At 44.5% G+C, this 111562-nt stretch overlaps 1 protein-coding gene, 1 non-coding gene and 1 pseudogene across 7 annotated transcripts; 1 reads left to right on the plus strand and 2 right to left on the minus strand.

Annotated features, from left to right (window-relative positions):
• Window positions 1-947: 947 nt before the first annotated feature.
• ARHGAP17 (Rho GTPase activating protein 17) lies at window positions 948-95884 on the minus strand. 6 transcript variants are annotated; one of them, XR_006266945.1, is made up of 22 exons: window positions 95670-95884; window positions 55707-55746; window positions 51414-51518; window positions 45759-45832; window positions 44541-44652; window positions 44234-44310; window positions 40482-40593; window positions 37095-37163; window positions 36854-36935; window positions 32073-32200; window positions 31196-31307; window positions 30558-30639; window positions 27991-28071; window positions 25861-25974; window positions 23391-23482; window positions 21019-21178; window positions 18815-19048; window positions 16603-16766; window positions 9737-10339; window positions 8546-8597; window positions 6758-6806; window positions 1732-1830 (listed from the first exon to the last, which is right to left on the minus strand). XR_006266945.1 is itself a non-coding variant. In XM_043454752.1 (21 exons), exons 1-20 carry the CDS (start codon window positions 95720-95722, stop codon window positions 8551-8553), a joined length of 2541 nt encoding a protein of 846 aa, XP_043310687.1. In that variant the 5' UTR covers window positions 95723-95884; the 3' UTR covers window positions 1694-1830; window positions 8546-8550. The 6 variants fall into 6 exon arrangements, 5 of the variants coding, with proteins under 5 accessions (XP_043310686.1, XP_043310690.1, XP_043310689.1 ...); XM_043454752.1 differs by lacking the exon at window positions 6758-6806 and having other exon boundaries at window positions 1694-1830; XM_043454753.1 differs by lacking the exon at window positions 8546-8597 and having other exon boundaries at window positions 95670-95883.
• On the minus strand, window positions 48984-49056 carry TRNAG-UCC. Its single transcript has one exon. It is a non-coding gene; the product is annotated as a tRNA-Gly (tRNA).
• Window positions 95721-102069, plus strand: LOC122433547 (annotated as a pseudogene).
• The last annotated feature ends 9493 nt before the right edge of the window (window positions 102070-111562 follow it).

The raw sequence follows: 111562 nt of genomic DNA on the forward strand, positions 1-111562 counted from the left end.
AAGGCAGGAGAAGAAAGGGGTGACAGAGGATGAGATTGGTTGGATGGCCATCACTGATCCAATGGACATGAGTTTGAGCAAGTTCCTGGAGACAGTGAAGGACAGGGAAGCCTGGTGTGCTGTACTCCATGGGGTTGCAAAGAGTCAGACACAACTAAGTGAATGAACAACAACAACAATAGGGCAAGCAGGTCCAGTGGCCTCTGAGCAGGGGTCGGGTCATGGATGTGCCTGGCGAGCGATTCCATCAATGGAGCCGCTTGGGGCAGCCAGCATGGCAGCAGGCGTCCCAAGAGATGATGCCAAATCTGGGCCACGGTGGGGGGGGGGGGGCACTATCAACACAATATGTGTCCAGCCAATCAGCCTCACTTTGCTCCAGTCCCCCCTCCACGCTTCCCAGGTTATTTCAATCCTGGGAAAGAAGTGCTTTCCGGTCCCTAGAAGAGGGATTTCCCTGGAAGGTAATGAATGGTTCTGCCGCCTGCACTGAGCCTGTGGGGCTAAGATACTGAGAGCTGGCCTCCGAGTGTCTAAGTGTCTCTGGACAAGTGTCTCCAGACAAGAAAAAGAATCAGGACTGGTAAGACGAAGAGTCCAGCCCCTGGAACATTCGATGAGAGACAACCAGTCTGGGAGGTCTCTAGGTCCCCTGGGGGCGGGTCTCACTGTTGCGACCTTGCTCTTGACCCTTTCAAACTTCTATGTTCACAGTTAAGACTTTCAGGTATCCCATCCACAAGTCTTTTTTTTTTTAATTAAAAATTTTTTTTGACTGTGAGATCTCAGTTTCCCTGCCCAGGGAGGGAACCCACGCCTCCTACAGTGGAAGCGCAGACTCCTAACCACTGGACTGCCAGGGAAGTCCCCCATCCACAGGTCTCTGCAGTCAAGTGACAAATGACAACATGCACACACACAATCCACAGTTTTGCCTGCAAGAATGATAGTTTTCATATAAACCACAGAATATATTTAATTCAAATTAAACATGAAACTAGAATAACGTTCGGTCCTTATCAAGTAGCAATTACATTGTTTAAAAAAAAAAAAAGAACAGTACATTTCTGTCTACATTCTGGCAATCCAACAAGGCACAAGGCGATCCAGTTTGCTGAGGTGACGGATCCAGCAGTCACCCCCAATGCTCGTGGTTCAGAGGGGTCGGGGAGACACAGACCATACTTCATACAAAACGATTCTGCAGCATGTCTGAAGGAGAGGAAACTCCCTCGTGATAGATGAGAAGGAAAGTCCAAGTAGCAGGAAATAGGTGAGCATAATGGTGTACTTCATTAAATAGAGAGTTAATGCACGGCTCTTTGTTCATTCCAAGTTGCCGATGGTGCTGCCTGCGTGACCAGCAGGGACAAAAGCTTCTTACACATGTCTCGGCAATGATACACCTTCCACTGTAGGTATCTCTCTCTCTTTAAAAAAAAAAAAAAAAAATTTTTTTTTGGCATGATTCTTTCCCATGTAAAGAAAGCCAACTTCTTCAAGACACAGGTCATCCAGCTTTAAGTGTCAGCCTCTGCCCTCTCCTGAGGCTGCGAGAAGGCCAAGTCCCACATGGTGAGGCCCTTCTTTCTCCACTTCACTGAAAGCTTCTCACTGTTTGGTCTGCGAAGATTAACATCTGCCTGCCCCTGCTCCACTCGCCAGGGTGGAAGGGGTCAAGGGTGGGGCGTGGCTTTCTTCACAGGGCGGTACTTTCTGTATCATTGTCCATATCCAGCAGAATGCGGCCGGGCACGTCTTTGCTGGCTGAGTCTGAATGCATTTCAGGAAAGATGCTGCGAAGCGGTTCTGAAACCCTAGAATTGGCGTCTGGACAAAAACATGAGGAGACATGGTATCAATGGTGCGGAAATGCCCAAGAGGCCACCGAGGTTCTCTGAGAAGAGGAGAAGCTGGAGAGTTTGAGAGTCAGCCCATGCACCCACACTCCCCTACTACAGGCACCATTAGCCCTAAGAAGTTGAGTCAAGCCTTGGAGACCAGGGGCAGCCACGTGGCTCAGACCACCTGGCTCCGGTGGTCCTTTCTGGGAGCCCACAGCAATCCTCAGAGATGCAACCCTAGAAGGATCTGCTTGCTGTGACTGAGGAAAAGAGACCTTATTCCTACCAGTACCTCTAAGGCGTTAACGGAAGTCTGCTGACATCTGGGCTACGGGAAGGGCTGAGCTTCACTGGAAAGGGTTCCCTCCTCTGAGGCTGGTGAGTTTCCTCCTGTTATTAATGAACGCTGTGCCCTCGACCTCGGCATTAGTGACATGTGGGGCCAGATCACCCTGGGTGTGGGGCTGTCCTGTGCACTGTAGGATGCTGAGCAGCAGCATCCCTGCCCTTAGCCCGTGAGATGCTGATGTCACACACTCTCCTTCCCACAGCTGACAGCCAAAGATGTCTCCAGACACTGCCAGATGTCCCTGGGTGGGAGGTGGGAGGGCACAATCACCTCTGGCTGACAATCACTGGGGCAGAGCACCAAATCTCCTACAAATGTTAATTTTCTCATCTAATACTTGTGCAAGCATGCTAAGTCACTTCAGTCATGTCCAACTCTGTGCAACCCTGTGGATTGTAGCTCACCAGGCTCCTCTGTCCATGGGACTCTCCAGGCAAGAATCCTGGAGTGGGCTGCCATGCCCTTCTTCACGGGATTTCCTGATCCAGGGATTGAACCCGTGTCTCTTACATCTCCTGCATCGGCAGGTGGGTTCTTTACCACTAGCACCATCTGGGAAACCCATTTCTCACACTTATATACCTCCAATTCCTTTTTCGTGTCTTATTACATTGGCTGGAACTCTTTCTGTGAGATAGCAAATACATGGTCCTCAAGCATGGTCACTCATGCTCATGCTCATCAGACACCTGAGCCAATCACAGCCCTCTTCCTAGTGAGACGGTGAGCCTCAGATTCCTTCATCATGAACAAATACTTGCTCAGTACCTACCACATTCTAGCTGTGAGGATGCAGTAGTGAACAAGTCAGACACAGCTTTAGACAGGCCTTCCAGTCTTGAAAAATTTGTTTCTCTAGTAGATGTGAATTCTAGCAAATGATGAGCCTTGTTAGAGATTTTAGGGCAGTGGAAGAGAGGCGGGAGATGTTTAGATGTGCTGTAGTTTCCTTTTGTCAGGTTAGAGCTAGTCATGTAGGGAGCAGGGAGGGAACCAGATTCGGGGGGGCGGGGGGGGGGTGGTGCTGGAGTTTCCCTGTTACGCTTAGAGCTGCTTTTCTGTACTGGCTGTGGTGCAGAGTCTGCCCTTGCTGGAAGCTGCTTTCAACAGTACTAAACAGGACTTCTGTTTTAGCCGCTCCTGATCCACATAGGCAGAACAGGCAAATGCAGGTGTATCCTAGGAGGCTCACTTCTTTGCAACTCCTGCTCTGACACATCCCTATACCTCTGAGCTGCGAGATCTACTTACTTCCTGGGGTGTCCCTTTTCTCTCAGTCACTCCTGGGTTGGCAGACCATCCCTTGAGATTTGCTATGCACCATAACTCAGGTAAATGTCCAGATTTATGGAGGTGCCAAGGTGTCAAAGAGTTGAGGTGCTGCATGTCATTTCAGACAGTTCAGATCTTATGAGAATCATAAAGTCAACTGAATGACTCTGAACCGCACTGTTTAATGGTATAGGTAAGGGTGGTCTATGTACACAGAATACAGACAGTCTCAGATTTGTCCTCAGCAGAATGAAAGTCAAAGAGGGCAGGGACCATGTCTGTCCTACTTACAGTGTATCCTTAGTGCCCAGAACAGTGATGAGTTAATAGCAGACATTCAATAAACGTTGTGGCTGTCTGTCTGTCTGGACAGAAGAATAGATAAAGAGTCATCTAGTCCAGCCACCTTTCTAATCTGCTTTGCCGATAGCCTCATGTAAAGAAGTAGCCATGTCTTGAAGACAACACCGATACAAGAAATTCACTGCATTTACCTTTATCCTAACCCAACAAGACAGATGGGACAATCAGTCAGTGCTGCTTCTTGGCTCACAGACTTTACAGTACTATGGAACTGACATGCATGATGCAAAGGGAGTGTGCATACGAGATAGATTTCTACTGATCAGTATCTCTATTTATATGTAAATGTGACACCTATCAGTCACAGATCCTTTTCAGAGTACAAACTTGTTATCTTTCTTCTTCTTTTTTTTTTAATATCACAGATAATTTCTGGACTTGACTTTTCTGAATTTCTCTAGCTATTTATGATGAACACACATTACTTACATACTTAGAAGAAAAATGTGTGGTGGGGGAAAGGGGAAATTCCTTTACTTCACCCTGCCTGGTTTGCCTGATGGATTTCCCCCATCTGGTGGACTTCCCCCATCTCACTTTTATACGAATCATTTCTTGAAAGAAAACAACACATCTGTTTACATACAAAAGCAGTAAGAATCATGGCATGCGTGCAGAGCCAGCTTTCAGAAAGAGACTGATCTTTATCCCAGTAGCCGAAGCTACGGAGCAGCTACTACTTTCCAGGTGTGGTGCTAAGTGCTCCACACACGTCACCATATGAGTTAAGTTCATATGAAAGATATTATAAGAAGGCAGAGGAAGAGGGCCAGGTCACAGCCTCTGCTTGCTGGTAGAATGCCATGTGGTTCACCAGGGCTCTGGGGCTCTGACTAACATACCCTGGATCCACCAGAGGAGCCTGGTGGGCTACAGTCCATGGTGTTGCAGAGAGTCGGACACGACTGAGCTACTGAGCACACACACACATCTGAGAGCGGGCCCTCCGAGGGTGGGAACTGGCATTCTGCAGTTTAGGGTATGGTCCTAGAACGTCTGTCACTTCGACAAAATTGAGTATGTGATTTAGGTGGTAAACCTATCCTTCAGAAAAGCAAGGTTATTCTGATAGCCACTTTGACACGTTAAGGGATCCAAATACAAACCTGAAATTCAACATTTCAGACACAAGTGCAGGGTGAATCACCCCATCTCAATCATTAAATCCTTCTCTAAGCAAGAGTCTGAGGGAATGACTTCCTTATAATCCTCATCAGTTTTCTAGGGCTGGGAGAGGCTTACTCATCTATAAGCGACTTTGAGTCAACTTTTTATTATTTCAGTCAAAGGAGGGCGCCTGTTCTGGTCTCACTGGATGTTTATCTTGACATGATCCTGACATCTACTTATTAAAAATAAAATGTAACTAAAAGCAGAAGCCACTTACATGTCCAACCGTGAGCAATAAAACATCCGCTTAATGAAACATAATGTAGTCATTGAAAAACTAAATTATAACATGGGAAATAGCATATGTTATAAAGTTATAAAAATTATATCATAATACAAGAAAGAGCACATGACGTAAAGTAAAATCAAAATGCAAAATCAAACTCTGTATATGCCAAACAATTATGATCATGCATCCCTTTGCCTTTTAGAAGAAAAAAAGACTAGAAGGAAAAAATAAAATATGAATAGTGGACTTCTTCAGTTATGGAAGGGTGATTTCTTATTATTTCTAATTTCCCAGTTTGCTTTAGTATCCATATTTATTTATTTTCTTAATATATTACTTTTCTGGAAAGATTTTTTTTCGTCTGGACCATTTTTATGGTCTTTATTGAATTTGTTACAATATTGCTTCTGTTTTATGTTTTGGTTTTTTGGCCACAAGGCCTGTGGCATCTTAGCTCCCCAGCCAGGGATCAAACCTGCACCCCCTACACTGGAAGGTGAATTCTCAACCACTGGACCACAAGGGAAGTCCCAATATGTTACTTTCATGCTACTAAAAAAAAGTTTAATTTTAAAAAGCAAAAGCTATGAGAACCAGCAAAGTGTCGAGTGTTTGATGATGACTATTGTGACTCGTTCTACCACTGTGCAGTGGACAGATGATTTACTAAATTAACGTTCAGGCTCACTAAATTAAGAATATCTTCTATTCCATTCCTGCACAGGGAGCTCAGCTCGGGGCTCTCTGATGACCTGGAGAGGTGGTGGGGTGGGGGTGGGGTGGACGGGAGGCCCAAGACGGAGGGTACATGTGCATACATATAATTGATTCATGCTGTTGAACAGCAGAAACTAACACTGTAAAGCAATTATACTCCAAAAAAAAAATCTTCTCCTCCAGAGCACTGCCTTTTCAACCCACTACCAAGTGGCACATGGGGATCAGACTATGGATGCCTGGGCTCCAGACCTAACATGTTTGGGTCCGTGCATGTGAGTTTTTAAAATGGTGACATACGAATCTAATACCTAACTCTGATTATCTATCTTTTCTTGATAAAAATGATAATAAATAGCTACCACTTACTCAGACCCCCTGTATATTAAGAACTGTAAGATCCTTTTCTTATTTTATCTACTGTAACGCCTTGGGTAGCTACTCTCGCAAATGTCACCATTTTACAGATCAACCAGGTGACGCGGTGCCGTTGTTACACAGAGAGCTGAAATTCGCATTCAGGCATGTCTGACTCTAGTGTGTGGTTCTTCACTACCCCTCAAGCCTGCCCGGGACAGAAAAGGCCAGAAGTTGAAGGGGTGACAAGGCCAGCCCGGTGACGACGTGCTGCGGGTGTGTGAGCAGAGTACTTGGCAGCAAGCATGAACAAAGCCAGCCTCCTTTCGTGCATGCACTGTTAGTGGGGGTGCGAGCAGGCAGGGTTAGAGTGAACGGTTAACATCAGGCATTAGTGCGCAAACATGATCATCAAGGAGCAACAACGCTTTGGCCAATCAGGTGCCTTTTCCTTACCATTAAATATTCCAATTTCAGTTCTTACTGAATATGGCAGGTCATACATCTAAATTATTTAATGAAATGTTTAGATTAGAACACTCTAAAATCTATTACTTTAAAAACAGCAAGATGTAAACTCTTTTCCTTGCAAAGCTAAAATCCTACTGCTTTTCTTTTTTCCTACTGCTTTCTAGAGTAACAATGAAGAAGAGATTCAGAATGATAGCAGAATCCCTCCTTTCTCTGGTGCTAAGCTGCCAGAAATGGACTGCCAAACCTGTTTGGTATCAGTAATCTCCCCTGAGAGCTTATCTTAATCCCCAGGCCATAAATCAGTTTTTAAGATTAAATGCTTTCAGTGAATAACCTGTTTTCAGGAATTTGTCTGTCTAGAGTTTTCCAAGTGAAAACATGATTTCATAATAAAGGACTACCTGTCTAGGGAAGTTAACGTTTTCTTCTTCTTGAAAAACCCAATGACTGTATCCCAGATTGGTTAACAGCAGCATGATCAACATAAGCATATTCGTAAATTCTAAATGCTCGCTTTTTATGTACTTCTAATGGCAATTCAGGGGATTTGAAGAAATTAAAAATTAATTCTGTAAAACAAAGATATGGTGACCTGGAATTTCTTGAGTTAGGAGAATTCAAAATACAGATTGATTTTTACAATATTTAGCTAATATCCTAGGAAAAGTATTTGTAATATCAAATTTCACTTATCTGATAATTGTTAAAGTACAGAACATTACAGTGTCATAGCACATCAATAAAATAAGTTTCTGGAATAAAAACACCCGGATAACAATGGTACTGAAGAGCAGATACAATTCTGATTGTAGTCTTTCCTCTAAACAAAAGGGAAGATCTGGAAATAAAATTCTGATGTATCACAAGAATTAAAGTGTTAAAAGGCTCAGGCTTATTTAGGATTTAGTCTTTTCACTCTGTGATTTCCACACCCAACTGGGTAACTGCAGACTTCTGGGTTTATTACCCAGGAGTCAGGAAGGTGGAATAAGACCTGAGCCCTCCACTGGTTGTAAAAACTGAGTTCTTGTTTTCCCATTCTGGTTTTTACTGAAAGCCTTCCTCAGGCCAAAGCTGGGAAAACTCTAAGTAGCCCACTGAAGGCTTAAGGCTCAGATCAGCTGATTAGAACTGAGTTGCACACGTAACAAGAGCCTTATGCCGTCCAAGCGTGGACCTAAAGGCATGATTCGGATGAGCCTCACAGTCCCTTTCAAAAAGCTCATGTGGTTCACGAAAGCAAAATGTAAGCATGCCAGAATGCAAAGAAATTTAGTGTGGGATCTCTGGAGAAAGAATGTTTTTTGGAGGGGATGGGGATCCTGAGAATTTCAAACACCGAATTAAGAAGCTCCATGCAGTTAATTAAAAATTAAAGCTCAAGACATAAGGGACGCCATTTTCTGGGCTAACTGTACCCCAGTCCTCTTTGGTTGGATGCTGAGGGGCCAATCAATGACAGGGAAATCACGCTGAGCAGAGCAGACGCTTGGGAAAGGTTTACCAAAAAGAAAGGAAACGTTTCTTAGTATTCTTATCTGAGCGGCTTGCAATTGGGCTCGAGATCTATTGATGCCTGTACCTCGAATGTGGAGCACCGCAGCTCAAAGTGCTTCTGATATAAACAAGGGTGATGTCTACCCGCTAGAGAATGGATGGCAGGGGGTCGGATGGCTGCTCTTGAGCACAAAGTCAAAAGCACATATACAAAACACGGCTAAGCAGGAGCATTTGGGGCTGCGGGCAAGCTGCTCGGGGAGGGTTACAGACCTTACTTACTCCTGGAAACCTTCCCCACCTGTGAGGGCGCTAGGAAGGGCATCTATCGGAAAACAAACAAACAAACAAACCAATGTGGCTTTGTTTTCGTTTTTTAAACAAAAGCTGAGGTGTCATCTGAAAAAAAGCTCACAATTTTTAACACATGCAAATCACGCAATATATTCCTGGGAGGCGGGGGGAGTTATCAAAAGACTAGTCAGTTAACCCTCACCACTTACAGTGGGATGTATCCTTTGCTCATCTTTTAGCAGAGATATCATTCAGCATGGCTGGAGGGCCCAGAAGTATATTTCAGCTACTTCTCTAAAAACAGTTCCACTTAGGAAAATATAAAACTAGGCTGTTCTAAGAAATTATTCAAAGTTCCTAATTACCATTTTTAAAAACATTTAAAAAAAATTCATCCATCTCATCCTTAAACAGTAAATTAGAGCACTTGGGATGGAAATTTAAAAAAAAAAAATCACAATTAAATAAATGGTCATGTTCCAGACTGCCAATAAAAAATATCCCATGAGAGAGGTAAAATCTGTACAATCATCAATACCTAAAACAGGTTTCCATAGAATTAAAAGGAAATCTCAATTTTGTTCTTTGCCACTAAAGGCTGGCATTCTCACGTGTCTCAAATCTCCCTGCTGAGAGTATCCGGTTTAGCACAAAACATATTTTTTAAGATTATACCTGAAGTGCTTCACTTACTCTAAATATTTTTACTCTTAAAAAGAAAACAAGCATTTTAATGAGGAGTTCACTAAGAAACGAATATCATGCTCAAGTTGGACAATACCTTCCACTTGGATTAGGTCATTATGCCTAGAAAATGTAGACGGTTCTTAAACATAGTGATCCCATACATCAGGTTCTTAAACATAGTGATCCCATACATCAGGGGCTGGCAAACTTGAAGGGCCAGGCAGTAACTCTGAAGGCTCTGCGAGTATAGGACGATATAACGCTGTTGTTTTAGCATAGAAGCAGCTAGAAACAGCATGTCAACAAATGGGCGTGGTTGTGTTCCAATAAGGCTTTATTTATTAAAACTAGCTGGGGGCCAGATTTGGCCCGCAGTCCTAGTTTGCCAACCCCTGATGTAAAACCGAAGCCTAAATGAAGGAGAACAGTAAAAAGCAAGGTAGAGTTGGCAGGGGGAACTGTCTGAATCCATTTCCCACTTACCTGTGACTATTTTGGAGGCGGTGGGAGCTGCGATGCTGAGGTTGCCGTCCCCGGCCGGGTGCGCGCCGGGAGGATGAGGGGGCGGGGGCACGTTGGGCCGGTTCCTTGGCTTTGGTACTGGTCTCGGTCTCGGTAAGGTTCCAGCGTGTGGCTGTGCGGTCTCGGGGTTACTCACCGCCTGGCCGGGGTTCTGTTTGCCAAGGGGCGGAGTGCTGGGGGGCGTCGGAGTCTGGGGAGGGGTGTGGGATGACTGCTCGAGTCCAGGCTCGCCGGGCGCCCCGGGCGCGGGTGGGCCCTGGCTGCCCGGCTTGGTGAGCGCCGCCGGCGGTGCGGCCTGCGTCGGGGGCTGCGGCGGCGGGTGGCTGGGGGCTTGGATCGGAGGCAGGCTGCTGGAGTACCTCCGTGGTGCCGAGAGCTGCGAGGTGGCGCAGGGCTGGCCAGGGGCCTGGCCTGGGGGCTGGGTGGGGGGAGAAGGGCTGCGGGTGGACGGCTTTGGTGACAGGCTGGGTGGGTGCTGAGATGCTCCTGGAGAACTCTGGCCCCCGGGATGGCCGGGAGGCGGGTTTCCTGGTTTCGGGGGTGCTGGAGCAGGTTTTTTAACAGCTGCACAAAGGAAAAACATCTCTCAGGAAGCGGAGTGCTGGGGGTGGCCAACGGCCCCTGGACCAGGAACCGAGCTTAACCTCACCGTGTAAGCTAGGTGATGTCCGGACCTGCCCCCACTTCCCAACCCCATGTCAGCAAGTTGGCACCTCCCAACCCCACGGTCTCAGCCTAACCGTGAGAAAAGCATCTGACAAATGCAAATTGACAGACTGTCTTCAAAAATGCCAGGACTCCCCAGAACTGTCAAGGCCATGAAAAACTAAGGGAAGACTAAGAAACTGTCATAGTCTAGAAATCGGTAAGGAGAGGCGATGTTGACTAAATGCCACTACTGTCCTGGGAGGGGGGACAAGCTGGGGCCAGAAAAGGGCCAGTAGAGGAAAAACTGGTGAGATCTGAACAAAATATGGAGTGTGGTCAGTAGTAAAATGTACCAGAGTTGGTTTCACAGCCGTGATAAAGTACCCTGGTGATGGGAGATGTTAACCATAGGGGAAAGTGAGTGAGAAGTACACCGAAACTCTTAGACTACCTTTGTAACTTTTCTGTAAATCTAAAATTATTCCAAAATAAAAAGGCTATTTTTTAAAAAGTACATTATACACATATAGGTCTTTAAAAACCCATCATTTTAAAAGCTGAATAATTAGAACACTCAGTTAACAGAGGCTGACCCACTTACATGGAGTCAAGCACCTTAAGAACAGCAGAGTGTTAGTCGCTCAGTCGTGTCCGACTCTGTGACCCCATGGACTGTAGCCTGCCAGGCTCCTCCACCCACAGAATTTTCCAGGCAAGAATACTGGAGTGGGTTGCCATTTCCTTCTCCAAGAACAGCTAAGGGGGTCTCTAAGCATGACTGGGCCGCCTGTATGTAACCATGGACCCCTTGCCCTAAGGTATTCTCTCCTAGAGGGCATGATATTTATTATTATTATTATTATTAACAGAAATTCTACAAATTCCAGAATCATTGGTGCTAATACATATATTCTAGATAAAAGTATAAATCTGGATGATCGCCTTGGATTCAGTTCCAAGAGTTGAATTGCATCACTCTACTCCCTACACCAGCTGAGATCAGTATCTCTGGGGGTGGGAATTTGGTACCGAGGATGGCAGGGCAGGAGAGGAAAACAACTCTGGAGCTGGTGTGGGGCTGGGAGAAATGGGTGGAAAGGAGAAACTTTAGCATTTTTTCAAATTTTGCTGAGATCCTCCAAGAAAGGAAGAGGGAAACAAAGGGAAGAAATGAAGGTGTATCATTCACCTAACACATGACTGGCACCAATTTAGGCCCTTTACATAGTCTCATTTAAGTCTCATAAGCTCACTGCAAGACAGGCATTACCATATCCATTTCATGGTGCAGAAAACTGAGGCTCAGAGAGGTCATGTGTTTGTAAAAGGTCACACAGCCAGTACGGAGCAGAGCAGAGGCTCACACCATATCCTGTGGCCTCCTTGGACTCTTTTTTTCTCTCTTCTTCCTTACTACACTGCTTGGCTCCCTGCTCATAGGGTCCAGAATTCAGGAATAAAAAAGGAATAAAGTCTACTCTGCTGACCCGATAGAACTTTTGACCCTGGAAATGGGAAGATCTTTTCCCACAGAAACAACCAACCCACTGACAAAGGAATCTGGAACATTAGCTGCACTCTGGTTATCATAAGCAACTTAAAAAGGAAATTTTCCAGCATTCTGTTCTAAACAATATTAAGTACAAATTCATGCTGAATAAAAGATCATTCCTGACATTTAAGGGTGTGGAGGGAATCAGGACAGAAAGCATGAGAGCAGCGTGACAAGGTCTAAGTCCAGCGTGGAGGCCAGGCTGGGAGGAAGGCAGGCCTCGTCTAAGCCCACCATGCAGGTGCTGGGAGGCTGAGTCAGGGTAGGCGGACGGTGCATAAAGGCTCAGACTCTTCTTGTGAGGAAGCCTGAGATCTATGACGCAGGATAAACTCCTAAAGGGGCTATGAAGTAATCTCAACCTCGATTCCAGGGCTATACCTGGAATCCTCGTAGAAAAGACCTAACTTCCCTTGAGCATCAGTTAGGATGCAGACAAAGATGATGGTGGCTTAGATGAGAGCCTCCGTAAGATTTTTTAATAGCAAAACTGTTACTTATTGTTTCCCCAGTCCTGGTTACAGAGATGATAATATAAGAAAATGAACTCAGAAATATACTCTTTGCCCATTTTTAAATGGGGTATTCTGTTTTGCTATTGAACTGTATGAGTTTCCTATATATCTTGGATATTAACCTCTTAACATGATTGTGGTAATAACTTCACAGTGTATACATGTATTAAATCATCACATTGTACACCTTAAAAAAATAACTGCAATATGGGATTCTGGATTGATACTGGGACAGAAACAGAACTTTATTGGAAAAACTGGGGAAATGCAGTCAAAGCCTAAAGTTTAGCTAATAGCACTGTATCAGTGTTATTTCCTGATATCTATAGTTGTTCTATAAAAATATAAAAATTTAAGAGAGGTTCAGTGAAGATTATGTGTGCATGTTCTATACTATCTCTGCAACTCTCCTTTAAGTCTAAAGTTATATCAAATTTAATATTAAAAAAATATATATGTCATTTTATATTGAAGATCACCCATACTCTGATAAATGCAGTTTGGAGTTAAGATGTAGGGTGCCCTGGTTCACATGGAATTTAACTGGCTTTAGAAACATCTTCAGTGAATCATGTCTCTTTGTAGCCCAGAGTTTCTCAGCCTCAGCATTACTGACATGTGGAGCTAGATGGTTCTGTGTTGTGGGGGGCTGTCTCGCACATGGTAGGATGTTTACGAGCATCTTGGCCCTCCACACACTAGATGCCAATGCTGCTCCCCTCCTTGGTTGTGACAACAAGAAGTCTCCAGACATTGCCAAATGTCCCAGATGGTGGGAGGAGAGCAAAATCATCCCAAGATCTGAATCATTCAAGCTTCTCTAGCTCCCAGACCATACATATTTGAGTATCCTCTCTGTAACAGGCACGGGACCAGGACTAGGAATATAGGAGTGCATGAGACAGGCAAGATCCCAGTTCTGTGAGCTACGAGGGGAGACTAGCAATACGTTAAAACACAAATTAAAAAAATTTCAGATGGAGAGAAAGGCTCTGAAAGACACAGAGTGATGTGATAAGAGAATGACTTGTGTGAGTGGTGGGGGTTGGCGGGTGGTCCTCAGTTCAGACTGGGTGGTCAGGGAGGGTTCACTGGGGAAGTCTTTGAGCTGAAACCTGAAGGATGGAGGGAACAGAGCACAGAAATGAATCCATGTCTGTACCATCAACTGATCTTCAACAGGGTACCAAAAATACACAATGGAAAAAGGATAGTTTTCTCAACAGACGATGTTGGCAAAACTGGATACTCGCATGTGAAAGAGCGAAACTGCACCCTTATCTTACACGAAACACAGAGGTCAACTCAAAATGGATTGAAGACTTAAATCTATGACCTGAAACTGTAAAACTATTTGAAGAAAACACAAGGCGAAAGCTTCATAACATTGGTGTTGGCAGTGGTTTCATGGATATCACATCAAATGCACAAGCAACAAAAGCAAAAATAGATGTATGGGGTTATATCAAACTACTAAGCTTTGGTAAAGCAACCAAAGAAACAGTCGACAGAATGAAGAGAGATGGGAGAATGGGAGAAAAATTTCAAAATCATGTATCTGAAAAGGTGTTAATTCCCCAAGTATATAAAGAACTCCTACAACTCAATAGCAAAATAAGTAATAATCTGATTTTAAAATAGACTCAAGACTTGAATGGGCATTTCTCTAAAGATGACATAAAAATGGCCAACAGACATATGAAAAGGTGCTCAACATTGTAACAATCAGGAAAATGCAAATCAAAACCAAAACAACATATTACCTCATACCTGTTAGAATGGCTAATATAAAAAAAAAAAAAAGAGCAAGCATTGGTGAGAATATGGAAAAACTGGAACTCTTATACATTATTGGTGGGAACGTAGATAGGTACACCCATTATGGAAAACAGAATGGAGTCTCCTAAAAAAGTTAAAAAATAAAACTGCCATATTGATTCAAGAATCTCACTACTGAGTATTTATCCAAAAGAACTGAAATCAGGATTTTGAAGAGATTGTTTGCACATCCATGTTCACTGAAGCATAATTCACAATGGCCGAGATGTGGAACCAATCTATTGCCCATTGATGGATAACTGGATTTTTTTTTCTTTAAAGAAAAATGGTCATTTTTATTGAGGAGGTGAAAAGGTTTTTCTTAGTACAATTAATTTTTATCTCAATTTTATGATGAACAGGATATCAGCCCTTTAAGTGGCTCCTGATTTTTTAAATTTAGTATTCAGCATATTGGACATGGATCTTCTATACTTTATTGCATCTTCTATACTTTTATGCATCAAAAATTACTTCCAAATTTTTTTCCTACTACACTGAGAAGGGATGACTGGATTTTTAAAAAGGTGGTATATACATAAAATGGAATATTATTTAGCCTCAAAAAGTAGGAAATTCTATCATATATAACAACACGGATGAACGTTAAAGACATGATGCTAGACTCTGTGGGAGAAGGCGAGGGTGGGATGTTCTGAAAGAACAGCATTGAAACAAGTACACTATCAAGGGTGAAACAGATCACCAGCCCAGGTTGGATGCATGAGACAAGTGCTCAGGGCTGGTGCACTGGGAAGACTCAGAGGGATGGGATGGAGAAGGAGGCGGGAGGGGGGATCGGGATGGGGAACACATGTAAATCCATGGCTGATTCATGTCAATGTATAGCAAAAACCACTACAATACTGTAAAGTAATTAGCCTCCAACTAATAAAAATAAATGGAAAAAAAAAAAAAAAAGAAGACATGATGCTAAGTGAAACAAGCTAGTCACAGAAGGACAGATTCTAACTGATTCCACATACATGAGGTATCAAGAACAGTGAAACTCTTGGAACCAGGAGTGGGATGGGATTTGCCAGGGGCTGGGGGCAAGAGTAAAGCTGGAGAGTGATGGAGAGCTGGTATTCAACACGCATAAGGTGTCAATCATGTTAGGTAGCTTCTGGAGAGCTCCTGTATATCACTGTGCCTACAGTACAGGATTGTATTATGCATGGAAGAGTGCAGTACTGTCTATTGTACACAAATACTTAAGGGGGTAGATCTCATGTGCTCCTACCCCAATAAAACAAAAAAGAAGGAACCATGTGAAGATGTGGGACAGAATGTTCTGGAAGAGACAACATGTGCAGAAGCTCTAAAGAGTGAATAAGCTTAGTGCATCTGAGGAACAGAGAGAGCGGACCAGTGAGGATGAAGTCAGTGAGGGGGCAGGGGAAGAGCTGGACTCAGAGGCGCCAACCTAGACCACGTGGCCAGGCCAGGCAGGGTGCCTGGTGGGAGGTCTGCATGGAAGGTATGGAGGGTCCCAGCCAGGATGACGCACTCAGCTTTGTGGCTTAAAGCCATCCCCCTCCTGACGGGCATTATGCTGAGCGAAATAAATCAGACAGAAAGACAAATCCTGTATGGTATCTCTTCTACATGGAATCTAAGATACAATGGACTGGTGAATAAAACAAAAAAGAAGCAGACTCAAAGATACATAGAACAAACCAGTGTTTACCACTAGGGAGAGGGATTCGGGGAGGGGCAAGATAGGGGTAGGGAAATAAAGGGGGCGTTGTTATGGGATTATATGAAATCATGTGTGCAAAACTTTTGAAAAACTGTAAAGCACTATAGAATTTAAAGAATTTTTCATTAAAAAAAAAAAAAAAAGCCACGTCCCTGCCTGCGGGGGTGAGGACCACAGCGGCATAGGTGGGAGCAGGTCAGATTACACGTGAATAGGGACCCAGAGGCCCAGAGCCTAACCCAGAGAGCCTGGGGGCTCCCAGACCCAGGAAACCTGGCTGGGACAGAGGCTGTGGTTCCAAAAACAGAGCAAGGCCTTGGAACACCACGTTCCTGGAAAACGGGGAGCATTTCTGGAGAAATGACTGTTAGGCTTGGGAGCTCAAACATATTCTGAAAGGTCTGCTTGCCTGCTCCCCATTTTTCCACTTCCCTTAAGGATTCTTTTCCTTATCGACTGGTTTTTCTGCTTGCCAGGTTGCAACAGACGTGGAACCATCAGCCAGAGAGCTTCTCAGCCTGACCGCTACGCTGACCCAGGGAGGTGTGCGTGTCCTTCCCCAGGGGCACGGGTGAAGGTGGCGGGGACTTACCTCGGCGGACAGTGTGCGGGCTCGGGCCGGCGGAATTGTGCGCGGGGCCCACGGAGAGCTGATGGGAGCCGGCGGCCGCCGGGGCCTGGCTTGGGCCAGGGGGCGCCTGACTGCTGTTCCTCCCGGGCGCGGGGGCAGCCGCAGAGTCCTTGGGCTTTGGAGGACTACGGGGAGCAGAAGCCACGTTAGAGGTCAGGCATTCCCAGCTAGAAAAGCTAAACATGCTATAAAGAGTGGGATCCCCACTAGTTTCCCCCATAGCAGGCAAGGAGGTAGTCTCAACTTTTAAATAGCTCACTTGGAGTCTCTGAAGCTGGTATCTATTTGGTGCCAGGCAGGACCACAGATTTTGAGATTCATGGCACCAGATGGTCTTCCAACTACTCTGTCACTTAAAAATCACGAGAGGCCATTTTGCAGCAATCGATAAAAAATTTCAAGTTCTAATGAGCTTGTACTTACATTGGGCAACATTAAAAGACATGAAAGGGTTTTTGGACTTCAAAATAAGGCCATTTTGACATAAGCATTGGACAAAACTAAGCAAATGCAGTAGCAAAACACTAATGCTACTCTAAATGATCAAGTGGTCAATTATTATCACAAACTTGACCTGCAGGAAAGAGAAACTCAGAGAGGCTAAATGATTACTCAAGGTCCAGGGTGGGTTAATAGTGGTGTAGAGATCAGACCTGAGGTTCCACTAATCCCTGGCTCAGAATTTTGTATACTGAACTTTACAGCTACAGTTTGTCAAGGTAAATGCCATTGATGAGATGTACCTCAAGATATCTACAGAGCATAAAAAACAAAGAGCAAATTGATGATGGAGATCCTATTTGTCCTTCTGCAGTGAAGACTAATTTCTGTCTTAAGTAAAATATTGAATGCTGCAGGTAAATGAAAATGTGCAAGTCTGCTGAGACTTTTTCTCCAAGCAAAAGATTTAGGCCCAAATGAATACCTGTGTGGCAGCAGTTATGGACAAGCCAAGGTGGAGCTTACAATTTGTGTTTGAAGCACCAGGGAGTTTGAAGCCTTAGCTATTTTTAACCAGAAACTATATTTCCTTCAATTATGCTGGTAGAAAGGAATTTAGGAATGCACATAGCCCTCAGAGTTCAGCTATGAGAATTTAATGAGATTCTCATCTCATCATGCTTTGCACATGATAAGCAGTCTCTCCCTGCCAAAGGAGAAGACCTGAGGGAACTCTCCCAAGGCAAAGTCACCTCTGGGCAGGAAAAAAGTGCACAATTCTTGGGTCATCCTTGCTTTATCTTTTACTTTACTTGATATATGAACGTTCTGTGCTTCATAGGTGGCCGAGGTAGACCAAATACCATAAAAATGTTAGCATGTACAAGAGGGGCTCATCTTTTACAGCAGCTGCCAGCTCTGAACCACCCAACATACCACCTCAAGTGGCCTCTCGTGGTCATCTGCCCAGGTCAGAGTGGAGAACTGAATTCAGGACAATTCAATAAAGGTCTCCAGGTGAAAGGTATTTTTCCTTAAAGTTGCTATAAATTCACAGCCCACTCCAGGTGGCTAATCAAAAGGTGAAGTAACAAAAGAGCCTCCTGAGAAAATTGACGATCATTTTCTGCTTTGTACTCATGTATCACCTCCCCTACAAGACTTAAAGTCAGGGGGCGGGGGGGATGCTCAGTATAGTAGCCAGCACATATTATTCAGTACTCAGTTATTCAGTAAATCTGACTGGATGGATGGATAGCTGGATAGATGGATTAATGAATGGATGGTGGATGGATGAATGGATGAATGAATGGACAGATGAATGGATGAGTGAAGGACTGCGAGGAATATAATTATCTTACTAACTTGTTACATTCCGACATTTACTAGCTAGCATTCTGGATGACAACAAGCAAATGCTAGTGAACAACAAGTACACATCAAACAGGTAAGAGAGGCTTATGACTGAGACACCTATTAGCTTCTAGCTTCCCAACCCAAAAGCAGTATGGTAAAGAATGCAAACAAATGTTGCTTTCTTTTGAAAACAGGAAAGGAAGCAAGCAATTTGCAGTCTTTTTTCCCATCCTTTGCCAAGAGGAGGAATGAAGGCAAAGATGGTTCATGCCGTGCCAAGTGATCCTTGGGGCATGGAGGCCGTGCCCGCAGGCCAGCACCTGCAAGAAGGCTGGGGTGTCCGGCACCCACTGCCAGCAGAAGCTGGCCTCCTTACCTGCCGTCGCCCGGGCTGGGCCCCTGCTCCAGAATGCCCGCAGAGGAGGGGCCAGTCCCACCCCCTGTGCTGCTCTCGGCCCTAGAGCTCTGGGGAGGGGGCTCTGGGCCCGCTGGAGCCAAGGTGCTGCCATCTGTGGGCGGGAGTGGCGGCTGGAAAGCAGGGGATGCATGCTTTCTATTTAGGGTGCCACCCCGCCGGTGGGCCTGGAAGTCCATAAGCTTCACACCAAAGCTACATGAGAGAAGAAACAGTGAACAACACACACGCAAGCCGACCGCTGACACAGAAGCCCGTCGGTCCCCGCGTGTTAAACCCCACGCGCGGGGACAGCCACCCAGGTTGCCCAGCATGCAGTGAAGCAGCAAGGACCGGATGAATGGTCACGCCTGTTACCCAGGCACGGAGTAACAGGGCTTTAAACCTGGACCTGGTGCTGACCAACGTTCTTTCTCAAAGTGGGTGTGAGCGGTTGAAAGCAAACACGCAGGCCTCATCCTGAGTGAGTGCCATCGTGTCAGCATGTTTATCTCCATAGTTTATTTCCACAAGGCCATCACCTGCAATCTGTGTGTCTGGGCATCAAGGTGGAAGCTGAGTACAGAAGTGCCACCAGCGGCAATGTAAGACAGCCTCACGTCGCCTCTTAAGCTGAGATGTAGAAACTTTGGTCTATGCGTATGCAAAGGATATATCTGAAAGGACGCGTTGTTTGTTGTTTAGTTGCTAAGTCATGTCTGACTCTTTTGCGATTCCATGGACTGTAGCCCACCAGGTTCCTCTGTGCATGGGATTCTCCAGACAAGAATACTGGAGTGGGATGCCATTTCCCACTCCAAGGGATCTTTCTGACCCGGGGATCAAACCCACATCTCCTGCATCTCTTGCATTGGCAGGCAGATTCTTTATCACTGAGCCGCCAGGGAAGCCCAGAAATGATGGTAAATATGCAAAGAATATATCTGAAAGGACGTGTAGGACTGGGAAAATAGTTGCTTTGGGAAAGGAGATGGTGGTTGGAGGATAGTTAAAAGGAAGATTCACTTTTTACTGAAGCCCCTGGTGTATGAACTTTAACACTTTTGGCCAGTTCAAAAAATTAAAAAGGTATATGGCTGCCTGAGCTTGTGGTTACTGGGTCAGCTGGTGGGGAGAATCCACCCAGGAAGATGACTGGGAACTCTTTGTCATGTGCTAACTAGACCCTAACACTGCATTCTGTAACTTCAAATACACAAAGGCTAATTCTGTGAAGGACAGTTTGTCATCAGGAAGCTCTTCTGCCTGTGTGAATGTGGGTTCAGAGGAGTGAAGCTTCGGCACATAATAAATGTGGCCTCCAGAGTGACAGAACAGAAAAGTAAAGGCTTTTCCTTTACCGTGGGTTTTAAAAACAAACAACAAAAAGGCAAAACAAAGAAACACACCTCACTTTAAGAGCGGGCAGTTAGAATAAGAGCTTGTTGTTTAGTTTTAATGTAAAACTATTTCCAGTAAGATTATTGCATGTACATGAGAAAAGCACATGACTCCTAACTCAGCGTTACTGGTAAACACAGTAGCATTTCAGCATACATGTTGGACAGATTGGCATCTGAAGGCAGAAATCACAAATAGCCTTAATAACCTTTGAAAATCCCACAGATCACCCAAGGAGCCTAGTATAGAGACTAGCACTGTCTCTTACTAAGTCCGACATAGTTTTTTTTCTTCCAGAACTGGCAAAAACTGAGGCTTCTATGGTTGGCGTCCAGTGAGGAACCAAGCTGTACTAAACACGTGTGCCTTTAGACACCAGCTCACATAGATCACCGTGAGAGGTGGGCTGTTCTCACATTTGCTCCTGGACAGACATCCTCAATATTTAACTCTTTTTTTCTTTTTCTCCAATCAAGTACATTTAGGTGAATTCATAACATGTGTGTGATGCTACTGTGTAGGGCTCATCACAGACCACCAAGCAAAGCTTGAATGTGTCAGGTACGAGTGTTAACTGACAGCTACACACCTACTTTGGGGGCAGATTAATGTTTGCAATGAACTAGAGCCGAATTCCTGAAACTATCTGGACTCTAACAGGCCTGGGAGCAGACTGAGTCGCTCCTGAATGACAGGTCCACTTTGGCGGGACCAGGGACCACGGGTCCACCGACTCTTCCTGTGCCATCTCCCACCACCGTGAAAATCCACAGCTCTGAACGCACCTCTCCTTCTTCACCAGGTCCCCCTCCATCACCGCCATGCTGGCAGGCCGCTTCCTCTCCAAGGTCCCCGAGTCGACAGGGTCATTTCCAGTGTGGGATGAGTGATTGGAATTTGGCGTGGTGAGAGGTACGAACGCTTCTGACACGTTAAATTCCACCTCTGCCGGAAGAAAAAGAAATGTGTAAATTAGACACAGCGCATGGGGTCAAGAGAGCGGGAGGACACCCCACTGGGATAGGAGACTCATTCTTTCACCCACGAGCCCTCACTATTTCACAAGTGGAAGCCCCAGGCACCTCATCTTCTTAAGGACAGTTTACCAAACCAGGGTGGGGGGTAAAGTAAGAAAACTCGAGCTAGGGGAGGGGTATGATTCAGCATCCAAGTTACACAATTCCCCTGCTTTCTCTTTTCTTAAAAAAAAAAAGATCATGGAATATGGAAGAGGACACTGAGCATGGGTGACTACTTACTGGAAGCAGAAAAAAACAAAGATATTTACAGCTTGATATTAAATAGATAAAAAGGGCAGTATCAACTTCATACTGTCTACAGCAGGTTCTGAAGACTTGTTTTCTCGAAAGAAATCTTGGCTCTTAAAAGCATGATCAGGGAAGCCTGGGGTGCTGCAGTCCGTGGGGTCACAAAGAGTCGGACACGACTGAGCTTATTGAAAAGCATGATGCTAAATGAAAGAAGCCAGATACAAAAGACTACACTCCACACTCTTATTTATATAAAAATTTTTAAAAGGCAGACTGTAGACACAGAAAGCAGATGAGTGATGGCCACAGGCTGAATGATAGGAATGACTGAAAAGGGTCATGAAAGAACTCTCTGGGATGATGGATATAGTCTATATAATCATTGTGGCAGCTACACACTGGATATATTTGTTAAAAATCATTACACTGTACAGTCAGTTGTTAATTTATGCAAATTACACCTCAATAAACACTGACCCCCTCCAAAAAAAAAAAGGAAACCCTGGGCAGAATGCCAATTATCACCTATCTATCACACATTCACTATGCATCCTTACATGACTGGGGTGTGATTCTGGATGGCAGGAACTCAGGGAAAGAGACAGATGAGAAGAAAGATGACCGTGAAGGAAAAAGACAGAGGAGAAGAGATGTGCTTGACCAGGCTTCAAGGAGCTTACACTCCAGAGGGTGACAGCTGGGCTGCTCCGGGCAAAGCTGGGGCGGGAGGGCCAGACTCCCAGCCAGTACCTGAAAGGGGGCCCTGCCCCCGAGGAAGCCTGCATGTCAGCATCACCTCTTCTGTAGAGCCATCCCTGGCCCTCTGTGCCCGACACCTGAGCCTGTGAAATTCTCCCTCCTCCTTCCTTCTAATGTGTCACGTGCTACAGTTTCCCTGATGATCAGGTCTCCTTCTCCAGGGAAGACAGCACGTCTTACCAGCAAACACATGCACCTAGCGAGTACTCAACATACACTGGCTGAATGGATGACTCCGTGTGCCGTGAGACAAAGTGAAATACCCAACAGTGAGGTTACTATTGTGTGAAAACAGGAATGCCAAGGGTCTAAAAAGAAGTGTGAGAAAGTAAAGGCAATGTGACGGGATTACTTATGCATTTGTGTCCTTAAAAAGATTGTCTATACATAGAACTCTTACATAGCTCAGCAATTCCACTCTGGGATATATACCCAAAATAACTGGCCTGGGAATTAAAACAGGTACTTGTATACCAATGTTTAGAACGGCCAATTACCAATAGTCAAAAAGGTGCAAACAGCCTAAATGCCCATCTATCAGCTAACAGATAAACAAAATGCTATTTATACATACAAGGAATATTATTCAGATTTTTCAAACGGAATGAAATTCTGATACATGCTACAACATGGATGGCCCTTGAAATTTTTATGCTAAATGAAATAGGCCAGACACAAAGGGTTGAATATTCTATGATTCTACTTATAGGACACGCATAGAACAGGCAAATTCATAGACAGAAAGTTCAGTTCTGTTGCTCAGTTGTGTCCGACTCTTTGTGACTCCACAGACTGTAGTACGCCAGGCTTCCCTGTCCATCACCAACTCCCAGAGACAGAAAGTAGGACAGTATTAACAGTTACCAGAGACTGAGGGGCAGAGATAATGTATACTTATTGGTCAATGGGCAGACAGTTTCAGTTTGGAACTGAAGAAGCTTTGGAAATAGATGATGATGGTTGCACAACACTGGGAATGCAGTTAATCCCTCTGAATTGTACACTTAAAAAGGTAGTTTCATGTTATGTGTATTTTACCACAATGAAAACTTCAAAGATAAACAAAGAAAGATTGTTTATACTACTATTATGTATTAGTGTGTCAATGAAATCGGAGCGGCAGTCACCTTCGGGGAAGAACCAGTTGGCGTGCTGGATGATGGGTTCGATGACTGCAACCACGTGGACGGATGTGGCAGCTGCCATCTCAGCGAGCGTTCTGCAAAGGAAGTTGACAACGTTAAACCACCTCCCCAGGGCAGCCTCTAATTTCTGCAGGCTGAGTCAGGGCAATTCAATTATATCGAAAGGATAAAACATTTAAGTACAAAGGCAAAAATTTGATCCACCAGGCCCTGGCCTAGGAGTGTGGCAGTGATCACCTAGGAAGAAAAATTACCCTAACTCAGCTGTCACTCCTTAGTCTGCGCTAACAAGTACGACGAAAGTCAGCGACCAGTGATGTCTCAGAATGCTGGTTTTCAGTTGTTTCGGGACACGACTGCATTTTCCCACTCCATAGTCTTGCCCGTGGGAGTCACACTGTCAAAGACCCCGGATCACATATACAATGGTGATCATGGCTATGATGCAACCAAGCACATGCGGTGTTTCAGGGTGTCTCTTATCACAGAAGACCTGGGCTCTGCGTTTACACATATTAACTAAGGTTGTCACATACGAATGTGGACTGGTCCCAAGGTGTGTGTTCAGAAGTTGACAGTGTCTGAATGCCAGGGCTCACAAGAACGAAAATAAAGAATTGTTGTTCCTGCCATTAAGGAGCTCACATCCAGTCCAGAGTCAGAACACAGGACAGCAGATGGGCTGCAAGGGCCTGACACTTACTGAGCACCAACCATGTTCAGAGCCTCAGATTCTTCACTGCTCTTAATTTGCACAGCGTCAGGACTGTTCTGAAGTTTTCCATATAAAAGAGGACACTGGATCTCTGACAGACTGGATCCCACATCCGACTGTCCCAAACCTACTTCCTCCTTCCTTTTATCACTTGAACCTGTCTTTCCACTGGGAAGAATACTTTTGCTCTGATTTCCAACCACGTGAAAGTTTTAGCTCCTTTCAAATTCCAGATTAGTTGGAATCTGAATCCAAATTCTGCCTGAAAATCACCCTCCCCTCCCGTTCATACTTTCCCTCCACCCACCTAGATTCTGATCCTCCTGCCTTAGAACCTTAGCACTGGGGAGGAACAGTTCACTGGTGTTCTTGGCCAATTTTTCTTTTTGAGGAGGTATTGTTTACCTATTGATTTCAAGACCTTTTTATATATTTGGATATTTTTAGAGGAACTCCTTCCCCATTTGTGAATTGCCGTTTATTTAAGGAGCTTTTTGACTTATTGATTTGTTTCCTAAACTGCTTTTATGCTTATAAAACCCTCTTACATTATATGCTCAAAGCTAATAAATATTTACCTGACGCATTTATGTTTATTTATTTTTTTTTACTTGCTACGTTTACATCACTGTTTATATTTACCTCTTTGGTCTACCTTGGAATTTACTTGCTATAGGATATGATGCACTATGTAGTTAGCTTTTATATCCACTTATCTTTTGCTTTATGACGTTGGATCTTTTTAAGTAATTTTATATAAATTTATAAATTTCCAAAACAAGAGTGGACATAACATGAGGAAATTGATGAATTAAAGACAGAAAAATTTTGATTCAGAAAGTCCTTATATTTTTTGAATGGCAACTTGAACCGTTTGTGATTTTACAAAGCTGAAGAGCAGTGAGGGGAGACAGGGAAGAGTTGTGAAAGCTAAGGACAGATCCTGTGGGCCCCACCCCTTCCCTGCTGTACAATAAGCAAATTATTTGTCCTCCCTAAGCCTCAGCATCCTTCTCTGTAAAAATGAGGACAGATCACTGACTTCAAAAGATTATGTGGCAGACATCAACATGAGTGGCTTCCCAGATGCTTTATAGTTGACCTCTTAGGTACCTCTCCTCCAGTCAATCTACAATTCTCAGAACCAACAAATAATCTTTCTAAATGCAATTGGCTCAAGTGATTCTTCTGCTGAGAAATCTTGATGCCCTCTTCCCAGCATGACCCATAAAATAAGTTCCTAACATCTCAGCAAGATACATGAGGCCCTTCATAAAGTGGCTCCATAAATTTCAGCCATAGCCTCATGACCCCTTGCTCAAGTTATATGAGACCACGTGACACCCACCCCCAGCCCCAGACACAGAGACCAGAGCCTTTTCATGCCCTCTGTGCCATGGCCACTCATCCATCAGCCAAGTGCCATCCCCTCCTAAACTTCGCAGCCCGAGCTGTGTTCCTCCTTCATGATGATGCACAGACGTGTGTGTGGAGCTTAGCAATGCACGATCACCATTCACCTGCCTGGCTGCCCAGGACTGGGGGCCTTGGAGGACAGGGACAAAGTCTCTTACACCTTTGTGTGACCAGCGTGTGGGACAGTACCCAGCGCACAGTAAGGTCTGAGAAAGTCAGCTATAAGGGAAAGATCGTCTTCAGAAGCAAGTTTCATATCTACCCTTCCCATCAGGTGGAAAGCAGAACTTAGATAATAGGATACGGGAAACAGTTACTCACCCTTCATTTTTGGCCCATAACAAGTTAGGGCCTAACACGATTGCAATGTTGCTGGGGGTCATTTTATTAATGTCGCTGGTCTGAGCAAGCTTCGCAAGAAACTTGATTAAATACCTATGGAACAAAAGAGAGGAGAAAAGCATCTACTCTGAAACACTTGGAGGAGCAGTACCTTCCTGCCCAGGGGGTGCTCAGCCCCAGATCGCACAGATGCTAAGTGCAGGGTGGGACTTAACCCGAAGCTGCCTTGGGTTAAGTGTGTTTTCTTTGTTTTATCTGGTTATTAAAGTAACCTTTATTGTCCTACTCTTTGTGACCCCATGGACTAGCCCACCAAGCTCCTCTGTCCATGGAATTCTCTAGGCAAGAATACTGGAGTGGGTTGCCATTTCCTTCTCCATAAGTGCATGTTCTTTGTTTCAGGGAACAGATAGTTCAGAGCTTGGAGCAGGAAAACAGCTCAAATGTAAACCTCAATGATTCAATCTCTATGTGCTACATATTTCTAATTTGTTTTTCCTTTATGCCCCATCTCTCTACCCTGAAATAGATTACAATATGATTAACAGTGGGGTCAATATGTTCTTAATATGAACATAATTTCTTTTTTACAAACATGATTTTAAAAATAGAAGTACAGGTTTATTGCTTAAAAGAAACTATATGTGAGAATGCTTTAGGCTCTAATTATGAAAATATCCAATTTATCATATACTCTCAGGTACAAGAATAGCACTATAAAAGCAAAAAATTAAGAATAACCCAACTATCTACCAAGAGGGGGCTGATTAAATAAATCACAGCATATACATACGGTAGACTACTATGTAGCCATAAAAATTTATTACATACTGATATGGACAAACTTCCAGGATGTGTATTATAGCAAAGAAGGCAAGGAGGAGAATGATGTACATAATATACATTGCCATTTGGTTTAAAAAAAAAAAGTGAAAGGTGTGACAGAAATGTTTGTGGATTTGTGTGCAGACATATATATGTGTACATATATTTGATTTTACATCTATTAACTCTTGCTGAGAGGATATACAAGAAACTGAAAACACAGCTTGTTTCTCAGGAGAGAAAGTAGATGGCTAAGAGACAAGAAGAGGAAAGAGATTTTTCCACTGTACATCTTTGAATTTTGAACCATGGAAATGTCCTCCCTAGTCAAAAAACAATTAGTGAAAATTATAATGAGTAAGTTAAATGAAATAAAAGCTCAAATCCCAAAGTACCAAGAACTGTAATTTAGTTTCCACCATAAGACACTGAACAAAGAGTGCCTGCAATTACAAGCTGGGTGTGTTAAATAAATCAAATAAGGGATTATAAATTTAACACATTCATAAGGCAAGGTTGATAGCTAAGATATTAAAATATTTAGATTTTAAAATATTAGCTAAATATTAGAATATTTAGCTTTAGAGCTTAGTGATAGGATCTGAGACTGAAATTAAAGGTTAGGTGACATACCAGAAATTTCACTAGTGAAGTATTTGTCGTTTCAGATCATATCTTCTTACAAACTTTTCTTTGGTTTTAAATGACTTTATTACCTTGGGCTACCTTTTTTACCCTTCTCTCTGTGCTTCTTCAAAGTTACATTTTAAGTCAAAGAGAAAACTGAAGTTAAACACTAGAAATTTATTCCATGGCAAATTTTCCTACAAACACAGCCATTCCACAAACTAATACATAATCTCCATTTCTTGAAGTTTTATTTAGCAGGATGATTTGTACTCCGCTTAAAATAAATTATGTAGCATATGTGAAAGACACTACAGAAAGGACAACTATTGTTGAATTTTTGCCTTTTAGATATTGGACAATTTGGACTCCAAATCCAACATACTGTCAGTCAAACTTTTCATAAGAACTTTTTCCCAACAGTTGCAGTGATGAAATGGTCAGGAGACGTACCTACCGATGGCAGGCATGATACCCGTGCTCAGGTGCATCACAGTAACATACGTCAAGCCCCACTCCCAGCAACCCTGAGCTACCCTCCAGAGCATGGTTTTGATGTGCCAAACATGCTTGAAACCAATGACCTCTCTGCTTCGGATTAAACCTTTCTTCACTGCAGCTTGGTGGCTTAATTTGCAGAATGCCAATCATACATACCTAAAGTTAACAAAATTTTGTGGTGGCAACTTCTGACACGTTCTCCATAAATCCTGAAGTTTTTTGTCTTGATCCTGTACACTGAGGAAAAAAAATTATTTATAACCATTTATTAATACTCATCTCAGGAATACCTGTGTTCATCTGCTATATTAGCAGCGATGCGCCCACTGACAGAAAAAGCACAGTTGGAAAACAGCACAGCAATTTCTAGTGGTTAGGATTCGGCACTTTTCACCACTGTGGCCCAGCTTCAATCCCTGGTCAGGGAACTGAGATCCTGCAGGCCGTGTGGCACAGCCAAGATTAAAAAAAAAAAATTAAAGGGGCTTCCCTGGTGGTCCAGTGGTTAAGACTCTAAGCTTCCAATGCATGGGGTCGGGGTGAGGGGGTGGGTGGCGCAAGTTCAATTCTTGGTTGGGGAACTAGGATCCAACATGCTAGGTGGTATAGCCAAAAAATAAAAAATTAAATTAAAAAAAACTTTAATTAGAAAGCACAGATTTTGGAAAGAAAACAAATGTGGAGTCAAACACTAACTAACATACGCTGAGCAGTTAGTCAACCTCATTAAGACTCAATCTCCTGAAGTGCCAAACTAGGGATAAGAATGCTAATTCTGCCAAGTGACTGTGAGCTTTCAGAGACAGAACAATGAGAAACCACCTAGATCAATGCTTGGCACACAGGAGGCATTCTGAAAATTCTATCTAGACAATGTGTACATTCACGTATAGCATCGGGGCTCAGGTCTCTTGTCCCAAGGGTGGCCCAGCAGCAGACGAGCGGGCCAAGCTCCTAGCACCCCAATCCCCAGGGCTCTCCCTGCGTTCAGTACTGCCCGAAGGCTTCGGGCCAAGAAGCCCTTTCTGTTTTGAAGCAATTACAGGAATTCTGCTGCTGCAGAGTTTCAATGCCCGAGCTTTCACAGACCCAGAAAGGGTCAGCTCAGAGCCCGCAGGGCAAGAGTCAACTCTGCCCGCCAGCAGGAGAGGGCGTTAGAAGTTGTTCACACAATACACCTTCGGACTTAAAACCTCCTCCACAGCTGAACCAGCCTGGAGAGCTGTGCGCAGGGGTTAAACACAGTGACACTCCAGAGGCCAGTGGATGTGTCACTGGGAGGGGATGACATTTCTCAAGTATACAGTCAACACGCCAGTAGACAGATTCCTTCTTTTACCGCTTATTTCCTCACAGGGACGAGTCGGGGAGAAAAGTCAAGGTCTAGGAGGAGGGAAGTAGCCCACCCAACACGGGACTCCGGACCCCTGACCTGATACTGCTCCGTGGGCTCCTCTGGCCCCACAAATGTGGGTGCTCAGAGCAGGCGTGCCCGTGCTGGTGCCAAGGACACCTGGACCAAGAGTCACTCTTACTTTAAAATCCTCACTGTCTACCAGGCAGAAAGCCTTGCTCCACAGCTGCAGAGAAAAGCTCAGGGACTCCTCTGGTGGTCCAGTGGTTAATAATTTGCATTCCAATGCAGGGGATACAGATTCGATCCCTGGTCAGGGTTAGTAAGACCCACATGCTGCAACTAAGACCTGATGCAACCAAAAATAACTAAATATTTAAAGGAAAAAAAGAGTCAACACCTTAAAAAAAAAAAAGCCCAAATGCCTGGTTCAACTGATGACAAATGACTCATCAAAACACATGGCTTATTTCTAAACACGGCTCATTTGATGGGAACAGGTGAGCATTTGAGGATACAGGGAGGGGAGGGGAGGTATATTCCCCTCCCCTTATAGGTGAGGAATTAGGCATTCTGAGAGGAAGCAAGTCAATTGGGAGGGACAAGTTGACCAGGAGGCGGCCAGGGAGAAGCCTCTAGAACTTTTGCAACAAGTTCTGCCTTGCCTAAAACCAACTACTTCTGGACAGACAGAAGCCAGGGTCGCAGGGGAAGAGATAAACACCAGGGACTCAGGCTTCGGGGCAGGGTTCTGGCTATGGATTCCAAGCTTTGTCAGTTAAGTGACACCAATCTTCCACAAGCCTCAGTTTCCTCATCTGAGCAGTGAGGCTAACAACCATTTCTGCCTTTCATGTTATTAATTATTGGCTACAGGAAGTCATGGGCATAAAGATTAGTATAGTACTTAGCACACTGCAAATGCTCAGTATCAACTATTGTTACTGATCTTGTCAACATTCTATTATTACACAGCTGAGTTCCCACACAGCTCAAAATACCTTATTTTACTGTTGTTTTGTGGTCCCCAAGAGTAAGATGATTTACAAACGGGACAGAGTATTACATTGTTTTCTTTAACTTTTAAAATTCGGTGTTCGTTACATATACACTACCGTATGTAAAATATAGACAGCCAGTGGGAATTTGCTATATGAGTCAGGGAGCTCAAACCGGTGCTCTGTGACAATCTAGGGGGGTGGGATGGGGCCGGAGGTGGGAGGGAGGGTCAAGAGGGAGGGGACATGTATACCTATGGCGGATTCATGATGATGCATGGCAGAAGCCAACACAATATCATAAGGCAATTATCCTTCAGTTAAAAGTAAATCAATGAAGAAAAAAACAATTTGGTGTTCTTTACACTTACCTTGCAACTTGTGTCCATTCTTCATACAGATTAAAAGTCATCAAAGGTTCAGGCAGCTCCCGTAAATAGGACTTCAAAGCACCTGAAATTAGTGACACCCTCTTTTGAGTGTGACAAGGGGCAAGGCTGGGACTCTCAGGATATATTATTTTGCAAATTCAAATGACCTCAATTATAACCATTCACAATACATAGAACAAACCATGAATTGGCAAGAGTGGTTAGAGAATAAAATATTCATAAGACAATTTCTGTCCCATGTAAAATATATTGAGAGATCAACAGAAAGTAAAATTAGCTTCAAAGTAATTTTAACAGACATCATTTCTCTACACAGATGGGAGATTTGGGGGTAAAAAAGGGGAAGAGAGTACAAGCACACCTCCAAACATTTGGATTATAAGCTGGTTTCACTTTTACTTGATGATCAGGAAAATAAAGCAAACCCCCAAAACAGGAACAGAAAAGGTATGTATGTGTAAGTGAAAGCACACACACCTTTGAGTTTTGTCATTTCAGTTTTGTCCTTAAATCTATTAAGGAGACCATTTCAGTTTTATCCGTTACTTAAACTTAATATTGAATGTTCAACTGATGCTCTGTCACCACCTTGAGGCGCCTTCTTCCCTGGAGCTCACCTGCTACAGCGTGGGGGTCGGAGTAGAACTCATCCAGGTGAGAAGTAGAACAGTCTAGAGCAGCTTTCAGTTTCTTTAACTTGGAGGCCCCAGCCCCGATTCGGAAAAGGCCCTAAAGACAACAAAAAGCCAGTATCACCTATAGTATGGCACCTGGAACTCTGCTCAAAGTTACGGATGAGAGGGGAGTTTGGAAGGGAATGGATACATGTATCTGTAAGGCTGAGTCGCTTCACTGTTCATCAGAAAATATCACAACATTGTTAATCAGCTATTTGCTTTTGTTGTTCATTGCTGAGTTGTGTCCAACTCTGTGTGACCCCATGGACTCTAGCCTGCTAGGTTTCTCTGTCCATGGAATTTCCCAGGCAAGGATACTGGAGTGGGTTGTCATCCCCTCCTCCGGGGCATCTTCCTGACCAAGAGATGGAACACTACGTCTCCTGCATTGGCAGGTGGGTTGTTGTTTTTTTTTTTTTTTTTTTACCACTAGCACCACCTGGGGTAAGGATTTCATAAAACAAAGTTTGTAAATATAACCCTCCCCCACCTCACAGAGTACTACACAAATGTAAGAATCTTGCTCTCGGAAACTAAAGCTCACATAAGCTCTGGTTTAGTAGTACATCATGAAATTCGTTTTCACAAATCATGATCACAGTATAAAATGAAATAATCAAATGGGACCAAAAAAAGAAGTGGGGGGCAGAGTGTACTGCAGGTAGGCAAGGTAAATACTGCTCTGTGAAAGCTCTCTTTCATTCCATGTCGACAGAAGGTAACATGGACAGGGTTTCAGTGTGAAATGTTGTCACAGTGAATGCGGTTCAAGAGCCACTGGTCCGGGGAGACCGGCTGGGGTGGCGGGGCCCCTCACCTCCTCCTTCATGCCCGTCTCCAACAGCAGCATCACGCAGGCCTCGATGGGCAGGGCGATCTCGCGGCCGCTCCGCTTCAGGTGTTCTTCCAAAGGCGTCCCAAAGGCGGGCTTCTCCGCCCACTTATCTAGAGCAGCAAACTGTCCAGTGAGACACTCGACCACCTCGCGGGCAACACCAAGTTATTTCCTCCCCCAGACCACCAGAAGGGATTTGTTTTTTTAGCAGCCCGTAGCTGAGGCTTTGGGAAAGGGGGAGACGTGTCCTCTTTGCTCATGTCATTTACTGTTTACTAGAGCACAACGTATGTGCCAGGCTGGGAAGGTGACCTGTGGAACAGAGCCCGACACGCCCATGTGGTGCCTGATATGAGATGCCCAGTGGAAGCTGCAGTGGGGCTTCTGGCCCAACATGCACCCGAGATGGGTGGGCTGCCCTGGGCTAAAACCAACGGTCTACCTGAGCACAGAGTTTTCCCTGAAAAGAAATTGATCTAGCCATGCAAAGCAGCACTGGCCTTCTATCTGGAGGACAAGAAGTCAACTCCTTCCACTGAAAAAGGAAGTAATTTCTTAAAAATGTAAACACCAGCCAAGTATTATCAAACAGGACTGGAGATGGCCACCATAAACTCCTACCCCAGAACCTGCAGCACCTCTTGGTGCCAGACCCCCAAACTGCCCCAGGATTCTGAGTGGAGAGAACGCAGCCCCCCAAGGCAGCTTAGGCTGGAGGCTGTGCCGACAGCAGCAAAGCAACGCTGTGTATTATTTTCCGGTCATGTGCGCTGCTTCATTGCACGAAAGATGTGAGGCGGCTTAGCAGAAAGACGTACAAGAAAGCAGGAAGACAGAAACAGGCGTTTATGACGTGGATGTATGAGGGATAGTAAGAAGTGGGGGTGGGACCCGGGCTGCCTGGGGGCCTATGGAGAGCCGGCACTGATGGAGATGCATGCAGAAGCCAGAGAGAGCAAGCCGGCTGGTGGAAGCTACTCCACTGGGACACGTGGTCAGGAAGGGTTCCTCTCGGCATGTGGACACGTGTCCTTCAGCCCCCTCACTATTCGAATCTTGAATGCCAGGTGGGCAGTGTTACCCCAGTGTGGCTCTGACACCACTCCGCACGTGACGGCAGGAGGGGCCCACTGCAGGACGGAAAGGGAAATCCCACAAACCTGGAGACCTGGGTGCTCCTGGCAAGTCAGAGGTCAAAGGCTGCTTTTCTTTGGTGGAAAGAGCAAGGAGGGTACAAGAAATTGACTCCTTCCGTTGAAAAAGGAAATAATTTCTTAAAAATGTAAACACAAGCCGAGCACTATCATACAGGACTGGAGAGGGCCAATGTAAATTCCTACCCTAGGACCTTAAAGGAAGGGGTGAGGGCCCCAGCCCTGGTCCGTGGAATTCTGAACACAACCAGCACCCAGGGGCCTGGCCCTTCTCAGAAGACAGCGCTCTGGGACAGTCCACTCAAAGGCCAGATCGTACCTCGAACACTTCGTCCCTTTATTTAAAGCAATGATTTTCAACACAGGCAGAAGGGGGCCAGCTGACCTTCCCCTGGGCGGGGGACACACCAGAATCACCCAGGGACTTCTGCAAATGATTCCTGCCATCACCTCCCTGTGCCTGACCCTGCGATACTGAGGGGCAGGCACACTCCAGACCCTGGCCCGAACTTTCAGGTCAACACTGGACAGGGTGTCCCACCCCACCTTGGTGTAACGTTGGCAGAGGATGGGTGTGAGAGCCGTTGGCTTAGAGACCACTCCGGAGTCAGACTTCACCAGTGGGGCTGCCCCTCTAATGATAGACCCCTGAAGTGACGGACCTGCAATGTTGGGTCAGAGGTCACAGAGAACACCCCCCAAGCCCCACTCCCCGGGACAAGAGCAATCAGAGTGTGAAGAGAACACAAGACACACATGTAAACAGACAACAGAAATTAACAAGATGAGACGTGTTTGCTAAGTCACTGCAGAAAAATGGTATAGACAAGGGTCGCAAACATTAACTGTGTGTGGGGGCCGGGTGGGCGCTGTCGGAGCTCGATCCGGTGGGCAGCGTGTGCGTGGTCTTGCCCAAGGTGGCAGCCGTTCCTGGGAGCTGGACCCATGTCACCATGCGGGAAAGCAGATCCAGCATCACCAGGCCCTCTGAACTTCCAAGAGAAGCCAGAGATTAGGACTGTTAAGGTTTTCAAATGATGGCAATTAGTTTAAAAAACAAGCTTTTTTTTTTTTTAAGTGAGAAACGGCTGTTTGCGACTTCTGGTGTAGACCATAAATGCTAGAGCGATTTGGGAGATGCAAGTGTTCACTGTTGACTTCAGTTGTCAGAGAAGGCTTCTCAAGGAGGGGAGCTTGGTGAAAGTCTTAGAAGGTGGATAGGAATTAAGTAGACCAGGAGGACTTGGGCTGAGAAGAGAGCAGGGATCCTGAGTCTGGGAACTGACACTTTAGTCCAAATTCTTGCACCAGGCGATGGGGGCCATGAGTGGGAATGGAGAGGAGACTTCAGAAAGGAAAAAAAAGAGGGCTCCGAGGTTTGAAACCTGGACTGTCTGGGGAAAGGAGGTACCGAGGAGACCAGGTGGAGGAAAAGGCCAGCTGGTGTGGGGGAGCATCAGGTTGCTCCTTGAGCTATGCTGAGTTTAAGGTGACAGCCAGTCATCGCCCGACCCTGAGGCTGTGTGGATGAAGATGCAGGTGGGAGTGGAGGCCTGGAGAGAAAAGGTGGGAAAGACAGGAGGTAGAAGAAGACAGGAGCAAGGACTGGATCTCAGAAAAGGCTCATTTCTGATGTGGAGAAAACATAGCCCCAACAATGGTGGAAAACACAAAATGAGTGGGGGGAAACTGGCAAGGAAGAGCCCATTCAAGCCACGTCACGTGCCAGAATGTGGCAATCCAGGATCCCTGGCCCATCGGGATTTGCAGTGCTTTTTATTTTCCATTTTTGGTTTTAATAGCAAAGTGCTTGGGAGTGGAAATCAGACCACAAAGCACACGGGTGGGAAGCTGGTTAGAAAACTGAGGTGGTCGATAGAAATGAGTCATCTCAAGAGCCTCCCAGAAAAACAAAGGAGAACAGGATGAAAGGCACCATGCTGAGGACAAGCAGGTGCTGAACAAAGGTCAGACGACCGGAGTGGGAGACCAGGGCACTGGGTGGGAGGTTAAGCTTTTTTCCTACCATAAGGATACTCTGAGTGCTTCTAGAAATAGAGAAGAAGGAAGAGGAAGACAGAACTAAGATAAAGAGGCAGACTGGAGGCAGAGGTGGAAGGGGCTGAACTGCAAGGCTTGGGTGAAGGTGACAGCCTCAGAGAGAGAGAAGGAATCTCATTTCTTTTGACGGCTGCTCCTGCCACACGCCGGCTTCCCTTGTCCCTCCTAAAACGCCTGCCTGCCCCTGCCTGTTCCTCATGACTTTCTGACATGCTTCTCCAGGGAAAATAGCCTTGGGTAAAAATAGAACAGGAACTTTCAAAAGGGGGGAGTGGAGTTGCTAAAGAAATTTCTTTTTTGTGTCCTTTAGCCAACCCTTCCAGACTAGGCTTGAAGCCATTCAAAGACTAAGATGGCTAACATCAAAGGCTAAGATGTTTACTATTTTGTCCTGTGTAGAGCACTGTGTATAGGAAGTATCTCGTAACTAAAGGCTCTTGGCGCTCTGACCTTGGCCAGCAAGAGCTGGCCCTTTGCAAGGCTGAGTGTTCGCCGGCTGCTTCGTTCCCCTGCACTGTAACTCAACCCCGTTACCCATGAATTAGGAGATGGGATCAGATGGGAGATGGGCTAAAGGGCCAGGCAAGACGCAGATTTCTAATTCTGAGATCTAACAACTCTCAGGCACAAAGACTATCTGTTGGGATTGCCTGCTATTAATATTTAGGAGAGATGAGTGGTATTCTTGAGGGGCCAGTGTGTGTGCACAGCCACACCCATGCACACACGTGTATGTTTCACAATCACAGACTCGTCACACTCAGCGCCTGGCTTAATCCTCTTTCAGCTCCAGACCAATGCTTTTGTCAGGGGCACTTATGTTCCAAACGCCAGGACCGTACCATAAGGCAAAAAGTATAACACGTCTAAAAGGGACAGCAGTGTCTGATCACTTACTGCTCTCTGCTGGGAGATGCTCTGATAGCAAATCAGAGAGGATTAGAATCAACACAAGACATCAAGGGAAAGTTCGGACTGCTCATAACCCAAGGGTAGGATCAGCAATGTGCCTGAACACAGTGGACAAAGTGAGGGCTGATGAGAACAAGATCTGAACCAGGTGGTCACGTTCTCATGACCCAATCACACTGATTATGTGCCTAACGCTGCGGTATCAGGTACTGGCTTCTAAAATTTCCTTTGGGAAGCCCCCAACTTTTTTCCTAGAATGTATGCTCCTGGAATCTCAGAGCCAGAATAACGCCCTATGGAACAAATAACTGATTTGGGAGAAGGTAATTAGAGGCTAGAAGGTTTTGAGCCTATTTAGAAGACAGGAAAACAGGCGCTCCCCCAAAGGGTGCAGCTTTCTCTTCAACTGAAGGTTTCAGAAGAACTGCGAATGTTCCATTAGTATGTTAATTTGGGCTTGGAAGAAATTAGAGAATGCAGCAAGGGAAGATGAAAGTGTGCTGGGGAACAGTGCCCGCCTAGGCAGAGCAGCTTTGTCCAGAGGAAACGCATGCAAAGGAGCTGGGTGAAGAACAACAGAGGCGGAAGTGGCAGAGGCGAGAAGGAGGCGTCAGGCCAGCACGCAGGTTACGTTACCTTGATGGGCTCGCAACTCGGGAAGGGCCTTTTCTAAGACTGCTAATGCTTTTCTATGGTAATCTGCTTGAGCTTCTAATAACTGAGAACAGACCCACATTCAAAAACAAAAGTAACGTTAGCATTGGATGGACATACACACAATGGCTGAGCAAAACCAAAAATGACATTTTTTGCAAAAAAAGCTAAAATGACTCAATTTTTACAGTGTTTTCATGTCTCACCAGGGCAAAGGGCTTACCGTAACAAAGAATTTGCCGTACTCCCCTTCTTTGGCCATAAAGTTGTACATGTCTGCTGCAAGTTGATCCTGGGTAAGTGGAAGAGGAGATGTGTCATTGCAGAAAAGAGAAGTGAAAGCAAATAGTATCTGAGAATTGATCTCCATGAACTCCTAGAGCAAAACGTGATAGAACAGCCACAGACTAAACGTCCATCAAATGCCTGGTATACTCATACACAGGGATGATGAAAAGAATAAGCAAGCTTATTATGGACTGACTTGGAAAGATCTTCAAGGTTTATTATCAAAATGCCTTGTTAAGACACGAAACACAGAACACTACTTCTGGTATAGTATGTTACTATCAGTGTAAAAGAGGGAGAGGAAAGATTTTTACCACCATGTTTGTATAAAAACACCTCTAGGAAAAAAAGCAACAGGGTTTGCTTAGTAACAGGGGTTACCTGTTGGGAGCAGTGGAAATTAGGAGAAGGACAAGGGCAGAAGAAAGAGTTTATACTGGTTTATACTTTTGATATTTGAACTAATGTACAATGGACTGGTTCAAAATTAGGAAAGGAATTCATCAAGGAATTCATTATATATCATCAACCTATTTATTTAACTTATATGCAGAGTACATCATGTAAAATGCTGGGCTTGATGACTCACAAGCTGGAATCAAAATTGCTGGGAGAAATATCAATAACCTCAGATATGCAGATGATACCACCCTAATGGCAGAAAGTGAAGAGAAACTAAAGAGTCTCTTGATGAGGGCAAAAGAGAGGGAAAAAACTAGCTTAAAACTCGTTATTTAAAAAACTAAGATCACGGCATCTGATCCCATCATTTCATGGCAAACAGATGGGGAAAAAGTGGAAACAGTGACAGATTTTTATTTTCTTGGGCTCCAAAATCACTGCAGATGGTGACTAAAGCCATGAAATTAAAAGAATTCTTGGAAGAAAAGCTATGACAAACCCAGACAGCATATTAAAAAGCAGAGACATTACTTTGCCAACAGAAGTCTGTATAGTCAAAGCTAAAGTTTTTCCAGCAGTCATGTACAGGTGTGAGAGTTGGACTATAAAGAAGACTGAGCACCAAAGAATTGATACTTTTGAACTGTGGTGCTGGAGAAGACTCTTGAGAGTCCCTTGGACATCAAGGAGATCCAACCAGTCCATCCTAAAGGAAATCAACCCTGAATATTCATTGGAAGGACTGATGCTGAAGCTGAAGCTCCAATACTTTGACTACCTGATGCGAAGAGCCAACTCACTGGAGGAAAAGACAGAAGGGGGTGACAGAGGATGAGATGGTTGGATGGCATCATCAACTCAATGGATATGAGTTTGAGCAAGCTCCAGGAGATAAGGAAAGACGGGGAAGCCTGGCATGCTGCAGTCCATGGGGTCACAAAGAGTTGGACACAACTTAGTGACTGAACAACAACAACAAAATGAACTTACACAAAAATTAAATAATTTGTTTAAAACTGATAAATTGGGCAATTGGATATATCCACATTTCAAATTTTCATATACATATGTATTATAATTTCACACACACATATATATATATTTTTAGTGTACTACTTTCTGTTTTGAATAGGGTTTTGGCTCTGGGAAAGTAAAACATTTCTGTGAGAGTTCTCAAACACAGATCTACTTTCATGAGGGTTTGAAGTTTGAGTTGATTATATATGTGGTCTAGGAATCCTTAAAATGAGAAAGTTTAGTTTAAAATTGCCCTGGACTGGTAATACTCTCTGGGAGACTGATTCCTAATTCCAAGAAGGCCCACAGATAAAATCCCTCTTAAAATAAGCTCATACATGATACAAAACTGCAGAACAGTCTACCATAAAGGAGACCATCCCAGAAAATTTAAGAAAACAAAATGAACAAAGACTTAAAATAAATATACATAAATGACTGAAAACATTAAAAAAGAAACAGTAAAAAAGGATAATACACTATAAAAAAAGGCAGACTTGAAGAATTAGAACTTTAAAATGAAAAATATAGTCAGTGGAATTCAAAACTTGATGTTAATTAAACATCAGATCATACATAGCAAAAGAGAGAATCAGTGAAACAGAACTTAGATCTTTGGAAACTACCTAGAAGTTAACATAAAGAGAGGAGGAGACAGAAAATATTTTTGTAAGTTTTCACCGTTTGACGTTCTGACAAGCCATGGTGTGGAAGTTCAGAGAAGAGATCTCAGCCCATAATGCACCAGTTCAGACACCCAGACTGCTAGCCAAATTTATATCCCATAAGGAGCCAGCAGCGGAGAGCTAGGTTAGACCAGATTTGAATGACAATGGCAAAGCTACAACTCTCTGAACAAGAAAAAGCCAGTGTGGGACTTTTATCAGAAGCTTTTGTGTGGTTACCATCTTTTTAAATGCAAAGGCTATGGCATGACTTCAGTATTAATTCTTAACCACTATATTATTTTTGACAAGTCGTTTTACTGCAAATTGTCCAAGGTTTCTTATCTTGGAAAAAAGTGAATTATAGCACAGCCTGAATAAACCAAAATATCCAGTCCTAATGCTGCCTAGAAATGAACAGACCAGTTTTGGAAAATGGTGAATATAATAATAAGAAGAAAGGTCTCAGGCCATGATTCTAAGACTTATCAAAGACTTGTTTCTTTACCACCTCAAATAACATTTTGAATAAACATCTATTTTTGTAGATAAATGCATAGATAATAAGATAACTTAACCACCTAGTCTGGAATTTAATTTATGAGATACAAATTTATATTTCTCCCATGTTAGAAACCAATTGTCCTAGCAACATCTTAAAAATAATCCTTCCCTTTCCTATGGACATATTATGACCCCATTATTATATATTCAACTCTTAAACATAATAGCATTCATTCTAGAAAACCTATACAATTCTATTTTTGTGCTTACTGTGCATTATTTTAACTTCTATAACTGTTATGAAATGTTTTCCTATAGTTTTCTCCCTTTCTCTCCCCCCATTCTTTATTTATTTTTAGTTGGAGGATAATTGCTTTACAATGTTGTAGTAGTTTCTGCCATACATCGACATGAATCAGCCACAGACATACCTATTAAAATCTTCGTTTTAAATAAACCTAGACATTTTAATCAAGTTTTTAAAAAAATATTCTACTTGAATTAAAAAAAATAATGTTTTACTCTGATTATAAAGCAATATAAAGAAAACAAAGAAAATAGGAAAATAAAGAAAAAAGGAAGATAAAAATAGAAACCACCTTGAATATCATTTAGGGAATTCTAATAGGAATTACGTAAGACATGAAATAACTTGCAATATTTGACCTTTCATCCATCATTTGCAAAATCTAAAAGACTGATTTAAGTACACATTCATTAGGGAATTTTCCTACCTTGCACTGTTCTACTTTATTTCCAGCTTCATCCATCTCTTCCTTTAGGGTGTCTATTTTTGATGGAAGCCCCTGAAAGTTGGTTCCTGAAGATTTGTGAGCCTGGTTCCACCTGCAGAAGCAGAGGGGTAGGTATTATCTGAGTATCCACCGTATACACGCAATCTTGTGGAGTCAAGGATCTAACAGAGACAGATTCCTTCCCCAAAGCTGATTCTACCTGGGACAGATGTTAGTACCTAGGACGCCAGCTTCTCTGGAGTTTATCCTCTAAGAAAGGAAACTGGCGAAAGCGACACAGGCTTCCCGCCGTGACGGGATGCTCATAGTGCTGGGAGCAGCTGTCCGCTCCCAGCAGAACGGACACATCTTGTCCCATGCAAGCCCCACTGCTGGAAATCAGTCCATGGAACCTCTTCCTCTAGCATCCCATCTTGGGATCGTTGCCATGAAATACATACCCCCTTGTTCTCTTGCTTTGATCTAGAATGTTCCCTGTGCCACTGGGGGTCAGTTGCTGCTCTTTAGGACCCCTTACAATACCACCAACAACTGTCCTGACCTGTGACTACTTTTAGCAAGTGGAAGCCAGAACTTCAGTCATGGAGCTAGTCATCGATAGCTGTGAAAGCACTTTAAGAATTAAAATCACTTCAGTGTATGACAAAAACCACTACAATATTGTAAAGTAATTAGCCTCCAACTAATAAAAATAAATGAAATATGACTAAAAAAATAAATAAATAAAATCACTTGTAAGGATTAATACTCCAAAGACAACAGCTACAGCAAATCTGAAACATAATGTGGAATGTTATATTCCTTTCACAGTTAGTCAGAAGGACTCCCTTCCCCCAAATTATACAGCAATAGTCATGGTGGGGGGACGGTGCATGGGGACTAACACTCTAAAACAACTTCTCTTCGGTTTTTAAGCGTGTTTTGAGTTCTTTTTAAATACGGACATACCTGCTATTGTGGAAAGTTCTAGCACTTTAAATTTAAACATGGATATTATATGGATGCAGATAAGAACCCATGTTAGCATCTTATCAAGCTTCCCAGACTACTGCATTGCCCTCAAAAGGCTCCGCCCCACTCTTTCACATTCCTGATGTGGTGCACTCCTCCACAGTAAGGCTTCAGGAAACCTGCTGAAGCAAAGCTGGCAATGGAAAAAGCATTGACTTTAAAGTCTGATAGGCTGAAGTCTAAAGCTTGGCTCTGCCTTCGTTAGCTGTGTGACCTTGGGCAATGGCCTAACCTCTCTGTGCCTCAGGTTGTCTCATCTGCAAAACTAAGAAAACAAATACCGTCTGCCCGCCAGAACTGTCCTAAGCAACAAAGGAGAGAACAAACATACATGTATATGCGTGTGCACGTGATGGGAGTCCCACTTGATGTTAGCTGTTACCATTTTCCTCCAGGGAAAAACAACAGGAATAAGTAAAACTAACGAGGAAATATTCATCTATTTCAGTTTCTCTGATCACTAAATGAAGGGGGCCATGAACGCAGGACGAAGAGTCAGTGCTGAGATCTCCTACGGGATATGTGTGCTGCAGATGTAAATTCCGGGCAGGTAGGCATCTATAATATTGCTCAACCAACTCCAGCAAGAGTGATTCATAGCTTTGTTTAATTAAGCATAAAAACATCCTTGCTTTTCTTCAGCGAAAATCTACCACTGGGCAGCCTGCACTCCCTGATGCTGGTTCTGGCCACAAGATTCTAATCACACATACACAGGTGGCAAGAACATGATGGGCTTTGCGTTCAGAATCCTAGCTCTGCTGTCTGTTGTGTCTAAGGGCCAAAGCGAGTCACAGACACGCCATATGCAGGTGCCTCCTCTCTCTGTAATGCAAGTCTCCTCTCAAAGCAGGGGATGTCACATAACCTCCGAACCCCTGTCCCCCCGCAACTCTCACTGAAGGGTCTCTGCATTTAGGATCTGACAGAGTCTGGTTCACAGTAAGGACCTACATCATGTCTGCTGAAAACACGAAGAGGCAAACTAATAGGGATTGGTGGGAGAATCGGAAGAACTCACATATCACATATGTGTATCTGGCATGTGGCAAGCGCCTGGTAGGTGGTGGCAATTACCATTTTCACCACGTGTTCATTCCTACATGTCCCTTTAATCATCTCGACATTTGTTAAATCAGGATGTGTCTTACCAATTGATTTGTGCATTTAATACAGTGGTGTTTCTATTTCATTTCCCTCTTGAAGTCGGGTATTAGATCAGTGGTGCATCTGACACTCAATGGCATCTTAGAAACAAGGAAATGCAGCTCTGTTATAGACTCAATCTGCGGTAAAAGCATCTGACACGCAGTAAGTCAGTAAATGGTGGCTGTGTCTCCATTTATTTGCCAAACAGAAATAACCACATCTGTTTCACAAGAGCGCAATGATAACAATTAACAAAGCAGGGCTCAGCAAAGCCACCTGTTTTGCAAATAAAGTTTTCTTCAAACACAGCCTTGCTCATGCATTTACACACTGCCCGGGGCTACTTTTATGCGACAACAGCAGAGCTGAGTAGCCAGAACAGGGAGCTTCTGGGTGGCAAAGCTGAAAATATTTACTATCTGGCCCTTCACAGAAGCAGCCTGTCAACCCCTGTGTAAGGTATGAGAAGGGATCGGGCCTATGGGGGCCATCTCCCTTATCCCCATGCTTCTCATATGAGTCATCGATACAAACGCCTTCACAGATGGAGCTGAGGCTGGAGCCCGGAGCGCTGACAGGTCACTTGACATCAGCCCTCTGGGATGGTCACTTGTTTTTACTTAGTTCTTCCCTGTTGAGCACCAGCATTTCTTTCTTTCTATTTTTGAGTTAATTATATTGTATTTTGAATTATTTTCCCAGCTTTTCTGAATGTATTGCGTGTTTTCTCTGATACAGTAAAACATTTGAGTATACAATAGATTACAAGGTCTGCAGTGATGAATTAAAGATAAAAGTGCTTTTTAATCTATTTGCAGACACAGCTTCAGATACTGTTCTTCCTGTTTTTGGTTGTTGACAAAACATAAGCAGTTTCTTACATGTTTTTAAAATTTACAGTCAGGCTCTTTCCCTTTATCTGGAAGGAAACTGAGTTCCCCTTTCTGCAGAGCTTTCATCTTGTGGAAGAGACCACAGGAAAGTGCAGATGAGAAGGTCGGAGGGGAAGAGAGGTTCGATAAAATGTGACAATTAAAAAATGAAACTAACTATGCTCTGGGAAGGAAGGATGATTTACTCCCTTCCGTGAGTCCTGTCTGTTCTCCACAAGCACATGCAATGTGTAAGAATGCCTGTTCTAGGATGGACTGGAGCACAGAACCCCTTGACTGTGAAAAATAGTCAAAACCACATGAGTGTATCTTGACACAGTGGGACCCTTTGCGGTTGCTAGATCACAGATCTATTTATTCCTACACTTCACTACTCCAAGAGCAACACTCTTAGTCTTTCTTAGAACCGTCACTTCTTCCCTGAAAACACGTAGTTTTTTTTCTTCTTTCCTGTCTCCTTTCATTGTTGGTTGATTACAAGCAGGGTGTTCTAACACCATCTCGCTACCACACTTGGGAGAATGAGGCCGGAAAGCAGGTGTACATGGGTTGTGAGTCAGGCGTGTGAGTCTGCGGTGACGTCCGCTTTGTCCACCCAGTGGTCTTATTGAGGAGGGGGACGGCTGCTGGGGATGTCATGGAAGATCGCACTGTGGGTTGTTTTCGGCTTCCTCTTACCTGGCTCTGACCGAGTCCCAGTCTAACACCAGTTTGGCGAGTTGCTTCCTCTGCTTCTGGATGTTGGGAATCTCGACCTGGAAAGAACACACGAACACGCCGCGTGGGACGAGCTCCAGGCTTTTCAGTTTAACGTCTGAAAGTGTGATCTTTATTTACAAATGTTTTTTCTCTTTAGGCAAAGGATTTTGTACCCTCCGCTTATGCCCCTTATTTCCAAAAAGAAGCGTAAATGTCAAAAGCACTTATGGTTAAAATTTCAGATACCCGCGAACCTTCCCTGCCCAGCCCCCACCGAAGTCCCCACCTCTGCGATGCCATACAGGGGGTCCACAATCTCCTTCTCGACAAAGACTTCGTGCTGAGAGAGTTCCAGAGCCAGCTGATTCTCAGCATCTCCACACGTCTCCAGCATCTTCCTTTAAAAAACAAGATGCCCCGACAACACACGTACATCCATTAAATCTGACCCCCAAAGCCCACACTGAGCCAGCTCTGCAGTCCCCACGATGGGAACGCCTTAGGGCGCTACACGATAGAGCCTTAAAAACGCGTAAATTTATTAGGGCGTGAGCCCACAGGCTTGTTCTTTAAAATGAACGAGACTATCTCAGGTACACTGTGTGTGTGCACGGGTGGGATGTGTGTATACAGTGAGGTGACAACTCACTGAAAGGTTAGGTCCTTGGATCAGGGGGAAACCAAGTATTCTCAAAAGCACTCTGAAAATCGTTTAAAACATACATCAAGTTCATTATTCTATTTTGTTTTCTGTCTGCTAGAAAATAATAGTAAAGTTCATTATACTGTATCTGTTTTCTGTCTTCACGGTCTAGGCAGTGCCCTTCAAAGAATGACAGAGAACTACAGGGCGCAGAGGATGGCAGACCCTGGAAATGGGCTGAAAAGTCCAAAGGTCATACCCAGCTGGGAGACGACGGCCCAAGTTACAGCAGGAGAGAGAGCTGACAGGATCCAAGGACACTAGCCTCATAGAGAAGCGGGTGGAAGGAAAGGTCAACCTTCCCTTTTACGATGAAAACAGCTTTACTACTAGATTTTAAAACTATGTAATACATGATCATTGTTAAAAAAAAAAGAAAGAAAGAAAAGATCCACATAATTCAGCAAAGGCCCTATTTGAGATGACCCCCATTGACATTATGGTGATCATCTTTAAAGACTCTTAAGGACTGGAAGGGACTGGTCAGGGCCTATAAATCCTAGTCAACACCTGAACCAGGGAAGGGACTCAGTTCTTTATATCCAGGCTCAGCAGAATAAACACTGACCTATCAATTACTTCGTTGTTAGCCCTCTGTAGCCTCGATCCCCACTTCTATTAAAAGAAAGATTCTCTAGCATCTCAGGGGCCTCCCCTGGGGCCTGAGCCGTTCCCCTGGCAGATGGGCCACACCATCACGCTCACGGTCCCTCTGGCCACGCAGGAGGCCGCCCCCCAGCCACCCACTTCCACCAACCCACAGGGCGCTCAGTTCTCTTTCTGATAGCAGTCAATTCTTACCCCAGGAGAGAGTCTTCTAGCTGAGTTGATGCTTCCTGCATATTCTGAGCGAGAGCTGTCAGAGGGAGTTTTTTCTGGAAGGCAGAAGACAATAGGGTTTTATTTTTTTCATTAGAGTTGACACCCATTCTTAATTACCTGCGTCAGATCATCAGTCATTGGTTTCTTCTCCAGGTACACCGCACAGGTAAGAAATACCTACTTAGGTTTAGGTTCCAGTCTCAAAGGATTCAATTGTGTGACTTAACCTCTGTGTTCATTTCCTCATGCCTGGAAATTAGGGCTAACAGTGCAAGGGTCCTAGGAGCTATATCAAGGTCAAGCAACCCCCCACATGGTAAGTACTTAGTACATGTAGGCTGCTATCATTCCTGTTGTTGTTGCTAATACTATAATTACTCGTTAATCAAGAGCATACTATGTCCTATACACTAGGGACATAGGACATAAGACACAGACCATGTCCTCTGATTATCATGGCAAATAAATGCAATGAACTGCTCAAATTTCAAAAGTTGCTAGAATACTCATTCTTAAACTGGCTCTTACATTGGCCGTAATCATAAAGATTTTGCCTCAGTTAAAAATCTGAAAATACCAAGCTAAATATCCAAAAAAGTTTTCTAAGGTTTTTAAGCTGGAAATGACCATAAGGGTCATCCGATTAATGTTCGTATAGTGTGGCTGGGAAATGGGAAGCCCGGGGCGCTTACGTGGCCTGACCAGGCACCCCGGTGAGGGCACAGAGCCAGACCTTGGTGCTGACGGCCCAAGCCCCGGTTCAGATCCTGTCCACACCTGGCTGGTGGCTTATCTCAGAATACGGGCAGAAGATGCCAGGATGGCTGCACGTAGGTTGGTCATAACACCATAACCTGCTAACAAAAATTGCTTTCAATGCTACAGCACCCCATGTCATTTCGCCTTCCAAGTGGGAACAGCACTCATGTTTAAGACCCCGGGTTCACCTTGCCATGACATAGCTCTGCCCTGACCTCACGCATGGCACCTGCCTTTCCTGCTTTCAAAGGAGTCCACCCAATATACTTAGAGAATTTCTCTGGAAGGCTATACAAGAAACTGCTTCTACTGGTGGTCCTGGAGACGGGGACTGGGTACCCAGGGAACAGAGCTGGGAGAGGCATCATGTTATGCTCACTTGAATATTATGGATTTTGACCATGTAAATGGACAGCCCATTCAAAATGGTTCATTTAAATTTAAAAATAAATAACAATGGGGACTTCCCTGGCCGTCCAGTGCACTTCCATGCAGGGGTAACGGGTTCGATCCCTGGTCAGGGAACTAAGTTCCCACATGCTGCATGGTGCAGCCAAAATAAAACAAAATAACATAAAAAATAAATAAAAATAAATAACAACAAATATATTTATCCATCTCCCTTCCCCATCAGGTTATTTTCAAATAAACAAACAATAGGCTTCATCTGCCCCACAAGGAGACGCTCCCGGATTCCACCTTTCTAGACTAGGAAGCTATAAGAAAATGGGCAGTACACTTGGATCACAACAGAGGATAATTCATACCTTTTAGTGATGTTGCCTTTCTAAGGGAACTTAATGTATGCTAAATGCAATGAGGAAGAGAAATATACTTTGTGCAATTCTAGATGGAGGTCTATGGGGAAACAAATCATAAAGAGAAGAGTTTATTTTGACAAGTGTCATTCAAGTACCCAGCTGTAACTAAGCTGTGGTTTCCATGCCCTTACTCCCAAGCACAACAATCCCGTTTCCTAATGTCCAGATTACAGACATTCCACTCATTTGACACTTGAGCTGATTAATGAAGATGCTGTCTACTCACATCAGACGCCTCTACAGAGACGGCTGAGAGCATCCTAATTTACAAAAGGCATGCCACTTGCGCAAAAACAATTCCAGATCTAACATGTATGACCCACAATATAAGCTGAGAAGTTTGGGTTGACAAGGCTACCTGCTACGCCTCTCTTCCCTCTAATTCTTGCCTCTTCCCAAGCATGGAAGCTTTCGATGGGGCCTTGGGGAGGCTCCTCCGGTATTTCCTCGAGCCTGAGAGACTGCTGCAATTTTCTCAACATGATTGACATCTGATGGCCGCCAATCACCTGTCATTTCCATGGTGACTCCCCTTCCCACATGCAGAGTGTAGACATTCTCAGAGCCTGTCCTGGGCACTTTGATTTGAGGTTGGAAAACGAAGGCTGAGGCATCAGGTTTCAGCAACAAGGGTGACACACCTTTGCCCCTGCTGCCTGGGACAGGCCCACCAACTGCCACTCTATTCTCCTTTACAGCCAGGCCACTGCCTCCTCCAGGAAGCCTCCCTTAACTACCCCTCTCCTCCTCTGGTATCCGTCCTTGGTCCGGGGCTATGTCTCAAAGCAGACCAAAGGAACAAGAAGACAGCTCTGTGTGAAGGACAATGACCTATAGCATGAATGGGAGGAAGCAGGAAATACTGAGACTGAACTGATAAGGAAAATTTGATTGGATTATGAAGGCTCAAGTCATCTTCCCCAGGTGGCTCAGTGGTAAAGAATCTTCCTGCAATACAGGAGATGCGGGTTTAATCCCTGGGTTGCGAAGATCCCCTGGAGAAGGAAATGGCAACCCACTCCAGGATTCTTGTTTGGATAATCTCAGGGGCAGAGAAGCCTGGCGGGCCATAGTCCATATGGTCTCAAAGAGTCAGACAACACTGAGTGACTGAACATACACAAGTCCTCTAAAGAGCCTGGACTTTAGGATATTTTGTACAGCACAGAGAATATGGCCAATATTTTATAACAATTTTAAATGGAGTATAATCTATAAAAAGATTAAATCATGAAACTAATATCATATTGTAAGGCTGCTATACTTCAATTAAAAGGAAAAGAAGACCTTGAAATTAAACCCAGGCAATGAGAACCAGCCACTGTCCTGACACAACACTGCTGGCCTTATGGGATGCTTCCTTCTGTGGATCTATTCCTTCAGATACTGCAGAATGCTTAATATCTTGGTCCCTGCCCTCCAAATGTCAGGAGGGTCCCCCTGACCTTATGGCAACCAAAAAAGTCTCTACACCTTTCCAAATATCCCCAGGAGTGTAGTTCTGGTCCCTGCTGAGAACAAGTAAGCTTAAGAATTTTTTTTTTAGGCAGAAGGATAACAGGATCAACTTTTCTGTTGTCTGTGTTTGTTGTTTGGCCTCTCTGCATGGAATGTGGGCTCTTAGTTCCCTGACCAGGGATCGAACCTGTGCCCTCTGCATTGGAAGTGCAGAGTCTTAACCCCTGGACTGCCAGGGAAGTCCAGGATCAATTTGTATTTCAGGAAACCAACTCTGGTGATCAAGCTGAAAAAAGGATAGAAAAAGAAGGAAATTAGAGGCAGACAACGTAGCTCAAGAAGTGACTGAACAGTCCATATGAGAGGTAATCGGGTCTTGCATTAAGGCGAAGGTGGTAAAGATGGAGTGGAGGTAAGGAATTCAAGACACAGTCACAGACAGAATCACAGGACTTGCAAATCAAGCAGCTATGGGAGGGAGAGGATAAGACAAGAAGGAAAACACGACAACCTGGTCTGCATAATAGGGTGCATGGAATTCACGAGTCAACACAGAAGGAAGAATAGGTTATGCATGATAAAATAGACAACCAGGGGAGGCAGCATTTTCCTGATTGAAAATGGTTTACAGGTGCCAACAAGGTCCTACTTGTAGAGCACAGGGAACTCTGCTCAATGTTATTCAGCAGCCTGGATGCGAGGTGAGTTTGTGGGGAGAATGGATACACGTGTATGCATGGCCGAGTCTATTCACTGTTCACCTGACTCTCTCACAACACTGTTAATCGGCTCTACGCCAATACAAAATTAAAAGTTTAATTAAAAAAAAAGACAACATGGTTTACAGGTGCCTGAATAAACATACTAGTTAGGAGCCATGAGGAGAGGAGGGGCCCCAAGGAGTGTGAAGGCAAGAATAAGGAGATGAATGGCAGACCCTTAGGGAATGACATTAACAGGGTAGCAGAGCAGAGGCCATGGCAAGAAAATGTGAAGGAGCAGTGGGGGCAGGACCAGTGGGCTGGGCCTGGTTCTGATGGCAAGCTGGACAGAAACGTGTGTAGGAAATATCAAAGGAGATGACACAGATCATCTGCCACCAATTCTTATGCGACATCTAGTGACAAATAAAACAATATGGGAGATCATAGCTTCCCTGAAAGCCATGGAAACTCCCACTTTAAAGTTACACGGGCTTCTAAGGGTCAGAGTACACTCACAGGCTGGGAACTTGTAACACTAAGGAGGGAACTGCCTGATGAACAAAGCTGCGGTGCTCTGCTCAAGGGATATGGGGACTGGGATGCTCTGAGCAAACGTACCCTGGAGTAGACATCGGACTGTTTCCTAAAGCCCATCCTTCCTCCTGCCTATAACAGCATCCTGAGTCCTGCTGAGGATCTATTCTGGTTTCAATGGAGCCTACAAGCCAGAGGTAAGACCACAGCCCAAACTCTGGGATGAGCCGTGATAAACTTAAGCTAACCAGCACATCCCGTCTCCTCACCCAAACTCACCCCCACCCACCGTAACTGGTGGGGGTTGGGAGGAGGTTGTTCAGGAATGGAGAATGTGACTCAACGCACATCAATGCAATGGAAAGGGACTTCTACCTGCCAATGGTATGGGAAAAAAGAAGTTTCCTCACTCCATTAAGGACACTACTAGGAGACATGCTCTCTACTCCAGCTGGACATGCACAAAGAAGCAGGCGGCCCGTGGAAGCTGCTGGTAGCCAGCCTGCACGGTGAGGGATAAAGCAGACACTGAAGAAGTTAAGAGGAAAGATGGAAAGAAACTGGGGTCCTGGTTACATTGCTGAAAGGCTAGACCAAGCTGTACCTGAAGTCATCCCCACTACTGGATTTTTCAGTTAGTAAGTCAGTTAATTCTACTTTCTCAGATAATTCAAGAGAGACTTTCAGCTTTCTGTCGTCAAATATTTCTAACTGATGGTACAATCTCTAAAGGGCTTCCCTTGTAGCTCAGCTGGTAAAGAATCTGCCTGCAATGTGGGAGACCTGGGTTCAATCCCTGGGTTGGGACGATCCCCTGGAGAAGGGAAAGGCTACCCACTCCAGTATTCTGGCCTGGAGAATTCATTCCACGGACTGTATAGTCCAGGGGGCTGCAGAGAGTCGGACACAAGTGAGCGAATTTCACTTTCACTTTCTTTTTTTTTTTTAATATACATTTATTTATTTTAATGGGAGGCTAATTACTTTACAACATTGTGGTGGTTTTACCAAACATTGACATGAATCCGCCACGGGGGTACATGTGTTCCCCATCCTGAACTCCCCTCCCACATCCCTCTGGGTCATCCTAGGGCACCAGCCCCAAGCACCCTGTCTCATCACTTTCACTTTCAATCTCTAAAAGCACCTGTAGAGAATTCAGTGTGAGCAGGGCCTTCAGCTCAGGGAAGCATGAAAGAATGTTATGGTCAGGCACGAGTCATGAGTGTGAATGGTGATACAAGGTTCATGTCTGCAGTCAAACCTTCTGATACTACTTGGGAAAAATCGACTGATAAAGGGCAAGAAGCTTCTCAGGGGCATGAGAATCTGGGCTCTGAGTCCCAGCCGGTACTCACGTGTCTCCTCTCTGCGTCGGTGCCATGCTGGCCCTGGAAGCAGGCCATGAGACGCTTGTGGGAATGGTGACACATGGAGCGCACCGTGTCCAGACGCCGCTCGATCTGCAAACACAAGAGACAGACGAGCCGTTGGCGGGGCTCACGAACCAGCTCAGCCTCCTCTCCTGCAATGTTTGCACGCAGGCAGGGAAGAGTGTCCTGCCATGGAACTTTTCAGCTCTCAGGTGTAAATGGAAAAGGTTCCCATACATCTATAGCAGCGTTTCTCACTATTGACAACTGGGCTGGATAATTCTGGGCTAGGGGCAGCTGTCCTATGCATTATCGGTATGTTTAGCATCATCTCTGGCTTCCACCCACTAGATGCCGGTCGCACCCAACTGCCCCCTTTCTGACAACCACAACTGTCCCTGGATATTGTCAAATACCCTCCCAGAGGCCAAAACGGTCCCTGGTTTTGCACTGAAGCTTCAGGTCCCTTATAGGCTGACTCCGTGTGCAGGAGGAAGGGACAGTCCTGACTAGAACTTGCACTTTGATGAGCGGTGGCCAAGTCACACACTACAGCACCGGCAAAGCCCCGGGTCCAACCAGCAGCACTGCAGATGAACAAGCTGAGGCCAGCCCCAGGCCCGCTGCCAGTGGGAAAGCCATGGGGACATTCAGCTTCCTCCAGATTGTGGCAACGGAGTCCTCCACACGCAGTACCTCAGACAGAAGAGTCAAAGATGTGCTCCTCAACCGACACTTGAGATCAGTGTTTTCAAAATTATTCCTTATTGTTCCTTATTGGGCTTGGGATGGCTGGGGGGGCGGTGGGAAGCTGTTTTTGCCTTTATTTATTTATTTATTGTTTTAGAACAAACCTCTAAAGCAAAATGGACAGCCAACAGTAAGAAACTCTGACTCCGGGGGCCCACTCATCATCCTTAGCTTCCCAAAATATTATTGCTGGGATATGGCTGTTTATGGCAAAGAGAGCTGCTTTTTACAGGAAGGAATGCCAAAAATGTGTATTCTGATGACTCATTAAGAACGAGGGCAGGCCCTTAGGGATGCTTTCTATTTTAAAGAAAAATCAACAGATTTCAAGAAGAATACATTTTTACCCCAAAACATTTTACCCAAGTAGATGGTTTTGGGCCTCCTTCTCAAGCAGCCCTTCTTCAGACCCGGGGCCCCTCCCAGGACCCCAGTCTGTAGCCTCATTTATTTAGGACCAGATGCCACATCACTTGCCCCAAATGTTATAATGACCTGATTGTAAGGCACTGGAAAATTAATATGCGTTCTCCATTGGCCATAAAAACACGCGCAGGGGGGGAACCCAGAAAACTCCATTTTTACTCGATTCCATTTTCCACTGGTGGTGGTTTAGTCGCTAAGTCGTGTCCAATTTTTGCGACCCCATGGACTGTAGCCTGCCAGGTTCCTCTGTCCATGGAATTCTCCAGGCAAGAGTAACAGGGTGGGTTGCCATTTCCGTCTCCAGGGGTTCTTCCCAACCCAGGAATCGAACCCAGGTCTTCTGCATTGGAGGCAGATTCTTTACTGACTGAGCTGCGAAGGAAGCCCCAATTTCCACTAGAATTCCTTGATGACTCAGACAGTAAAGAATTCGCCTGCAATGCAGGAGACTCAGGTTGGATCTGTGGGTCGGGAAGATCACCTGGAGAAGGGAATGGCTACGCACTCCAGTATTCTTGTCTGAAGAATCCCATGGACAGACAGGGCTGGCAGGCTACAGTCCATGGGTTCACAAAGAGTCAAACACGACTGAGCGACTTCACTTTTATAAAGTCCACAAGGATAGGGCCTTGGTCTGTTATGTTCACTGATTTATTCCAAGTGCTTTGATCACTGCCTGGCCCATGAATGGAAGGTAGTATGTGTTGAAGGAACAAGTATATACTGAATCCCTGTACACGGTATTAGAAAAACAAGAGTAAATAATCTGTGGTTCTTGCCCTCCTGGGGTTGACAGCCTCTTGGGGAAATTCCATACAAACAAGATAAAAGGGCGGCCTCTTGAACTGCTCTAACTGAGATCTAAGAAAAGAGGCAAGAGAAAGAGCAAATTGAGGGAAGTCTCACACCAGAAACAAAATAACTTCTGTGGCTTGTGACGGTGACAAAAACCATATCAACAAGTCACTAATATCTACCCCTTACCATGGGCCGGGCTCTGCTCCCAGGGCTGACCATGTTTAACCCATGAGCCCCCCCAACAACCCCACGGGGTGATATGTCGATTACCCTCCTTCTTAAGAGGTGGAAACTGAGGCAGAGGGAGGTTCAGAGAATTCTTGAGGCCACCCAACTAGTTAGGGGCAGACCTGGCATGGAATACAGGTGGCTGGTCACCAGACTCAGCACTTTGAACCACAACACGCCTTCTTTATGGCTAAAGGCCACAGAAATAAGAGCAGGAAGACAACTGCTGCAGACGTGGAGTGTCTGTGTTATAAAATGAGGAGTTCCTACATCCTGTGATAAACCACAATGGAAAAGAATATGAAAAAGGATATATAGATATATATAACTGAATCATTGTGCTATACAGCAGAAATTAACACAACACTGCAAATCAACTATACTTTAATAAAATAAATATATATATAAAAAAATAAGGATTTCTAGAAACTACCAAACTCCTCAGGCCCCAGTGGATGTTTCAGCAAAGAGACAAGAACGGTCACTCTCCGATTCCCATACAATTTCTGCCTCTACCTGCCAGCAAGAGCTCTGGTCTCTTCTCAGGGCTTTGGGGATGAAATCACTGACATGAGATGTGAGAATGAGAATGCTCGCAGTAAAACCTAGTGGAACTGGAACAAACAATATTTCTAAAAGTCTGAAAATGGATCTGAAATATCTGATAAAAGCTAGTGGGGAAACAGTGTTAAGAATCTGATTCTTAAGCTACAGTATGTATGTTAGTCACTCAGTCGTGTCCGATACTTTGTGACCCCATGGACTGTAGCCCGCCAGGCTCCTCTGGCCATGGTATTCTCCAGGCAAAAATACTGGGGTGGGTAGCCATTCTCTTCTCCAGGGGAGTTTCCTGACCCAAGGGATCGAACCCAGGTTTCCAGATTATTTACCATCTGAGCCACCCGGGAAGCCCTAAACTATAATATTGTACATCAACTATATCTAAATAAATATTTTTTTAAAAGATTATGATTCTTTAATAAATCTTAAAAAAAAAGGAGTCCTTGATAAAAATTTCTAGTCCTTAAAAATAGAAAAAAAAAAAGTGCTCTTAAACTCTTCTACCTGCAGAAAACTGTCATAATTTAGGAGACTGTTTTGCATGGGGTGGGAGCAGAGCACAGGCAGTGTTTTTTCTAAGTTATGCAGCTTCTCTGCGCGGGAAGAGACAGAAAGTCATCTGGGAGCAGATCTCTGGTCTCCAGGGACTCCTTGGAGCACACCTGAGGCAGGTTATGAAAATAAGAGGCTAGGAGACAGGTGAAGAAGTCTTAACAAAACCTGCATGTGGAAGGGGTCCTGGCTTTCTCGAAGTGTTTGGTGTGGGTGGGGATGGAGTGGGGTTGGGTGGGGTGATGTCTATATAGGGTCCCAGCCCTCCTGGGAGAAACACCCAGCTGCACAGTTAGGGAAGCCTATTGAGAGGTGGCATGGAGTAGCCGTAGTTAAGGTCCCTGGCGGGACACGCCCCTCCCGGTACAGAGAGGAAAGTCTGGCCTAGCCATATGAAGTCACCCAAGGGCCTCTGGGTGGTTTTGAGAGACCTGGTCACTGTCACTGAGACTCTGAGTCCTACGGGACCCAACTTAGCTCAGTCTGGGGGGAAGAAGCATAAAAGGGAGCAAAAAAACTCCAAACTCTGTTGGAGCCAGTGGGGTCACTCCTGCAGCTGGTGGGGCCGTTGCATCAAGGGCACCGCGCAGCGAGCAGCCTGCAGGGACCCGTGACCAGGCCACGGTGCCCACGGCCCAGCCGGCCCAACCAGGCTCCGCCCCCTCTCCCCACGCCAACACCTGGCACTTGGACGCGGGGCTAGCCCCATCTGAACTTCATAACATGACACCAAAGTTTCAGATCCCCTTTTATCACCGTGCAACCCAACTGCTTTTCTTTTCCTGCTCAAAACCATGCTAATCATGCTAATTCTGTTTCGGGAAAAATCCCCCCAAAACAAAGAACCATAAGGTTCAGCTCTCCCCTATGGGTTTTTTATTTGTTTGGTTTTTTCCGCCTATGGGCTTTTTTGTTGTTGTTCTTATTTAAATGGAGCACTTTAAAAAGTCTTTCTTTTGTTACCTGTAACAGATCTTCACTGAGGACTTCTGTTTTCTCGGCCCTGTGGGAAAATTTCAAAGTTCAGAGTTAGACATCTGGAAATAAAAAGCAACCCATGAAACTGAGCAGTTAGTATCCTGGAATTTAAAACATAACAGGTAGAAATGAATGATCACAAGGGGGTAATTTTTACCAGTTTTTATATTAGAGGGCGACTTTAGCAAAGCCACAAAGAAACAAATAAATGAAAGTCTGCAGAAACTAGCAACCCTAAAGACCAAATGATTGAGATCAGTGGTTCTCAAACTTGGGCATGCACAGACCCAGCAAGGGGGGTCGGGGAGGAGGTATGGCCTTAAAATGCCATATTCCAGAGTTGCTACCACTGTAGTGAGATCCTGAATTTGTAACAGGCCCCTCCCTGCCCAGAATTCCCTGGCAGGAGGCCTGTAGACCACACTTTGAGAAAACACAGCTCTGGAGAAAATTAAACTTCAGTTCTTAAAATGATATGAGTTTCACAGCCAACAAGCGTGTCACAGATCCAGAAAGGTTATGCAATGATACATACACTAACAACACTTAAGTCTTCCTTCCTTCAGCTATCTCATCTTTACTTTCAAAAGAGCCAAAATATTTTCACCCTTATCTATGCTTCAGAACTCCTGCTGACCTTTCTAGAGGACTGATACAGCAAACGACAATCAGCAGAGCACTGTGAGCTGCTGGAACCTCATGTGCCAGGCCATCATCTTTTTCCAAGAAGATTTTTCTCTGCAGTCCAAAACAGCAGCATTGTTGGTATATCCAGGATCACTACAAAAGAGCCATTCTGGACTTCTGGTTCAAATAGTGATTTAAGCCCAGCCATTTAACATCCCTACCAAATTCCCACTGAAACAAACTGGGAAAGTTTTAAAAGAAAATGAAAAAAAAAAAAATTCAGTTCTGATCACACTGTAGGAGGGAGGGAGGAAGACCATTGATGAATCAGAAAATTTGAAGCCTTTTTATAAGATACACTGCAGAACGGAAGGCTGCATGACCTTGATCTTGCCCATGAACCAACACAAGAGAAGGAGAAGGCATCTGGCCAGAAAAACCGGTGGGACGCCCAAGAATGACCGCAGAACACCGCTAGGCTCAGAAGAGCACTAGATGCAAGGACGGTGGCCCACACCCCCAATCCCACGTTTGGGAGACGGCACGTCGAGTGAAGCCCAGCCGTTGGCACAGAGAGTTCCAATACCAGTCGTCAACAGCGGTGCCCCAGTTAACCTGGAGATGCCTACAGGAGTGGCTTACTTGTGGTTTCTGCAGGAAATTAGAACTCTGACCTGATTCAATCCTCCCAAGTCCTGAGGAGCAGAGCCTGGAGATCAGCCCAAGGCCCCAGGTTCCCAAAGAGGTCAACTCAACTCTATGAACGAGTTCTGGAAGCAGCCGGCCAAAATATGTCATCCTAGCCCTCGCTTGGCACGCATGGTGCCAGGCATTGCTGAAGCGCCAAACATAGGTAGTCATGCCAGTTAGGGAAGTGGAGCAGGACCCCAGCTGACTATGAGCTCAAGCAAGTGGCCTCAGAGAGAAGCCTGTGAGTCAGCCTAGCAGGGACAAACCTGGCATGAGACCACCATAGCTTCATCATTAATCCCAGCCTTGCCACTCCTCGAGCAAAATACCACCTCAAGACTATGTAACTTTCATTTGTCTTCACTGGCCAGAACCCAAAGTTCTGGATAGGGCCCTGGACGACTCTGACAGCATGCTGATATCTCCTTCTGTAAGTATAAGTATGTGCAGAGAAAAGTCCCAAGGCCTGTTAAAATATTCACAAGTTCAAAAGAGAAGATTCAGAGCACATATGTCTACTTATGAAACAAAATTTTAAAAATAGAAGAGGAAAACTTAATTTTAAAACTCCCAGTGTGGTACTCATGGCCAATAGGCACATGAAAAGATGCTCAACATTGCTAATTACTAGAGAAATACAAATAAAAACTACAATGTAGTACCACTTCACTGGTCAGGACGGCCGTCATTAAAAATTCTATAAATAATTCATGTTGGAGAGGTTACGGGAAAAAGGGAACCATCCTATACTGTTGAAGTGAAGTGAAAGTTGCTTAGTCATGTCCGACCCTTTGTGACCCCATGGACTATACAGTCCATGGAATTCTCCAGGCCAGAATACTGGAGTGGGTAGCCATTCCCTTCTCCAAGGGATCAAACCTGGATCAAACCCAGGTCTCCTGCACTGCAGGCAGGAGGATTCTTTACCAGCTGAGCCACACAGATTAATTATACTGCTGGTAGGAATGTACATTGGTGCAGTCACCATGGAAAACAGTATGGAGTTTCCTCCTTAAAAAAACTAAACACAGAGTTATTGTATGACCCAGCAACTCCATTCTTTGGCATATATTCCAAACAAAATTATAACTCAAAAAGATATATGGACTCCAATATTCACTGCAGCACTATTTACAATAGGCAAGATACGGAAGCAATGTAAGTGTTGACAGATGAACAGATAAAGATGTGGTATGTGTATACACATACACACACACACACACAACAGAATATTACTCAGCCATAAAAAGAATGAAATAATGTCACTAGCAGCAAAACAGATGTACCTGCAGATTATCATACCAAGTGAAGTAAGTCAGATAGACAAAGACAAATATCATGTGATATCAATATATATGGAATCTAGAATATGATACAAATGAACCTATTTACAAAACAGAAACAGACTCACAGACATAGAAAACAAACATGGTTACCAAAAGGGAAGAGAGATGAGGGATACATTAGTAGGAGTTTGGGATTAAGAGATAAAAACTACTATAAATAAAACAGAGAAACAACAAGGTCATACTGTATGGCACAGGGAATGATACTCAATATCTCAAAGTAAACCATAATGGAAGAGAATATGAAAAAAATATATATGTATGTGTAACTGAATCACTTTGTTGTACACCAGAAATTAACACAACATTGTAAATCAACTATACTTCAATTTAAAAAATAATTAATAAGATAAAATCCCAATGTGGGTGTTTAGAAGGTATGAGAGAGTTAGTAACAGCTCAGTCGTCTGAGAGAATAAAGTGTGCACCTTGTCCCTGCTGCTTGTTCAGTGACCTCACATTGGTAACTTGAAATGAATAAAAAAATCAAATACAATACAAACAAATGCACATAATACAAATCAGGGCTTTTTTTTTTTTTTTTTTTGGAGAGTCAGCTATATGAGCATAGCACTGCTACAGCCACAAAGAAAACAAAGCTAATGTAAAAAGCAAGCAAGAATTAACTTCAGAAAAATCAAAAGTCTATTGGCAAGACAGACCTAGTTTACTACAATGCTTTGCTGCAAATAACTGATTGAGCATAGCAATATACATATCAAATAGCAATATATGCAAAAGTTGTAATATAACTGTATTGGAAGGATGGGGAAGCAGAAGTAGAGAGCCCCAAGCCCTCATTTATCACACTAGGAAGTCAATAAATAATATCTAAACTTGATAACTCAAAAGACAGTGGTTTATATATATTATCTATAGATATAGATAGGAGTTAATGCCAAAATAAACAGCTCAAATTTGAAAGCAGTTGCCTCTTCAGTGAGGGAATCTCAACTGGGAAAGTGCAGTGAGTGAGGAGAGAATCCACTATAATTTGTGCATAAGCCTTTTCCTGTTATTTGACTTTTAAAATTACAACAAATTTCAAAAAATAGCACTTTTTAAAATAGCTAAAAAGTAACAACAATTCGTTACTTTTTTCAGCAACACCCTTGATATGGTTTCAAGCGATGCATAACCTTAAGTGAAGCATAACTTTAACTGTAAAGTGACGGGTCCAGCTGTCAATCTGTACAAAAGAAGAACAGGACACAGACATCAGAGCATCCAAAATACAAGGCAGATCAGTGTATTTGTCGTCCTTTCTTCAAATTAACAATGGTGATCCTTTCCTTTAAATTTAGAGGCACTTTACTTGGAAAGGTATCTGCAGACTGAAAAACACATGGAACATACTATGTGAAAACATGAACAGACAGTTTAAAGATAAGTTTATCCTCTCTTCTCCTCCTTTGCGGACACTCAGTATACCACACTGATGAAGCTAACTTTAGAAAGAGATCCAGTGCATCTTCTTAATCAGATTTCAGGGTTCAATGAAATTAATTAAAATTGCCTATAATCAGTATAGATTATGTCCCCCCCTAGCTTTACTGAAGTATAATTGACAAAACTCCATACATTTAAAGTATACAATGTGATGAACTGATTTACACAGACATTGTGAAGTGGTTACCACACTCAGGTTAATGAACGCATCCCTCTACCTTTTGTTACAGTTGTGAGAATGCTTGAGATCCCCTCTCAGCAGATGCCAAGTATGTATTATCTGCTACAGTCACCATGCTGTAGCGAAAGTGAAAGTCACTCACTCGTGTCTGACTCTTTGCGACCCCATGGACTATACAGTCCATGGAATTCTCCAGGCCTGGATACTGGAGTGGGTAGCCTTTCCCTTCTCCAGGGGATCTTCCCAACCCAGGGATCGAACCCATGTCTCCCACATTGCAGGCGGATTCTTTACCAGCTGAGTGAGAGCCCCAGAATTTATTCATCTTATAATTGAGGGCTTGTACCTTCTGACTAGTATCCCCACCATTTCCCTGATGCCCCAGTCCCTGGTAACCACCACTCTACTGTTTCTCTGAGTTCAACTCTAAGACTTCACATATAATTGAGATCATACAGTATTGGTCTTTCTCTGGTTTATTTCACTTAGCATAAGGTCCTTCTGGTTCATCCACGTGTTACGAATGGCAGAATTTCCCAATTTCCTTCTTTCTCATGGCTGTGTGTATGCAACCTCTTTATCTATTCATCCATCACTGATGGACACTTTGTTTTTATACCTTAGTTATTGTAACTATGCTACAATGACCATGGACATGTAAATGTCTCTTAGAAATACTGACTTCACTTCCTTCGGATATACACCCAGAAATAGGATTCCTGGATCATACGGTACTTCTTTTTTTGAGGAACCTCCATACTACTTTCCTTAATGGCTATACCAATTTACACCACCGACAGTGTAAAAGGGTTTCAGTTACATTTTGGCCATATGGAAAAATGTCTTCATTGGATAAATGTCTGTTTAGGTCTTTTGACCATTTTTTTAATCAGGTTATTTGTTGTTGTTGTTGTTGTTTGGCTATTGCATCAATGCAACTGGCAAACTCATATACTATATGATATATATATGATACTAACTCCTTATCAGATAGATGGTTTGCAAATATTTTCTCTCATTCCAAAAGTTGCCTTTTCATTTTGTAGATGGTTTCCTTAGCTGTGCTGAAGTTTTTGAGTTTGATGTAGTCCCACTTGTTTATTTTCAGTTTTGTTGCCAGTGTTTTGAGTGTTATATATGTGAAATTATTGCCAAGACCAATATCAAGGAGTTTTCCCCTTATTTTCTTCTAGGGCCTTTATGGTTTCAGGTCTTGTATTTAAGTCTTTGATCCATTTCAAGTTAACTTTTCTGAGTGGTATTAGGTAGGAGTCCAGTTTAATTCTTTTGCATATGGATACATATATTTCCCAACAGCATTTCAGACAGACTGTCACTTCCCTACTGTGCATTCCCGGTGCCCTGCCAAAGATCAGCTAACTGTATGTGCGTGGGTTTGGTCCGGGGCTCTTCATTCGGGTCCACTGGTCTATGTGTCTGTGCTTATCCCAGGGTCATCCTGCTTTGACTACTGTAGCTTCATAACACAGTTTGAAATCAGGACGTGTGATGCCTCCAGCTTTGTTCTTGCTCAGTTATGCTTTTGCTATTTCAAGGTCTTTTGTGTTTCCATATGAATTTTAGGACTTTTTTTCTATTTCTGTGAAAAATGCTATTGGAATTTTGATGGGACTATACTGAATCTTTGGACTGCTTTTAGTATAGAATTTTAACAATACTAATTCTTCCAATCCATGAATATGGGTTATCTAGGAAAGATTACTTCTAAATCACAACTACAGAATGTAATATACAAACTAGGATGGCTCCCTCACACAGAAACTCCCCAATGGACTGTGCTATCCCCATCTTAATTCTAGGGAACCACTAATGTTTCCATCTACCCCCCCACCTCCACCCCGCAATATGTGGTCCAAATGACCTGACCTCCCTCATCACTGTGACTGGTCCACAAGACTCAGCCCTTTCTAGGCTGAAGTGCTTTGGAACATTTATCTTTACCACAGATGTGGAATTTTTACCCTAAGGAAAGTTTGGCAATTAGCATTCAGAGTACTGGCCAAGGTCCCCATCTAAAAGCCTTTACCTAAGCCAAAGAAACTTAGTTTTACTGAGACTGAATTTATCAAGACAAAGTGATCCAATTATAAAAATAATACTTGTTTTCAATCAAACATTTTGCTACACAGACCTAAACTCTGCATATGAGTTTTTTTTCTTTTTTTCTGCTTTGTCTGAGCCTTCCTTGTGTCCAGCGTTCCATGCTTGAAAACACGCTTGATGTTTCCTGTCTGTAACTGGAAAAACAATAGAGAGCAGGAAGGTACCTCCCACTCGCCATTTTACTCTGGGGGTTGTTTTTTCCTATGCAAGCCGCTGCACAATTTCACTAGTCATTCAGACAAGGCTTCCATCAGGCACGATTTTTAATTTACTTTTCACTTTCTGATAAAGCATAAGATTTCCCTCTTCTAATTCCCAAAGTCTAAAAGCAGCCATGCTGTGTGGGCCATAACGTTTCACAACCTTTTCCAGAAAAGCTCAAGTGAGGAAAAGGGCCAAAGGAAGATTTCCATTTGGCCTTGACAATTTCCACCTCTAACTGTGGGCTGATTTCTGGAGGAGTTTCTGCCATCACTACACTCAATGCCAGATGCTGCTATCATATCATGAACTGCCATTCTACTTCCTGGGGTACAGATATCAGCTTAAAGCATGTACCACGGGAGCCATGGACATAAATGCTCAAGTCCACACCTTCAACGCACACTGTGACCTTCCAAGCACTTTCTGAGCATTACTGACCTCATCCCAGCATGACAGAACACTCCCTGGGGGCAGGGACCAGGTCTGTCTTACATTAAACCTCCCCCAGCACCTCACTTAGCCCCTGCCTGCCACACATAAGCACTTGAATGTGTGTGTGTATGCTTAATCGTGTACAACTCTTTGTGACCCAATGAACTGTAGTCTGCCAGGCTACTCTGCCCAGGCAAGAATACTGGATTGGGTTGCCATTTCTTCCTCCAGGGGATCTTTCTGACCCAGGGATCAAACCTGCATCTCCTACACTGCAGGTGGATTCTTTACCGCTAAGCCATCAGGGAACCCCAGACACTTAGTAAATATATACTGAATGAATGAATGACAAAGTGACTGTCATAATGACAGAGAAATATTTGCAATAAAGAATATTCTAGATTTCAAAAGAGAGAGCGAGGAAAAAACTCAGGCACACTAAGGCAGAAAAACAGCCACACATAAATACAGATTTGCCCTAAAATCCACAATGACTACAATTAAAATGTGATATTCTCTTCTGAAATTCATCTTTCTTTCATGAAAAAAAACAACAACAAAACGTAAACCATCCCTATGACCAGGGGTCAGCAAACTATGGCCTGCAGGTCAAATCCAGTTCACCAACTATTTTTGTATGGACAGCAAGCTCAGAAGAGTTTTTACTTTTCAATGGTTGAAAAAACTCAAAAGAGCGATAAACAATATTTTATCACATGTGAAAATTATGAAACTCTGGTTTCGGTGTGCACAAGTCAAGGTTTCTTAGGGCGTGGCCTGGCTGATCTGTTGATGTATTATCTAGGGCTGCATTCACGACAGCAACAGAACTGAACTGCTGCAACAGAGACCCTGTGTGGTCTGCAGAGTTCAGAACACCAGCTGGCCGTTCACAGGAAAAGTCTGCTGACCCGGGGGCTGCAGCAGTGATGGTTACAGTGTGTGGTGCAAACCACGCCCACGGGCTTTCGAAAATCACTTTGCGGACTGGTATGTGAGACTGGTCTGGAGGTGTATTTTCTCTGCCTCGTGTTCGATAAGCAGCTGCTAAAACGAATGTGGGTTGCTGGCTCTGACAGTATCGTTCAAAGGTGGAGGCACAGCCCAGGGCTGGTCATGCTGGTGACAGTGAAAAATCAGAAATTAGGCTTCCGCTCCGCCTACCCACTTCCACCCACCCATGTCCCCCCCAAAACATGTATTATAATGATGGTTTTCTCCTCGATTCCTGCTTGTAAACAGATTGCAGGATGAGAAATGAATACAATTGTCTGGTCAGGCATTGCACTTTTTCTGGAAAGACTAGATAATAAATATTTTAGGCTTGCAGGCCACATCGTCTCTGCTGCAATTACTCAGCACTCCCATGTAACACGAAAGCAGCCAGGGACAACATAAAAATGAATGAGCCCGGCTGGGTTCCAATAAGCTTTATTTATGGACACTGAAATTTGAATTCACATAATCTTCACATGTCAGGAAATATTATTCTTCTTTTGATTTTTTTTCAACCATTTAAAATGCAAAAACCATCGTGAGCCTACTGCAGCTGGATTTGGTCCACAGGCCACAGTTTGCTGACTCCTGATCCATGTATAAGTGAAATACAGTTTCCCATGAAACTCCAATCCTTTTTAATCACTTCCAAATTCTTCTGACTTTGAAGGGGGATTTCTGCACTTTCCCAACTTGCATTTCAGACAGTGGCTTTGCAGGACACCATTAGATTACTCCTCTTCAGTCCCTTCAGCCACTCTGGGGGCTCATCTTTCCACCCACCCAGTACCCTCTCTACCCAGGGATGCAAATCAGTGGTACAGGAGCCAAAACTATTATTTAACATCGAGGGCTTCCACTGCCTCCAAGATCACAGTGCTGCCATTTTTTGGTTTAGAAATCCACAAGAAATCACAGTTCTGTAGGTTTTTCACTTACACTTTCACTTTGATATGCCAATTAAAGTGGGGGGAAAAATAAAAGAAATGGGACATGGAGAGAATTTTTAATAAACTGATTTTAAATTCTGATTATCTGCAAATACCTAAATGCATCTTTGACGAACAAGATAAACTCTGATCAATCTTTTGCAGATTCTCAATATCATACACGGGGCAACAGCACCGCATGGTCACTGCATGCACCGGAATTTATATTCTCAGAGGAATTACAGCAGCCAGACCCACGGCTAAGTGGTCTATTTCATTCTGCTGGGAACCAGATTTTGTGCAACGCTGTCATCTCCTGTTACAAGTGTTTACAAAATCCCCTTGAGCCTGGGCTCGGAGTTTGGGCTCACTCATCTGATTTCACAGTGAGCCAGGGGACTACTGAGTGAGCTTTTCCTGTTTTATCTCATTAGATTAGCTGTCTTCTTAAGTTCCTGGGAAGGAATTGCAAATCCACTTAATTGGTTTAAAAATAAAGGCCCCTCTGACACTTTATAAATGAATCAATTTGCAACACATTCCACAAAGTAATTTTAAAAGCCTTAAAGAAGCATTTACAGAACTCAAAAGGGATAGTATGGGGGAAAAAAAAATCTCCATACATACTACTGAAAAGAAACTGGGTACTAATCGGCTATACCCCAATACAAAATAAAATGTTTAAAAAAATCAGAGGGAAAATGATTAAAGAGAAACTGTTTTGGTAATAGTATGGGCAACAAACATCTGATAGTTCTCTACTTTGATTTATTTCCCCAAATGATGGGATTTTATCCACATATTTACAGCTGCTCTAAGTAATATATATATTTTTTACTTTAAATAGCAATAACAAACCCTATAAATCTTAACTGAATCTCTGTAATATTATTTGAATTTGAATCAATGACTGAGGTGAATTGTTACATTTTAAAATAAGTTGAATTGAGTTTTATCATTTTCCTGCATACATAAGCTTGTCCCACAGCTTTTTGTTTGGTCAGTTGGGTTTTTCCCTTCTCTGGCACCTGGAATGGAATCTCTTTGCCATCCCCGCTGTAACCATGAGATAAGCCTAAAAGCTCCACCGAGGACTTCTGCGTATGGCAAAGCGAGAAAGTTCATGGCCACCAGCACACTGTCCGACTCCTTTCAGTGGTCGGGCGTCCAAGTGCCTCCCTCTCAGGCCTGCTCTGGTCACTTATAGTACCTGCTCATGCCTGGGGGCAGCTGAGTTTGCCATCTCAGAACTTCCTCAGACACAGGTAAAAAATAAGTGAGGAATATTTTGCAAAGCAGTGCAACGCAAACAGTGCATGCGGAGCTGAGACCTCTGGTGGGAAGCGAGGAGGAGGAGGACCGGGGCCGGGGGCGGGTCTTGTTCACTGCCAAGCAAGACATGAGGCCAGTAGCAACTGCGAAGCCACGCAGAAAATCGAAATCGAAAGTGCCAAAGGCAAAGCCACACAAAGTCAAGGGCTCGGCTCTGACTCAGGGCCGGGGCCGCTGGTGGAGGCACTCCGCGTCTGAAGACAGGTTGTGCTGGCTCCCTTCCGAAGGCTTCTTCCTAAGTCAGCACATTTGGACTTTGGAAAGTATGTTCCCATAGAAAGCAGGTTATAAATGATCGTTACGTTCTCAGCCCAGCTTAGAGGGACCTACTTACAGCTTATCTAAACGACAGCCCTCGTGGGCGGGCGTTGGCTGAACCCAGGGAACAGCAGTAAAAAAAAGAAAAGCCAGGAGATAACTGCGGTTCTCAACCATGGCTACACATTACAATTCTTTCAGAATAACACAGGGGGCTTTCGAGATAATGCAAGCAATTCTGTCTGTATAAAATGACCAGAAAAAGCAAATCTAGAGAGGCAGAAAGACGCCTAGTGGCCACCTGAAGGGAAGGGTGGAAATGTGGATTAGCCAGAGGGGAGCGAGGGAATCTTCCCGGGTAATGCCACTGTTCTAAAATCAGATGGTGGTGATGGTTACCCGATTTTGCAGATCTGCTAAAAATCATCGAACTGGATACCTAAGATGGGTGATGGGTGAATTTTATGACATACAAAGTATATCTCAGACTTCCCTGGTGGTCCATTGGTTAAGAATTCACTTGCCAATCAATGCAGGGGACATGAGTTCAATCTCTGGTCCAGGAAGATCCTATATGCCTCAGCGCAAATGCCACAATGACTGAAGCCCTAGAACCCATGTTCCTTAATAAGAGAAGTTGCCACAATGAACCCTGAGCACTGCAACTAGAGAAAGCCTTTTCACAGCAACGAAGACCCACAGAAGCCAAAAAAAAAAAAAAGAGTATCTCTCAATGAAGTTGCTAAAAAAAAAGAATAATAGCTGGACCCTAAACCAGAAAGGTTGAATCAGAACTTTGAAGGGTGGGGCCTGGCTCTTTTTTTAAAGCACCCAGCCCACCCCAAAGTGTAGCCAGGGCTGAGAACCCCTGCATTAGACAGTCTGAGGCGGTGGCAGGGGAAGTACCGGGACACGTGGAGAGAGGGATCCGCAGTAAATGTAGACAGAGGGGAGAGCCCGCAGTGTTCCTGGACAACTGGCCAAAGACACCCTCCTTCGAGGTCAAGACCATTCAGGATGTGGTCTGACGGGAATGACTCACAACTGGTTCACGCTCTTCCTCCTCAGGAGGAGTCCGCTAAGGAATAAGAAACTAATGGATGGCAGAGTCTAAGTTTCATTGTAAGTTTCAAGGATAAGGAGACACAGCATGACCAGAGCTGAGCGTCAGGGCTCTGGAGTCAGACAGACCTGACTTTGAATCCCCGGGATGCGGTCGGCCAAGCTGCAGGGCTTCCCTGCTGGCTCAGAAGGTAAAGAATCTGCTTGCAGTGCAGGAGACCCAGGTTTGATCCTGGGGTCGGGAAAACCCCCCTGGAGGAGGGAATGGCCACCCACTCCAGCATTCTTGCCTGGAGAATTCCATGGACAGGGGAGCCTGGAGGGCCATGGTCCATGGGATCGGGAAGAGTTGGACACGACTGAGCAGCTCACACACACAAGCTGCAGACGGGAGGCTCCACTTCCTCCACTGTAAAATGGGGATAATCCTAAAAGCTTCAAATAGGAATAACCATAATACCGTCACTTTAGTGGTTATTTAGAAACGCCATTTATCTCATCTGACTTAGCTCTCCTAAGCCTGGTCTCTGGCACTGAGTGACGGTTCATGGAGTGCTAGCCGTTCTGAGAACTACAGCAAACAACAGCCACCAGCAGATAAAACCGTGACGGTCCATCTAAGAAAAAGCTTTCTGTAGTCATCGAGCTGTTGTAGCTCCTCCTGGGAGAAGTCACGGCTGAGCCCAGACCACACAAAGACAAAAAGCTGTGTCACACTCACGCAGTGGGAGCAGGGCAGGCTGGTCAGTTGCAACAAAGGCTTGGTTGTGATAACGCTGTGTGGGCTGCAGGCCACCAAGAGAAGCACCGGCACGCAATACACAGAAACTTAGCGATCAAATATGTGGTGAGTTAGCAAAACCCTTCATCAAAGGATCAGCATCTTAAGCAGGCTGAGCCTCACGGGGACGGTAGGGAGGCTGTGAGAATGCCAGCGTCGGTGGCTCTCAAGTGCGTGCTCTTGATTCATTCAGCCTGTATTCATGGAGCTCTCCCTAAAAGTCACGAACTGGGAAGGGAAGGGAAGAGAGAGATGAACCACAGTCTCCACCCTGGGGGAGCTGATGGGAAAGACAGAAAGGTAAACAGGTTCGCGTGGAGCTGCAGGAACACAGAGAGAAGGGTAATGGACTGCGCGGCCAGGAGAGGTTTCACAGGGAAGCCCTCCAAGAAGATCTCAGATGAGACGGAACATCCGAACGGCGTGGGGGAAGGGATCTGGAGAGGGCGCTGCGCTGGGGAGGCGGCCTGGCTGAAACAGAGGCTCTGCCCGCCAAGGAAGCCGAGGGCAAGGGGGAGCCACTGATGGCGTCTCGGCGATGGGAGTGGCAAGGCGAAGCCCAGGTCTGAATTTTAGAATGGCAACTCTGACAGCAGGATGCAGGTAAGAACACCTGGAGGACCCCGGAGCATCATCCAGGAGATGGGATAAGACGAGAGACCCAGCCCTCACAGTCTCATGCCAGCCAAAGACACGCTGCTACTTTAACAGAAATAATAGGGCAGGATTTATAAATTATAAACTCATGGCTTCAAAAACATGTTTTAAAAGTTCCAGAAAAATGTATAAAGTATGGAGCTCTCTCTGCTCAAGAAATAAATCAAATGCAGACACTAAAATTCATGGATTGGACTTCCCTGGTGGTACAGTGGATAAGAATCCGCCTGCCAATCAGGGACACAGGTTCGAACCCTGGTCCAGGAAGATTCTATGTGCCATGGAGCAACTAAGCCTGTGTAGCACAACTACTGGAGCCCAGGTGCTCTAAAGCCCACAAGCCACAACTACTGAACCTGCATGCTGCAAATACTGAAGCGCGGGTGCCTCATGCCTGTGCTCTACCACGAGAGAGGTCACCACAAGAAGCCTGGGCGCTACAAAGAGACGGCATCCCCCGCTCTCTGTAACTAAAGAAAAGCCTGCACAACAACGAAGACCCAGTGCAAACCCCCCAAATAGAAATAAAATAAAATTCAAGATTATAACCTGTTTAAACCACCCTATTTCCAATATTAAGTTAAATTAAGCAAGACTTTGCATCTATTCCTTCTTTTAAAAAAAAATGAAAGCACTTTCACATATATTATTTCAGTTTCTTATATTACATGTACTCTTATGGGGTAATTTTTAGTATCCCTGTTTCACGGATGTGGAAACTGAGGCAAACATTCATTAAATAAATTACAGAATGAAACAAAACTCTTTGGACCCTCAGAAAGAGAGCAATTTCAAGATCATTAACCAAAGTTGAGTCTCTCTGAATTAATTTTCACGCTAGGTGCTGGTCCTAGCTTCACCACAAACTAACCGTATGATCTAAAAACACATTCTTTACCTTCCTGTATTTCACTTTATTTATATTTGCATCAACGATCTTACACAATTTTAAAAAAGCCACAATAAAGCAGCAAATGAAAGGATATTTTGAAACCTGCAAAACCGTGGTTTGCAAATTGAGGATTGCATCTCTATAAACAACAATCAATATTTTTTTAAAAGCAGGTAATACTGAGAATCTGGGTAAGTGTGGACCCTCTAGGTTTCTAGAAGGAATGCACATCACAAATGCAGCACAGGATGTTCCATGATTAGTGTGGTGCACAAGATGAAGGGGAAAAACATTCACCTGGAAAAATGGGGTGAGGCTGCTTTTGAGGGTAGATTCTGGGTGGAGAACACCATCAATCTTCACTCGCCCTTTTCTAAAGGTCAAAGGCAAGAGTGTTCCAACACCACAGCTTGATGGATGAACGGATGCTGTGGATGACTCGAAATAGAAAATGGATATTTTCAAAAGAGGCTTTTACTCAAATGAAATGTTAACTGAGTGGAGCTTGCAGCCCAAACATTGAGCTGCTGTCCTGCACATTTTGCCACTCACCTTCCCAAGTGGTTAGTCACTGAACAAATATTTGTTGGGTTCCTTTCCATAGGCCATCACAAGTAAGAAATATAGCCCTGCCCTGACAAGCTGGAGGACCATCAAGGAAAATACACGATTACCTCCTATGCAGTGAGTACTCCAATGGGGAGCCCAGGACCCTCCAAGAGGAGTCGTTGTCTGTTATTATCACCATAGTTAACATTTACTGAACTCATGCTGTGCGCTTAGCACTGTTCCAGGTGCTTCCGAGAATTAATTCCTGGGATTTCCCCAGTGGTCCTGTGGCTAAGACTCCAAGCTCCCAATGCAGGGGACCCAAGTTTGATCCCTGGTTGGGGAACTTAGATCCCACATGCTGCAACTAAGAGTCTGCATGCTGCAACAAAGATTTGGCACGGCCAAATAAATAAAGAAAATACTTTTTTAAAAAAAGAATTAATTAAGGCACAACAATAACTTCGTGGGGTGAGTAGCACTAATATCATCTTCATGTTACAGATGAGGAAACTGAGGAACAGAGAAGTGACTTGCTCAAGGTTTTCACAGCCAAGCTCTGAATCTGGACAAGTTTATTCCAGAGATCCTGTTCTTAATGTCTGTGTTCCAGGTGCTTTACATACAGTAACTCAGTTGATCCTCAAGATAATGATGAGATCAATACTGCTATTACATACATCTCACAGATGAGAAACCTAGGCACAGAGAAGGTGATTAACTTGCCAATGGCTACAGAGCAAAGAGAGAGCATCTAATGCAGACCAAAGACACCAGAAAGGTTTTCTGAAACCAGTGATGGCTTTTGAGGCCATCACTGGGTGAACTGGAGTTTGAAGCATGGGTGTTGGATAGAGAACAAGGGGACAGTGAGGCAGTAAGGACAGAGGTAAGAAAGACACATGGTGATACAGGTAGGGGAGAACCCCCTTTAGCTCAGATGCACGGACCTGCTGTAGTCTGAAGGCAAAGCAGGAGAATAGAGCAACCTTCCAGGACTCTGGGCCTCACACAGAGCAAGAGATGGAGGCAGTCCACCACTTAGGGAAGGGGTGGGAGAGCTGGCACCTCCCACCCCAGGCTGACCAAGGCACAAGTGTGCGGAGTCTGCTTAAAGGCAGGGGAGAGCAGAGGAACCTGTAGGACTTTGGACCCTAACATGAGTATCAGGCAGTGGTCTTCAACCACAGGGAGGGGTAGGAGAGCTGAGAAAAGCTCTCCTGATGCAGGCACACAAGTCCTACTAAACAGGATAAGCAAGAAAATTGAGCTAAAAGAGCCCTGATAGAGGGAAAATTTTCATCCCGCCTTCAAAGAAGTTGAAAGCCTGTGCCTGGAGTCACACAACAGACTAGACTGATTTGAGTCCTCACAATGATGGCCTGAAAGAAGAGGCACACGCTCGCAGTTTCTACACACATCTGGGATTCAATCAAGACTTAACCACAGGAAAGAAACAGAAGACATGCATTATTAAGATGGGATAGAGTCAACAGAACTAGATTCTAAGATAGCCAAGATGTCAGAACTACCTTGCAGGGACTTTAGAACAACTATGATAAAAATATTAAAGGGGCTAATGGAAAAGGCATGCATAGATGAGGGATTTTAGAGGAGACTTGGAAAATGAAACAAATTATCCAACCTAAGATATAAAGTATCTAAAACCTATGGGACAGTATCAGTCTCTCACATATGTAACTATACAGGGCTCAAGGGAAAAAAGAAAGAACATAGGACAGAAGAAATGGTTGAACAAACAATGGCTGAAAAGTGTCCAATTTAATGAACAATATCAAATCACTGCCCCAAGCTCAGGGAACTCTCAGTGGGATAACCACAGAGGAAAACACACCTAAAAAGAACGAGGTCAGAAATTCTCTGGTGGCATCGTGGATAGGAATCCACTTGTCAGTGCAGGGGACACAGGTTTGAACTCTGATCTGGGAAGATGACACATGCTGTGGAGCAACTGAGTTCATGTACTGTGACTACTGAACCCGTGCTCTAGAGCCTGAGAGTAGCGACTTCCGAGCCCACGTGCCACCACTGCTGAAGCCCATGCACCTTCAGCCTGTACTCCACCACAGCAGAAGCCACCCCGATGAGAAGCCCAAGCACCGCAGTGAAGAGCAGATGCTGGCTGCTGCAACCAGAGAAAGTCTGAACACAGCAATGAAGACCCAGTGCAACCAGAAATGAATAAATAAAAATAATTTTTAAAAAAAAATAGATTAAGGCCAAGGACTTCCTTTGTGGTCCAGGGGTTAAGAACCTGCACTTCCAATGCAGGGGGCACAGGTTTGATCCTTGGTCTGAGAACTAAGATCCCCCATGCTGCACGGTGTGGCCAAACTAAAAACAAAAACAAAAAAAAACTAAAAAACAAAGATCAAGGTCAAATTGTTAAAACCCAAAGTTAAAGAGAAAATCTTAAAAAGCAGAGAGGAAAAAGAAGAAGAAGAAGAAGAAGAACAGAAGGGCGCTTCACAGACAAGGGCACAGCAACAAGAATGACGGCTGGCTTGTCGTCAGAAACACTAGGACCAGATGACAATGGAATAACATCTTTAAGGTGGGGAGAGAGAAAAAGTCAACTGGTGATTCCACATCAAATGAAAATTTTCCTCAAAGATGGAGGCAAAATAAAGACATTTTTAGAGAGACAAAGGTTAAAAAGATTTCATCTTCTGAAGACCTCACTACACCACTGCAGTGGGGAGGACTGCGGAGATGGAGAGAGTTTAGGCATAAGACATCCCCTGCTTATCCAGTTTGGGCTGGGGAAAGCTCTGAGCTCTTACTTCCCATGCCAAGTCCGATTAGTCATGGCTGCCTGTAGCCTGGGTCAGAGAGGCACCATGAGCCTGTACCCACACTCCCTGGGAAAGAGAACCAGACAGACTGACAGTGACGGAGTGGCAGAGAGACCGGCCAGTCATTCTAACTATGGATATGTTTGCCCCAGGCATTCAGTGTCAAATTTAAAGTCACACCCTCGTTTCACCATGCAGGCAGATTAGGCACAGTGAAATGTTAAGAGATTTCATCTACTTTCTAGTAAAGTATTAGAGGACAGTTTCACATAAAGAAGACTGCCAGTTTTTAGCTTTCAGATTTTAACTGCTTATATCTCTGAAGTCTTAGGAGATAAAGGAAAACTCTGGGCTACAAGTGTGCTAGGCAATTTAGAGTTGACTTCTCAACCTTGGCATCACTGGCGCTTTGGTCCAGATAATTCCTTCTTGCTGGGGGTGCCGTCCTGGGCACTGCGGAACGTTAACAGTGGCCCTGGATCCTTCAGCTTAGAAGCCAGTGGCAGTGTATCCCCTTTACCCCAGAGACAACAGCCAAAATTATCTAGGTATATGGCCAAATGTTGGGGTGGGGGCGGGAAACTGCCCTCAGTTTTGGTTAACAGAAAGCACCTTGACGGCCGTCAGAAAGGCAGAAAGGTGGTGATCCTTCAGTGTGAAGATCAATGTCGTTTATTCACATGAATGGGGTGGGAGGTTGAAGGAAGAGAGAACATACTCCTCTAATTTTGTAATGACCTAGTAAATGACTCCGTTCTTGTTTTATTAGTATTATTCCTGATGATGTACATTTGGGGGAGTCCTGTATCCTGGAAAATAAAAGAACATAGAAACTTCCTTTACTGCTTTTCTAAAGACTACTTCTTTAGTCCCTTGAGAAACATTTTATGAAATGGTGACAGTGTTATATTTTTTTTTTTAACTTCCAAGAACCCTGTATCTTTTTGTAGCCATCCCCTCTTTTTTTTTTTTCAAGTGGAGGTAATATCTTTCCTGGGGACTTTTCTTACAAACCATTGTTCTGCCTTGGACAATGAATGAGCAAATAAAACTGCACTTGCTTTAGTCATCTGTAGAGCTACCTGCTATTCAAAAAGTCACTTGGGACTTTTTCTGAATGGCTTACAGTAACTTATTTCTTAATTAAAAAAAAAAATTTTTTTTAAATATCTCTTCTAACACTTCAATAGATTTTAATGGGAGAGAAGAAATAAATATGTATTTAGCCAATCATCTTAAATAAAACCATCTCCTATAATGTCTTAAGTTCCTCTCCTCAGCAGAGGATTTTCCGACCATGGATAATTTCAGGAAGCTACTAGTGGAGATGACAGTTCAATTCACTGTGCTGTAATGTGTTATTATGATAGCTATGTCCCTAAGAATTTATAAAAACTCCTGATTAAAAAATCAGCAGATCAAAAGGCAGAGGAAGACCAATCCAAATGGAGCACATTAAGTGAGCACAGGAATTTTTACGGCATTATGGGGCAAATCTGGTATTTTATCATATCTGGATATCGTTCAAACAGGAAGCTAACCTTTTCTTACCACTACAAATGCTCTTATAAGTGAGAACATCTTATACATGCATACCTCCTTTGCCACCTGTAATTTTGAAAGTAGAACAGAAAAACACTCATAGAAGTGTTGATTTCAGAAGGTACCCCCTCACACACCCCCAGCTCCTTGTGGGTAGATGAGGTGGTTAAGTTTGCAAGGGCTCAAAGCCCCATCCACCACCTAAAAGTTGTGTAAGTATGAGGTTACTTCACATTTCTGGGCCTCTATTTCCTCATGTGGAAAAATGGAAATTGTTCAGTTGCTCAGTCACGTCCAAGTCTTTGGTAACCTCATGAACTGTAGCCCTCCAGGCTCCTCTGTCCATGGGATTTCCCCGGCAAGAATACTAGAGTGGGTTGCCATTTCCTTCTCCAAAGGATTTTCCTGATCCCGGGATCGAACCCACATCTCCTGCATTGGCAGGTGGATTCTTCATCACTGAGCCACCAGGGAAGCCCCAAAATGGAGATACTGAGTTTCTAAGTTAGAGACCTGAAAGGATTGAAAAAGATAATACACGTGAGGTGCTAATTCCTAGAATGCCCCTCAAATGGTTTCAGTTATAGTTTCATCACAGGATGTTACGAGTATAGACTCTGGAGACAGACTTACAAGCTCGTGGCCCCAGACAAGTTACTGAATCTCTGTTTTCTCACCTGTAAAGGGGGATAATCTGATACAATTGTGCTGGGTATTAAGTGAGTCGGTACATAACTAGCACTTGGAAGAGTGCCCGGTATACAGTCAGCACCCAAATAAATCTAAGCTATCATTATTACAATGATTTTTCTTTGGAAGGATGTTTCTGGCGACCATGTGGAAAATGACTGAGGGGAAGACACACTGGAGGACGAGGAGAATTAAGAGACCCACGTGTATGAGATCCCAGTAAGGGAAGAGGAAGGTCCAGACCCCAAGTAAGAAAGCAGTGGGCAGGGCTTCCCTGGTGGTCCAGGGGTTAAGAAACTGCCTTGCAATGAAGGGGACACCGGTTCAATCCCTGGCCAGGAAGATCCCACACACTGTGGGACAACTAAGCCCGTGTGCCAAAACTACTGAGCCCGTTTGCTGCAACTACCGAAGCCCGTGAGCCTAGAGTCTGTGCTCAGCTCCAAGAGAAGCCACTGCAGTAGAAGCCTGTGTACCGTGACTAGAGAAAGCCCACACGCAGCAACGAAGACCCAGCACAACCAAAAACAAACCTTTAAACAAGGGGAAGAAAGGGAAAGCAGTGGGCAGGCAGAGGAGGGGACGGGAGTTTTTACAGAGGTACAGTGATCAGGTCCTGGTGATGTGATGTGGGCGGGAAGCGAGAAGAAGAGCCTAGAGTGTTCACTGAGTTTCTATCCTGAGTGGCTGACTGGGTAACAAGGCTTTTCACCTAGACAGGAGATTTGGAAGGGATCTGCAGGTCAGTTCGATGCGGGCAGCTCCAGAAATGCCGAGTTTCAGGGTTCTGTTGAACACTCAGGTGGAGCCTGAGCTACAAGAGGTTTTTTTTTTTTTTTTTGAGCTGTATGTTTTTTGATGTATGTATGTCTGGTTTGATGTATGTATGGTTTTTTGCTGTATGGTTCTGAAGCACAGAAGAGGCGTCTGGATGGGGGGAGTTCAGATCATGCTGTAAGGACGAGCAGCAAACATGGATTTGGGGGGAGTTCACGCCGAATCCTACAGAGAAGATGGGAAGATGGAGGCTGAGGACAGAAGGCTTGTGAATACAACAGAAGAGGAGCCAAGGCAGGGAACAGAAGACGAGTCTCCTGGGAGGGGAGGGAAGAGGCGGGGAGGGAAGCGAGGCCGAGAGACTGGCTAAAAATGCGAACGGTGGCAGAGATGACAGGAAAGTATGAGGAGAATGGTTCCTGGAAGCCAAGATGCAGGGTGGAGGTGGGAGAGGCAAAGCTTTCTCAGAAAGCGGAGAGAAACCTGAACACAGCAGTCAAGAAGAAAGAGCCAGCGAAGGGAGGGAGACCTGAAGATGCAGAAAAGACTGGGGGAAACCAATGAAGAAAAGCCCCTGCAAGGTGGGCAGAGGAGAAGCAAGGATGAGTGTGAAGATGGTCCCCTTGAGCATCAGGGATCGAGAACCGGGGCAGCAGCCCGTCTTCTCGGCAGTGAGCAGGCAGGTCATCTGAGGAGAGTGGGTGTGTCTGGAGCCGGGTGGAGTAGGTTTGAGAAAAGTAAAAAGTCTGGCGAAGGCACTTAGGAAAATGGGATGGGAAACTCAGCCAAGGATAGGAAGGCAGTATGAAGAGCTCGGCGGAGCTGGGAGGCCATACTTTTGGCAGCCCTGACCTGCACGATTGGATGATCTTTCTGGACCGCGCCCTGCATCCCAGGTATTGGAGTGAAGCTGCCAAGAAGATAAAGGCGGCAGGCTGCTGGGCTGCAGAACAGGCCAAAGGAAAAGGCTGGCTGAACAGAGTTCTGAAAGCGGTGGCAAAGGGAGGCCGCCAGTGTGGACTGAGGTCTGAGGAAGAAGGAGGCTTCATCAAGGGCAGGAGGAATTGGATGACAGAGAAATCTGAGAGTAGAGACCGCAGTCAGGTGGCAGACAGAGAATGTGGGGCTAAGACTTTTGAAGTAGCTCTTTTTTTAAAATTTTTACTTTATATTGGACTATGGTTGATTTACAATGTTATGATAGTTTGGGGTGTACAGCCAAGTGATTCGGTTATACATATTTATACGCCTACTCCTTTTCAAATTCTTTCCCTATTTAGGTGATTACAGACTGTTAAGCAGAGTTCCCTGTGCTATATAGTAGGTCCTTGCTGGTTAGACCTATTTCATTTTTTTAATGAATGTATTTTCTTTTTTCAAAAAAATATTTTACTTATCTTCATTCATTTGGCCGCACAAAATCTTAGTTGTGGCATGCGAGATCTTTAGCTGTGGCATGTGGGATCTAGTTTCCTGACCAGGGAAGGAACCAGGGCCCCTGCTTTGGGAGCATGGAATCTTGGCCACTGGACCACCAGGGAAGTCCCATGGTTATCTATTTTAAATAGAGTAGTGTGCATATGTCAATTCCAGAGTCTCAATTTATCCTTCCTTCCTCCCCTACATGGAAGTGGTTCTGAAACACAATGGCAAATTCCTCTCTGGAAAAGAAAGCCACTTTGCACTTCTACCAGCAGGGCAGGACACAGCCTTCCTCACCTCTCCCAAGGCAGCCACACAACAGGAGTTTCAACTCTGCCAATTTGGGCAATGAAAAATGGAGTCTCAAAGCTCTGTGCTTCTCAGTTCCTTGAATTTTGGAGCGTCTCACACATTGGCAGCTCATCTGTACTCCCTCTGTGACTTTCTGCTCATGGTATTTGCTCATGGCAGTGAAAGTCTTAGTCACTTAGTCGTGTCGGGCTCTTTGTGACCCCATGGGCTGTGGCCCGCCAGGCTCCTCTGTCCATGGGATTCTCCAGGCAAGAATACTGGAGTGGGTAGCCATTCCCTTCTCCAGAGGAACTTCCCGACCCAGGAATCCAATACTAGTCTCCTGCATTGCAGGTGGATTCTTTACTGCCTGAGTCACCAAGGAAGCCCCAGGAGAGTTCTCTAAAACTATATTGGTAAGAAAGCTTTATATGTTAAGGATATTAACCCTCTGTTGTGGCTGCTCTTGATTTTTTACAGTTAATCATTCACCATATTTTTAATTATGATCTATGACACACAGAATTTTAGTTATGAGGCTAAATCTAAAGGCTATCTTTTATTGTTCATTCTCTGCATTTGTAACGCAGAGCGTGAAGTACTTTCCATATTTCCTTCTATTTATTTTATGGTTTTATTTTTTACACGAAACTCTTAATCCATTTGGAATTTATCTTGGCATGTAGTGGCGAGATGAAATCTCACCTGACTCTTTTCCCCAATACTAACTTGCTGTCTCAGACCATTTCCTTACTGTATTGTAATGTCTCCTTATCACCTGCCAACTTCCTAAACATACCCAGGCTTGTTCTCTGGCGGACAACTGTGGAAGCGCAGCAGGGAGGCCGATTCGGCCAAGGTCAGAGAGAGAGAGTGAGCTCGTGAACAGCACAGTCAGGATCTCAGATTCCCCTCTTCAGTGCAGTTTAGTCGCTCAGTCGCGTCCTACTCTTTGCGACCCCATGAATCGCAGCACGCCAGGCCTTCCTGTCCATCACCAACTCCTGGAGTTTACTCAAACTCATGTCCATCGAGTCGGTGATGCCATCCAGCCATCGCATCCTCTGTCGTCCCCTTCTCCTCCTGCCCCCAATCCCTCCCAGCATCAGGGTCTTTTCCAATAAGTCAACTCTTCGCATGAGGTGGCCAAAGTATTCAAGTTTCAGCTTCAGCATCAGTCCTTCCAATGAACACCCAGGACTGATCTCCTTTAGGGTGGACTGGTTGGATCTCCTTGCAGTCCAAGAGACTCTCAAGAGTCTTCTCCAACACCACAGTTCAAAAGCATCAATTCTTCGGTGCTCAGCTTTCTTCAGAGTCCAACTCTCACATCCATAAATGACCACTGGAAAAACCATAGCCTTGACTAGATGGACCTTTGTTGGCAAAGTCATGTCTCTGCTTTTTAATATGCTGTCTAGGTTGGTCATAATTTTCTTGCCAAGGAGTACGTGTCTTTTAATTTCATGGCTGCAATCACCATCTGCAGTGATTTTGGAGCCCAAAAAAATAAAGTCTGATACTGTTTCCACTGTTTCCCCATCTATTTCCCATGAAGTGATGGGACCAGATGCCATAATCTTCGTTTTCTGAATGTTGAGCTTTAAGCCAACTTTTTCACTCTCCTCTTTCACTTTCATCAAGAGGCTTTTTAGTTCCTCTTTACTTTCTGCCATAAGGGTGGTGTCATCTGCATATCTGAGGTTATTGATGTTTCTCCCAGCAATCCTGATTCCAGCTTGTGCTTCTTATTGCCCAGCATTTCTCATGATGTACTCTGCATAGAAGTTAAATAAGCAGGGTGACAATATACAGCCTTGATGTACTCCTTGTCCTATTTGGAACCAGTCCGTTGTTCCATGTCCAGTTCTAACTGTTGCTTCCTGACCTGCATACAGGTTTCTCAAGAGGCAGGTAAGATGGTCTGGTATCCCCATCTCTTTCAGAATTTTCCACAGTTTACTGTGACCCACACAGTCAAAGGCTTTGGCATAGTCAATAAAGCAGAATTAGATGTTTTTCTGGAACTCTCTTGCTTTTTCAATGATCCAGCGGATGTTGGCAATTTGATCTCTGGTTCCTCTGCCTTTTCTAAAACCAGCTTGAACATCTGGAAGTTCACGGTTCATGTATTGCTGAAGCCTTTTACCATACCCCAACTGCCGAAAGCAATGTCAGCTTTCTCATGCCCTCATCTAAAAGTTTTAAAAACAACTAAATTAACAAACTGCCCAACAAGCTGATTTATATCAAGGGGAAGTAATTTGATGTGCTCATCAAATTTCATCAGTTAGAGAACCAGAATTCTGCTTTTGGCAGGGGAGGGCTCTCAGAGAGACCTCAAGTGTATCTTTTGGAGACCAGCAGAACAATATACACAGACAGATGTGTGAGGGACCCATCTGTACATTAAGGCCAGTTCACAGTCCAGAAAATGCAGCCCAGCATCTCTCTGATAACCAGTAGGCTTTCTGAGCTGCAGACTGTATAGATGGGTTTCCTTTAATCCTGGGGTTCTTGTCCATAGGCTTGAAGATGCCTGTGAAGTCCATGAAATTATATACAAGTGTGTATTTGTGGAGATTTTTTTCTGGGGAGAGGATTGTTAAAACATTCATCAAAATCTGTGGGTTAGCAAGGTTTCTGTTCCTAAACACTATTCTAAGATTCAAAGACTACAATTAAGTCCATTGATCTGTGACCTATTGACCACTTGACAAGTTCTATGAATATATCGTCACATATGCTCCATTTAAACTCCTCTCATCAAAGGGAACCCTTTTGCACTACTGGTGGGAATATAAACTGATACAGCCACTATGGAGAACAGAATGGAGATTTCTTTAAAAACTAGGAATAAAAAACTACCATACGACCCAGCCATCCCACTATTGGGCATATACTGAGAAAACCATAATGAAAAAGACACATGTACCCCAGTGTTTACTGCAGCACTATTTACAAGAGCCAGGACATGGAAGCAACCTAGATGTTTGTCAACAGATGAATGGATAAAGAAGTTGTGGTACCTATGTGCAATGGAATATTACTCAGCCATAAAAAAGAAAGAATTTGAGTCAATTCCAGTGAGGTGGATGAACCTAGAGCCTGTTATACAGAGTGAAATAGGTTAGAAAGAGAAAAATATCAAATATTGATGCATATATATGGAATCTAGAAAAATCGTCCTGATGAACCTATTTGCAGGGCAGGAATAGAGACACAGACATAGAGAACAGACTTATGGACCCAGTGGGGGCAGGAGAGGATGGGACAAATTGAGAGAGTAGCATTGAAATATATACATCACCATATGTAAAACAGAGAGCTAGTGGGATGTTGCTGAATAACACAGGGAGCTCAGCCTGGTCCCCTGAGACCACCTAGAGGGGCAGAATGGGGTGCGGGCTGGGAGGGAGGTTCCAGAGGGAGAGAAACACGTATACCTATGGCAGATTCATGCTGATGTATGGCAGAAACCAACACACTATAAAGCAATTATCTTCCAATTAAAAGAAATAAGTTAAAAAGAAAAAAAAACCTCCCCTCACGATTTCTCAACTTTCTCTTCCAAGTCCTTCCTCAGCCTACGTGCATTCCAATTGTTTTCTCCATACAGGTGAACTTCTGCAAGTTCAGCATAAGATCACCTGTCAATCTTATGACTGAGACACAGAATAAAGGCTCCTCATACATATTAAAAGGTGTGAGACTAAAAGAAAAGAACAGAAGGACTTCCCTGGTGGTCCAATGATTAAGACTCCACGCTTCCAAGGCAGGGGGCAAAAGTCTGATCCTTGGTTGGGGAACTAAGAGCCCACATGCCAAGTGGTGTGGCCAGAAAAGAGAGAGAGATGGGTGGAGGGAAATGCTTGCTGATTTCCACTGGAAAGCATTCGGATTAGGACATCTGCATTTTAGCAGGATTTAAGCACTCCTTATCATGTTTCTGGGATGCCCATTAGGGGTGCCATCACATGCCTTTCATACAATACTGCTATAAACAATTATACGGCTAAACATTACTTTGGGGAGTCTACCTAACTAAATAAGGAAAGAAAAAGAAATCATTAAAATAATACCAAAAGAAATAGAAACAAACACAGAGAATATTATATATACAGAAAAGTCAAAGAAGTAACAAAATTATCAACTGTAGCAGAGAAGTTGTAAAGTATATGCAAACATCAATATGACCCATGCTTACCAATTACACTAATTAGGCACTATTCTCAACAAGAACTATTGCAACAAAATATTTAGGAAGCACATAAAAGCTTTGGGTCTATAAAGAGATGTGCCATGCTCACGCTGTAAAGATATCAGTTCTCCCCAGGTCTAGCTCACAGGTTTCCTAGACTATAATTCCTGGGTTTTAGTTATTTCTGTCTCCTCAGGACCTAGCCCATAGCAGGCACCCAATAAATACTGTTTGGGTAAGTGAGTGAGCTCCATATCAATCAAAATCCTAGATGAATTTTTCTAGGAACTAGAAAAGTGATACCAAAATTCATTTTTTAGACAGAAAAAGGAAAGAATACCTGAAAAAGAAGAGCTCATGGAAACCATGTGTACCAGATTCAAAACATGCTACAGATCAACAGCTAGTAAAACAGTGTGGTACTGGTGTGCACACACATACAGGCACACTAAAACCATAAGTCAGTGGAAGAGAAAGTGCAATCAAAAAAGTAGATACATGAATGATATGTTTAAAAAAAGAGAGAAGCATTATAAAACACTGGAAAAGCCAAGTATCATGGTGTTATCTACTTCCGTAAGTAACATCTAACCGCTAACCGCACACCTCTTGCCTTCACCTCAAACGTCATGCTGTTAAATGTGTTTTCAAGTCAATCGCCAGGGCCCTTGTCTTAGCTCTGGTCACCGCCATGTCTCTCAGTCTATTCCAGAGCTTCCTAGCTAGTCTCCTTCCACCTTCTCCTCTTTCCCTTCCTCCACCTGCTGCCAGAATTGTCTTCCTAAAGAAAACTGATTTAATTTTCTCAACCTTCTGCATGTAAGGGCTCCCCAGATCCACTGCAATGGTCCCCAAAGCTGGAACAGAAGTCTTTCTAATGACGGTCTTCCACAGAGGAGAACAAAAGCCAGTCAATACTACCTGACTCCAAAGAGTTGGGTGTCAGTGGTCATGGGTGACCATCTGTTTGAGTTCTGCCATGTTGGGGCTGTTTGGGGATGATGATTAATCCTAGCGTGTCCAGAAATGCAAAAGCAGTGAGAGCAGTGAAAAGGTTATAAGAGAGGATGAACAAGTATAATGGAAAGTAAAGAAACTAAAAGCTACACTGTGGAAATTATGCCTCAATAGACTTTCCGTGTACAGCACAACTGTCTATTCAGGGCTACTAGATGGTCATCCATTTACACGAGGTGAAGAAAATTGAGTATATTGGTTTTAAGGCTTCTTAAAGCTTTGAAGGACCAATTTACTTCTCCTACTAGATGGAAATGCATCCAGAGACTTGTGAATTGAAATGCCACAGTCATTCTGGACTTGAAATCATGTGGATCTACACACACCCTCTCATTAGCTAATTTGAAAATAAGAGCTGGGTAGAGTTTTACCACTGTTAAGAGTCAGATATCGTTGTCTTTTTCCAATTTATAGACCAAAAAAAAAAAAAATACTAAGTAAAGAATATATTTTTTCAGGGTTTTAGGTTTTCCGCTATGAACTTTTCTTCTCTCCGGGAATTCTTAATCACCTGTCATCTCTTCCTGCCTGTTACCAAGACTGCTAAAGTATCACATGTCAGAAAAGCTTCACCTCAGTGCATTTCAGAGACCCCAAGCCTGAGCCCCTGCTCCATCTAGCCTAGCACTCACCACAGCTAGTGAAGCAGAAATACTCTGGTGTATTTCCCCAAGGTACAGCTGGGCATGGGTTCAAGTGGCCACTCCAGGCAATGCATCTGAACGTATCCAATGAACATGTGAAATCCAAGCTGGTAGATGTGTAAATGTTCACGCTGACAGGTAACAGGTAGTTGCCTACAAGAATTTCCGTGTAGTTCTGAACATTTATATATTTAAATATTTGCATTTATTTCACCATTTGTTTACTTAGTCTACAATTTATGATTTAAACTCTAGGAGACAAAAACTTGGCTAACCCATGTGGAAGAACACTGAGAAACCATAGAAGAAATGCTGATGAAACATTAAAAGAGAGATCAAATTGACTACTAGATTAGACTATTGATAAGGAAGATACCTAAAAAAGAATTGAGGGAAAGGAGGGGAAGAGAAACATCTTAAGACTAATTAGAAGGAAGAGGCCTATGCAAACAACAAGCTGTGAAATATCAAGACACAGGAAGCAAATCTTACAACCCAGAGCGCTGAGGAGAACTGAATATGTTTTCATATCATTTGCTACAAATAGGCTCTACCTATTCAAAATCAAGATATGGCATTAATATTTACTTACTAACACCTAAAATCCACTAGAATAGATGCACTTGGCTCTATTTGTGTGTCTGTCTTCCTACTCAAGTCCCTAGGCATCAGTTATATTTTTAACCCTAGCCCCTAGCATTTGACAGGTTCTCAATATACATTGGATATTCTCAAGTGGCACAGTGGTAAAGAATCCGTCTTCCACTGCAGGAGACACAAGTTCAATCCCTGGGTCAGGAAGATCATCTGGAGGAGGACATGGCAACCCACTCTAGTATTCTTGCCTGGAGAATCCTACAGACAGAGGAGCCTGGCAGGCTTCAGTCCACAGAGTCACAAAGAGTCGGACACGACTGAAACAACTCAGCACACACGCAAAATACACGTTGGTTGAGCCGAATTGGTAACTGAACAGTGAAACTGACAATTGAACATTAACTCCATGGCAATTAAATACACAAATGACATACAGAAAACTTGAACGTATAAGGAAACACAAATATAGTGACAGTGGTCATTTCAACTTCAGTGGAAAAAAGTAAAATAAGTAGTGAATTTAAAGAAAGACAACATCTGGACTTCCCCAGTGGTCCAGTGGTTAGGACTCCACCTGCCAAGGCCGGGGACACGACTTTGATCCCTGGTCTGGGAAAATCCCACATGCCAAGGAGCAACTAAGCCCATGCACCTAAAGCCTGTGCTCTGCAATTAAAGGAGACATGACAATAAGAAGCCCACACACCTCAATGAAGAGTAGCTCCTACGCACCACAGCTAGAGAAAGCCTGCGTGCTGCAACAAAGACCCAGCACATCCAAAAGCAACTACTCAAAAAAAAAAAGATGTCTAGGGCTACGAGGGTGATGGTGAGACAGGGCACTCATCATGTCTTGCATGGTGATGGGCATTGCTGGGGGACATACTTGCTGTAAATGTCCTGCAAACGAAATGACGCACTGTCACGTTAGCAGGCAATGTGCAGTACATGCCTGCCTGCTCAGTCGCTCAGCTGTGTCCAACTCTTGCGACCCCATGGAGTGCAGCCCGCCAGGCTCCTCTGTCCATGGGATTTCCCAGGCAAAAATACTGGAGTGGGTTCCCATGCCCTTCTCTAGGGGGTCTTCCAGAACCTGCGTTTCCTGCTTGACAGGTGGATTCTTTACCACTGAGCCACCAGGGAACCCCCAATTTGCAGTACACTGACCACAAAAATGCTGATTTCCTACAAATGCATGGATTCGAAACTCCAGAGAATTCATCAGGAAAAAAATAATAATAATTTAGAGGGGAATGGCTAAGATCATTAAAACAGCAACAGGACGTGTCAAAAGTAAGGGGAGAGCTAGATGTTCCTCAGAAGGGATAAGGACCAGCTCAAGTCAGCAGAGGCAGCTGGAAGGCCTGTGGGTCCAGGTGAAAAAAAAAATGAAAGCTTGAACTAAGGTCATTGGAAGAATGGTCATCGAGGGGCAGAGACCAAGTCAAAAGATACTCAGGAGGCAGAACTGCCAGATGGCGGTGACAGCCTGGATGTGAAAAAGGGGGGGTTGGAGGGGGAGGGCGGGCCTGACAGGCGACTGGGTAGGTGTGGAGGCATTCCACGCACTAGGGCAAGAGTCAGCAAACTCTCCAAAGGGAACAGATGGTAAACGGCATAGGCTCTGTGGGCCGGACGATCGCTGTTAAAACCACTTAGCTCTGCTGCATCAGCGCATGGCTATTTTATTTTATTTTACAAAGCAGGTGGTGGGCAGGATTTGGCCTGCAGGCCAAAGTTTGTCGACCTGGAGACTAGGGAATCCAAGGAAAGGAGATCAATCTGGGGATGAAGTTCATGAGTTCAAGGTTAGCAGGACACTTAAAATGGAGACGTTCAGTCTAGGGACAAAGAGATACTAGGGCCAGACGCATAAAATTGAGAGTCGTCAGTCGTGTGGTGGCAGGGATGGGGCTGAGATCACCCGGGGGAAATGGCCTCAGAAGAGAAGGGATGAAGGGCACGTCCCTGTCCCGATCCAGGGCAGGTGGGCAATGTCACCTCAGCTCACTACGGCCCTGGAAAGATAAGAGGCATTATAACCTAACCTCCCTTAGCTCCTTTATCTTAAAAAGAGGCTCCTATTTTAACACAGGGCTTTTATTCCCTTTTCTAAGGTAGATGACTTCCAAGACTGAGTTTCAGTGTCATAGATGAAAAAGAAAACTTCCCATTGGCTGGAAAATAAGGCAATTCTAAAGTAAAATGCCTATCGGCTTTTTAATGTTTCATTTTTATTACGAATTTCATACTCAAAACATCTATCACATGTGTGTTAAGTATAATGAATGATGATAGAACAAATTTGGTCCCCCATCTTAAGAAGAAGTGAATTAAGTTCATTATCAAAACACCACTGTCCAACGTTCATACCTTGAGTTAGTCTCTAAAACCAGAGGTCAAAGCAGGCAGCCCAAGACCAGATAAAGCCTGAAGATATATTTTCTTGGGCCTACACTAATTTTTTCTTTTTGGCTGTGAACATTTAAACACCAAGAAATTGCATTCTGGAATACAAATATTATTAAAAATGGGGAGATGTGACTACAATGTACGCACATCTCACCAAGGCAACAAGTGCTGGAGCTGAGAGCAAATATCCCTTTTTTTTTAAGATTCTTTTTTTGATATGGACCATTTTTAAAGTCTTTATTGAATCTGTAACAATATTGCTTCGGTTTCATGCTTTAGTTTTTTGAATGCCAGGCGTGTGGGTTCTTAGTTCTCCGACCAGGGATCAAACCTGCAGCCCCCTGCACTGGAAGGTCAAGTCTTAACCACCGGACTGCCAGGGAGGTCCCGACTGTCCCCTTTACATAAACATGCCTCACTACGTTCATAGTCCTCACCATGCCCTATGCCTTACACCTGACAACCACTTCACTTACTAACTTTGCTTGCCCGGCATTTGAGTTTGTGACTCCCTCCTTACAGAGTATTAATTGTGGTTCCCAACTTTTTGGAAAATAGGAGACATTATGTAAAGCAAAATTTCAGACTCTCTCACCAGGAACATTACTGGTCCAAAATCCCTTATCCATCACTCTAAAATTAAAAAACAAAAAAAAAACACCTTTTTTTTTTTTTTGCAACTCATTTGACAACATAACTTGACCTAAGCTAACACGAAGCTATTTATAATCTTAAGGATTCCATTTAGTGTGAAATACATTCATAAATTTTGCTATAGAAATATTAACATGTATGATTATGGGCTACTGCCCCAGACCGTACTGGAGATATTATATTTAATAATAATAGCATATGTGCGCTTTCCTTTAAAATCTGAAAAATTCTGAATTCTGAAGCCCATCTGACCCCAGAGGTTTTGGATAAAGGACTGTGGGCCTATTATAATTTTGCTATCTACATTTAAGAATACACACACACACACAAAGCAGATGGGAGTGCAATAATAATATTTTTACATGGATTTATACTTGATTAATTATAATGGCATTTATCTATATGTGAGAAACAGAAATAGAACATATGCAAAACCATCCACAGTCTGAGAAGAATGCATAGAGCACAGGCTGCCTCTAGGACCCTAGGCCAGAGTGTGGGACCCTACACCAGACTCTGGTGGGGTTAGGCGTGTACACACTGCGAATTACAGGCACAAAGTGAAGTGAAAGTCGCTCACTCGTGTCTGACTCTTTGCGACCCCATGGACTATACAGTCCATGGAATTCTCCAGGCCAGAATACTGGAGAGGGTACTTTCCCTTCTCCAGGGGATCTTCCCAACCCAGGGATCGAACCCAGGTCTCCTGCATTGCAGGCGGATTCTTTACCAGCTGAGCCACAAAGGAAGCCCAAGAAAACTGGAGCAGGTAGCATATCCATTCTCTAGCGGATCTTCCCGACCCAGGAATCAAACTGGGGTCTCCTGCATTACATACACTATATGGTATGTGAAAATGATGCTATGTGACCATATCCTTTGGGGTTTTTTACCCCCCCAACTCAGTGAATAATGAGTTTTCACTCACCTATAAATACCCTGTTTGCTCTCCTAGGATTTCACAATATGTAAAGTACATCACAAGGCCACAGGTCAGATTCAGAAGAAGCTGCAAAGGTACCAGATTCCTTGCCACGCCTGCTCTAAGCGGAGGCTGGATGGAATCCACTCGGATTGGAGCAGAGCACAGCTGCCTCCTCTGTCTCAGAATTACTGTTCAGAGAAAGTCAACATGAGTAAAATGAGGCAGCAGAGTAGGGGGTGCATCCTCAGTCGCTTCAGTTGTGTTTGACTCTTTGAGACCTCATGGACTGTAGCCTAGCAGGCTCTTCTGTCCACGGGATTCTCCAGGCAATCCCAAGGGCATTGCCATGCCCTCTTCCAGGGGATCTTGCCAACCCAGGGTTCAAATCCAAGTCTCCCATGTCTCTGGTATTTGCAGGCAGATTCTTTACCAGCAGGGTCACCTGGGAAGCCCAGAGAAGGTGAGGGATGTAGTATGTGAGGCCGACAAGAGCAAGGAAGGGCCGTCTCATGGAAGAGAGACAAGATGGAGTCTGCGTGGCTCCAGAGGGCTATTCTGGGTGTGCCGGTAGAGGGGTATTGCTGACTCACCTTGAGAGTTTAGCGCTGCCCACTGGGTGGGGGAGAAGGTCATTAGATATCTGTGACCTTCAGGGAGGGTTGGCAAAGACTGTATGTACTGGGGTGGCCAAAAAGTTCATTTGGATTTTTCTGTGCCATCTTCAGGGAAACCCAGAATGAACTTTTTGGCCAACCAAATAACAGACTAAAACAAGCCAGGTAGGGACTGGGCTGAACTGGACAGCTTGTGCCCCACCCGGACAGAACAGCTCAGCTCAGCTCCTGTCTCCTATACTCGGGAGGGTGGCAGGTACTGCCAGGTCTTCTAAGATTTTACATGCCACTGGAAATCCAGGTTTTCATGTGAAAACTTCTCATTTTAAAATAGGAGCCAATGAAGACTCCAGTATTCTTTGCCTGGAAAATCCCCATGGACAGAGGAGACTGATGGGCTATAGTCCATGGCCTTGAAGAAAGTAGGACACGACTGAGTGACTAAGCATAGCACAACAAAGACTCCGAGCTCCCAGTGCAGGGGGCCCAGGTTCAATCCCTGGTCGGGGAACCAGATCCCGCATGCTGCGGCTAAGATCCAGAGTGCCACAACTAAGACCTGGTGCAGCCAAATAAATACATAAAATATAGTTTAAAAAACAGATAAAAATATGAGCCAATGATTGTAAAAAAAATTAAAAAGTACTGAATAGGCCAAAGAGAACAGACTGGCGCCTTGGTTTGGATAATTCACATGTCTGGATCCTGGAAGGACTAGAACAGGCTTTGTCAGTCTCAGCATTCTTGAATTTGGGATCAGATAAGTCTGGGCTGTGAGGCTCTCAGGTCAGGGGCATTGTAGCATGTGTAGCAGCCTCCCAGGATGCCACCTACCCCTCCCCCAACCAAGTCAGGACAATCAAAAAAAGTCTCCAGACGTCGCCAGCTGTCCCTCAGTGGGGGAAACCATACCTGGTAAGAGCAACTAAACTAGAGCAACATCCAGCTCTCAGCCTCAAGGATTTTAGCAAAAGTACCACTCACGACTCTTACAGGTTCCTTAATGTAAGAGTTCCCACACGAAGTAAGGATTTACAGCTGCTTTGGAACTAGAATCCAGAGTTTAAATCTGTCATTTACTAGCTTGATGACCTCTCTGAGTTCTGGTTTCCTTATCATTATATCAGGAACAAATAACACCACCTCTTAAGAGTTACTGAAAGAGGGCGATGGGATAATTTATGCAAAGCACTGGGCCCAGCAGCTTAATAAGCACCAAGGACATTTAATAAACATTAATCCTTCCCTGGTGAAGAGGCAGCCCAGATTGTGCAGTGGGAAGAACGTGGCATCCAGAGTCAGAAGCCCAGGACCCAAGCCATGCCTCAGCGTCTTAGCAGCTGTATGAACCCAGCAAGCCATTTCCCTCTTTCTAAAATAGAAATGATCATTGCCAGCAGCGAGAACCAAGCCAGGTGGTCTGCTACTGTGCTGTGTACTTAGTTCTAAGCTCGGTCGTGTCTGACTCTCTGCAACCCAACTGACTGTCGTCTGTCAGGCTCCTCTGTCCATGGGGATTCTCCAGGCAAGAATACTGGAGTGGGTTGCCACGCCCTCCTCCAGGGGATCTTCCTAACCCAGGGATCAAACCCAGGTCTCATGCATTGCAGGTGGATTCTTTATCATTTGAGCCACCAGGGAAGCCCTGGTTTGGTAAGCACTCAGTAAACCAACTAGAGAGAAGCTGACGAATAACACTATCAAATCTTTTAAAGATTTCCATCCTGGTGGCTCAGCGTAAAGAATTCGCCTGCGGGAGACCACCTGCAATGCAGGAGATGTGTGTTCTATTCCTGGGCCAGGAAGAACCCCTGGAGAAGGAAACAGCAACCCACTAGAGTTTCTTGCTTGGAAAATCTCATGGACAGAGGAGCCTGGCAGGCTACAGTCCATGAGGTCGCAGGAGTCAGGTATGACTTAATGACTAAACCACCACCATAAAGGAAAGAATGAACTCCTCAACAAATCCAAAGAACTGAGAATGTAATAATATCAGGGTGTGTGTTAGTTGTTCAGTCATGTCCAACTCTTTGCGACCCCACGGACTGTAGCCCACCAGGCTCCTCTGTCCATGGATTCTCCAGGCAAGAATACTGAAGTGGGTTGCCATTGCCTTCTCCAATAATATCAGGGTAAGGTACAGGAAAAATAAGAAAAATAATAATAGGGATCCTGAACTCCGAGGTCCTTTTAGACAAGCAATTGCCAGCTGGTGACCCACAGGCCAAATCTGGCCACTGATGGATTTGTTTGCCCCAGTATCACAGTGATTGTCTCATTTGCATTAAACGCCGCCTAAAGGAGATCAGTCCTGGGTGCTCACTGGAAGGGCTGATGCTGAAGTTGAAATTCCAGTACTTTGGCCACCTCATGCGAAGAGTTGACTCACTGGAAAGACCCTGATGCTGGGAGGGATTGGGGACAGGAGGAAAAGGAGACGACAGAGGATGAGATGGCTGGATGGCATCACCAACTCGATGGACATGAGTTTGAGTAAGCTCCGGGAGTTGGTGATGCACAGGGAGGCCTGCGTGCTGCGATTCATGGGGTCGCAAGGAGTTGGACACGACTGAACGACTGAACTGAAAACTTTCATTGAAGTCCAGATTTCAGGCTTTTCTGGAAAGCTGCAAAGGTTGAGTCACTCTGGGCCCATATTCTCATGTGCCCTTTTTGGTAGGAGAGGGGCGGGGAGGGGCACGCCCCCAACCCTTACCTGTCCTCAGTCACTCATTTATTTTACCCGTCTGGCTCCTCCAGGTATTTGAGTTTGTAACCTTGGCTTATCTCAAAAGCTTTGAACCTCCAGGGAGTACTTCAGTCAAGGCAGGAACCCACACCCAATGAGACACTCCCTCCCAGAGCCTCACCTAGGTCATAACTCTCCTGGTTAGTCCTTCAGATTCCTTTTCTCCTGGACACTCCGACCTCATAACTAAACTTTCTTCGAGGTCCTCATCCCATGTACACTTTCCTCCTGGCAGGGCATCACCTCCTCCAAATCGCCACCTGCGTCCACTGGATTATCTGCACCAAGGATTTTCAAAGAACAAAATGCCTGCTTCTTGCGGCTGCTGGGCTGGGCTGTGCTCATTCGAGTCCGACTCTGCGATCCCGTGGACTGCAGCCAGGCTCCTCTGTCCAGGGAATTAGACTACAAAAGACCTGACATGATGTTTCTTGTTTCCTAACCGGCACCCCAGTTTCCCTTGGGGAGCCAGCGCTCCCCCACTCTCAGTCCCCGAGGTTTAGATGGGAGTTAACTCCACACCCATTTCCAGAGAGAAGCAGGGGACCCAGTCAGAAGCACTGAGTCAATTTTGGGCCTTTGGAGACAGTGACTGGGAGAAAAGGTTTTCTGTCCTTCTAGGACTGGAAATGAGGATGATGGAAGCGAGGGGGGTTCTCCTGTGGACACACAGCTTATCGGGAGAGTGGAACCCCTGGATCCAGCCCAGCCTGAAGCCAGACTCCTTTTGGATATTTTTTGGTCACATATAAGCCAATTAATTCCCATCTTCACTTATGGCAGTTTGAAATGGGTTTTCATACTACCAAGGGAGACCTCATTAATACAAAAGAAATCTGAAAGTGCTTGAAGATGGAGACAAAGCCAAAAGGCTTTGCCCAAGCTTTCTTCTGGTTTTTGTTACCTCCCTCTGTCCAATAAGAACCAGCATTAGCCAGCCATCTGAAAGCACGTATCTCAGGGTAACAATTATTTCTTTGCTTGCCTATCTCTTCCACAAATCTATTGAGCTCCTTCAGGGCAGAAACAGGGAGGCAGAAATAGACTCAAACACCTCACATACTCACACACAGTTTGGGCTGAACAACTGTTGAATCGGTGAATCAACAAAAGGCAAGGGGGCACAAAAGAACCATCCTCCTTGTCTCCTTTGGGACACCCACCTCAGGAGACCACCTCATTCGAACCACCTTCTGAAACAGACTCATCCACCCATTACAAACAAATTGCATCATGAGAACTCACTCCTTCCAGCCATTACTAACTCTCCCACATGTTGGTCCCATGGAACCTCACTGTGGGGTTACTCACAAGGTCCTCATTCTGCAAAGAGAATACTTCATCGAAAGACACCACCCAGAACTACAGACAGTACACACTGTGGGCAAGTCATTCACATGTACAACTTCACTCATTAGCGAGAGTGTGTGTTTTAGCCTTTGTTTTGAACCCAGTACATCCAGAAGCCTGGTTTTGATATCCACCAACCATCTGCTTCTGCCCAATAACAATTTCAGGCTCTCTCCTGCCTCCTCCATCTTTCCTCCCTGCTGCTGCTGCCTCCCTAGTCCTTGACAATTACTTAAGTGGAGGGGCGGGCGGGAGTGGGGGGGGGAGAGACAAACATATACAGGAAATCAACAGCAGTAAAGTAACAGGTTCCCCAGTAAAAACACTTTTGACTTTAGGTGCATAATTGCCACACCCTTAATACCACTGTAATAGCTGCAGCTTACACTGCATCAGGCAATAAAGATTTTCAAACAGAGTCAAAGGTCAGAGCCAGAATTACAGTGAGTCACATCACTGCACTCAGTCTATCCAGTTCTCGTTTTCCCATACCACTTGAACAATCTAGTGAGAGCTGGATTTACATTCATTTGACCATGTTTATTGAGGATCTGCCAAGTGATAGGAACCACAGAAGATCCTGGGAATCAAAGAAGAAAGAGTAATCATTCTTAAATGAAGAATGCTGGCAAGTAAAGAAGCAATTACATTATGGAAAAACAGGTGCTGTGTGGGATTAGGAAAGAGCCAAGGAGGGACATCCAAACTCTGTCCCAGGGAAGGCCTTTTAGAGGCAGAGACCTTTCCAAGGAGACCTGAGGAATAAGTGGGAAGTGACCTAGGGCAGGTGTGGTAAAAGAGACTTCTTTCTGATAGTTCCAAGTAGAGGCTAATATGTAAGAAAAGTATAGCCTCCACTGAAAACTGAAAGTAGGCAAGTATGGCTAGAATTTAAAAGTATAAAAAGAGAACCTGCAACAGAGGACACAGGGACCAAAGACACCCTGAACAGTTTCCCTGAATCAGCTTTGCAGCTTTTAAAGCCTGAGAACTTTGTTTTAAAAAAAAAAAAAAAAAAATCACTTGCCTGATACAATGTATAAACAGACCAAAATGACTCTGACAAATGCATCTTGACACTCACTAAATATTGATTCCCTGATGCATGTTCCCGAGAACACTAAGAGGGGTAGAAAATTCACAGAATTATCTTGTAATTCATTCCCAGATTCTTGACTGAAACATGAGCCATCGCCAATACTCTGTCCTGGTGACTTAGCCATGAAGAATTCACCTGTGATGCAGAAGACTGCCTGCAATGCAGGAGACACGGGTTTGAATCCTGGGTCAGGAAGATTCCCCCAGAGAAGGAAATAGCAACCCACTCCAGTATTCTCGCCTGGGAAATCCCATGGACAGAGGAACCTGGCAGGCTACCGTCCATGATGGCAAATCCGACATGACTTAGCGACTCAACCACCAACACCACAATACTTTGTCTACCTTCCTCTCCACGTTATTTCTATCATTTCCCCACAAATAACAGAAAACAAGGCACATCTAGGCTTTAGCCTAGACAGGAATTAACTCTAGAAAAAGGATAGACGCACACCAAACTAACAGGGAGGGGTACCAAAAAGATCTAAACAACAAAACTAAGCAAAAAGTTGAGGGAAACGAAACAGTAAAGAGCACATTTAGAAAACTCAAGAGGAAGTAAAAGTATTTTCATACACACACACGAAAAAAGAAGTGTCCCACGTGCTTTGGCCAAACCAAACTCCCCCTTTGACTCAACTGCTGCAAAAAAGCAGCCAACGCAGTGAAAAAAAATTCCCGCATTCATCTCTCTTCCCAGAATAAACAGCAAAACCGGTACCATACAGCTAACTTGCCCTGGATAGACCGTGAAAAATCTGCCCCAGGTAACACATCACATGACAGTCCTCTTCAGAAGCTCTCAAGACCACAGACCAGTCCTGTCCCGACGGCGGTTCCTCTACTAACTCCCTCTCTCCTGTCATTTCAGAATCAAGGCTTGTCAAGCAGTCAAGGAATCCTAAAGAAGCAGGGAGCAGGATTTGCTTCCAAACCCAAAGTGAGAAAGACTTTTAAAATGCTATTTATTTTTAAACTGGCGCTAGGCGTTTCCAGAATCCTTTTCTCCTAATTTTTTTTTTCCCCAAGCTTTTTTAAATGTCAAGCTGTCCGGTTTCATATTCGCCTCTGGTCTAGAGACAGCACCACCTCGTAACTCCCTCAAAGGGCGTTCTGAAACTCACCAGGCAGATCCGCCGGGCTTATGACCCTTGCTTCTTGCTGCTCGCCTCCCCGCTACCCCCCGCCCCAGGCACTTGCCAGTGAGGTTTTGCAGCAGGGGGGCCACACGGAAAGGCTGAGAATGCCGCCCCCCAAGCCCGGCAGCCTCGGACACACCACTGATCGGAGTTGCAGCCCCAGGCGGCGGCCCGGGGCTGCCCGATCCCGGGGGAGGGAAAGACGAAGGGCAGTTCCAGTCCCAGGAGGGCGATGCTCCGCGGGGCAGTGGGGACCCCGAGGGGTGGGAGCGGGAGGCGCGGTCCGTCCGGCCGGTCTCCGGGGGCCCGGCGGCGGCCCAGAGCCGGCCTCCAGGCCGCGGCGTGGCGCAGACCCCGACCCGGGGCCCCGCCGGCCTCGGGCGGAGCCTCAGCCTGGCCCGTAGCGGCCGGGCGCGCGGAAGAAGCCGGCCCGCCCCCCCACCGTCTCGACCGCGACCCCCGGCCCGCGCGACCCCCGGCGGCCTGGCGCGGCGCACTCGCCTGCCCACGGTCTGGTTGGCCAGCTGCTTCATGCGGTTGAACTGCTTCTTCATGGCGGCGGCGGCGGCGGCCCGCGGGGCTCGGGCCGGGCAGGACGGGGGACGGCCTGGCGGCTCCTACATCGCTTCCCGGCCGAGGCGCGGCGGCGGCGGCACTGCTCCCCAGGCCCGCAGCCCCGCCCTCGCAGCGTCACTTCCAGCGGCGCCGCCCGCCTGCCCGGCCGGGTCGGGGCGGGCGAGGAGCGCCAGGCCCCGGGCGGCGCGCGATCAGGCCTCCGCCGCCCGCCGGGGGCCGCGTGGTCCCCCCGCCTCCAGGGGGTTCCCTGGGCCCGGCGACGCGCGGCCGCCCGGGGCGCCGCGGTCCACCCGCACCTCGGCGTGTTTGTGCTTCCGCTCAGCGATCGCCTGCTCGGGTGATATTCATCTTTAACTCGCTTCCCAGACTAGATCGCAAACACGCGGTGGGCAAAGCAGACACAAAGAGTGGAGACCCCAAGAGCCGCCAAAAAGTCACCCTCGGGACTAGACCCCCGGGCAGGGCTCTCTGGGGGGCGCGGGAGGCAAAGTGGAACGCGAAAGGAGCTTTGGGCCGATGGAAATGGTTCAAGTCTTTACCAGGGCCGAGCTTATGCGCAGGTGTAGACGTTTGTCAAAATACACCAACTTGGACTCTTAAGACGGACCCGTGTCCCTATGTACATTTACCTTGATTTTTTTTTTTTAAGGAAAAAAAAAAAAATAGTTGCGTGAAACAAGCTGCAGGCCAGTGTGTGTTGTGAGATGCCACTTGGTAAAAAAGTCAGAGGCAATTAAATATATTTTATTCCCATTTGAATACTATTACGGAGAAGGAAATGGCAACCCACTCCAGTAATCTTGCCTGGAGAATTCCATGAACAGAGGAGCCTGGCAGACTACAGTCCATGGGGTTGCAGAGAGTCAGGCATGACTGAGCAACTATCATATACTGTGGTACTGCTTCTCTTGTATTGATTTAAATCTACCTTGAATGTCACTCCATATCATAAAGAAGAGAAAAAGAGAAAGTCAGAGACAAGGTGTGCTTTCTATGAACATGCGCTCACCGATGGCGCAGAGCTGCGGTGACGGTAGTCGGTCCAGGGGACCAAGGTGTTACCGGCCCTGGGAAAATCACGCAAGCAGAAAAGTGCCCAACCCTAGCGCTGGGAAGTCGAGGGGATGAGCAGAGCAGGGACACGTCACAGGAGACAACTTCTTTGTTAGGTCGCAGGCCACGCCTGGGTCTCCGAGGGTTCTATAAAGGGGCCTTCGCAGCCCACGTTGCCTAGAAACTGATTTTTTTTCTTAACCTCGAGCTGGTCAGCAGTGAGGCTGTCCGACTCCGCTGGATCCTTTTCGCAGGACAGATCAGGTCAGTTCTACGACCTGGGACAATGTCCTGGTTTGGTGGCCTTGGCTTAAGCTTAGGCCATTCCCTGGGGCAAGTGGGTGGTACTGTGGCCTCTTTAACAGACTATGTTTCTAGTTTCACAAAAGATGTGCTGAGGAAGGGAGCTGAAAAGGTAGAAGAACTCCCTGACTCTGCAAGAGAGGAGGTTGTGGACTTTGAATCAATCTTAAAATCAGAGATTGAGAGGCTTCGAATTCTTTGTAGTGATCTAGAAGAGAAGTATGAAGCGTCAGAGCTTCAGCTGAAGCTGCAAACCGCTAGCTACAGACATCAGTTACACCAGAAAGACATAGAAATCAAACTTCTGACAGCAAGACAGGCAGCAATGAAGGATGAGTTGCTAAAGCTGCAGTCAGTCACCCACTCAGTAAATCTTCAGGATAGCTTTCAGCCCTCAACTCCTGCACCCTTTTCACTGGGTTATGATGTCTATCAGCATGCTTTACCTTTCCAGAATGATGATATGGACTTCGCTGATCTAATTTGGTCACAACAAGAAATAAATAGATTGTCAAATGAAGTTTTAAGACTTGAGGCTGATGTCAGCCATTGGAGACATTTTGCTCAAACTTCCACAGCACAGGGAGCGGATAGTTTTAATCTAAAGGAAATATATAAACTGCAAAATACTATCAAGGAACTTGAAGAGAATCGAAATAAGGAAATTGATGACCATCAACTTGAAATGGCAGCACTGCAGGAAATTCATCAGCAGAAACTGGCAGAAATAAGTGGCAGGCATCGAAAGCAATTAAAGGACTGTGAGGAGATGATTAATGATATGCAAAAAGCTACTCAAGTTCTCGCTGCTGAAAAAGTAGCATCTACCAAGAAAATCAAAGGACTTGAGATTAGAGTAAAATACCTTAAAAAAAAATTATCTTCTGTAGAAAAGGAAATGGATGCTTTAGTTAGAGATCAAGACCAGGTAAATGAAATGAATAAAAGATTTAAAAGAGGTGAGTTGAAGCCTTCTATTAAGAAGCATAGTGATGCTGTGACAGAAAATGAAAAAGTTCTTCCACAGAGAACATCCCTGGAAGAAGCATCCAGACAACAACAGCCACTGTCTGACGCTGAAAATGAAATGATGAGATTAAGTAGTTTGAAGCAGAATAAAAATCTCATTGAAGAGAACCTGAAACTTCAAAAACGAGCCCAAGTTTTGGAAAAAGAAAATTCATTATTAAATAGAGAAAAGGAAGAACTTCAACTATCACTTGTCAGATTGAGCAATGAATATGAACCCATTAAAAGCTCAACTATAGGACACATGAACTTGGATTCAGAAGTACATCATTTAAGATATGACTTGGAAATCAAAAAAGGAAAACTCAATGAGAACACTACTGAAAAGAAATTACTGATCCCTGAGTTAGGAGAGCTGGACAGGCAGAAACAAAAAACGACAATGTGTGTGGTTTTGATGAAAGATCCAAAAAACTGAAGGAGACAGCATCATCAATAAACTAAAACAAGATCTAAAACGTTAAAAAAAAAAAAGAGAGTTTGTCAACTTGAAGGTGATAAAATGAACATTACTAAAGAGTTGGATGGGCAAAAAGAAAAGTTAATTCATTTAAAAATGCAAAAAGGACAGTTAGAAGCAGAATTGTGTCAGGCAGAACAGAGGCTATTGGAAGAAAGGAGGAAGTCTGAGCAAGCTATTAAAGAACCGTCAAGTACAGAGAACGCAGACAGCTCTGCCTAATAGCTGGAGTGTGAGGGTTTGGTTAAACTCAGTCAAGAGAGACTGTTGAGCAGATGATTGCTGACCACAAAGAAACCGAAGAAATTTTGTCATCTAGTTTAGAAGAGCAGAAGCAGTTGAAACAATATAAGGGAGAAAGCCATTTTTATTGAAAAACTTCAAGGAGGTTCACAGCTTCAGGAGGAGTTAAATCAGTGTGCTCAAGCCTTAAGAAAAATGGAAAATTTACAGTAAACCATAGTGGAAAAAGCCAAAAGTCTTGCATCCGTGAGAGAAGAAAATAATCATCTGAAAGAAAAATTGGAATGACTGAGGGAAGAACACAGTCAAACCACAACAATGATTAACCCTAAAATTGTTCCAGAAATAGAATCTGAGGACTCTGCATGGAGCACAGTTGAAGATAATCTTGAAATTAAATCTCATCAAAAGAAATAGAAAGATCTCAGATACCAATGCGAGCAAATGAATATTAAGCACAATTAGCTCTTTTCGGCCCAAGGGGAGGAAATCAGGAATTTGCAAAATGCAACAGAACAAATCAAAACCCAGTTGCCTAAAGAATCCCAGTACATGCCAGTAGAACCCTGTGACATTTTTCAAGTTACAGAAGTTCAGAGTCTTCACATAGAAAACGGAAGTGAAAAGCATGACTGATCTAAAGCCAAAACTGAAAGATTATTACAAGAAATAACAAAAATTGGAGATTAAACTTCTAACTGAAAAGAGTACTCTTTTAACTGAACAGATTGATCAGCTGTCCCATGGTGAGAATGGTAAACTAACTCAGCTCATCTGGCAAAAAGATTTGGAGATACGGTTTCTTCGTATGAAAGTATCTTCAGCTTCTTCCAGTGGCCAACATAATGAAGAGATTCATCAATTGCAAGCGTATGCTTTGGAAAGAGAACAAATGTTAGCTGTTTTAGATGAGAAGACTAGGGAAAATAGTCATCTTACAAGAGAAAATTTCAGAACGATAGATACAATTGTTGCCAAAGAAGCTGACCTTGTGAAACTCAAAGATGCCACCACAGAACTCTCACCAGATTTGAAAAGAGTGGTTTCAGGATATGTTTAGAGTGATGATCCAGAATTCATCCCACATGGTTCGAGAAAAAGACATTGAAATTGATGCTTTGACTCAGGAATGTCAGACTTTACTGACAACAGTGCAAACGTCCAGCAATGGTGGTAGGTGAGAGACGTTCATGTGGATCCATATGAGGAGCTTCTATGGGAACATGATAAATTAAGACAGCAGGTGAAGATGCTAGAAGAATGGAAAGAGCACATGATGGCCATGGTACAGAATATGCAGCGTGGGTCAACCAGTCTTCAGAAAGAACTTCAACAATTTCAGGCACCAGTTTCAGTTGACAAGGTTAATAATTCTAAACTAGAGATGAACTGTACTGACCTGATCGAAATGATGAAAGGAATAAAATCCAACTCAAAAACTTGGAGCAGCACGTAGCACAAATTAATCTCAGCCTAGAGCAGCTTGGCAGTGCCAAAGGCTTTCTCTTTGGAGTGTCTGACCTAATTTTACCGCAGCCTTCTGAAGAATCACTTAGCTCCAAGTCAGCAGCCTCTCTTAAGGCAGTTAAACCTGATGAATTGAGTGACTCTTCCAAAATGCTCAAAGAAGAGATAGGAGAGTTAAGAAAGTGAATGGAGGAAAAAGATGCAACCATTAGAACCCTCCAGGAAGATAATCAGAGATTGTCCAATTCCATCGCAGACAGTTCAGAACTAGAAAGAAAGCGACGTGAACAAGTGAATTCAGAAATGAAGCAGCTACAGGACAAACAAGATGACTTACAAAACTTAAAGGAAAAGGAGAACTTTTAATCCAGGCAAAAAGTGATAAATTACTTTGTTTAAGTGAAAATTTCACTAATAAAGTGAGTGAAAACGAACTTTTGAAGCAGGCATTAATCAACCTGAAGGAGATAGCAGTCAGCATTGAATCAGAGATGTGTCAACTGGAAGAGGAAAAGGAAAAAATAGTAGAAACATCTAGGGGAAAGGAAACAAAAAATCAAGCTTTGCAAGAGACAAATATGCAGCTGTCTGTGATGTGGAGAGAGAAAGAATTGAAATATTTTACAATGGAGGAGAAGGCACTTGCTTTTGAGCATCTGTTAAAAGAAACAAAATGAGGCAAAACGGGAAATAAGTCATTTTTTAAATGTAGTGACATCGATGTAAGAGAAGACATATTTCAACAGGAGAGAAATGAAGCCATACTGGTACTAAAACAGAAACAAATGGAAAACCATACCCTCCAGACAGAGTTTCAACATTTACACAACAAAGATCTACGCTTAAAGCAGGAGCAGGAGAGAGTGCGTAATGGGCTGTAGAAGCAGAAGCGTTTCATAGCTGCAAGGCTTTGGCTGCAGAGGACAGAGCAGCTAAACTAAGAATGAAAGTCACCGCATTGGAGGAAAAGTTCCTTCTGTCTTCTAATGCAATGGAAAGTGCAAATCAACAAGCCAGTTTGCAGATAGAGTCGTTGAAGGAACAAGTGAATATCATCCCAACGCAGAGAGATGACGCTTTGAGACAGCTTTCTCTGTCGTGAGAACAAGTAAAGGAGGATGCCATCCACTAGCTAACCTGAAGGTGGTAGCCGCAGAATGGATGGAAAAAGCAGATAACCTCGAAGGAAAATTAACATCGGCACAAGCACATCAGGAGAAAGTGAATGCTGCCTTGAATCTAAAGGAAGAACAAATTAAAGATCTGAAAAAAACAAAATGAGGTCCAACAGGAAGTGCTGGATGAGGTACAGAAGAAGTTGGTGAACTTACTAAGTAACGCAGAAGTTGACAAGAGCCTCCTGAGGAACCTCTTCATAGTGTATTTTCAAACACCAAAAACAGCAACGTCACGAAGTGTTGCAGATAATGGGTAATACTCTGGGTATCACAAAGGAAGAAATCCATGTGATTGAGAATGAAGAGGAAGGCAGCGGTACCCTATGGACGACTGGCTGGCTTGGATCACAAAGTGTCCCCAACACACCTCTGAGACCAAATCAGCAATCAAGGACGAAGAATTCTTTCTTGGAACTCTGTTAAATTTCTAGAAACAGAATCTCATCTCACTCTTCTGTCACCCAAACCAAAGTCTTTGGGTTCACCAGGAAAGAAAAAACTACCTAAAAATGTACCACCAAGTCTTAAAACTATCTCAGAATCCACACCCCCCAAGCCAGATGTGAATCAACGTTCACAGCTATCTCTCTGACTAACCCACCCTGACCTGAAAGCGCTGAGTCTGGCCATCTTCTTTTAAATGCTGTTACTGATATTTTGCCTACATACCCACCTTTGGTGCTATCACCCGGCAAGAGAGTTGGAGATGTGTCAAAAGACTTTTCAAAGCCATAGATGATTCTTCAGAGACGAGAAACTGAGCCACTTTAAAAAACCAAAGTCACTGTGTTTGTGTACCTTACCAGAGTATGACTTTTCAGAGTCACTTTGCTTAATAAAAATATCAATACTTTTTCTAAAAAGTGTATATTTTAAGGACTTCAAAGATAGTTACTTTTTATGAGACTTGAAAGAGTAGTTACTTTTTAATGAGAAAGGGCATGGGTGGGATTGGAGGCTGTGGTCAAGGGATGCTTCAAATAGTGTTGTGAAGCTTTCCTTTTACTTTTTTATAAGGAGCAGGTACTTCTGTAGATTTTGGGAAATTAAAATATTACCTTGTGTTAACATTCAAAACGGGACTTCCCATGTGCTAGTGGTAAAGAACCTGCCTGCCAATGCAGGAAACTCAAGAGGCACAGTTTCAATCCCTGATTTGGGAAGATACCCTGGAAGAGGGCATGGCAACCCACTCCAGTATTCTTGCCTGGGAAATCCCACGGACAGAGGAACCTGGCGGGCTACAGTCCATGGGGTTGCAAAGAGTCAGACACGACTGAGCACACACACACACAATGTTCAGAATGATAGAATATACAAGTGCACAGTCTTTGTATAAGAAAAAAGGTGGACAGCCCCAAAGTACAAGATGCATAAAATTTTTAAGAATGAAAGGTTACTTTTCCTGGCTAAGTCCCACTCCTCTTTTCACTGCCTGGTGCTAATGTGCTAAGTCGCTTCAGTCATGTCTGCAGACTCCATGGACTGCAGCCCACCAGGCTCCTCTGTCCATGGCATTCTCTGTGCAAGAGTACTGGAGTGGGTTGCCTTGCCTCCCTCCAGAGGATCTTCCTGGCCTAGGGATCAAACCTGCATCCCTTATGCCTCCTGCATTAGCAGGTGGGTTCTTTACCATTAGCACCACCTGTAAAACCCTTCATTGCCTGGGAAACCACTCTGTCAATAAACTGTGTTCTCTCAGGCTTTTTAGAAACACTTGCATATTTATGTACATTCTCTGACTTGTTTTTTTTTTTAAATAAAACAAACACTACATCTTAGAGATCTTTCCAGGTGTGAATGAATTCCTTCTTACCCCTTTTCTTTTTTCTCCTCTTACCCTTTTTTAAAAGCAGCAGTTAGTTTGCTGTGTAGATGTACCCTAATTCTTTTAACTAGCTCCTATTAATCAGCATTTAAGCAGTTTGTATCCGAAAAACAATCATGGCCATGACCAACTCTCTTGCCCATTTCCTTAAGAATGGCTCTAAACTGTCATCGCTTTCCTGAAGTATGCCTTATGCCCTCTTGCAGACACTAGAGGCCAGCAGTCAGGAACTCCCAATTTCCCACACCCCCTTCCTATATTTAACCATCTACTCACTTCCCTCCATCCACTTCTACTTTTCCCTTTTTGTTGTAGAAGAAAAGGGATCCAGCTTTGCAGTTAAAATCTAATTGCTCCATTGTGCCCCAGAAACTATCCGCTCAGACTTTTTCAAATACTTCATGCCACTGATTTTCCTTCCGGCCTTATCTTGTGCCTGTCTCTTTCCCCTAAGCTTCAGAGCCTGTCCAAGTCATTCCAGCAAGCAATCCTTACTTTTCTGCTCTTTTAGCTACCACCATCTCTCTCTACCTCTCACAACAAAGCTTCTGAAAAAAATTCTTTACTCCTCCCCACCATCTCATTTCTCACTGACTTTTTAAAAACTTATTTTATTTGTGGCTGTGGTTGGTCTTCGTGCTGTGCGGGCTTTCTCTAGTTGTGGAGAGCGGGGCTACTCTCTAGTTGCGATGCTCCAGGTTCTCCTTGCGGTGGCTTCTCTTGTTGCCGAGCACAGGCTCTAGGACATGCGGGTTTCAGTAGTTGAGACGCACGGGTTGAGTTGCTCTGCAACATGTAGCATCTTCCCAGACCAGGGATCGAAACTGTGACCCTGGCATTAGCAGGTAGGGAAGTCCTACCTGGGAAGGTATCAGGTAAGTCTACCAGGGAAGTCCTCATGGACTTCTTTTTGAAAGCACCACAAAATCTTATCTCAATGTCCCAGGTATTTTCTAATGCATTAGAAAGTAGTCTTCTTATTTCCCTAAACTCTCAGTGAGTGGTGGTGGTTTAGTTGCTAAGTTGTCCGACTCTCATGATCCTGTGGACTATATAGCCTGCCAGATTCCTCTCTTCATGGGATTTTCCAGGCAAGAATACTGGAGTGGTTTGCCATTTCCTTCTAATGTTTTAGAAAGCAGTCTTCTTATTTCCCTAAACTCTCAGTGATATCTGGTAAATGTTAGCTCCATCTTCATTCTTAAAAGTTCTCTCCACCTTCTTTCTTTTGGAGATGCTACTCTCCATAAGTTCCTTTCCTAACATCAGACTCTTCTTTCTCTGCTTCCTCTGTGACGACTTCTTTGGATCACTTTTTTTTTTTTAACTTTTTATATTGTATTGGGGTATAGCCAATTAACAGTGTTTTAGTTTCAGGTGAAGAGCAAAGGGACTCAGCCACACATATACATGTATTCAATCTCCTGCAAATTCTCCTCCCATTCAGACTGCCACCTAACACTGGGCAGAGTTCCCTGGGCTCTACAGCAGGTTCTTTGGACCACTTCTTGATGGCTATGTTCTCTAAGGTACCACCATCAGCTAACTGCACCTTCTCGCTCTCCCTGTGGTCTCAGGGCAAGCTCATCCCCTCGACTTTCACCTGGACGCTGATGATGACTTCTGAATGCCTGTATTTGACCTCCCCTTCTCCTGACTCCACAGTGAATTATCTGATTGTCTACTGGACACCTTTGTCAGATTGTCTGTGGGCTTCTCAAAATCAATGTGTCCAAAAGGGAACTCAGGATCTTCCTTCAGAATCCTCCTGCGTTCCTTATACATCTCCTAAAACCCGTGTCCATGTTGTCACCTAAGAAAGAGGCATCAGAGTTATGATTGATCTTTCTGTCTCCCCTGCTCCATATCCAATCAACTACCAAAGAGCCCTCAATTCCTTCCTTTCCTGTCTCTTCCATGACCTAGTACAAGACCAGGCTCCTCACTGGTCTTGCTGGTGCCACTCCTGGGTTTCCTTGAGTCCATTTTGCAGACATCGGTCAAGCTGAACTTTCTAACATAAAGATCTGATGATACTTCCCAGCTTTAAATTACCTTAGGGGTCCCTACTTCCTGGAGCCAAACTTTAACAAAGTAACCAAAGCAACCTTACTTCCTACTCCTCAACCACTTACAGGCCACCCTCCAGCTATATGTGACTTCTTGCAAACCCAGACAGACTATTACCCAAATAACTTCAAGCCCACGGGTTTGATCATAGCAGGATAATGCTTCCCAAGGAGTGCAGATCAAAGCAGTGTCTCATTTGCTTCCTTTCCACACATTGTGGGGAAGGGCATTCCCACTCCAGAGTTATGGCAAAGGCCCAACACTGAACAGATAAGCCCTCCAGCAGTTTATACGTCACATATACTCATAGCCCAGGGAAGGACGTGGCGACACCAGGTAGGCCCACAGAGGCTGCACTTGGGAAAAGAGTGAACAAGCAGGGGTTTGGGAGGGAGGACTTTGGAGGAACAAGAGATTGGAGGTATCTTTAAGCTCCAGAGAGTTGTTTGAATGAGTTCACAGGCTGGCAGGGAACTGGAGGCTGCTCTGGAGGATAAACTGTGTCCCTGTGATAAGTAGAGTGGCTTGGCTAAGGGGACCTTACCTGTGGGAGCAGAAAGGGAGGAGGGGAGTTTGAAGTCAGGTCATTTGAAGCCCTCTGATTTGATCAGATGTCAAGGCAAAACACTTAACACTTGCTTTTACAGCTTTATACCACAATTGACTGTTTGATACCTTGGCATCAATTTATTTACTTTTTAAAGATTTTTTTTTGATGTGGACTATTTTTAAAAGTTTTTATTGAATTTGTTGGAATATCACTTCTGTTTCATGTTTTGGGTTTTTGGCCGTGAATCATGTGGGATCTTGGTTTCCCAGCCAGGGATTGATCCCATACTCCCTGCATTAGAAAGTGAAGTCTTAACCGCTGGACCACTGGGGAAGCCCCTTGACATCAGTTTAAACCTTGCTGACAATGAAACTGTTAGGTAGTAGGTGAAGCCCTTTCCTAGGCAGTGAAGTTGGTGCTTGACCCAAGAGGAAGCGATGGTCCTCTACGATATAAAGTGTCTGAACTCACTGATATTCACTTAGTTGATCCCAAAGGGCCTGAGGGAGAGGTGACATCTTCCAGCTCCATGACATCTGGCAATAGACTGATGACTGGAGACCATGCCCACCTACAAGTAACATGTGGTAGATGGCCCAGGTTGGGCTTTATCCTGTAGCGAGGAGACCTTGCTACCCGTGCTGAGCTTGGGGACCCATACCTTTGGTCCTTTGTCAAGGAATAATGGGCAGCTGGGTATGGAAACTCAGGGTCTGGGAGAGACACAGTTTCCAATGTGTGGCCAGCATTTCCTGCTCTGATGGTATCTGATACAGGGCCAAAGAGGGCAATTTCTTGCATCAGAAGCCCAAAGATGACTTATAGACAACATGGGCAGTCCAGAGACTCTAGGAATCAGGAGGGGAAGTTGCTAAAGCCTCTTCACTGAAGGAGTCTCTGAGGGCCTGTTGATTTTAGGTTCTAGAGCCTGTTGTTGGAGGGGTCTCCACTTAAGGTGGGCTCATTTTAAAGTAACAGCATAAATGGGCTTAAGTAAAATTTGTGAACAAGGGATATGTTTCCTCCAGAATCCAAAAAGGACTAAAAGATGTTGGGCTCGAGTGTCCTTAACAAGTGTGTCAAACAAATGTTTGCAAAGGAGGATGTCATAAAAGTAATGTCATCCCTCACATATATACCATTGACATGCATGCGTGTTGTGACCCTATGGACTGTAGCCCACCAGGCTCCTCTGTCCATGGAATTCTCCAGGCAAGAATACCTGAGTGAGTTGCCATTTCCTTCTCCAGGGGATCTTCCCGATTCAGGGACTGAACCTGGTTCTCTTATGGCTTCTGCACTGGCAGGTGGGTTTTTTTTTTAACCACAAGTGGCACCTGAGAAGCCCACACTATTGATGCTATGTATAATATGGACAACTGATGGGGACATACTTAAGTTACTGTGGGGAACTGAATGGGGGGAAATCCAAAAGGGAAGAGAGAGCTGTTTCGGGACCCTGTGGGTAACAAGGTGCAAATATACTGTGCTCCTTTGGAGATGACGGCAAACTGGCTGAGAGGATGTTGGAATCGGCATTGAATAAAACCTGGCAGCCAAACCTATACTTAGCAAAATATTTAGCATATTTAAATTTAGGTGTTTTAGGGCTTCCCAGGTGGTGCTAGTGGTAAAGAACCTACCCGCCAATGCAGGAGACATAAGTGATGCTGGTTAGATCCTGGGTTGGGAAGATCCCCTGGAGGAGAGCATGGCAACCCACTGTAGTATTCTTGCTTGGAGAATCCCATGGACAGAGGGGCCTGGAGGGCTACAGTCCATAGTGTTGCCAAGAGTCGGACACGACTGAAGTGACTTAGCAGCAGCAGGTGTTTTAAGGGTAGCTGGGATTTGTTTTAATTAGGTGTGGTAAGACACAAAGATATAGAAATGAAAGAAGCTTTTAATGCCTACAGATTCTGAGAAATAGGAGGCCCAGGTCACCATGGAGGGCCACTTGGGGAAGCACCAGGGTCCATCAGGAGGCGGAGGGAGCAAGGAGCAGACTGGGGCAAGAGTCTTTCTCATGGTTTCCATGGGAAGGAGCAGGTGAGGCAGGGCAAGCAGGTTTAGGATTGGCTAGTTTGAATCATCTCTGTGGGCTCTGGGACACAGTGCTGTCCCTAGTTGTCTGGTATCTGCCTCTGGGGTAATTAGAGCAGAGGGATAGTGGTCCTGATTGTAAGAGCACCACAGAGGAGGTGGTTGTGAGTGTGGGCTCTGGATGGCCAGTTTACATGTGAAAGGTACACTCACAGGGGAGTTGTTTGCTATCTCTAGGGATTAGCTAACCCTGGCAGGGCAGTTCCTGCAAGAGGAGCAAGGCCTCAGATGTCAAAGCATTAAATACAGGAACTAGAAAGCATGGTTATTATATTAGGTGTAACTGTAATTTGATGTGTTAGTATAAAGTCCATGAAAGTTTTCCAACTGTTGCATTTTAGCAGATGTTAAAGTTAGTTCCAAACCTATGTTGCAGATGCACAAAAGCCAATCAACTCCCTTTTTGTTTTTGCCATAAAAGGTGTTTTTAGTAAATTTTGGTTTTCCATTTGGGTCAAATGGTGAATTTTTGTTTAATTGAATCTTTTGGTACCTCCCCCTGTATCTAGGTTTCTTTCATTCATTTTTTTTTTTGGTCACTCGATATACTTGAGGGGAGAGGGTCTTTTTTGAAAAAATTTTGGCCACACTCCACAGCATGCAGAACCTGTTTCCCAACCAGGGATTGAAGCCGTGCTGGAGGGCAGAGTCCTGACCACTGGATCACCAGGGAAGTTCCGAGGTTGGGGCAGGGGTGTCTTTTTTACCCTGCTTACAGTTATTTATTTATTCATTTTTCCTACAGAGAGTCTCTCAGATCAGTATTCTCAGGATTAGGGCCTCTCTCATGACAATGGTTATAAAGTTTAGCAACCTGGACTTAAGTCAGGTTTGAATTAATCCCTTCATTGTGACACAGGGCCACCACTAATGTTTTTTGCTCATAACCCCGATGACGGATTTTGTGCCACACCGGTGTAGGCAGCAGGGAGTCAGTGAAAGATCACAGCCCCGAAGCTGGTGGGTCAAAACCATCTTCTGCTGAAGCCCTGCCTCTTCCTCCAAGTGCGCTGTTCCCCCAAGCCCCAGGAACACAGTGTCTCAGGACATTTTTGATTTCTAACCCTCGAACGTCACAGGTTTTTGTTTCTGTCTGTCCAACCACAAGTGGTGCAGAGCTTCTGGCTGGTTGTGGTTGTGCCATCTGCTGGATGGCAGGCCCCATAGAAGACTATTCCCTCCCTCCAGAGAATGCCAGTCCATCTCCACAGTGTTAGAATCCACATCCAGTAAGATCATTTTGTCTATGGGCTGGGTGGGGACCTCAAGCCCTAGACGACAAGATCAGTCCTTTGGCCTGCTGGTAAGTAACAATGGGAAGCAAAACTCACAGGTGTTGATTGGGGGTTTTGCACTGAGAGAGCAGTTGAATATCAATGCTCCTTTCCCCCTACTTTTGTCTTTTTTTAATCGGTTCTCGGAGCATGAACTGCCATGGATGTGCACCTCCAAACCCTTAGGGGTCAGGAGAGCACGCAACAATCCCAAGAGAAGTTGCAGCACAGGAGATGGGCAAAGTCACTACCTTTGCCCGAACAGCAGTGACTCAGGAGTCAATCGAGTGGTCATTCTTAAATCTTCCTGAGATCGTGGCCTCCTTCCTTTCTACAAACAACACAAAGATGCATCCCCAGGACTACAAACACAAGCGCCCTGGGGTGGTGGAGAGGTGGGGCGCGCTACTTTCCCAAACAGAGTCCCTATGACTGCCCTAAGCAGCCAGTGATGGTCATCAGGCTAGACACAGTAAGCAAACTGCTGTGGAACTCTAGCATCCATCAGTTAGGACTTTATGTTGTTTCTAATCTCAAGCAGGAGCCTCAGTGACCACCTGCCAGACATAAGCCACACTCGATGGCACCTCACTCTGGGATGTAGTCAATTAATAACAATAGTTTCTGCCTAGTTGACCAGCATAAAACCACAGAGTGGAAAGAGATGGCAAAATCCATTGGAGATAACAGAACATGAGCTAAAGCCCAAGCTGGCCAGCAACTGGCACTTCCATCCAAGATAGTAACTGTTGCCTTGCAAACCAGTTAACTAGCAAAGGAGCCCATAGTTAAAGCTAACGAGGTGTTCTCAATTGAGTTAGACCATCCTATTTGTGATGCAAATTGTTTTACTTCTTCATCGGGGAAAGAGAGACTCCAACCCTAGGTTAGTGGGGTTGGCCAACACTCAACATTCGACCCCAAAAGATGGGATGGACAGCAATTTACGAGCCACATTTACCTACAGCGCAGGGGAAGTTACCACATATCATGCAGGGCCACACAGGGGGTTGCACTTGGGAACAGAATGAACACGCAGGGGCTTGGGAGGCAGACTTCGTAGTACCGAAGAATGGGGATGAGCCCTGGTTCCTGCCTATTTGAATAATTCAGTGGGCTGAACAGAACTGAAGTCTGCTACTTGGGAATGAGCAGGCACTGTGTCTGGTTCCTATGATAAGAAGGATAATATGGCTAGGGGAACTTTACCTGTGGGATAAGAAGGTGTGGGGAATTGCAGTTAAGCCATTTGAGGCCCTCTCAACTTTACTAGGGAGAAGGCAATGGCAACCCACTGCAATACTCTTTCCTGGAAAATCCCATGGACGGAGGAGCCTGGTAGGCTGCAGTCCATGGGGTCGCTAGGAGTCGGACACAACTGAGCGACTTCACTTTCACTTTTCACTTTCATGCATTGGAGAAGGAAATGGCAACCCACTCCAGTGTTCTTGCCTGGAGAATCCCAGGGACGGGGGAGCCTGGTGGGCTGCCCTCTATGGGGTCGCACAGAGTCGGACACGACTGAAGCGACTTAGCAGCAGCAGCAGCAGCAACTTTACTAGATGTTAAAACAGCTCTCACTATTGAATCTTGGGACTTCCCTGGCAGTCCAGTGGTTATGTCTCTGAGCTTCTACAGCAGGGGGCATGGGTTCAATCCCTGGTTGGGGAACTAAGATCCTGTATACTGTGAGAGTGAGTGAGTGAGTGAAAGTCACTCAGTTGTGTCTGACTCTTTGCGACTTCATGAACTGTACAGTCCATGGGATTCTCCAGGCCAGAATACTGGGGAGGGTAGCCTTTCCCTTCTCCAGGGGATCTTCCCAACTCAGGGATTGAACCCAGGTCTCCCATATTGCAGGCGGATTCTTTACCAGCTGAGCCACAAGGGAAGCCCTGTATGCTGTGAGGTACAACAAAAACAAGAAAAAACAATAGAACTCTAATTGCAGGACTCATGCGACAAGAAGTTATTAAAAAGTAATTGAGTTAATAATGTCACAGGATACAAAATAAACACAACCATCAATCGTATTTCTAGATACTAGCAATGAACATGTGGATACCAAAAATTACAATACATTTACAATTGCTAATTAAAATAATCAAGTGTAAATCTAACAAAGTGTGTCCAGGATATGAATGCTGAAAACTCTACAACACTGATGAAATAAATCAAAGGTCTAAATAAATGCAGAGATATGCCATGGTCATGAATTTGAAGACAAAACATATAGTAAAATGTCAATTCTCCCCAAATT

Source organism: Cervus canadensis, chromosome 32, assembly GCF_019320065.1.
Source record: "Cervus canadensis isolate Bull #8, Minnesota chromosome 32, ASM1932006v1, whole genome shotgun sequence".
Taxonomy (NCBI): Eukaryota; Metazoa; Chordata; class Mammalia; order Artiodactyla; family Cervidae; genus Cervus; species Cervus canadensis.

Excerpts from the sequence above, each read along its gene's own strand:
- ARHGAP17 (XM_043454751.1), bottom strand. The coding sequence starts at position 95,722 with ATGAAGAAGCAGTTCAACCGCATGAAGCAGCTGGCCAACCAGACCGTG. Across the intron at positions 51,519-55,706 it reads TCAGTGAAGATCTGTTACAG|ATCGAGCGGCGTCTGGACAC; the intron begins GTAACAAAAGAA and ends TTGTGTTTGCAG. Across the intron at positions 1,831-9,736 it reads CGCCTCCAAAATAGTCACAG|ACGCCAATTCTAGGGTTTCA; the intron begins GTAAGTGGGAAA and ends GTTTTTGTCCAG.